Source organism: Anguilla anguilla, chromosome 6 (assembly GCF_013347855.1).
Source record: "Anguilla anguilla isolate fAngAng1 chromosome 6, fAngAng1.pri, whole genome shotgun sequence".
Taxonomy (NCBI): domain Eukaryota; kingdom Metazoa; phylum Chordata; class Actinopteri; order Anguilliformes; family Anguillidae; genus Anguilla; species Anguilla anguilla.
This window is the reverse complement of record NC_049206.1, coordinates 21,047,419-21,186,908: the sequence shown is the minus strand read 5'-3', so window position 1 is coordinate 21,186,908 and position 139,490 is coordinate 21,047,419. Positions and strand designations below refer to the sequence as shown.

The following is a 139,490-nucleotide window of genomic DNA, read 5'->3' as shown; positions in this document are numbered from 1 at the left end:
AGCCCTCAAATCTTATAGTTAAAGTGATGCAAGATGGAAATTGTAGTGTTTACTGAGTAGTGGGGAAAGATGTATGTGTGATTGTAGAATGTGCAGGTGTTCTAAAGGTGTCCACTGTCCTTGCAGTACCAGAGATCAGCGATCAGTCACCATGAAACTGCTCTGGATCCTGGTGCTCAGTCTGCTGTTGGCAGGACAGCTGGCCTTTACTCAGGATTTTGACTTGGACTTGGAAGACGTGGGAAAAGACGTTCCAAAACCAGAAGAGCCTGTGGCACCTGACAGTAAGCCAGACGACAAGCAGGTCTGCAGCATGTGTATGGGAGGGGTGCCAGGCACCCCAGGGCACAGCGGGTCCCCGGGGAGAGATGGCAGAGACGGGCGCGATGGCCGCGACGGGGAAAACGGCAAACCTGGTAAGACGGTTTTGACCTCCCGTTTCATTTAACCAGGGCAGAGGTCTGAAAGCCTCTTCACGCGACTGTGTGTCTGCAGGTGAACCGGGGGCAAAGGGAGAGCAGGGCGCCAAAGGTGACGTCGGCCCGCGGGGGCCTACAGGCTTCCCGGGCATCCCTGGGGCGAAAGGCAGTCGGGGCGACAGCACCCATGCCCTCCGCTCGGCCTTCAGCGTGGGCCTGACCAGCCGCGCGTCCACCGCCAACGTGCCCATCCGCTTCAACAAGCCCTTCTACAACGAGCAGCGTCACTACGACGACACCAGCGGAAAGTTCCGCTGCGTCTACCCCGGCGTCTACTTCTTCACCTACCACCTGACCATCTACCCCAAGGACACCCGGGTCAGCCTGTACAGGAACGGCAAGGCGGTCATGTTCACCTACGACCAGTTCCAGGAGAACAACCTGGACCAGGCCTCCAGCTCCATCATACTGCGCCTGGAGGCCAGGGACGAGGTCTACCTGCAGGTGTACGGAGAGGAGGAGCACGGCGAGATCTACGCCGACAACACCAACGACTCCACGTTCTCCGGCTTCCTCCTGTACTCCGATGACCCGGCGAGCAGCTAGAGGAGCTGAGCATGACGGAGCACAGTGGCGGTGGTCTCAGTCATGGTCGATTTGTGCCATACTGGACTTTCCAACAATTTGCAAACAGTCCTTTTTTAGTCCTTTTAACATAGCATAGGTTTATTGTTTTTCATCCACCACGTACTATTTTGTAAGTGCTATATATTAAGTTGATTAAATTATTTAAAATGGTACAGGAAATTACATATTTTAATCTGATACCGAAGGAGATTGCTTAGGACACTCCAAGGACACACTGTTGGTTGGCTTTGACAAGCTTTATAAATAAAGATTTATAAATGCTTGACGCATCCAACTAAGTTAACTAAACTGAAATCTGTCTTTCAGTGGATGAAGTAGTGCTGTAGCCAGGGTATGCTCAGCTAGCTGCTTTTGCCCTCATGCCAAACCAAGCCCCTATGTTGGAGTGCCCAGACCCAAGCAGGCCTTTCAACCATCTGCTGGCCACTATTCAACTTTCCAGTTGATCCATTGCATATTCCATTTTCTATCAGTGCATTTATTTATATTTTAATGACCAAGGTCATGGAGTACCTACTCCACCATGAGATTCAAATTATGCTAGTTGTCGCCAAATAAATTGGCTCTGCAGATAAAGGAGTTATTGCTTCTGATCATAAAATACAGCCGTGCTCTGTTATTTTAAGCAGCTGTCCTAATAGCTGTATCCACATGTGTCCAAAGACTCATAAATAATGCAGCAATTTGTTATTAGTGAGAGTAGAGTGACACCATTCAATCATCTGTTTGGGAAAAAGTAGGAACGAGTGATGACTGTAGGTTGCGTAGTTGGATCAGTCATCTGTTTAGGGTATATACACAGTGCCATCTGCACATAGGAAAACTAATAATCAACCACTCTTTCTCTTGTCATGTTGATGCTGCATTTACAATTTACAATTTAAGATTGTTCAACAGATGTTTCATGAGCATTTTTTGCAATGGAGTCAAAAAAACGAATTTAAAAAAAAGTTAAACCCTTGGAAAATAGAGTGATAGTAAAGATATATTTAAAAAATGATTTTTAAGATTTGTTTATTAACCTTTATGTATACATGGGTAGGTTGACCGAGCCTGCTTGCTCTTTACAGAAACACCCTGTCAATGCCCCCCCAAGTAGCCAAACCTGCATGTCTTTGGATAGAGACTGAAAAGGAATATAATCTTAAGATGGTACTGAAAAACAAGTAAAAAGACAGGTAAATAAATGAATTTTCAAAGAACGAATCAATGACATTTTAATATGTTATAAATGGACTGATAAATAATTTCAGGCTCTGCCAGGTACTCTGAATATGTCATCCCATGTGCCCCCACACCATTTAGAATTTAGATCTCTCTCGGTGCAAGTAGCAAGGTGCAGGGCTTTGAATGCAATCAGGCTCTCACAATGAGACTTTGTCCACCGACATCCAATGACTCATTGGATGCAAATTGATATCATTGTTCCAGTTGAAGCAAGAGACATGTTTCAATAAAACATTGTTGTTAAATGTGTTTATTGCGTATTTTATCTTTAAAACTTCAAGTGAAATGTTTTCTGTTACATTGTTCTGATTACAACAAGTATATGTATGTATGTATGTATGTATTGTATATATAATATGTGTTGGAAAACTGTGTTTCTAAATATTTTTTAAGATCTCATTTTTTACAGATATACTGTACAGTATGTGTTCTTGTTTTAAAAGGAAATCTTCAAAGAAGGAAATCTTGAAAGAAATCTTAGATTGCAATTGAAGTTGCATGTTATTCCTTTGTTAAACATTAAGGGGCAGCAAAGTTCAGCTTTTTTGAAACAAAACACACTTTCTGGGGAAAAAACTCCTTTCACAGAACACCGGCTTGTTTCCCCCCGTAGGCTCTTTTAAGATTTTCAAGGTTCACTTTCAGGAACATAACATGGACAAACTGCCCATCAGATTAATAACTGGAATGGAAATGACTGAAACATGCAAGCAGATCTATTTAGAGTATCATATATTATGTTAAATGCACTTTTTTTTATTTGTTTAACTCGTGTACAGTCCTCTGCTGTTTCATCTTGTCATCCGAAACTGCTATTGCTCCCCTATGAATTCAGCCAGTATGTTGCCAAGCCAGGCTATTTGACACCAGTTGCTTCGTAGCGTAGCATGCCAGGGTTCTGATGAGCCACAGCAACTGTTGTTTGCCCCATGCAAAATCAAGCCTTAGCATCTGCCAACCTCAAGATTAGGCAGCATGTTCATTCTTGCCCCATAGCCAGACCTATTTGTGAGTTTGCAAGCTTGGTTTCATGCTTTAGGGGAAAAAATGGCAATCAGCCACATTTTAATTCTTTAATTCATCTTTTCCTTTCACCTGCAGAAAAACACAGGATTCAAATGCTTTCATGTAATGTTTCACCCACGCAGTTTCATGCTCACAACCATAAATCATTTTCTGTGTACACAGAGGCAAGTTGATTTTAACAGATGTAAGTTTGATTGAAATAAATATTGATACAACTTGCTATAGTGAAGAAAATTAGAGCTAAATCTTCTTCCAAATGTGATTTCGATATGCTGAGGTACAAATTTTAGCTAGCTGTAAATTTTTGGGATTATTTATCCGCAGGTCAGCGCAGCTCCAGATGCCCCAAAAGTGCAAAGAATGGACAGAATTTACAAGACAGCACCTACAATTACTGCAAATGTTTCCAAAAGCTTTTACACATACATGCTCAGTGAGGAAAGGTAGTCATTAGGACTCCTGGCTCGGGCTTTAAACTTTAAAACTGTCAGCACCTGAACAATTGTGGCAACGCTCAGCACTTCTCCAGACTCGCTCCAAGTGGTCGGGGGCTGCGAAGTGCCGACGGCTAAAGGTATTCGCTAGTCTGCACTTTCTTTCTTCCTGTCTTATAGAAGTACTCAAGCATTCCAGTGCCAGACTGAAACAATTCTTTTGATATGCTCTTTCAAATTTTCAGTTTCTCTTGTCTTACTTCACTGTATTCTGCAACAGTGCTAGCAACCGTTTTAACAAACCTTCTGTTACATCAGAAAAGCTAAGCACCTTTTGACAATGTGAACAGCAATAAATGCATTAGCAGTGCGTTGGTATTGAATTTAGTCTAACGTGCATCTACCAGCCTGCCAAAGGGTGTTTCCTGACTTTTGTTGGTTACGTAGCACCGTATAGCACTCAAATCTCAGCAAATCAGAATCATGGTCTTTGTTTAGTCATTTAGTTTGGTCGTGTTCAGTGTTGATTCGCAGAGCCTGTATTGCATGCTCCTTCCTCTGTGGTTGAGAAACCACCGGGGAATTGCTTTTTGTAGACTGAATGAACACATTTGTCCCTGCTGCGTGTGTGATTATCATACACACACATATAGCAGTTGGCATATTGACCATAAAGAGATGTGAATGTGTACAGTAAGGAGCTGTTGTCTGGCTGCAAGTCCCTTTGACTTTCAGAAGGACCTGTTCTTACAGTGCGGTCCCCTATCACAGCCCTCTTGTTGGCCTAACTCAGAATCTCTGCTGCATTCAAAAGCAGGCCTTTCAATCCAGAGGAAATAAGATTTTACTGCCTTTAGTTTCAACCTAAAATAATTTTTTTTATTTTAATTAGCTGTATTGTGAAATTCTGTGTGTTCCTCAGCCAAAAACCACACATTCAACTAATGCATTATTTATAATGAATTGGGAAGGAGAAATACCACAACAATGTGAAAAAAACAGAAGGCTGAACTAAATATCTTGTGAATGCTGATGACCACAAGCACATATTGTTAAATTTTTTATCAACTGTCTACCATTGGAATAAATAGACATGAATACAGAGTTGGGCCTGTATGACTCATGTACTTTCATGAATGGGCCACCTTAACTGGGTATTTTTATCTACATATGTTATCTACACTGATGTCTAAAATATTGAAGGAAACTTCCTGTTGTTAAATTTGGAAGCAGGACTCCAGCCTCAGGTCCTGGAAAAGAGTAAACCCCAGCCCTGCATTTAGAGTACCTGTGAAGGAAGCCACATGGTTTTCAGACTTAAAAAAAGATCAATTTCATCATAAAAGCTAAAGCATGGTAAAATATCTGCGGTCATGCTAAAAGTCCCTAAATCGTTTGGGACTACCTTTTAAAGATGGGTTACATACAGAAAAATGTTAGAAACTAACTTTTTGGTTTTTGATGCTTTATGCATTTATTGTAGTAGATGCTGTAATGGCACTCATTTTAAAATGTTCTGCAAAAGTATGCTTGTAATGTTAATAGAAACAAACTGATTTTGCAATACATAGCATTCCTTGTATTTTATATTTTGTCTTACAAATGCACAGACACACGTTTTCATGTTTTTAGGTGAAAACTACAGAAGAGTACCCATGAACACTTCATTTTAAAGAAGAAACATAAAATAATAACTTTTTTCAAAGCTTTTTATTCATAACATTTGAAAAGGGAAAAAATGTATATTATTAACAACAACCAAACAAAGGTTTTTGAGGTTTGTAAGTACACATTTTAAGCGAAAGCCTAGAGGACAACATTAAATATTAGTGAGGAAGGGATCCATAACAATAAAAATTAAATGGACGACATACCACTGAGGAAAATGCAATTCCAGGTTAAACTATATTCAAGTATGCTACCCCTAATTAAAAAATCACAAGAATGCAAAGGCTCATAACTACAGACATTGGGTTTTTAAAAAACACGAGGCCAAACAGGTTTCACATGGTCTTCTCTTTGGCCAAAGAACCTATGAGAATGTTCATTGTGTGGCTATTTTCCACACATATCAGGCAGCAATGGAGTGAACTTCATGTACTGTGACCAAGTGAATCAGATTCACTGATGCAGACGCCCCACACCCCATCTCCCCTCGACCTGCTGCTTTTGCAGCACAGGACCGTGGTACAGACGAGACTGGCCAGGTTTTCATTTTGATCCATGTGTGTGTGCGCATGTGTGTGTGTGGGTGTGTGTGATCTGTGTGTTGCGTGCATCTTGCACATATTACAGCATTCCTACTTTTTTCCTTAGTGTGTTCTTATTTTTTCTTGTAACCTCCAGAAAAGGAGTCGTATCTGCCATACTGGTCCGCATATCCTCTAAGGAAGTCTTCAAAGCTAGGGACGGCGTGGTCCTGGGCCACATAGCTAGCATAGGGGTCGCCCTGCCCGCTCTGGTAGGGGTCGAACCCGGGAGCCTCCTGGAGGGGCTCCTCCTGGCGGACGGGCTCATCCTTGGACTCTTCCTCCACCTGGTCTTCCTGGGGCGCCTCCTCTGCCGTGGGGGTGGCGGCGGCCTCGGGTTCGGCGCGCCGCAGGCGGCAGTTGTAGTCGTACTCTGGGTCGCAGTCGGGGTGGGGCTCGATCACGCCGTCCTTGGCCGGTTTGTTGGCCTCGGGTGCGCTTAAGGCCTGGGGGGCAAACCTCCCGCAGGTGGGGTCGTAGGGGTGGCAGTCAGGGTCGTCGGAGGCGGGGGCTTCCGGGGCTTTGCTCTCACCCTTGGAGGTTGGCGGGAAGCAGCCCTCGTCGTAGAACAGGTAGCAGTCATAGCCTTCCTTGGTCTTGCCCTTGAAGCCCAAGCGAGGGCGGGTCTGGTCCTGGGGCAGGGGTGCAGGTGGCTTCAGAAGGGCGGCAGCGGCCCCGATGAGGCAGTAGGGGTCGTAGCGAGGGTCGCAGGCGAGGTTCATGGCAGGCTCTTCCTTGGGGGTGTACTCTAAGACGGGCCTGGTGATACCAGCCAGCTTGGTGGCGGTGAGGGGGTTGCAGTTGTCGTCAAAGAGCGGGTTGCAGACCTGCTCTTTGGGGGCCTCCTCGGACTCCGCGGTTTGAGGGGCCGGGGCCGGCGCGCCCGGCTTGCAGAAGGGGTCAAAGTCCGGGTCGCAGGTCGGGTACAGGTGGTAGAGTCCCGACGGGGCCTTCTGCACCAGGGTGGGTTTGCAGTAGGGGTTCTTGGTTGGGTCGCAGCCCAGGTGCGCGTAGGAGGGGGCGGGGCCAGCAGCCGGCCTGTAGCCATACGCGGCGCGCAGGTGATACTGCAGGCACTCGACGTCAGAAGGGTTGCAGATGCGCAGAAGCTCACCCCGCTGTTCGGCCGACAGGAAGGGTTCGAGAACCGGGGCGTAGTAGTAACCCAGGGGGGCTTTGCCAGGCAGGGGTAACAGGGGAGCTAGAATGGGGGATGGACCTTTGACTGGGGCTGGGGCTGGGGGCTGTGAGGCTGGGGTGGGAAGCTTGGCGGCCACCATTCTGGCAAAAAGGCAATAGGGGTCTGTGAACGGGTCACAGACAGTCTTCAATGGAGCCGGCTTGGGCATAACAACCTTAGCCTTGGGTTTGCTGGTTTGCTCAGCAAGGCATTCTGGGTCATCTGAGTCGGCACACAGCTTGTAGATCTCCCCCAGGTGCTGGAGGTAGTGGTTGAAGGAGGGGCCGCCCTCCTCCACCCGATGTTTGTTCTGCAGGTAATTGAGGTAAATGCGGTCGAGATCCTCCACCTGGTGACAAAAGGAACACAGTCCAGCAAGCATTAGCACCAAAAAAAAGGAATTTTGTTTATTTGTTTTTTGGAACATCAGTGTGGGGCACCCTCTGCAATTCTATACATCAATTAGTATTGGTATTTCATATAGCACCATTTACAAACAGGTAGTTACACAGTGCTTCACATTAAACATTTTACAGACATAATCAAAAATCCTGAAAAAGACACAAGAACCAAAGCTGGAAAACCTAGAAAATTATTCTCCAACACTGTCATGAAGCAAGCTCCTTTATTTGTACACCTTCATCAGGGCAGATCACAGTAGTCTAGCTTATTATTTATTTGTCCACATATAGGAGAACAAACTGAAGCGGCAACAGTAATTAATCCATGGCAGTATGATGAGCTGTGTGTCTAAATACAAGTTACCCAGCACTGGCCCTCTGGGTTAAATGGTGCTTGAGTTTCACCATTTAACCAGTACAACAGAGACTACTGTGAAATAATTGAATTACTCTCGTGGACTCGTGGACTAAACAAGCTGTTTTCCTGGCTCTTGAATACACTGAACCAAATAAATGCCTGAAAATATCATCATATCATATTCCATGCAAGACACATCTTGAGATCCCTGGATTACTGACTCGGACATTAGGAGGTCTGTGGACTGTGGCGGTGGTGTGATGTACTCACCCCCTCCTGGTTCCCAGTGTTCATAAAGAATTTGTACCAGGTCCAGAAGTCTGGGAGCCGCCTATACCAGCTGACGTCCCTCCTGTTCCGGGTCAGTTTCTTCAAGGCAGACGGACTGGCAGCCTTCTCCTCTGGTGCTGCATCTCCCACTGGAACCCACAGCAAGAGGCATGTTTACAGGGACACTCCCTTCATTTCACATGTGGGGCCGGAGATCATCATGGATGGTAGGCACTCCAATGGTCCATTGGTTTTGTATTTCAAATACACATTTTCGTGATGACAACTTAAACACACTAATGTTTTTGAGTACTTGTGGGTTTTAAGTAACAAAACGTGATTGTATTAATACAGCAAGTCCTTCTAACATCTTAACAAATCATTAAAGCTTGGTGCCTGACAATAGCTGATGAAGTATATATGTTTCCGTCAAAATGAAAAGCCTAAGATCTTTCGTCAGTATAACAACTTTTCTCATCTTTGTGTGCAAGTAAGTCACAAAGTAACAAGTATCTTCCAATTTCAGTGACTCTTTTAATACTACAGCCAATGATAACAATCACATTTCAAAACGGTTTTATAAAAAAGACAAACAAAAAAAAACTCTATATTTACCGTCTCCTTTCAGACGTTCCCCCACTGGACCAGCCCCCAGAAAGTCTGTGAGGGACAGTAAAAGCATTCATCAGAACCAGATGTTGGTTGTTTCAAATGAAGAAAAAAACGCTTACCTGCTAATAAGCCCTTTGGAGCATGGTATTTTCCATGCTGGAGCACATGCAGGTAGTGTCATGTGGATTAATCTTCAAACACAACAGTACGCTGCTTTGAACAGGGTCAGTGGGGGTTGTGTGCTACTGAGGCCTACTGGAGGTGCAACTATAAAATTACAAAGTGTAGGCAATGTTCCCAAAGGCAGGCACATCATAAAAATGTGTGTGTGGGTTGGGGGGGTGGGGGTGGAATGGACAATATTTTCCACACTTCTGCTCTACCTGTGGCTCCATAACTGGAGAGATTTATAAGGGTGAAATGTGCAGTCAGCAACATAATTCTATGAGAAACAAAATCTGATCCACTATCTGCATGCTGTTAATTTTCATAAGAGTGTTTCTGTGGCAAGTTTGGAGCAGGACCATTTGGAAAGAAAGCTCTTCCTGCTGACTAGCAAAAATCTTATTGGCAAAATGGATTTGGTTCATATTGTATAGAGTTGTTGACTTCTTCCAGCGGGCATAAAGCATGATCCTTTCTAGAAGCCTTTGAGCATTGCCGTTTCACGGGACACTTTTACTTATAAAAGTGAAACTTCCTGACTTGTTAATTAAGTACAAACCACGTGTGTAGGCGTCTGTGCTTTTATACAAAAACGCGCGCTTACGCAGGTAAGCCATAACAAAGTAGTGGGCCTTTACCACTCGCACTCTGATAACGTCCTGTGATAGGCTACTGGTTCGAACTTTTTCTTACGGAAAATTAATTCGTTTTTTAGAACCGCTGTTCTGCCCGCAGTCTAGTCGAATCTAAGCGGGGAGGGGGAACCACACCGAGTTGCCTCAAACTTGATACGTGAGTGAATGATTGGTCTCACCTGGTAATAACGCGGTTGCAAGCAGGAAGCCAGTGACCATGCAGGAAAACGTTAGCCGTCCTGTTCGTGCCATTGTCAGCTTTCAGCCGTTTCTACTGGAAAATAGAAGTTTGGCTTTTGAAACCAAATACCAGGAATAGGGATATCAGGTAGGACAACTTTATTTCGTATGAAGTCTCCAATAATGTTGCTTTACATTGCTACATCTTATATAACTTCAATGACGTGCTAAAGGTGTATTATTCCACCGTAGCTTGTGTGCCGCTATCCATTCAGCACCAAACAAAGATAATCGTTTAACTTCAACTGAGGACGTCTCAGAACGTTGGGAATGCAACCTCAGCTGAGAACATCTGTTTTGATTTAACAGGCGTCTCGGGTTGGAATATTGTTTTAATGGGATACTCCAGTCGTTAACCGCTATAGGAAGGAAGTTGTGTGGGACGTTTTTCCGTTTCATGGCAAGATAGTCTCAAGACGCATGCCTAATGTAAGAGCCTACTTTGTCTGGAGACATGACAGCGAACAACCGCTTTAAACGTTATCTGCGTGTTTCCAATTGTCGTTAAGTACTCCTAAAATAAGCTACTTGGTCTAAAAGTGTATTAACAATGCTTTAGGCGTCCATCTATCAGGTGTACAACTCTGCGCGCAGGTTTTGTTCCAACCAATTAGCTTCGTTTCAGTTTTCTGACAGCTTTAATAACTACGCTAGTTCACTTCTGTACTTGAGCAGAGTGAAAGCTTCAGGATACACTTGCAGCCTGCAGCTGTAGCTGATGCTTATACAAATGCCAGATCAAGGTATGATTGAGCTAATTAAATAATTGTTAGAAGTTCCGAAATTTTGTGATGCATACTTTAAATATAGGGGTGTCAAACTCCAGTCCTGGACAGCCGCAGTGCCTGCAGGTTTTTGGTGATTCAGCAGGAGTGATTCATACAAAAGGCACTGATTGGCTAAAGAGTCCACACACCTTGCCCTCAAGGCCTTAATTGGCTGCTGATTGAAAGGAAACCACAAATACCTGCAGCCACTACAGCCATCCAGGACTAGAGTTAGATTTAAAAAATATGAATGTGCAGTACTTCAGATTCAAACTTTGAGAAGTTAGTCATGAAACACTGACATCTCTTGTGCATTGGTGTAAAGTCTGTTGGTTGAGTAATGCTGCTGTAATTGGAAAGAATGATACACTTGGGCTACCAATAAACTGTTCAGGATACCAGAGGTGGCCGACCCTGCAACTCTCCAGGACCAGGGTTGGCTACCCCTGCAATACAGGCTATGTACTTGGGCTTGTTCCCCTTTGGAGCCTGTTTCCATAAATATCAAATGCACACAATATATGAAATGTTGTGAAAATGCTCATACAACCTTAGTCTAATACAATGCTAATGCAGTCACATATCAATTGCGTAATATCAATTGGATAACTTATGTACTGAACCTTCACAACCTAACTGTGGCATGGTAATATTCTTAACACCCCAGACCATTACCTGCTTTAGTGCTTTCATCTGAGGTTGCATATGAATGTTGAAACTGAGTTAAGTTAGATGTGTTGGCTCCAATCTGTTAACCTCCAAATGTTTCAATTTTGAGAGACTCTTCAATCAGACGAGTCCCATTTCATAATGCCTCTTCCTTGTAACTTTCCCCCTCTGCTTAATGGTGGTAAATTATAGTTTTGAATGAACACTAGACCATTTTATTTCATGAATTACTTATCCAAAATGAGTAATATTTAATGCACTGACCATTCATACCCAACAATGTTTGTAATCCCATTCAGCCTGTAGTACTGTAGCACTGTAATACAATATTTTGCAGTGCTGCAGCAATGTAAAATTTGGGTTTCAAGCCTGCAGCTTTCTTTTCATGCACATCCAATAAACTTACAATTTCTCTGAACTCCACCACATTGTTACAGTACTGTCTACATGTATTCTTCTTAGCTTTGAAATGAAGCAAACTGTGAACAAACATGCAGTTTACACCATTCGGTCCCGCTGTAAAAATTAGTCTTAGTGGCACCAAATGCAGAACTTACCTGTGTTCGGTTAAAGCTGCGAGACCCTTGGCACTTGAAACCTCTAGGATCGCTTGACGGAGTGAGTTGCCCTTACCTTAGAAGTGAGTTCTGGGGGCTTCTGTCTACTTTAACCTCGCCACCCTACCTTTGAGCTCCCCGCAGAACCCACTGTGTCAAGCCAAGCAGGGCAACATTTTTAAACTGCACCATGATAATTAAAAACAAAAGGCATGTCACACAGCACGGCCATGCTGTTAGACACACTGGGATTGGTTCCTGAGCTGCCTCCTGACCGACCAATGAAAGTCCTGTAATTTCAATACTGAGTAGCTGTAGACTGTTGAGGAGAAAATAGGAGAGGAAGAAACAAATCATAAAAGAAACAGTTGAGAAATGAATAGGGTGTAATTTACACATGCCACGTTTGAGTTTTCCAGAGTCTAAGGTGTCAAAACAAATATTCTGTAATATTTATGTCACACTCACTGCTGTTGCCCGTCTTCCAAAGTATTGTTGTTGCAACGGATTTTTATCTTTGACATTTTTGTTTTAAATCCATCTAATATGGTCAAGGTTGTTCAAGTACATTCTCCAGAGCTACGATACAAAAGGTTGGCACATTTCCAATCTGCACATACACAAGGTAAATTAAGTAAATGAAGGTTTGCTTTTCCTAGCATTACTTCAGATTTTCTAATAAGCAAGTGTTTCTGCATGGCAAACGGAAGAGTGCCAAGAATTGAATTTGGTTTTGAAGGCCAATGTGAAAAAGGCATTCCAGGATTCAATTAATTAATTTCGATTGACATTGGTCCTTGTATTTTAACTTAGAAAAGTGTTTAGATTTCTTCATCCTTCATAAATAGTTTAACAATGTATTATTTTAATTGCGAGTCAAATATGAGGACAGATATTAAGAGACCACTGAAAACCAGATAAAGAAACTTAAACTCAGTAGTGTCGAGAAAGCCAGAGGAGCAAACCATATCTCAGAGCAACAGAAATGAATCTTGAATTTCAGGATAAGTAAAAGTGAATCTTGGGTATTTTCACACTAGCCTCAGGTTGTCACATAAAACTAGACCAAAAGGCAAGGTTTTATGAGGGCTTCCCTCTCTGTCTTTATTGGGCTGGTAGTCTCTGGAACATCTTGTGCTAATAAAAAATATGCCCTCCAGTTGCTGGTTTTGACTGATCATGACCAATCATTAAAAAAAGAAAATCACAGAAAAACAACAGATTGGAAAAGTAAGACTTAATTAAATTTCACATTTCATTCCTCAATGTATTTAACATGATCAGATTTCTTGCATAAAGTCTTTCAGTCTTGTAAATACTGAATTTGTTTCGCCATGTAACAAGTTCCACATAAAAAGATGTGAAACATAAAACTTACATGCAAACTATGTCTTCAGAAATCAGACAAACATTGGTCGCCAAGCCCGGAACCTTTCTCACTCCATTTAGCACCTGTACATGCACTTATAGATGTCATCCTCTTCTATCTGCAGAATTATATTTGAAAAAATTGAGATTCATTAAAAAATAAAAATAAAAACATTTTAAGAGAATGCTTCCACCATCACAAATGTCTAAAAAGATTATGCACAGTAACATTTCCTTGTGGCTGAACAATGGTACTGCTGCGATTATGAGCGTGTTCATGTTCCGAGGAATAAGTGGTTGGGTAACAGTTCTTCTGACATACAAATATGCATAATAAACTAATAAGCTCATTATAAAACTAATAGCAATAGTACCAACATCAACATTGCCCCCATACAGAAATTTTGGAATTAAAAAGATTTTCTTTAACTCTCAAAAGGTGGAATGGCACCATTTAAGGAAGATTATGTACATATTGATTTTGTCCATGAAAATCTTATGTATTTTTTCTTGATGTAAAATAATCATCTTGATATTTTTCATGTATAAATATGAAGGTGTGTATCCATTTCCCCCTTTGTGTACCTCCCTTGTGTGCAACTGTTTCTAGTTCAGTCTGAATTTGTGATATAGTTTCAAGTGAATAATGCAAGTGATATGGTTTCTGAATAATGAGTGTCCATCTGATAATGAGGCTATATTTCGTTTTTTATACCAAATAGGGCTAGTTAGAGCTTTTATTTATGCCATATGTAAATTGTAATCACGTGAACACAGCAACAGCAAGACTTGTGATGAAATTGTCCCTAAACCTTTTGTATTTGTACTAAAATTTTTCCTACATGCAGAAAGATTTAGAAATCAAGTGTATAAAGTTTCACACACAGGTTGTTAAATGACGCCAAAGAACATTTTTATGTTTCTCCACCTGTTTTCTGCTGACCCTTTCTGCTTATTTGATACTCTTCCAATGGCACTTCCCTTGTTTGATTACTAAGGCCAAAGGCTACCAAGAAACTGAAAACTCTGGAAGGCTAACGATTCTAAATTGACATTTTTATTGCCGTTTCTTCCCTTCTAAAGCAGTATGAGATATGGTCTGGGTTTCTCGTCACATTAGAAGAACTTCTATAATCCACCATATCAACTGTGTAAAACAGAATGCAATGTTAACAAAACAGGCATTGCATTTTCCTTGATGCATACCAAGATGACCTGTATTTTGACTCAATATCTATATACTTGCACCTTTTACTGATACCATTTGAAATAATGTAAGCAATTCTGTGTTGAGACTCCATTAATCATTCGCCATCTGCTGTGTGTTTAAGCACGACTAGAACAAGCATACACAAATCTTGTGTATAATTATACTCAAAATTACAACTAACAGGTGTTCAGGACAGCCCATAAACCTGCAATCTAGGTTTGAGGCTGTTTTTGACATGAACAAGTTGTTATAATTTTAACATACCACAGAAAGAGGAATGTTAGAGATTTTTAGAATTTAGCAACATCTGGACTCAGGACTCTACAAACTGTCTGAAACTACAAAACGTAACTCACTCAAATAGAAGTATAATACAACAAAGTTTTTTGTATTATACTTGTGCTCAACGGTTAGTCCCAGTCACGTTGCACCCCAGCACAGAAACGAAAATACTGGATACCTTTTTACATTTTCAATATTTTTGTGTGTTTATTTACAAATTTTTCAAACGTGCACAACTTGGACATCACTGGATATCATCATCATCAAAGAGGTCTTCAAAATCTGCAACAAAAAAGTGTTCATTTCAGTAAACTCACAAAATCATTGAAAAGTACTTAAATAATTACAACAGACATAATTCTGAAATGACATTTAACATGTCCTAAAGTTTAATCAAAATTATGAAAGAGGGGGATAGCTAAGGATGTATAAACATACTTCAAAGCACATTCTTGAATGATTCATGTGCCTGTAGTAGGGATGTGCACTAGGGCTGTCAAAAACTATTCGAAGTTCGAAAATCTTTTTTTTTTTTTTTTTTTTTAAAGTTCAGACCTAAATTTGAACATTTGAATATTAGTTTTCGATCCTGCGTTTTGCAATAAACATGAATATACAGGCTTTAATTTCATGCGGCGAATCATATTCATGCACGCAAAGTTCATTTCCTGTGCTAACATTACTTCCTCTGTCAACAAAAAACGTTCTGCCCTGGATCCAGAGCAAGTGGATCGTCTGGTTTGCCTTGCCAATAACCTGCGGTGATACTTTCAGCTCCATGGACACCTAACGTTATTGGTCAGCTAGCCTCGCGAGCCAGTCTCTTTTTTTCCACTTCGTTCAACAGGTCTGGTCAGCTAACAATGTAGGCTAAATAATGTACCCATGGCAGGCTATGTTTCCTTTCTGTTCTGAAGATTTTGATAAAATTGGATGATGAAAGAAGTTAAACAAACTAAACAGAGTAAGTAATTTATGTTGTTTTAGGCTACAGGTATTAGCCGTTTGAATAGTTTTTGTGTTAAGAAATAAACAGGGATTTCCTATAAACAATCATTTCCTTATTATTGTGATTAATAAATGCCGAGTTGTGGCAAATTACATCCAAGTGAAGAAAGTGCTTTATTCATTTGCGCATTAGGCTATAGAAACTGCAGGGAGCTCATTTATAAAATGAACTTGCGTGCATACTCGAAGTGAAGACCTGACGTAGAGCCACAACCGTTTCCACGGTCAAATTGAGTCATGTTGAAATTTTATAAGTCACTACTTTGACATGATTTTCTCCGTACGCGCCACAAAGTTGATCTAAAATACGTTTTATAAATGACAATAAGCAGCTTATTTTTGTGAATTATAGGCAAATGATATTCGAATATATTCGAACTCTAACTAATTACAAAAGCTAATATTCGAACTCAATTTCATGGCACTTTTGACAGCCTTAATGTGCACATCAAATGATATTTCGTATTAGTCATGAAAAATCCAGTACTTTCTCGATAACATGCCTTGCTGCAAAGAGATCTGCATACAGACACTCATTCTTTTAGCAGGACAGTTAAGGATACCAATGAATTGCTTGCCAGTATATTTGTTCTTAGGCTACTCTTCCTTGACATTATTGAGAGAATAACCATGGACTTCTATTTTTGAAAACAATCAAAAGTTTTATATTTCAACCAGTTATTCTTGCCATGTACACACATTAAAATACAGGGAATACTTTCTCATGTGTAGTCTACTGGATGTTGGCAGGCCCTGAGATGGACAGATAACCGTTGGAACAGATAACTTTTTGTGCATTTGGCTAGGCACTTATCTTCCTCTTCAAATTGACCTGTTCAATTTCGGTCCCCCTGTTTGGGACCCCTCACTAAAAGATGCTCTGCTTCGGCAGGAAATGCATTCAGCCCCGTGGGCCTCTCAAAACCGGATAAACTGGCACAAATCTCAGAACCATGCTGAGCTGGAGTTTAACAAGGTCCTGTAAAATGGTTTATAGTTATTTTTCCCCCTACCACACTTTATGGTTCCTTCCCTAAAAAAAACCAAAGGTAGCTTTGCAAAAGCAAATGCTCAGGGCGTCCAATATTCAACATGGAAAAGCAAAAAACATTTTAAAGAAAATAGCTCATTTCCTAGACTGTGAAATAAGTCTGATTTGTGTGCTCATCAAAATGTTATAACAAAGGTGCAAAAGCCAATTTCCATACACACTCTCTACATAGTGATAGGACCAGAGTTCTGCCTACGGTTTGTAGGTCTCCATCAGAGCAAGGATGGCTAATCTTGGGGCAGCACCCAAGAGGGTGCAAGGCCTCAACACTGGAAGGTAGTGGTTTAAAAAGCCCATCGCCCATTTACTTGAGAGCACTAAACCAGCTTGACTGCAGCAACAGAAGAGGCGCTGAATGAACCGCACAAAAGGCGGAGTTATGTATAGTAACATCCTGAATTGAAGGGAAGGTAGTGTTTAACATAGAAAAGTGTTTTGATTGGCTCATGCCAATGTGTCAGTGGCCAAGTGCACACAGTAGCCCCCCTATTATGAGTTCCACAGAGTCCCACCGTGCAATCGCAAATGGCTTTGAGGTGATGTCCTGGTGATTGAGTACATCAGCTTCTTCACATACATATCATGATAAGCTCAATGCCTACAAGTTTCAGAATCGTAGGCAGTTTGAACTTCAAACCATAAACTATTAAACACCGCCAGCAAGTAACACTACTGACACTACTGAGACGGGGGCGGAAGAGACCCCATCTTTGACTTTTTTTTTTCTCTTCCCCACACAATGAAACTGAAGCCATGCTGCTGCAGTGGGCCACATTAGTGCCACAGATGGGGAATGGTTTCTCCAGTGTTGCCGTTTGATGTTATTCAGCCTCAGGGGCAGGTGTCACACCAAATTATAAAACTGACTTTGGATCAGGAAAAAGGGAGGTAAGGTAGAAAGATCAAAGTGTTTCTGAAGCATGTTAAAGGCTTCCTGCTGCTCCAAAGGTGGTAAAAGTACGCAAATCCCCAGGATTTAAACAAGGCACTTGCAGATTACACAAAAATGTCAAGCATGTTATATCGTTGCATATATTAAAATTTATCTTACCATAGTTAAACCATTAATGCCAAGAAAACTATTGTAATTTCACCACCCACCGACCCCCTTACCGTTGAAGAAGTCCGCATGGACTGCTTTTTCGTTTGCAGCCAAGTCCATTAGAAGCCCGGTGCTTCCCCCTGCCTGTGAGAAACAAAAGCGTACGATGAAGAGAAGTTCTAGGGGCTTCGCTGGAGAATCTTATTCTGTCTGGTTTCTCCCTATTCACTCAGTACCCAGCAAAAGTGATACACAGCTATAGAACAGCATGCCTACTCATCAATCGTCGCTTGCGACGAACAGGAAGTTCAACCACAATAGTTCAACATATCTATCTATCTATCTATATTAACCTATTCAAGCAAAAAACATTTCCCAGTCACAGCAGTTGTGAAAATAGTTGCGGGGTGTTCGGACGTTAACCAGCGTTACGATTCCACAATATTACGACTGAGATAATTTAGTTAACGTTAGTCAAATGGGTAGTTTGAGTGTACTGAATCAAGAGACATTTGACTATAGATAACACGCCGGCAAGTAAACCAATTAAACATAATCCAAAATCGTAAAATGAACAAATTACACTCAATGATACGATGTAAAACATGTTAAATTGAGTAGCTTGTTTTCTGGCGAATGCTAATTTTACCAAGTCAGCTGTACGTGAAGCTAGACTACCAACGTTAAATGATAGCTATGCGGTTAAAGAATAACGAATATTCAAGTAATAAACCTCATCAAGGTCTACATAAGGTCCAGCTCCTTCGGGAAACATTTCGTCTACCGCTGGCTTCATGTTGGTCGAGTTTGATTGATCTTTGAGTGGCATAAATAATCCCAAATCCGTCCGATCTGTTATGAAAAAATACTTCCCGCTTCCGGTTTGGTTACATCAATTACTGTCCGACTAGGGATATGATCCCTAGTGAGAAAGTAACCACCAAGCGAGCGAATCTTTAAAGTATCTTTAATGTAGTTTTCGGAGAATGCACGTTCTTATTTTATTAGTTTATTTTTATATCTGTAATATAGTGGCTAGTATAATTTAGATAAAAAAGGTAAATTTCATTCAAAGTTTTGTCAGGCATGTGCTGGACAGGCGAATGCTAGTCCAAGCTAAGGATCACACTTTGCTACTACCTTCTTGAGTTACACTGGGGAGTGGATTATCGTAAATCATGTATGCGTGCATTGTCAATAGGCTATGTTTATGTAAGGTTGTCCTGGGTATTTTTATATATTTAGTTTAGCGTATGAGAATAAATCAAAAATAAAAACGGTAAACAGATTATTTCCATTTATTGATTCTTCACTTCCTTACAACATGACTCTGCATTTCTAACAGCTTGTAAATATGAAGGCATAAACTGCGATTAATTGTAAATGCTTCTACGGTACAATGGGTTATTATAAAACTATACACTCAAGCTAACTGCTAAAGGTTTATATTAATAAAGATAAAATTATTTTAAGATTATTTATATAACGTAATTATCTGTGATTTACAACACAAGGTTTGCATCGGAGGTGTTCACTGGAGATCGTTGGTTTATTGGCTTCCACCTTGAGTATAAATGGCTTATTTCGAGCCGTTGATTGCATGGAACCTTTAATGTTTTGATCAACTGATCAGCTGCTGGCTGAACAGCATCTCTAAAGCCCACAGGAGTGGGTCTCCAGGATCAGGAGTGGACACCACCGTTTCTCATCATAAATGTTTAATGCTCATGCCCCTCGGCAACTTCATAGCCCAGTGTGTCGCCGAGGTGTTGATGGGCGAAAAAGGCCCTGGCCATTTCGTTGATGTGGTTGTAGGCCCCGATGCTGCGGAAGTATTCCACGTATCTCCAGAAGTCAGTGGTAGAGTAGGGCCAGTAGGGCACATTTGGTGGCTGATCATATGGAACTGGGGTAGCAATAATACAATAATTGAGTCTCAAAATATATCAGTTACTTCCATTTTCTATATATAGTACAACATATTTTACTGGATGTATGAGTATTACATGAATACTTTGTACAACATACATATATAAAACATTGCACAAACTGCATTAACAAATAAAAGGAATTACTTTCCTGAACAACAATAATTTCTTAATCCAAAATCATTATGATACCATACAACAAATCTAAACATTTAACTCAATCTCTTGGGGATCTCCCCTTTAACCTAATGAACCTAAAACCTTGGTCAGCCAAGGTCTGTGGGTGTTCCTATGGCAGCATATACCAAGCAGTGATGACATCACACAAGCTGGTGTCTGGGATTCTGCTCATACATCTTTGGTCCCAGAGGTTCTCAGGGGGATGTAGGCTATGTGACAGTGACAGCAAACGCCTTTCCTCAGTTCCCTCCAGTTTACAGTTAAACACCGTAGCAATCCTGGTTGTCCTGTTGCCCCATGCTGGCACGATATTTTGCCTGGAGGAACTGACAGCTAGGGTGCTTTTTAATGGACGGTGGTAGTGTGATGCTATGGTTAATTAAGTCAGTTCATACCATGTTTCTTAGTTAATTTTGCAGGTTCATGGTACACGTCCTGAATTGTTTTAATGAATATAAAGCTATATGAATAGGTAAGGTGTAAAATACACAAAGCTGTAAGTTGCCCTAGGCAAGACACCTTTCAGTTAATTGTACATTCTCCACGTTGTTTCTAGACTTGTAATTAGTGACATGTACTGACATGTGAAAATATAATAGTTTTATTGCAGTGCTACACTATACAGAATACTTATTGTTTTTTTGTTTTTGAAGTGATGTAAATGAGTCTAACGTCTTTTTGCCTTATGATATGGAAGACTAGAGTACATTTCATGTTAGTTTATGAAAACAACAAAGATATTGAAGCCTGTTACCTCCTTCAGGAATGACTCTGGCATCTGGAAATTGGAAGAGAGAGGAGATTTTAACATTCGGGGACTCCTTTCACAAAGGACCGATTCAGGTCATGTAAATAGGGGTCCTCCCAGGGGATTGTCAAAAATGCATGAAAATACATTCCTTCATATTTGTTATGACTGTGTTTACACCACATATTTTCTATGTAGGATACAATTGTTTAAATCTAGATTTCCAGACAAAATCTTTAAATCTACTAACTTGTATATACTTGGTAAAAAGACATGCAAGATTTCTTCTTTTTTGGTATGCCTGATTTTAAACTTGGAGCTGAGAAATATTAAACTAGGAACTGCAAAAATACTGAGAAATATGAAAATCCTCAAAACATTTCACGAATTCTGTCAAATTATTACTATTGTTGTTGTTATTATTGTTATTATAATTTTACAAAATTCATTTTAAAAAATACAACTTTGGTGTGAGTACAGAAGTATTCGTTTACTTACTGCTGAACTGACTGAGAATGATGCACCCACAGACCATTCCAAAAATTACTAGCCACTTCATCCTTCCTAATTGCAAAAAGAGAAAAACCCAGTTAGTTCACAAAGTTATCCAAGTGCAAGCTATCATATACTTCAGTTAGACTAATTACATTAGGACAGAATGTCTTAAAATGATCTCCAACAAACTTAGATTATACATTTTAAAGCTTTACCTGTTGCGCTGCCTTCAAGACGTAAAGAAAATCAATCTTATTTTGCACGCAGAGCTGAATGGGTCCTTATGCGACCTACGGGAATGTTTAAAGTGGACCCCAAATACCGGAAAGGGAGGTCACATTCATCCCCCACTAATCCCCCCTCCATTTCTACAGGCACATTTACATCTGGTTAGTTCATTTTATTTTATTTCACAGCTGAGCTCAAAGTGACACTTAAAAATAAAAATAAAAGTATTTATCCATTGAATTTTAAATGGGCATAGTCACTTTTTAATGACAATTTTGGTTATTTATTAACAAAATAAAATATCATGGCCATGGCAAGTGTTTCTCTTTAAAATCTCTTTATTCATGTGGATGTCTATTTGCTGGTCTCCCTGCATGCGTTGTAAGGGCCTTCCAGCTCATGCAGAATGCTGCTGCCTGTCTACTGTATAACCGGCCTAGGTGCACTTGCGCAACCCTCCACTGGTTACCAGTTGTGGCTCATATGAAATACAAATCGTCCATCATAGGTGATACTGCAGAAAGAGGAACTGTACCCTCTTTTATAGGATCAAACATCGGACCTTACACTCCTCCCAGACCTCCCAGCTCTGCCTCTTCTGTTGGCTTCCATTCACTTTCCTAAAGGCCCCCGCCTCTCCGTCACTTTTCATCTTTACTCTGGCCCTCCAGTGGTGGAATGAGCTCTCTCCTGCAGTCAGGACAGCCGAGTCACTGTCAATCTTCTACCACAGACCGAAGGCGCAGCTGTTTACACTGCATCCTGGTTCAACTAATCCTGAACGTTTCCTAGCCCTACCTATGCTATATGTAACACTATATTCTACTATATTCCATTATAAATACGTTTACTGCTTACTCATTGTAGGTTTTAGGTACGGAGTATTGCTACTTAGACGTTTTTATTCAGAACAACTTACATCTGGCTATACAGCTAAATGTGATGTAAATGTGAAAGTCTGACAATGGCGTACAGTTTGACATTAATTAGGCTGACAAGCAAAGAAGCATACATCAGAAATTGGATATGATTGGATTCATTGCTGTATTATGACCTGAGCTATTGTTTAAAGAGATTCTTATTTTAATCACAACCAATTTTTAAAGAAATATTCATGCTGTAGACATAGATCATGCCTGTTCTGCTGCATCACCTCAGTGACAGAAGTCGTCTGTGGTGCACATCTGCTGCAGAACAGGAATTGACTGTGTCCTTACAATTGACATCAGATATTCTGAGTACAATACTGCAAATTATGATTGATTACAGGACAGTGGATCACTTTAAGCTATGAATGTACAAAGTCATAATTTTAGATAGTAACACAGTTCAAGTAAGTTAAAATGACACGTCCCATTAGTTTATGACAACCCCATCACTTTTCAAGAGTGGTTCTTTAAGTTTATATCACAGCTTGTAAATATGAAACTCTGCATAATATATTTTTATCCATTGGATTATTGTGAACAAGTACAGCCATTATTACTCACCCCCCCCCCCCCCCCCCCCCCCCCCCCACACACACACACACAAACAATTTATTCATCCTTGAAATTAGATTAGCTAAATATTGAAAATAGGGGCGTGAGTATTTGTGACATTGTATTAATTTAATTTTGTTTTTGAGAATATGCCAAGTTCCACTGAGTCTTAAGTAACTTATTTTCCACAAGTCCGTGCTTGCACTATTGTACTGTATTGTTTGTTCATCTTTCAGGGGTGTGAATGAGTGGAGTTTGGAGTGCACTTCGTCTGTGTCAAAATGAGGTCAAATGTATTGAACACATTTATTAAAATTCAGGCATATTTAAAAAGCGACCATCAGTACTAATATTAATAGTATATCAGATATTCTGGAGAAGAAAAAAAAAAGAATTGAACACAATAACTTCCTAGCTTTTTAGGCACTGTTAGCTATGCAAACTGCATGATCTTTGCTTCATTCATAATATGTAGTTTAATTTGTTAGCAACATTGGGGAATAATTTAGTTTATGTGCGAAGATGGCTATTTAGGGCAGCTAACTATTTGGTTGTGTTCGCACAAGTATAGGATTAGCCATGGTAATTTGCATTGCATTAGGGAATTCAGAATTTTCAGTTGCACATGTATGATTTTATATGCATCTTGTCAAATGCACAAATGTTTACTACATGTGTACACAGTGTCTGTTTGGTGGGTCAGTGAAAACAGTAAGCCACTTCATCAAGTGTTTGTGGAATGGATTATGAAAATGCTGGTGAAGACTAAATATATCCAAATTGTAAATTGTACTTTTTTGTTAACCAGTACGATGTATATATTGATCAATTTATACTAACTATTTCCAGCTTTAGGCAATTTAATGTGTATATGACAGAAGCCAGTGTATTTACAATGCAAAAATTGTTCTTATAAATATAAAATCATAAAATGCGCTCTAATCTAATCTGCCTGGATGATTTCGAGCAACACCGTAAATAAGTAACTACATTTTCAAATGAACAGGAATAGCAACCACATGTGCAAACAAACTCTGCCAGTAACATTTCTGGTACTCTAATAGGTCAACATATTTATATGGCACAGCCCCTGCACTGAATGAATAACTGTACTGTAAATGTATATCATCGGAGTGGTGAATAGTAGTAATAACTATCCGGAGCCTCTCTCTGCATTTCTCTCCGAAACCTAAAATCATGGATCTGATCAACTGGTCTCTCAACGCAATTGATAGTATTTTCTCGACGAGAAGAACGGGTCAGGGAGAGCCCTCTTGCCCTGACGGAACGCTTGCAGCCGGATACACGATGGACTCCTGGAAGGAGTGGAGGGTCGTGTGCCTGTCGATCCTTTCCGTTGAGAATGTTGAAGACGTTTTTGCTTGGAATTATGATAACAGGCTTTCTGCTGTTTGGAGCTGGCAGCATCCTGATTTATCGCAAAGTTCAGAAGGCGTTGGCAGCACTAATTGGGAAGCTGCCCGCCATTGAGGGAACGGGCAGGGCTGTCAACACTCAGACTCAAGCGATTTGCAAGCTCAATCGCAAACTGGATGCGATTGGATCGCAAATTCGCATGACGGATACCAACTTGGAGAAGTTGTCGGTTCGGCTCACTGAAATGGGCCATCAAATTCGGGTGATTGGAACAATGCTGAGAGAACCACAGGACTAAAGGTAGACGCAAAATGTAGAAGTCTGCCTGAACCCAAAACAATCCTTATCTTCATTGGCTCCCCCACATCGGTCTTGGAAGGCTGATATCTCTCCACTCTCCTGGATTGTTATGCAGACAGATGCTCGGCCCTACCCCCACCTCCCTGCTCCTATGAACTTTGTCTCTGGATCAGGACTCTTCGAGGTCGTCTCCACGGCATCAGTATCAGACGGCAGAGACAATGTTGAGACTGTGGTGGAGATGAAGTCCATGGACTTACACACACACGCACACGAAGATACATAACACACACACCACCTCCTACTCAACGCCTTCTTGGCTCCCACCCCCCCTCCCTCCCCCGTTACAGTGCAGTCTGCTGAGGGTTGATGCGCTGCGCCTGAGCGGCTGCGCGCTCCCCCCAGTGTCTGTGCTGCGACACTTCCCCTCCCCGACACCCTACCCCCTACCACATGTGCAAGTCTTCAAGTTTTGTTGTAATGTTTGTAATGTTTTTATGATGTTGCTATGTGCTGAGGTTTTTCTTCGTTTCAATGAAACGAGTGCCCTCTCGTTTCATTGAAAGGACTATTTTTTTCCCTCCTCCTTCCTCCTGTTCTCTCATTTCTCATCTAATAAGATGGCGCCGCGGATGGCTGCCTCGGTGTGTTGACCAAAACAAATTCCTCGTATGTGTAAACCTACTTGGCAATAAAACCTGATTCTGATTCTGATTCTGATTCTGATTCTGATAAAAAATACAGTTTATTAAGGGATGGAAATACTATTCTCCTAAGAATCATTAAGGATATGTGGGAGATTTACATTCGTTTTTTTGTTTGTTTTTCTTTTCTTGCAAAATACAAAATGACCCATTAAATGAAGAAGCGTGAAGACACAAAAGACACATTTGGATATTTTATTAATGTTCATTTTGATTGCTTTGTAAAAGCAAAATCATCCTGGAAAATTGAATAGCAATTCAATGCCAATACTGGGCCAAGGTCTTAACTCTGTTAAATTAGTTATTAGCAAAATAATATTCCTTCTTTATTTTGCAGTGTTTACTATGAAGTCCAAAAGAATTAAACATTGTTATAAAGTCAGAAATGAACAAAAGGTTACGAAACGTTAACATTAATACACTTTTGCATTTTAATGAGCCTCAGAAAATAGGCAATGAACATTGGATGGGAGATGTGTCGTGTTACAGGTTAGCTGGGCATACTACATCTCTATACAACACAACGTTAACACTTTTCTGGGTTTCGCACAGAAATACCTGCATTTAATTCGGACACACAGTCCTTATTAACATTTGTACCCTTTGACCTATAAACACATAGAAACATGAATGTTAAGATTTCATAGAGAAACCGTTTTGTTTCCTTCCTTCAAATATTAAAGCAGTGGAAAGTAATACAATGTCTGAATATTGTAGTATTGTAGATTCTACAGTACTACAATATTCAAACATTGTATTACTTACTTTTCACTGTCTTACAGTGTAGAACATTTAATGTTAATGCTGTTGTTTCAGAAAGTAATCTTGGTACTAACCTCATGACTGCTTTGTGGCTTCAGTTGAACTAACCAGAACATGTTTACGGATAAACAGTGTAGGTGGAGCAGTGCTGTGTGGTATGCGGGGGTGTGCTGTGCCCGTTTCTGCTTTTGTCTGAGATCCACAACACAATGTTGCACGTCTTTTTGTTGAAATTAAACAACCCATTTCATTTCTTCTTGTTTAAAACTAGTTTCTTGAGGTACAATAGGTATTTTTCTAAAATGGTGTTTGAGAATTGGCTACTTACAAAGACTTATATGCAGGTATCATAAAAGGTCAACAGGACACTTTGAACATTGTATGTTCTGTAAAATTTCTAAATCTGTCCTAAGAAGTAAACCTATTCAATACTTTGTAAAGGAAAACAAAGAAAGGTGCGCACTCTTCTGAACTTCAACATTTTGACAAAAACGGTAAGGATATTGAAAATATACCCTTTTGGAATCGTGTGGATTGAAATGTTGCTATTTTCTATAAACCACATTTGCACATGTCACATTTCTCCCCAAATTAAATGATCTATTTTCTTAGATCGCAATGCTGCAAAGAAAGACTGGCTTGCAGTTTTGCTAGTGGTAGTTATAAGGAAGGTCAATACAGTAATTAAAAACTAATACCTGCAGATCAATTCTACAGACCTGAGACAGGAAGAGAGCTTAAGTTATCAGAGATGGCATTTTAGCACACTTCCACCAGAAGTATAAATAAATTTATAATGGTAGTGTGTTTTCTGAACCATAACAATTATGAGTATTAATAATTTTTCCATATGCTGCTATATTGAAGATTTCATTGGCCTTACCCTTGGTGAGTAAAAAACAAAGAACAAGTATACCCACTAATCTAACAAAGATCTGACCATCTTTCAGACCTCTCTCAAGGTAAAGGTTACATATACAGTATATAGTGCAATTTGCGGTCTTGTTTTTGTTACATGTAAACATGCTGCACCTGTGCATACCAGCTGTCTTATCATCAGTATGATATGCTTGTCTCTCCCCAAAACCCACAGGTTTCTAAAATTAATCTGTGCATGAGTGGTCTGCTAATTTTCTGCCTGAGTCTAGCAGGTATAGCAACAGCCAGCTACCGACCAACAACCCTAAACATGGGTATCACTGTATTCCTATGCCCGTGACATTTTCTGCTTTAACTGCTCAGTATAAAGTCACTCCTGTGAATTCTGCACCATTGCATTCTTATACCCATTTGTACCATTAGATTACCATAAGTAATCCAATAACATGTGCGATGATGTTATATTTACAGGGTAAATTTGCCTGAAAATATACCTTTACCTTAAATAACTTTATATACATTTCCTGTGCTTAAGCTTCATATGTAACTCCATTAGATGTCTTTTGCCAGGCAGTGGCTAAGTTGAATCATAATATGCATAACATGCATTGTAATAGTTTGCTTGTAGGTAACAACTGCAATGTTGGCTTCTATTAATGTTGCTTCACATCATGTGAAAGTAAGGCTGTGAATGTTTTCAATTCAATGTAAGTAGAGCAATTAACATTCTGCCCATAAGGTAAGTTCTTTTCATACACTAAATGAATTGAGTGAAATGGTTAAATGAATTATGACTGAGAAAAACAGAATTATACTGAGGAAAAGAGGAGAAAACAACTCCCTCCCCCCTCCACACACATACACCTACGCACACAAACATATGCACAGACAACACCACTGATCATCTGATCATACAATGAAATGGGTTTGTGTGGGTGTTTGTCTCCACAGGCCTTCAATTCTGTTGCACAGGCTTGCAGTCACTACTGAACCCACAACGTTCTTCAGTTATATACTAGTGTCAGGTATGAGTGACCACAGAATGTTCCATCTGACATGAAAGGTCACGATGAAGTCGCTGGCCCAGGATAGTTGCAAGCTAGTCCATCATCATCGCTAAAAATATAACGTTACGAGCGCTATTGTGATGTGAATATTACAATTTAGGCATTTTATAGTTTTATAAACATTTACTAGCTTGCTATATTACACCATTACACTCCATAACAATGATGTTCATAATTGTTGTAACGTTACTCCATAACTAACGCCTGGTCCACACTGCTTACCTCGTCTGTGCGTGACGTCTACCTCGCCGAATTGCTGCGGCTCGCGTGCATGTGTCCACACTGCCAGCGTTACTGCTGTGGCGCTGCTACTGCCATATCTTTCTACATTGAGTTTGCCTTTGATAATGGCCATCAATAATAGAATGTTTGATTTCATTTCATTATAAATTTAATTTATATTTAGTTTAGACAGAAAAAGGTTAAGACGTGTGTGCTCAATTGTAAAAAAAATAATAATAATATTTATATTTTTTTCATGTCTGTGACATCGAATATAGCATAGACTTTGAAACTATAGTGATGTCAGTGGTGTCAGTTATGTAATGTTGCTGGTATGATGTCAATATGACTATCAACCGCTCTTTTCACTGTCTATTCTTGCTGAGAACCGCGCGCTTCACGCGTGAAAAATAGGCTGCACGCCGAAACTCTAGCTGCCGCGCCGCAGCAGTGAGGCTCGAGACGCGCCTCAGACGCGCGTCTTACCAGGCTGTGTGGCTGCTCTAGCCTGATAACATTTTTTTTTTTTACAGTCTTTGGTTAACATCGGCGGCGAAATTAAAATTAAGAGGTTCCGCGACCGTCATGCGAGGTAAGGCCCACCTTAGGTCGGCCCACTGACTATATCTGAGACGTTTGAAATAGAGCACAGAGATTACATTACATTACAGGCATTTGGCAGACGCTCTTATCCAGAGCAACGTACAACAAAGTGTATAACCATAACTAGGAACAAGTATGACGAAACCCCTAGAGAGAAGTACCGGTCCAAGTGCAGGGAACAACCGCATAGTTCAACTTGGACCCTGATGGTTAAACTGATTAACATTAACAACGAGGACGGCAACAACGCAATCTATGGAAAAAATACAAGTAGTCGTTAAGACAGTTAATGCACCTAAGTCACCTACGAAACAGCTGCCTAGTTACAACCCTAAGTTTAGTCATTTACAGGGGGGAAGGGAGGGATGGGGAGAGGTGCAGCCTGAAGAGGTGAGTCTTCAGTCGTCGTTTGAAATGGGTCAGTGTCTCAGCTGTTCTGACCTCCACAGGGAGGTCATTCCACCATCGTGGAGCCAGAACAGACAGGAGACGTGTTCTGGAAGTGCAGGTGCGAAAAGGGGGAGGTGCCAGGCGTCCTGAGGTAGCAGAACGGAGGGATCTGGCTGGCATGTAGGGTTTGAATATCTAGATTAGAAGAAATCCGTCTATGGGCCGATGCTTGTCAGACCTTATGAATAGAATGCGACATTACGATCTCAGGCCGACATCGGCATCTGGGTACATACACAGGCTGTCACCCATGCACATGCACACAGACAATACCTACAGTGCATACACAGACGGCTATCAACCAACAAATTGCACGATGTACAACACTCCTGTTGTCATCATAATGGTGTACATAATATGTGCAGTAAGAGTAAAGCAGCCTCATCAACATAAAGCCATCATAAAGTGTACATGTATAGCATACAGATTATGCGTACAGATATCCCGATGCCGTGTTGAACATGTCGGTAGCAAAAACCGGAAGAGGTGATACACTGCTTCGACGAACACTTCCGGTAACCGATTCCGCTGTGATAAAGGCCTGTACGTCCGCCTGTTCAACGCTGTTTCTGTCGCAGTGTTTTGGCGTGAGAATTGTTTGGGCAGCGTGCAGTGGCGTCGCCTGGCCTGGACATTTGAATATTTTTTCTTTAGCCCCGAATAATTCTCCACTTTGAGCGGTTTGTCACTACGTAACTGAACGTCATATGGTAAATCAAATCCAAATACTTCCTTTCGTCTCCAATATTCACATTTTTTAAAGCAATGCGTAGCCCTCATATGCAAGAAAAAAATGCATGGAAACAGTCTATTTAGAAGTACGTTTTTAAAAGTGTTTCGGAGAAGAATCTGGGCTCAGCCCCTGATGGTTAACAGTCCAGCCAACCCCCCAGGCAGCGTGTGAGCGTGAGACTGAAGGTGAAAATGTGTGTCACACGTCAGAAGCGTGAGAGTTGGCAACCTTGATGTGAGCGGGACAGAAAAGTTATCTTGACACTACGAGTAAGTATATTTTAATTTGTCTCAAATGCAATGAGGTTTTATCTATATTTCACAGCCTTTATTGTAGATACGACACGATGCGTGTCCAACCAGTCCAGGCTAATATTCCTGGAATTTTTGTGAAGCTAACAATTTAAAATGCTTGGAACCTATAGGCTATATACAGTAGGTGTCACACGGACTGACTATGACAAAAGAGGATTAACATACAGTTTATACCTAGCTAATTGTTACTATCTTACCTTATGTTTCTACAGTTACAAAGAATGACCACTCAATGTCAAGCTTTCAGAATGTCAAGAAGGATCTATGCTGAAGCTATGCTTTTTTGTATAATAGGTAATCTGCATTTTAATCCTATGCTTTGAATACAATTCAGTGTATAATAAATTATAGGCTTGTAAGAATAAATGTTTATGCATGACTCAAGTTTAGTCTGAATTGAGGCTTGAGACCGAATTCATTTAAATGACTCACTCAGGGGAAGACTGATTCTGACAGAATTCTTACAAAAATGATAATTATTATTATTATTATTATTATAGAAATGCCTTGAAAGATTTAAAACAAAAAGTTTGGCATAGAGGACTGGTTGTTTTTCTAGTAAGCACTACTTCATTACTGAATTTTAAAAAATTATTATAATTTATAAATTCAGTAATTCTGATTGACACATGATTAAATATATTGCAAAATCACTCTTAGTTGCATAGGCTGAAAGCTTTTCCTTATTTCATTGTTACTTTAGCAACTGTAAGTCTCCCTGAACCTTGCATGAAATGACCTACATGAAATGAGCATGGGGCCGCCTTATTAACTGCATCAGCGTGAAGTTAATTCTTTTCAAAAGCCAGTGAAATGCCTTTGAGAATCCTATGCTTTTTGGTGCTTGCAGTTGTTTTAAGGTCCCAAAGGAATTTCAAATCAGTTAGGAATCTCTCTCTCATAAACTACTGTAATGCAAACAACATCCATCTTCTACAGTGGTAACCCCAAACTTTGTGCATTATAATGTGATAACTCTCCATGATACAATGTAAATAATCCCCCTCTCGATTACAGTGTGAATAATGCCCACCTCTATTGCAATGTGAATAATCCCAATCTCTATTACCGTGTGAATAATCCACTTCTCTTTTGCAATGTGAATAATCCCAATCTCTATTACCGTGTGAATAATCCACATCTCTATTGCAGTGTGAATAATCTTCATCTCTATTACAGTGTGCCGGTATGGGTGCAGTGAGGGGGTGGCAGAGACAGCGACTGGTTCCACCATCAAAGGGAGAGTGAGGGAGAGCATCACGTTTCCTTTCTCAGCTGAGGGCAACCAAAGCTACAGCGTTGACCTACTTTTTAATAATACATTTAAAATCGTTACATGGTATCCTCAACCATTCATTCATGTCCGAGAAAAATATAAGGGAAGGGTCAGCATTGGCAGTGACTCGATATGGCTGAACAAATTGAGCCTATCAGATTCTGGCCTTTATCAAGTTAAAATAGAGTATACATCTGGAAGTTTTAAGCCACCGGAGTACACGTACTTTCACCTGCAGGTTTTTGGTAAGTTGCCAGAAAGCAGATTTAACATTATCTAGAGGTTTTTGTACCTGTAACTAACCATAGTTTTTTTTAAATTTTGTGTGGTGTTTTATTAAATTATTATAAGGAATGCATAATTTTAGTCATGGATGGCAAGAATAGTTTAGGGACTGATTACACTGGCTGGCCTTACACTTGGAATGTCAATGAAAGTTGGTCAAATTTTAAACCTAACCAGACTGTTAATACATCAACAGAATAAGTTTCTGGTATTTGGGCTGCACAATAATTCTTGACATTAACAAATTACAAAAGTTGCAATCACGTGATAATGTCAGATGGCCTGAACCTCTTAGTGAATGTTTAATGCTTGCTTTGTGTTCAATATGAGCATGTAGCCAAGTAAAATTTTTGATTATTTCTCCTGTAGAGCCCGTCTCTAAACCCGACATCACAGCTGAATGCCTGGGGAGTAATGTCAGTCTGAGCTGCTTCAGCAGTCGGGGGACTGAAGTGGCTTACAGCTGGGAAACTCTGCCCCCTTGTGGTAATGACAGCTGTGTGCATCTGGGCCAAGCGATAGACCTCCACCTCCACTCCCTCTCTCCATCCACAACATACACGTGTACAGCCCATAACCCTGTCAGCAGAGCCACCAGCGATTCTGTTGATCTGGAAATGTGCTTCCTGCAAGGATCACAAGGTGAACCCATAATGTGGTATTACAAAGAGACAGGAAATCTTACAAGTAATTAAATATATTAGTCACAAATTGTCATACAGCAGGGACTTTTTGTACTTGCTGTGGCAGTGGCAGCTGTGTGTGCATTTGCCAAATGGTGGACGTGCTCCACCTGCTTCTGCATAGCATCACTGGGGGTTTAGTAGCACGTTTTTCATTGATGAATGAGAAATTGCTTAGGAAGTGCTGGAATATCAGGTGATTGTAATCTACAGCAATGACCAGGTGACATTTTAGCTAAATATCAATGACACTCTCCCAACAGAACAAATAGTTTTTGCAGTAAACAATGAGTAGCAATTCTGAAGAATCTGGAACTGAATAGGCATTCTCTCTAAGTTCTTAAACAGGTATAAGCCAAATATATTCAAAATGTAAAAAATGTAATGAAACATAACCAATAAGCTTCCTGAAAAGATGATAAATGAAACAATGTTTGTGTGAATATGTCACTTTGTAATATGTTTTTCAGTTAGATGGGTTCCAGCCTTGTGTGCCACATCAGCATTCCTTGTCTTCGGAGTACTAATACTGCTGTACAAGAGGAAAAAGCACCAACAGTCCAAAAGTGAAACAATTCAAGGTAATGATCCACACCTTCTGGGATGGCAAGACATGCTATGTGGAATCAGTTTTCCACTGTTATCTGAAATAACTAGGGCAAGAAATGACACTAATTTATTAAATGTTTTTTTTTTTTTTGTAGTGGAAGTTGATGAGCCGGTCATGGAAGAGGAGCCACCATTCACAGTGCCTTCCATTGATCCAGTATATGTAAGCAGGCTTTGTTGAAGTTATCTCAGTAGCAACTGTCAGGACCTCTGCATGGACTAAATATTCAAGCGTTATATAGACAGGAAAAAGGAAAGCCAATGGGGAATGTGAAGCCCTGTTGAAATTAAACTATAACAACAAACCTTAAATCAAGGAATAGAAATCTCAACATTCTAGCAGGTTCTTGCCAATGATACCTTAAAGAGGTGATCCGGCTCTTTGGTGAGAAGTCGGGCATGAGCTTTCCATCTGTGGTGCATCTCTTATTGAAATGACTCCAAGATAAATCATTGCTGGCAACTGAAACGAAGGAAGCTAATGAATTCTATTCTCATTTTCTTTTACCTCCTGCAATAGTTTCATTCATCTTTGCATTTCAACCATGTAAATCACTCTGGATAAGAATTTCTGCTTAATGAAAGAGCGATATTGTAATGTATATCGGTGCTGCATAGGTATGGGGCATGCTGCCCCACCAAGGCATAACTTGCCATCTAATATGTGCCATCCAAATCTGTAAATATACTGTGCCATTTTGTTTATGAAAGCATTTACGCATAAAAGTACTGTTAAATTACTGACAACTGAAATATGTGTAATTTAGCTTAAAAAATTGAAAATATTTGTCAATTTAGTGATGTTCATTTGGTAATTTCATATTTTAAAACAAATATTTTATACAGCATGAAACACAGTTGTGGACAAAATGATAATGGTTAAAGCTGCTTCTGTATCAGCACTGAATACTGGCTGAGCACTGAGTTTTTTAATAAAGAGACTTTTTTAATATATTGTTTACGAAAGCATTTACACTTTGAAGTACTGTTTAAGAACTGACAACTGAAAGATGTGTAATTTAGCTTGAAAATCTATGCATATTTTTTTTTATTTAGTGATGTTTATTTGGTAATTTTTTTATTTCATTAAAGTAATTTTAAAACAATTTTTTTATACGGTATGAATATTTTTAACATATTTTAACAGTATATGTAAATATTAAAAATTGGCACATTAAATATATTTTGTTTATATTTCCATATATGTTTTCTGACATAATGATTGTGAAGACAATCTGTATAGAGGGTATGCACATGACATCACAGCAAGTGGAAGTCAATGCGGTTACACCCACTGAGTGGTAGAAAGACTACTGAGTGGCAGCGTTAGCGTTCAGCTTGAATGCCGTGAAAACTCAAAAAACACATCTAAAATGGGAAAGAGCTGTTGTGCGATTGACTGTACAAATAGATTCAACAAGAAATCGGAGCTTTTTACAGACTGCCGAAAGGTAAAGAAAAGAGAAGCAAATAGTTCGCTGCAATTCGCAGAAACAACTGGATTCCAAGTACCGAAATGTGGATTTGCAGTTGTCATTTTGTGTCAGGTATGTTGGATTTTTGGGTAAAATCATACCTTAAGTTATGTACTGTATTGACTACTCATCAATTAAATATTCAGCATCTTTCATTTTTTGTCAGCATTTATTTAAAAAACATCCATGATGATGAGCCTTGTGTTCTACAAACAAAGGGGGGATGGTTAGATAGTGTTAGCTAGCCAAGCATATAAATTAAGATATGATTTTACCCAAAAATCCAACATACCTGACACAAAATAACAACTGCAAATCCACGTTTCAGTGCCTGGATTCGAGTTGTTTCTGCAAATTGCAGCAATGCATTTGCTTCTCTTTTCTTTAGCTTTCAGCAGTCTGTAAAAAGATGGCTCCGATTTCTTGTTGAATGTCCATGGACCACTGGTTCTTTGGTAAGTTCTAAGAATCACTGTCGAGTCCAACTGCCTTTAATTTAAGCAGATAATTGTTTGTTTTACTCCCGGTTTTGCAGTTTTCTCTACTAAAGGCAGCCATGTGGCAGCATGTTTTGCCACTCAGTCCTGACTGAGGGGGCGTATTCCGGTGGGAAAGTGACGTCAGTGCATACCATTTATGAAATTTCTTTTTAAACCATATTGTATATCAACATAAAAAATATTTAATGTCAAGGTTTGAGATTTTGTCCTAGGAACCCCATATGAGAAAATTTTAATTAGATATGATTATAACTGTACGCAGGTGGGTAGTGAAACCTATGATTAGAATGGATTTTTAATTGTCTGCCATTGTGATAAATTAGTGAAATTTTACTATTCCTCATTTGCAGGGGACCTAACTTCCACAAGGATGTCTGGGGTTTCCTTGACCCACAGAATCAAATAGACAATAGCTATTCAAGCACAAGTACTTGGCCTACCTAGGATGGTGTTTGTTTTCGTGTTGTAAAATCAACCACAGGCACCATTGGGTTAGACAGGAACCTGGTTGACCATTACCCACATTATGAACTGTTGAAAGTGTTATATGTATGTGCATGTAAATGACTGGGAATAGTGTGATAAATGTGGTGGACTGTGAATAATATCATTGGTAATGCAGGGGATATTGTATGTGCAGACGGGCACACTGAGCTGTTATAAGTTGGTATAGGGAGGTTTATCCCAGGTATGCATTGCCTACATACGTGTTCGGATTATAGAAAGACCACCACCTTGGGCCTCCATAGAAAAGGATCTTAGAGACAGATAAAATCGTAGGATCATGTGCCATCGTACACATGATCTTGTGTCTACAGGGGAGGGGGAGTATGCTCCCTCTAGGAAAGTAGTAGGGGGTGGGGGTCTCTTGGTGGTGTGGAGGGTATTCGTGTCCAGACCTTCTTTGGGAAAACCAAGGGAGCTGTGGGGTGTGGAAGGCTTGCTCAGGATTGCATTTAAGGGAAGTCCAAACAAACATTCAGGGAGAATCTGCTTAACAGTACTCCTGGTACCACCGTAGAAGGTGAATCTGCTTGTCAGTTCTCCTGGTACCATAGTCTTCTCATATGAGTATTTAGTAAATTTCAGCATGCATCATTCGTCTCTTTGTGTTCCTTTTATTTGTCTTTGTATGTCTTTTCCTATAGAATAGCTGTTTATTTGTCTTGTTTTGTTAATGCAATATTTACCTCTAACTGCCTATCCTTGGTTAATGTCAACAGTCATAATCATTATAAACTGTTTTTCCTTTTCAGTGCATCTAACATACGTGGTTTGCATATATACGCTGGACAGGGTGTGCATCTCAGCGAGGACCAGTAAATTGGCCTTATATACTGATAGGTTCACTAGCCGGAAGTGCAGCTGCTCCGGGATAGCTTGTTCGAGGCAGTGTCCAGATTGGCCCTAGTGTTATTTCAGATAAATAATAGATGGGTCATAGTCAGGGATATTTAGATAGTTTCACTAACCAGATGGAGTATCCTTAGTTAGGGCTCCCTGGGATAGGTTAGATTCAGTACCCGGACAAACACATTTTACAGGTTAAAGTCGCCATTCATGGTGTGACATTCTTTGCAAGATTCTCAGATGAGTAGCACCTTTACCTGCCAGGATAGAAGGTCTTAGTGTCAGAGAACAATTACATGAATGCCTGGCAGCAGTTGTCTTGCTCTCCGGGGTAAAAGTCTTGCCACCCACTATTTCAGCACACCCCAGTCAATACATGTAAACCCGTATTCGCACAAACTTCCACAATACATATTTATGGAGTCAGATAAACTTGGTGTTCCTCATTGCAAAACACATCTAAATAAACTTCTTAATCACTTGGTCTCTTAGACCCTGTCACTAATTTAAAACCCTTACAGGTGTTTCCATGGAGCTGCATCTTAAATTACTCTCTAGATGCGCGATGCTTATTTCCTTGTTGATTGGACAGCTGCTCAAGTTCACAGCCGGGAGTCCAGAAGGCGTTCAAGCAAGCCAGCCACACTCCAACTAACCCGGCATGAACCAAGGTAAGTGACGGACAGCTATCAATCATTGATTAATTTATTAACGAAGCCAGGGTATTTGTTATAAACTAATTATATAATATTTGTTTTGAATAAATGCTCTGTAAGTTACAGAGTAAGTTTAAGCTAGCTGCTATGTAAACAGCTAGCTAGCTTACGTTAGCTGTCGTTAAATGCACGGCAGAGAGAAGAATGAGCGCGACGCTAAACATGGCATTCGGGTTTTCTATGCAACTAGTTCTAGCTACTATGTGTGTTTTCAAGAAAGACTTATCAACTCTGTTATTCCAGATGAGCTTATTGAGATATTTTAAGAAGGCGAAAGAGAGAGAAGGAGATATGATAACAAAGGGAATAGCTAAGCTGGAGAAACAAGGGCAGGGCTAGGATGGGGGACCAGTAGTTTTTTGGCCTCCAGGAGCCATGACATGCAGATATGAAAGAAAAATTATGATCTGAATATCAGTGAAAGTTTTCAAAAAATTTTCAGAGAGCTGCAACTCTCAAATGGTATCTAAAGGAATTCATTGTTTATTCATTTTTTTACTTATTTATTTCAAACATGTAATTCATTTGCAGCTCTGACCCTTAATTAGGGTGACATGGCCTACCTTACATCCATTAGCATAACATTTATAAAAGCAACTCGATGCTACGTAAATGTATTTGCAGCCAATAGCTCTTCACCAGGCACAGAACATGCAATCTTCTGGACACCACTCCAGGTCCCCAACACTAGCAGCTATATTGCTGTTGAATGTATAAATGTCCCACCCAACATAAATGTTTGTTGTTGGGTCCTGTTCCCTGGCATGTTAAACGTTGGGAACGCAATTAATCACGTTATTTTATTTAGGCTATGGCGGGCCCCAAAATGCAGATCTATTGCCAGATTCCCCATATACAATCCTATCTTTAATAATTGTAGCCTACTGTGATTAATAATTACTTTCAGGCTCTTCCATCTGTGTTTACTTTGTTCTGTGGCTCGACTGAACTTGGCATTTTTTATTTTGCCTGCTGCAGCCTTAAACAAATTGCTATTTTGTTGTTTTCTGCCATCCATGTATTGCGCAGCATTTAATAATTAGAGTACAAAAATGAAGACTTGCGTCTCATCGTCAGTCCTCAACATTTTTACAGTAAACAAGCTGGCTGACTTCACGACACCTTATGAATGAGTGCTCATATTGTATTTACATTGTTTTCACTTTTTATTATCAGCAGATGCAACCTATGGGTACATTTGCATACACACTAATTAATAACCCCCCCGTCTGCGATTGCAATGTCGTGCAGTTTGTCCAGGCATAACTTTGCTAAATTAATTAACAAAAGTTTTCTTAAATATCAAAAGTGTCAAAGCTTTAAAAAAAATTAAAACTAGCATGTTATTCAAAGTTAAGGACAAACCACACTGGGGTTAGGTTGAACCGCTAATTCTTCAAACAAAAATACATTATACTGTTGCAGTATGAGTGATGAGCTAGACAATGCATAAAGTATCCACAAGCTGGTATGATGCATGAAGGAAACTGGGTTTTCATTGATCCTTATACAGTGGCCTCCATAATGCATGCAGCCAAGACAAATGATTGATTTGACACTTCATCATGCTCTGTAAATGAAAGTAGTCATGTTTGGTGTTTTGTTGCATATCCTTCGCATGCAATGACTGATTGAAGTGTGCAATCCATAGATATCACAAGGTGCACTGTATCTTCTCAGGTGATGCGCTGCTCGGCCTGTACTGCAGCCATCTGCTGCTTATTTTGGGGGCTAGGTGCATTAAGTTTTATCTTCGGCACATGAAACACATGTTCAATTGGATACTGATCCGGTGAGTTCCTTGGCCAATCAAGAATATTCCAGTTTTTAGCTTTTAAAAGCTCCTTTGTTACTTTAGCAATATGTTTTGGATCATTTTCTTGCTGTAGGATGAAACACTGTCCTATGAGTTTGGAGGCATTTGGTTGAACTTGTGCAAATAAGATGCTTTTGTACACTTCAAAATTCATTCTGCTGCCACTATCAGCAGTTGCATCATCAATGAAGACAAGAGAGCCTGTATCTGTGGCAGCCATATATGCCCAAATCATAACACCCCCATCACCATGTTTCACACGTGAGGGGGTGCTTTGGATCCTGGGCAGTTCATATTGGCCTCAGGAATTTGCTCATGCCATTACTCTGATACAAGATAACTGTGGTCTCTTCTGTCCACAAGAACGTTTTCCAGATCTTTGCAGGTTTTGGTGGTGGCTCGTCTTCCATGACCGGCTCATCAACTCCCACTATAAAAAATAAACATTTAATAAATTAGTGTTATTTCCTGCCCTAATTATTTCAGATAACAGTGGAAGACTGATTCCACATAGCATGTCTTGCTGTTCCAGAGGGTGTGGATCATTACCTTGAATTGTTTCACTGTTATACTGTTGGTGCTTTCTCCTCTTGTACAGCAGCAGTATTAGTGCTCCAAATATGAGGAATGCTGATGTGGCACACAAGGCTGGAACCCATCTAACTGCAAAGCATATTACAAAGTGACATATTCACACAAACATTGTTTCATTTATCATCTCTTCAGGAAGCTTCTGGGTTATTATTTCATTACATTTTTTACATTTTGAATATATTTGGTTTATACCTGTTTAAGAACTTAGAGAGCATGCCTAATCAGATCCAGATTCTTCAGAACTGCTACTCATTGTTTACTGCAAAAACATTTTGTTCTGTTGGGAGAGTGTGATTGATATTTAGCTAAAATGTCACCTGGTCATTGCTGTAGATTACAATCACCTGATATTCCAGCACTTCTTAAGCAATTTCTCATTCATCAGTGAAAAACATGCTACAAAACCCCCACAGTGATGCTATGCAGAAGAAGGTGGAGCACATCCACCATTTGGCAAATGCATACACAGCTGCCACTGCCATAGCAAGTACAAAATGTCCCTGCTGTCTGACAATTTGTGACTAATATATTTAATTACTTGTAAGATTTCCTGTCTCTTTCTAATACAGCCTTATGGGTTCACCTTGTGATCGTTGCTGGAAGCACATTTCCAGATCAACAGAATCGCTGGTGGCTCTGCTGACAGGGTTATGGGCTGTACACGTGTATGTTGTGGATGGAGAGAGGGAGTGTAACTGGAGGTCTATCGCTTGGCCCAGGTGCACACAGCTGTCATTACCACAAGGGGGCAGAGTTTCCCAGCTGTAAGTCACTGCAGTCCCCTGACTGCTGAAGCAGCTCAGACTGACATTACTCCCCAGGCACTCAGCTGTGATGTTGGGTTTCGAGATGGGCTCTACAGGAGAAATAATCAAAAATTTTAACTTACTGTAACTACGTGTTCATATTGGTCACAAAGCAAACGTTTAAACATACAATAATAGGCTCTGATCATTTGATATTATCATGTGATTGTAAAATGTCAAGAACTATTGTGATTTTCCTGACGGTATTAGCAGTGTAGTTTAGCTTAAATTTGGCCTCATTTTCTATGTTGACTTATTCCAAGTGTACGGCCAGCCAGTGTAATCAGTCCCTAAACTATTCTAGTCATCCATGACTAAAATTATGCATTCCCTATAATAATTTAATAAAACACAGCACAAAATTAAAAACAAACTATGGTTAGTTACAGGTACAAAAACCTCTAGATAATGTTAAATCTGCTTTCTGGAAACTTACCAAAAACCTGCAGGTGAAAGTATATGTACTCCGGTGGCTTAAAACTTCCAGATGTATACTCAATTTTAACTTGATAAAGGCCAGAATCTGATAGGCTCAATTTGTTCAGCCATATCGAGTCATTGCCAAAGCTGACCCTTCCCTTATATTGTTCTCGTACATGAATGAATGGTTGAGGATACCATTTAAAGATTTTAACTGTATTTTTAAAAAGTAGGTCAACGCTGTAGCTTTGGTTGCCCTCAGCTGAGAAAGGAAACTTGATGCTCTCCCCCACTTTCCCTTTGATGGTGGAACCAGTCGCTGTCTCTGCTACCCCCTCACTGCACCCATACTGGCACACTGCAATAGAAATGAAGATTATTCACACTGCAATAGAGATGTGGATTATTCACACAGTAATAGAGATGGGGATTATTCACACTGCAATAGAAATGGGCATTATTCACACTAATCGAGAGGGGGATTATTTACATTGTATCATGGAGAGTTATCGCATTATAATTCACAAAATTGGGGTTACCACTGTAGAAGATGGATGTTGTTTGCATTACAGTAGTTTATGAGAGAGAGATTCCTAACTGATTTTAAATTCCTTTGGGACCTTAAAACAACTGCAAGCACCAAAAAACATTGGATTCACAAAGGCATTTCATTGGCTTTTGAAAATAATTAACTTCACGCTAATGCAGTTAATAAGGCGGCCCCATGCTCATTTCATGTAGGGCATTTCATGCAAGGTTCAGGGAAACTTACAGTTGCTAAAGTAACAATGAAATATAATTATTATTTTTTTTTTTTATTCAGTAATGAAGTAGTACTTGCTAAAAAGACAACCAGTCCTCTATGCCAAACTTTTTGTTTTTAATCTTTCAAGGCATTTCTATAATAATGATGATAATAATCATCATCATCATCAGCACCATCGTCATCATCATCATCATCATTTTTGTAATCTGTCAGAATCATCTTCCCCCGAGTGAGTCATTTAAATGAATTCGGTCTCAAGCCTCAATTCAGACTGAACTTGAGTCACGCATAAATATTTATTCTTACAAGTCTATAATTGATTATACACTTAACTGTATTCAAAGCATAGGATTAAAATGCAGCTTACCTATTATACAAAAAAGCATAGCTTCAGCATAGATCCTTCTTGACATTCTGAAAGCTTGACATTGAGTGGTCATTCTTTGTAACTGTAGAAACGTAAGGTAAGATAGTACCAATTAGCAAACCAGCTAGCTAGGTATAAACTGTACGTCAATCCTCTTATGCCATAGTCAGTCCATGTGACACCTACTGTATATAGCCTATAGGTGCCAAGCATTTTAAATTGTTAGCTTCACATATTTCCAGGAATATTAGCCTGAACTGGTTGGACACGCATCGTGTCGTATCTACAAAAAAGGTAGTGAAATATAGATTTTCTCTTATTACATTTGAGACGAATTAAAATATACTTACGTGTAGTGTCAAGCAGATATCTTTAATGTCCCGCTCATATTCAATATTCCCACTTTAGTTTTTCCCAGCCAATAGGCACTAGTTTCCTACTTCGACCTGCTTGGACTGGTATGCGTCAGGTTTTTTAAAACCCACTTTTGTGGTAGTTTCACGTCTACGTGATGTATTCTTTGTATTGCTCGGACCGTATAAATCACTGTGTGTTTAGCTCACATATGACAACGCAGAAATTGATTTTCGATTAGAAATTCCCGGTCCACCATAAATCCACTGGGTAATCCGATTGTATGCTTTCGCGGTCTTCCTCGCGCTTTAGCTACATTTTTCAAAAATTGAGCGACGGCTCAAATAATAAACTGAACAATGGTGGCGGGAATGTGACGAAGTACACTTATTGTGTCGTTTGTTTGTTTTTTTACGCGTTCACTACACGTGTAGTTTCAAGGCTGTAATATGGAAAGATCAGGTACCATGCTACCCAAGCGTCACACGCTTTTTTCCTTTTCAAAAACTTCTCCGGATTCTGTCAGGTTATATCCAGGTAATCCAGGCACTGGTGTACCTTAGAAATGATTAATGCACCGTTTTGAAATAATTTCGCTCAGAGCTATGGAGCAGCAGATCCTGAAGTATCTCTGACCTGATTTTGGCAAAATATTACTGTAGCATTTTCAAATAACCGCACTCCCAACTACCTAGACTAGACCATACAAGTTTATTGAACAAAATGTGAAATGTGGGGGGGGGGGGGGGGGGGGGCTATTTGCACAAGAGGCACTGAAGAAACACAATGAGTAAAGTATGAAATATGTCCGTTCTATATTTTTGGAGAAATATGCGTTTTAAATTTATCGTCCTGTTTGCAACCGGTTGAGAAAGTTGTCAACTTGGTGCGTCACGAACACAGTAACCACTCCCCTTTCCACGCCCCGTAAACCCGTGGATAATTCGAGACCCATTGTTTGCGCCGCTGGCTTACAGGCAAGACAATGCAAGTATTTGACTAACGTTAGGTTCACTTAAATTAGAGTGCCTTTTAAAGACTATTAGATTATTTTTGTTTATATTCATTTAGCTAGCTAGCTAACGTTAGCTAGCTTGGTAGTTTGCTTTCAAAAGGCATTGTTATCGATAACGTTAGCTAGCTAGTTTGCTTTCATGAGGACGTTATAGTTGTGCTTTTATCTTAACTTGGCTAGCTAGATAGCAGAAATTATAATTGGATATAAGTCAGCGTCCTTACCTTAGCTATCTATCGATACTTGATATACTACTAAGCTAGCTAGCACGGTCTGTCAATCATAGCTAACTGACAGTTCTCATTACGACGCCCAAACGATTCGGGTGAACTTTTATAGTGGCAAATTTAGGCTTAGAAAAATACGTTTTAAAGTACATTGAAATGACTGAATAATAAAAAAAGATTATGCACATTTGTTTTGTTGTTGCCTAAAGACAACTGGGAATGTCACGTTCAACCACCATGTTACTCCTTCAAGGACATCGCAAAAGTAATAGATTTCGCTCTACCTTTGACATAGTTTGGAGGGCATTGTTTGTACATTGTCTGTCTTTTATGATAAAATGTAAAAAATCACTGATGCTTCGTTTAACATCATTTATAACAGTGTGCAACAAAAAACTACGTTTTGTGATGTCATAGTTTAATATGTGTTATTCAAAGTTAAGGACAAACCACACTGGGGTTAGGTTGAACAGCTTATTCTTCAAACAAAAATTAATTATACTGTTGCAGTATGAGTGATGAGCTAGACAATGCATAAAGTATCCACAAGCTGGTATGATGCATGAAGGAAACTGGGTTTTCATTGATTCTTATACAGTGGCCTCCATAATACGTGGAGCCAAGACAAATGATTGATTTGACACTTCAGCATGCTCTGTAAATAAAAGCAGTCATGTTTGGTGTTTTGTCGCATATCCTTTGCATGCAATGACTAATTGAAGTGTGCGATCCATAGACATCACAAGGTGCTGAGTATCTATAAAAAAAAAAAAAGAATTGTACCCAACAACTTCCTAGCTTTTTAGGCACTGTTATCTCTGCAAACTGCATGATCTTTGCTTCATTCATAATATGGAGTTTAATTAATTTGTTAGCAACATTGGGGAATAATTTAGTTTAAATGCTAAGATGGCTATTTAGGGCAGCTGACTAGTTGGTTGTGTTAGCACAAGTATTGTATTAGCCATGGCAATTTGCATTGCATTAGGGAATTCAGTATTTTCAGTTGCATATGTATGCTTTTATATGCATCTTGTCAAATCCACAAATGAGTGCACTTTATTTCATTTTCAGTCTCCATAACTTTATACACATACCATTTGTGTAGCCATTAAAGTTTACTGCTTGTGTACAGTGTCTATTTGGTGGGTCAGTGAAAACAGTAAGCCACTTCATCAAGTGTTTGTGAAATGGATGACGAAAATGCTGATGAAGACCAAATATATCCAAATGGTAAATTGTACTTTTTTGTTAACCAGTACGATGTATGTATTTACAATTTATACTAACTATTTCCAGCTGCAGCCAATTTCATGTGCATATGACAGAAGCCAGTGTACTTACAATGCAAAAATTGTTCTTAGAAATATAAAAATATAAAATGCGCTCTAATCTAATCTGCCTGGATGACTTCGAGCAACACCGTAAACAAGTAACTACATTTTCAAATGAACAGGAATAGCAACCACATGTGCAAACAAACTCTGACAGTAACATTTCTGGTACTCTAATAGGTCAACATATTTATATGGCATAGCCCCTGCACTGAATTAATAACTGTACTGTAAATGTATGTCATCGGAGTGGTGAATAGTAGTAATAAAAAATACAGTTTATTAAGAGAAGGAAATACTATTCTCCTAAGAATCACTAAGGATATGTGGGAGATTTACATTCGTTTTTCTGTTTGTTTTTCTTTTCTTGCAAAATACAAAATGACCCATTAAATGAAGAAGCGTGAAGACACAAAAGACACATTTGGATATTTTGTTAATGTTCATTTTGATTGCTTTGTAAAAACAAAATCATCCTGGAAAATTGAATAGCTATTCAATGCCAATATTGGGCCATGGTCCTAACTCTGTTAAATTAGTTATTAGCAAAATAATATTCCTTCTTTATTTTGCAATGTTTACTATGAAGTCCAAAAGAATTAAGCATTATTATAAAGTCAAAAATGAACAAAAGGTTACGAAACGTTAACATTAATACACTTTTGCATTTTAATGAGCCTCAGAAAATAGGCAATGAACATTGGATGCGAGATGTGCCATGTTACAGGTTAGCTGGGCATACTACATCCCTATACAACACAACGTTAACACTTTTCTGGGTTTCGCACAGAAATACTTGCAATTAATTCGGACACACAGTCCTTATTAACATTTGTACCCTTTGACCTATAAACACATAGAAACATGAATGTTAAGATTTCATAGAGAAACCGTTTTGTTTCCTTCCTTCAAATATTAAAACAATGGAAAGTATTACAATGTTTTAATACTGAAGTACACTACAGTATTCAAACATTGTATTACTTACTTTCCATTTTTTTACAGTGTAGAACATTTAATGTTAATGCTGTTGTTTCAGAAAATAATCTTCGTACTAACCTCATGACTGCTTGGTGGCTTCAGTTGAACTAACCAGAACATGTTTACAGATAAACAGTGTAGGTGGAGCAGCGCTGTGTGGTATGTGGGGGTGTGTTGTGCCCATTTCTGCTTTTGTCTGAGATCCACAACACAATGTTGCACGTCTTTTTTGTTGAAATTAAACAACCCATTTCATTTCTTTTTGTTTAAAACTAGTTTCTTGAGGTACAATAGGTATTTTTCCAGAATGGTGTTTGAGAATTGGCTACTTACAAAGACTTTTACGCAGGTATCATAAAAGGTCAACAGGACACTTTGAACATTGTATGTTCTGTAAAATTTCTAAATCTGTCCTAAGAAGTAAACATATTCAATACTTTGTAAAGGAAAACAAAGAAAGGTGCACACTCTTCTGAACGTCAACATTTTGACAACAATGGTCAGGATATTGAAACTATACCCTTTTGGAATCATTGTGTGGATTGAAATATTGCTATTGTCAATAAACCACATTTGCACATGTCACATTACTCCCCAAATTAAATTATCTATTTTCTTAGATTGCAGTGCTGCAAAGAAAGACTGACTTGCAGTTTTGCTGGTGGTAGTTAGAAGGAAGGTCAATACAGTAATTAAAAACGAATACCTGCAGATCAATTCTACAGACCTGAGACAGGAAGAGATAGCTTAATTTATCAGTGATAGCATTTTAGTATACCTCCACCAGAAGTATAAATACATTTATAATGGTAGAGTGTGTTTTTAAACCATACAAATTATGAGTATGAATAATTTTTCCATATGCTGCTGTATTGAATATTTAATTGGCCTTACTCTTGGTGAGTAAAAAACAAAGAACACTTATACCCATGAGAACAAGTATACGCACTAATCTAACAAAGATCTGACCATCTTTCAGACCTCTCTCAAGGTAAAGGTTACATAAAAGGTTATATACAGTATATGGTGCAATTTGCGGTCTTGTTTTTGTTACATGCAAACATGCTGCACCTGTGCATACCAGCTATCATATCATCAGTATGATATGCTTGCCTCTCCCCCAAAACCACAGGTTTCTGAAATCAATCTGTGCATGAGTGGTCTCCTAATCTTCTGCCTGAGTCTAGCAGGTATAGCAACAGCCAGCGACCGACCAACAACCCTAACCATGGGTATCACTGTATTCCTATACCCTTGATATTTTCTGCTTTAACTGCTCAATGTAAAGTCACTCCTGTGAATTCTGCACCATTACATTCTTATACCCATTTGTACCATTAGATTACCATAAGTAATTCAATAACATGCACGATGATGTTATATTTATAGGGAAAATTTGCCTAAAAATATAACTATACTATACTTAAATAATTATATATACTTTTCCTGTGCTTAAGCTTCATATGTAACTCCATTAGATGTCTTTTTCCAGGTAGTGGCAAAGTTGAAATATAATATGCATTATTGTTCTTGTAATAGGTTGCTTGTAGATAACAACTGCAGTGTTGACTTCTAATAATGTTGTTTCACATCATGTGAAAGTAAGGCTGGACCCGGCAGTGAATGTTTTTAATTCAATGTAAGTGGAGCAATTAACATTCTGCCCATAAGGTAAGTTCTTTTCATACACTAAAGGAATTCAATGAAATGGTTAAATTAATTATGACTGAGAAAAAAATCATTGTAATGAGGAAAAGAGCAGAAAACAGCCCCCCCCCCCCCAAACACACACACACATACACCTACGCACACAAACACATGCACAGACAACACCACTGATCATCTGATCATACAATGAAATGGGTTTTTGTGGGTGTTCGTCTCCACAGGCCTTCAATTCTGTTGCACAGGCTTTCAATCACTACTACTGAATCCACTTTGTGGGTTCTTATATACGAGTGACCACAGACTTTTCCATCTGACATGAAAGGTCACCCACACCCAGACTATTCTTATTTTCATGTGAACCGAGACAAGAAAAACATGCATGGGAACTAACAGTTTTTAAGAACAAAACAAAAACCATGTTGGTAAAAATGTAAAAAAAATTTATTACAAAACTCAGCAGCTTTAACCAATCTCAATTTGTCAACAATTATGTTTCATGCTGTATAAAAAAATTGTGGATGGTGGCTCCTCTTCCATGAGCGGCTAATCAACTTCCACTACAAAAAAATAAGCATTTAATAGATTAGTGTCATTTCCTGCCCTAGTTATTTCAGATAACAGTGGAAAACTGATTCCACATAGCATGTCTTGCCATGCCAGAAGGTGTGGATCATTACCTTGAATTGTTTCACGTTGGTACTGTTGGTGCTGTTTCCTCTTGTACAGCAGTACTAGTGCTCCAAAGACGAGGAATGCTGATGTGGCACACAGGGCTGGAACCCATCTAACTGAAAAACATATTACAAAGTGACATATTCACAAATATTGTTTCATTTATCATCTTTTCAGGAAGCTTATGGGTTATGTTTCATTACATTTTTTACATTTTGAATTACAACATTATGAGTTCACCTTGTGATCGTTGCGGGAAGCACATTTCCAGATCAACAGAATCGCTGGTGGCTCTGCTGACAGGGTTATGGGCTGTACAAGCGTAGGTTGTGGACGGAGAGAAGGCTTGTAACTGGAGGCATGTCGCTTGGCCCAGGTGCACATAGCTGTCATTACCACAAGGGGGCAGATTTTCCCAGCTGTAAGTCACTGCAGTCCCCTGACTGCTGAAGCAGCTCAGACTGACATTACTCCCCAGGCACTCAGCTGTGATGTTGGGTTTAGAGACAGGCTCTACAGGAGAAATAATCCAAAATTTACTTGGCTACATGTTCATATTGAACACAAAGCAAGCATTAAACATTCACTAAGAGGTTCAGGCATTATCACGTGATTGCAACTTTTGTAATTTGTTAATGTAAAGAATTATTGTGTACCCCTAATACCAGAAACTTATTTTGTGGAAGTATTAACAGTCTGGTTAGGTTAACAATTTGACCAACTTTCATTATTGACATTCCAAGTGTAAGGCCGGCCAGTGTAATCAGTCCCTAAACTATTCTTGTCATCCATGACTAAAATTATGCATTCCCTATAATAATTTAATAAAACACTGCACAAAATTAAAAACAAACTGGTTAGTTAAAGTTACAAAAACCTCTAGATAACGTGAAATCTGCTTTCTGGCAACTTACCAAAAACCTGCAGGTGAAAGTATGTGTGCTCCAGTGGCTTAAAATCTCCAGATGTATACTCAATTTTAACTTGATAAAGGCCAGAATCTGATAGTCTTGAATTGTTCAGCCATATCGAGTGATTGCCAATGCTGACCCTTTCCTTATATTGTTCTCGTACATGAATGAATGGTTGAGAATACCAGGTAACGATTGTAAATGTATTAAAAAGTAGGTCAGCGGTGTAGCTTTGGTTGCCCTCAGCTGAAAAAGGAAACATGACGCTCTCCCCCACTTTCACTGTGATGGTGGAGCCAGTCGCTGTATCTGCCACCCCCTCACTGCACCCATACTGGCACACTGTAATAGAGATGGGGATTATTCACACTGTAATAGAGAGGGGAATTATTCACACTGTAATAGAGATGAGGATTATTTACACTGCAATAGAGATGGGGATTATTGATACTGCAATAGAGAGGGAGATTATTCAGACTGTAATAGAGATGAGGATTATTTACACTATAAAGGAGATGGGGATTATTTACACTGCAATAGAGATGGGGATTATTTACATTGTATCATGGAGAGTTACCACATTATAATGTACAAAGTTGGGGTTACCACTGTAGAAGATGGATGTTGTTTGCATTACAGTAGTTTATGAGAGAGGGATTCCTGACTGACTTTAAATTTGGGACTTTAAAACAACTGGACAAAAAAAAAAGATTCACAATGGCATTTAATTGGCTTTTGAAAATAATTAACTTCATGATAATGCAGTTAATAAGGTGGCCCCATGTTTATTTCATGTAGGGCATTTCATGCAAGGTTCAGGGAAACTTAGTTGCTAAAGAAGGAAATGTCTTCTGTCTATGCAACTGAGAGTGATTTTGCAATATATTTAATCATGTGTCAATCAAAATTACAGAATTTATAAATTATAAATACTTGTTTTTTATGATTCTGTACTTCGTGGAGAAGTGCTTGTTAGAAAAACAACCAGTCCTTCATGCTAAACATTTGTTTATCTTTCAAGGCATTTCTAAAAAAAAAAAATTATAATAATATATTTTTTTAAATCTGTCATAATCACTCTTCCCCCGAGTGAGTCATTTAATTGAATTCGGTCTCAAGCCTCAGTTCAGACTGAACTTGAGTCACACATAAACATTTCTTCTTACAAGTCTATAATTTATTATACAGTGAATTGTATTCAACACATAGGAATAAAATGCAGATTACCTATTATATAAAGAAGCATAACTTCAGCATGAATCCTCCTTGATGTTTTGAAAGCTCGACATTGAGTGGTCATTGTTTGTAACTGTAAAAACATAAGGTAAGGTAGTACCACGTTAAACCTCTTTTGTCATAGTCAGTCCATGAGACACCTACTGTATATAGACTATAGGTTGCAAGCATTTTAAATTGTTAGCTACACATATTTCCAGGACTATTAGCCTGGTCTGGTTGGACACGCATTGTGTCGTATCTACAAAAAAGGTTGTGAAATATAGATAGGACATTATTACATTTGAGACGAATTAATTCAGACGAACCCCTTCAGACCTGAATTATGTTCCAGGGATGGGGAAATACAACTATGCATTTTCCCCATCCCAAATACATCCAGAAATGAGATTCAATCAAAAAAATTGTTATTGCAAATCTTTGTTGTTTTGTGTACATTCCAGTGGACGGTGACGCTAGGTCCGAACAGTTGTAAAACGTAACATGTAAGATTAAATGGACTTGTATTGTTTTTTTTATAGATTAATGTCTTGAAGCATTAACTTAACTTGTTTTGCTTAACATAAGTATTTCATCCCTTTGGTAAAAACAATGAACAACTTAATGTGTTACATTTCGAATGAGCAACATTCGAATGTTGATTTAGAATTCGAATGTCAATGTTATGCACTAAGCTTCAACACTTCGAACTATTTTGTACAGCCCTAAAAATATTTCTATGAATAGATTTTTCTTACTCTCTAGAGCAGAGGTTTTCAACCTGCGGGCCGCTGTGTTACTGCAGGGGGGCCATTTTTTTTTTTTTGGCGGTTGGAGAATTGTTTGTTTGACGTGACCAGCATTTTAGCTGTGTGCAAGGTTGCAAGCTAACCCGTCAGTGCTAAAACATTTCTTTTTGAGTTCATTCAAAATGGAATTTATCATGGACAAGTGGTTACAAACAGGGTCTCTCAAAAGGAGAGATTCAGAGGCTAGTACATCTACCAGTAAGGAAACGGCTCCAGTGTCTGACACTGAAAAGAAACATAAAGCAAAACGAAGGAAATACAGCAGTGAGTACTTTCATGACATCGCGAATAAAACAAGGTTGATATCATACGGACTTGTGGCTTCTACAGGAGCATATATACCATCGTTTCACAATCTGATAGCTCGTGGTAAGTCTACCTTGGATGGTTACGACATTATGGCTAATAAACAAAATCCTCAATTTAGAATATGAATGGGATTTTCACATCTGGAACCTCACTGTTGAGCTCTACACTAGACAATCAGGTTCAATAGCATACATTCAGATCTAACGTCCACTGAAATGTACATCAACATACAGAAGAGGATTAGGGCCACGTGTTTAATTTTTTTAGAGTTCTGACTTTAATCTCAGAATTCTGAGATTAAAGTCAGAACTCAAAAAAAAAAATTCACGTGGCCCTAATCCTTTTCAGTATCAACATTTTTAAAAATCCGATGTTAAAAATTTGAATTAAACATATGGTATTGGGCTTTTTATTTCACAATACATCTTTCAATATTATATTAAAACAAAAGAATAATGTGTGAAATATCACTAAATACGGAAAAAAAAGAGTTAAAAAGATCCCTTACTTTTTGGTTTGGTGTGTAGTGCTGCCATGCTTCTCTTCACTGCAGTGTATTTTTTTTGTTTCACAAAAGAGCGGGACTTGGCTGGACTAATCATAGTGCTCCTGATATTATATTTCATTTTTTTTTAGTCTCTGGGCTGAACCAGAGACTGTAAAAAATATGGACAAAGCTACTGTGACGTCACCCATTGACTCTACGTGGGTCTCTAAAACACATTTTGAAGCTCAATGGCGGGCGCGGCCATTTTCTCGATTTGGAGCCAAAACCATAGAGTTAAGCGGTCTTGTGAACGCGCCCCAGGTTTCTAAGCGATGGAAACTATTTCGCGCTTTTCATAGCAGGTTCATAGTTCAATGGCTGACATGCCAACATCTCCGTGGGAACAGCGAGCTTCACGAATCAGAGACCTCGCTGTGGATTGTGGGTAGTGTAGTACTTCTCCATGACATCGCGAATAAAGCATGTTTTTCTTAAAACAAGGTTGATGTCATACTTGTGGCTTTTACAGGAGCATATACCATCGTTTCAAAATCTGATAGCTCGTGGTAAGTCTACCTTGGATTGTTACGACATTATGGCTAATACTATCTGCGCGCGCGTGGTTGCTTGTTTTACTCTCGGTGTTGAAATTTGCGTGCGTGGAAGTGGTTTTGTGCTCGCGCAGTGAATATTTGCTCGCGCTGATTACTGGCATTAAATTGACGCCATTAATAATCAAATCCTCAATTCAGAAAATGAATGGGATTTTCACTTCCGGAACCTCACTGTTGAGCTCTATTTGCACTAGCCCTTGTTGAATAGCGTTGTACATGGTACCTCATTATTAGCTAAACTTACCTTGTCCATTCATTCTGCATACACAGACCTGCTGTAATAGTCTAATCTTTTGTTTACGCGTTAGAGCGGTTGAAAAGTATTAAACCAACGTATAAATTAAAGTATAAACGTATTTCATGTAGCCTACATGCTAAAAGGGTTATAATACCAACAGAAGCTAGTGCAAATTCGCGTTCTCTTATACTATCTATGAAAACAAACTTCTAAAATATTTAGTTATCAAAACTCGAATGTGCAGTATCATACTACAAAACTTATGAACTTTCTATGAAAAGCGCGAAATAGTCTCCATCGGTTAGAAACCTGGGGCGCGTTCAGCCCCGACAAAACGTAGCAAAACGTTTATTTAAACGGAATATATAATAACACTATTATTAACAACAATATAAACACAATATGAATTACACTACAATAATTCAAGAAGAAGCCCGCTAAACTATCGTTAGATTGGGACCCAACCTCTTTCTATGGCTCTGGGTTGGAAGTCGTTGGAAAGGTATCATTCGCAATGGTTTATAGAGAGTAGTTCGTTCACTCTTAAAATAATTGTGTACACAGTCCTGTACCCGAGCGTAAAGTTGCTATGTAAATTACGGAACATGTGCAGAACCCCTAGGCCAATTGTAGTCCGATTGAAGCGTATACATGCCGTAGCAAATCGACCCCGAACCACATTATCTAGGTATGTTAGTTCGACTTTGAAAAAATGTGATTTCGTACGATTTCAGTCGGACTATGATGTTTACATGATTTTTAAAAGTCCAGTTTTAGCCGGACTAATACAATAAATCGACTTTTTCAAACATCATGTAAACCCACTGAGTGACTTCGTCCATATTTTTCTACAGTCTATGATTCTGATACATCCATTCTGTGCAGGCAGCTCTCTCAATGTCTTAACATCGATGAGTCAATAACAGCCTCATACTCGTTCATGCGCGGGTGTGCCTGTGTAAGCAGTTGCGCGTACTGTGACGTAAAACCGTGCGGACCAAATTGGAATTAAATAAACCTTATATCTGTGGCACTCAGATATCACTCATTATTTCAGTGTCAAGAAATGTTAAGTTTAAAATAATTTAATTTGGCCAGGCTAAATGTATAATTTTGAATGGACTTCAATGGGGAAATTTACTTTTTTGGCACCGGAGGCTTACTAAACCGCAATACCTCGAGTAACCAGTGGAGTTTATGAGCTTCACGTAGAATGACAATCTCTGGCCCCCTGGTTCTACTACTCTGCCCAGTTCCTGTGTACCCTGTATGAGGCAAATACCTTTTAACTGCACTGTACACTCCGTTCGAACAATTCTGTGCATCCATTGCTTTGGGTGTTGAAAAGCACTGCATGAATAAAATGTATAATTATTATTATTATTATTAAGTTTCGAAAATTGTGTTCACAAATATGTTTTCTGTAGTATTCTATATGTATGTATGCTAGACAAGTGAAATTTTTATTAGGTACAGAATGCTATTTTCACCTAGACCGCACAGTGGCAGCAGAATTCCATATTGTTAACTGAAAAAAAGGGAGAGATACCAGAAATTGAGAACACATTATGACCTACTTGTTTCAGATACTGAAGTTCATTTACAGTGAATTTACAATACCATGGTATCGATTTGCATGTTAGTATTGTATACTTTGTTTAATAAGACTGGGTATGTACTTGTTTAGAAAAGCTATAAAAGCCACAAGCTAATTCAAACATCAATATACAGGCCTATAGATATTCAGTAATGATTAAAAATACATATTTTCCCTGAAAAAAGCTTTGAAATAGATGATTGAATTATGCATTTCTGGGTCACAAGTTTGTCCGTCAGATGGACCTCAAATAGGTAATAGAATTTTTTTTTGTACTTTCCTTAACCTATCCAGCATTGTAATCTCCATTAGACATTTTTGCGTTTTTGGCCATTCAAAACTCTTTGTCACAGCCTTGCTGTTTAGATGCAACCATCCTAGTGACATCAATTTTCCTTTGTTAAAAATGTCTTTCGCTTTGTTGATGGTGTCTGCCGGAAGGGTGCGTGTGCGGCCCAGGATCCGGGTGAAGTCCACGTGAAAAACCCTCAGGATGTCAGTGCAGGAGTAAACCAGTGCTGATTTGTCATAGTCGGTCGATATAATCCAGTACGGGGAGTAAGGTGCGACTGTGCAAGAGACAAGCACACATGCGCACATGCACAGACACACACACACACACACACACACACACACAGGTTACGTGCATTATATCCAAACTTTAACTCAATTATAGTTTCCACAGTAGCTTGTGACTTCACTAATGTTCTATGTGAATAGAATTTCAACAATAAAATTTTCCAAAATAAAAGTGGTACTTAAATGGTGCATTTGAACACGTGTAGGTCTGACAAAGTGGAAAGGTAACAAATATAAAATCAACCCTTAACAGTCAAAACAAACGTTGTTGCGCGTTGTAGGTACACAATGGCACTCTGATTTGGTAGTATCTGTTACGTTTCCATTACGTGACTGTGGTTCTCTCCATACTTACAGAAAGAGAAGCTGATTCCCAGTTTGGCTGGCTGATTAATGTCCTCAACGTTACCAGTGCCTCCAGAGTCTTCAAATGTCCTTTCCTGCAACAGGAAATGGTGTCTGGTAGAATAGATAATCTGGATCGCTTGGAAAACACCACTTAGCGGAAGTTTGAACACTCACCGTATTTCTGAGCTGGATACTTTAATAGTCCCATCCGCATTCATGGTCAAGTTAGTCTCAATGCATCTCCCTTTTTCATTCTGGGCTGGCAGTTTTGCAACTTCATACCATGTCCCAAGGAACTGGGGTCAGAAAAGGAGGGAAGATTTAAATAGAAAAGGAAACATAAATGTGCAAATCATGTAAATGTGGAAGATGTTATAATACGCTGCATGTCAGGTTTTTGTTGAAATCGTTCAGCAAAACTGACACTTTACATTTGGAAGTGCATTTGTCTAAAAATGCTTTTTATTTACATCTACGGTCATAGAAGTAGCTCATTTTATTGCTCTAATGTCACTAAGCTATATGTGAATGGCATGCTCTATGGGTCGTGACTCCAATTCAACATTATATTGGATGAACCTGCAGAGGGGTGTCAAGACAAAGTTTGGCTGGAGAGGGGGCTCTGGACAGGTACCCCAGTGGGGTACCTGAGCATTGCTGAGGGACAGGAGTAGAGGGAGAAAAAGGGCAAGAGAGGCCTTCATGTTCTCAAGGTCAGCTTTAACCTGGAATTATTAGGAACAATAGCAGCACCGATGAATGAATGCATTCATTATTTGTATTTTATGAAAGTGTATTAGGCAGCTTGGTTCTCAGCCTGTATGAGCTACTAAACATTTCCATATTCACAAATGAATACACTTCATGTGCAACTTTTTTTTTATTAATAAACTTACACAAACACAGATCATCATATAAACAAGTTGACTTTTATATAAACCACTATTCAAACAGAGAAGCAGTGTAGTCCATGACACAGTTTGTTGAATCCACAGAAGAGCTCTGATTCCTAGGAATGATTTCAAAGATTTGCATCCCTATTTCTTTTCCTCCCAATGTGAAATGCCCAATCATACTAGTCGGCCTGTACCATCACTGCAGTGTTGTGATTCAGCCCAGAAGAGTGCAAGTCGGCAGATGTGTCCTTCACAGCACTGGCATCCAGCTGCCTCTTCTTTTTATTCTATGGTCTATTAGATTTTGTGCCAGGGGTCTGCTTCTTATAGATGGTACAGAGTACAGACTAGACTACAGGCACCCAATCAACCAGAGGAGTCACTGAAGTGTTTCAAGGCAGGGAATACCCTGCATTCTGAATCTATCTCTGGTGTGCCTGTCTGCACATACAGTATCCCCTGCATTACAAATGATATTATTCACAGTCCACCACATCATTCTCAGTTATTTACATGCACATACATACAGTATAACGCTTTCAACCATTCATAATGTGGGAAACAGTCAACCAGGTTCCCATCTGACCCAACGGTGCCTGTACATGCTTTTACAATGTGAAAACAGGCAGCATCCTGGTCTAATCCTTGTTCCTGCTGGCCACAAGGGTTGGTGGGGAAAAAGGTTGCGAGACTGTCCCTGGGAAATCTCCAAACAGCGGGGCAATTGTCTTTTCAGCTGTGTTTGCAGCCTTCTGATCTTTACAACCCCAATCATGATTTTTGGTTAGGACAGCCAAAATTTTACCTTACAACAGTACTACAAAGTGAAAAATGCTTTCGAAAGCATTTTCGCAAACAATGTCATTAAATAGAAAGACAACATCACTAAATGGAAAAAATAAGGATATTTAAGCTAAATTGCACATGTCAGTTTTTTAACAGTACTTCAAAGTGAAAATGCTTTCGTAAACAGTGTAAAAAAACAAGTCACTTTATATTTATTAAAAATAAAAATGATCGAATGAACATCACTAAATGGACAAATATGCATAGATTCAAGCTAAATTACACATCTGTCAGTTTAGCAGTACTTCAAAGTGTAAATTCTTTCATAAATAAAATGCCACACTATATTAACACATTGGGATGGCACATACAGGATGGCAAGTTACACCATACCAATACAGCACTGATTTACATTACAATATCGCTGATTCATTAGGCAGATACTCTTATTCAGAGTGATTTACATGGTTGCACTGCAAAGATGAATGAAACAAATCACAAGAGGAAAAATAAAATGGGAATAAAATTAATTAGCTTCCTTTGTTTCAGTTGCATGATAGGTTCCCAGTTTTAATTAGTGTATATATATATATATATATATATATATATGTAGTGTATTGCGTTTCTGTAGTGTCTCAGAATAACACCTCTAGCGTCTGCAGCAAGGATGTCACATTCCTATGCTAAATCAGAATCAGAATCAGAATCAGAATCAGAATCAGAATCGGGTTTATTGCCAAGTAGGTTTACACATACAAGGAATTTGTTTTGGTCAGGTGGTGCGTAACAGTGAACATAAAATAAGATAAATAGAGTAAGATGAACATAGTGCAGTAAAAAAACATAACAGACATAACATAACATAACATAAACATAGTGCAAAACAATAACAATAGTGCCAGGGGATAAAGTGATTTTAAGTACAGGTGCTGTCTGTTGGTGTCCGTGGGGGTCAGGATAACAGTACAGTGTCAGTGGTATCAGTGGGGGTCCCGGGCCTTGTTGATGAGGGCAGCTGCAGTCGGGAAAAAACTGTTCTTATGACGTGAGGTTTTGGTCCTGATGGACCGCAGCCTCCTGCCGGAGGGGAGTGTTTGCAAGAGTTTGTGTCCAGGGTGGGAGGGGTCGGCCACAATCTTTCCTGGCTGCGAGGGTTCCCAGGAAGGGACAGGACCATTTGTCTCCGGCCCGCCACTTAACTCAATTTTTTGATATGTATGACCGCAAACTGTATATCCAGACACCGGCAGATATGCTTGGCGCACTGCGCGAATGTCCTGAGTTTGTCTCTCCCTTGCGCATGGTAAACATCAAATTCTCTGAGGAGACGTCGTCAGTGTGTTCTTCATCGTCCTGCATTTTACTCCACGGAGAAGGGCAAAATAATCCTAACACCAGCAATAATTTATATTAGTCATCAATTCAATCAGATGCACCACAGATGGAAAGCTCATGCCTTGCTTCTCACAAATGAGCCCAATCACCTCTTTAAAGTATCGTTGGTAGGAACATTACATTACATTACAGGCATTTAGCAGACGCTCTTATCCAGAGCGACTTACACAACTTTTTACATAGCATTTTTACATTGTATCCATTTATACAGCTGGATATATACTGAAGCAATTTCGGTTAAGTACCTTGCTCAAGGGTACAACGGCAGTGCCCTACCCGGGAATCGAACCTGCGACCTTTCGGTTACAAGCCCAGTTCCTTACCCACTGTGCTACACTCCGTCACTGTTACTGTTACCGTTTCATTTCAACAGGGCAACACATTGCTCTTTGCAATGTGAACCATTTAGCTTTTTTCTGGTCCATATAATAGACAGATACTGGATCAATAGAAGGCCTTGAAGACGGTGGCTCCTCTTCCATGACTGGCTTGTCAACTTCAACTATAAAAATAAGAATTTTATTAATTAGGGCAGCAAAAGATGCAAATTACTTCAAATAACAGGATAAAACTGATTCCACATAGCATGTCTTGCCGTTCCAGAGGGTGTGGATCATTACCTTGAATTGTTTCACTTTTGTAGTGTTTGCTTTATCCTCTTGTACAGCAGTATTAGTCCTCCGAAGACGAGGAATGCTGATGTGGCACACAAGGCTGGAACCCATCCAACTGCAAAACATATTACAAAGTGACATATTCACACAAACATTGTTTCATTTATCATCTTTTCAGGAAGCTTACGGGTTATGTTTCATTACATTTTTTACATTTTTACATATTTGGCTTATACCTGTTTAAGTTAACTTGTTTAAGAGAATGCATATTCAGTTCCAGATTCTTCAGAATTGCTATTCATTGTTTACTGCAAAAACTATTCATTCTGTTGGGAGAGTGTCATTGATATTTAGCTAAAATGTCACCTGGTCATTGCTGTAGATTACGATCACCTGATATTCCAGCACTTCCTAAGCAATTTCTCATTCATCAATGAAAAACATGCTACAAAACTCCCACAGTGATGCTATGCAGAACATGGTGGAGCACGTCCACCATTTGGCAAATGCATACACAGCTGGCACTGCCACAGCAAGTACAAAATGTCCCTGCTGTATGACAATTTGCGACTAATATATTTAATTAGATAGATTTCTTGTCTCTTTCTAATACAACATTATGAGTTCACCTTGTGATCGTTGCGGGAAGCACATTTCCAGATCAACAGAATCGCTGGTGGCTCTGCTGACAGGGTTATGGGCTGTACACGTGTATGTTGTGGGTGGAGAGAGGGAGTGTAACTGGAGGTATATCGCTTGGCCCAGGTGCACACTGCTATCATTACCACAAGGGGGCAGAGTTTCCCAGCTGTAAGTCACTGCAGTCCCCTGACTGCTGAAGCAGCTCAGACTGACATTACTCCCCAGGCACTCAGCTGTGATGTTGGGTTTAGAGACGGGCTCTACAGGAGAAATAATCCAAAATTTACTTGGCTACATGCTCACATTGAACACAAAGCAAGCATTAAACATTCACTAAGAGGTTCAGGCCATCTGACATTATCACGTGATTGCAACTTTTGTAATTTGTTAATGTAAAGAATTATTGTGTACCCCTAATACCAGAAACTTATTTTGTGGAAGTATTAACAGTCTGGTTAGGTTTACAATTTGACCAACTTTCATTATTGACATTCCAAGTGTAAGGCAGCCAGTGTAATCAGTCCCTAAACTATTCTTGTCATCCAGGACTAAAATTATGCATTCCCTATAATAATTTAATAAAACACTGCACAAAATTAAAAACAAACTGGTTAGTTAAAGTTACAAAAACCTCTAGATAACGTGAAATCTGCTTTCTGGCAACTTACCAAAAACCTGCAGATGAAAGTATTTGTACTCCGGTGGCTTAAAACCTCCAGATCTGTACTTAGTTTTAACTTGATAAAGGCCAGAATCTGATAGTCTTGAATTGTTCAGCCATATCGAGTGATTGCCAATGCTGACCCTTCCCTTATATTGTTCTCGTACATGAATGAATTGTGGAGGAATCCATGTAACGATTGTAAATGTTTTAAAAAGTAGGTCAGCGGTGTAGCTTTGGTTGCCCTCAGCTGAGAAAGGAAACGTGATGCTCTCCCCCACTTTCACTGTGATGTTGGAACCAGTCGCTGTCTCTGCCACCCCCTCACTGCACCCATACTGGCACACTGTAATAGAGATGGAGATTATTCACACTGTAATGAGGATTATTCATACTGTAATAGAGATGGGGATCATTGATACTGCAATAGAGAGGGGAATTATTCAGACTGTAATAGAGATGCGGATTATTTACACTGTAAAGGAGATTATTTACACTGTTTGTTTTTTGTTACACTGTATTTGTTTTTATGATTCTGTAATTCATGGAGAAGTGCTTGTTAGAAAAACAACCAGTCCTTCATGCTAAACATTTGTTTATCTTTCAAGGCATTTCTAAAAAATAATAATAATAATAATATATATTTTTTAATCTGTCATAATCACTCTTCCCCCGAGTGAGTCATTTAATTGAATTCGGTCTCAAGCCTCAGTTCAGACTGAAAGTGAGTCACACATAAACATTTACTTTTACAAGTCTATAATTTATTATACAGTGAATTGTATTCAACACATAGGAATAAAATGCAGATTACCTATTATATAAAGAAGCATAACTTCAGCATGAATCCTCCTTGACGTTTTGAAAGCTCGCCATTGAGTGGTCATTGTAACTGTAAAAACATCAGGTAAGGTAGTAACACGTTAAACCTCTTTTGTCATAGTCAGTCCATGTGACACCTACTGTATATAGACTATAGGTTACAAGCATTTTAAATTGTTAGCTACACATATTTCCAGGACTATTAGTCTGGACTGGTTGGACACGCATTGTGTCGTATCTACAAAAAAGGTTGTGAAATATAGATAGGACATTATTACATTTGAGACAAATTAATTCAGACGAACCCCTTCAGACCTGAATTATGTTCCAGGGATGGGGAAAATACAACTATGCATTTTCCCCATCACAAATACATCCAGAAATGAGATTCAATCAAAAAAATATTTATTGCAAATCTTTGTTATTTTTTGTACATTCCAGTGGACGGTGACGCTAGGTCCGAACAGTAGTAAAACGTAACATGTAAGATTAAATGGACTTGTATTGTTTTTTTTTTATAGATTAATGCCTTGAAGCATTAACTTAACTTGTTTTGCTTAGCATAAGTATTTCATCCCTTTGGTAAAAACAATGAACAACTTAATGTGTTAAATTTCGAATGCGCAACATTCGAATGTTGATTTAGAATTCGAATGTTAATGTTATGCACTAAGCTTCAACACTTCGAACTATTTTGTACAGCCCTAAAAATATGTCTATTCATAGATTTCTATGAATAGATTTTTCTTTCTAGAGCAGAGGTTTTCAGCCTGTGGGCCCCTGCCCCCCAGTGGGCCGCGGTGGTACTGTTTGTTTGACGTGACCAGCATTTTAGCTGTGTGCAAGGCTGCAAGCTAACCCGTCAGTGCTAAAACATTTCTCTTTTTGAGTTCATTCAAACTGGAATTTATCATGGACAAGTGGTTACAAACAGGGTCTCTCAAAAGGAAAGATTCAGAGGCTAGTACATCTACCAGTAAGGAAACAGCTCCAGTGTCTGACACTGAAAAGAAACATAAAGCAAAACGAAGGAAATACAGCAGTGAGTACTTTCATGACATCGCGAATAAAACAAGGTTGATATCATACGGACTTGTGGCTTCTACAGGAGCATATGTCACCGTTTCACAATTTTACGACATTATGGCTAATAATCAAAATCCTCAATTCAGAATATGAATGGGATTTTCACCTCTGGAACCTCACTGTTGAGCTCTATACTAGACAATCAGGTTCAATAGCATACATTCAGATCTAACGTCCACTGAAATGTACATCAACATACAGAAGAGGATTAGGCCCACGTTAAAATTTTTTTGAGTTCTGACTTTAAAGTCAGAACTCAAAAAAAATTCACGTGGCCCTAATCCTCTTCAGTATCAACATTGTTTAAAATCCTATGTTAAAAATTTCAATTAAACATATGGTATTGGGCTTTTTATTTCACAATACATCTTTCAATATTATATTAAAACAAAAGAATCATGTGTGAAATATCACTAAATATGGAAAAAAAAAGAGTTAAAAGGATCCCTTACTTTTCCGTTTTGTGTGTAATGCTGTCATGCCTCTCTTCACTGCAGTTTTCTTTTTTTGTGTCATTATTTCAATAAGGGCGGGACTAAGCTGTTGCCTAATTGGCTGTTGAACATCCAATCAGATGACTAATCACCGCCCACTTTTTGAACTTTTCTTGAATTATTATAGTATCATTAATATAGTGTTTATTTTGTTAATAATAGTATTGCAATATATTCCGTTTAAATAAACGTTTTGCTACGTTTTGTCGGGGCTGAACGCGCCCCAGGTTTCTAACCGATGGAGACTATTTCACGCTTTTCATTGCAAGTTCATAGTTCAATGGCTGGCATTCGAACATCTCCGTGGGAACAGCGAGCTTCACCAATCAGAGACGTCGCTGTTACACTTTAGGATTGTGGGTAGTGTAGTACTTCTCCATGACATCGCGAATAAAACATTTTTTTCTTAAAACAAGGTTGATGTCATACGGACTTCTGGCTTCTACAGGAGCATATACCATCGTTTAACAATCTGATAGCTCGTGGTAAATCTACCTTGGATGGTTACGACATTATGGCTAATACTATCTGCGCGCGCGTGGCTGCTTGTTTTACTCTCGGTGTTGAAATTTGCGTGCGTGAAAGTGGTTTTGTGCTCGCGCAGCGAATATCTGCTCGCGCTGATTATTGGCATTAAATTGACGCCATTAATAATCAAATCCTCAATTCAGAATATGAATGCGATTTTCACTTCCGGAACCTCACTGTTGAGCTCTATTTGCACTAGCCCTTGTTGAATAGCGTTGTAGGCTACATGTTACCTCACTATTAGCTAAACTTACCTTGTCCATTCATTCTGCATGCAGACCTGCTGTAATAGTCTGGTCTTTTATTTACGCGTTAGAGCGGTTGAAAAGTATTAAACCAACGTATAAATTAAAGTATAAACGCATTTCATGTAGCCTACATGCTAAAAACGAACTAATGGCTATGTGACCAGTGTTAAAAGGGTTATAATACCAACAGAAGCTAGTGCAAATTCGCGTTCTCTTATACTATCTATGAAAACAAAGTTCTAAAATACTTTAAAATCAAAACTCGAATGTGCAGTGTCATACTACTAAACTATGAACTTTATATGAAAAGTGCGAAATAGTCTCCATCGGTTAGAAGCCTGGGGCGCGTTCAGCCCCGAAAAAACGTTTATTTAAACGGAATAATATAACAACACTATTATTAACAACAATATAAACACTATATTAATGACACTACAATAATTCAAGAAGAAGAGCGCTAAACTATCGTTAGATTGGAACAGACCCAACCTCTTTCTATGGCTCTGGGTTGGAAGTCGTTGGAAAGGTATCATTCGCAATGGTTTATGGGGAGTAGTTCCTTTACTCTTAAAATAATTATGTACACAGTCTGGTACCCGAGCGTGAAGTTGCTATGTAAATTACGGAACATGTGCAGATGTTAGGCCAATTGTAGTCCTATTGAAGCGTATACATGCCGTAGCAAATCGACCCCGAACCACATTATCTAGGTATAGTCCGACTTTGAAAAAAATTGACTTCGTACGATTTAAGTCGGACTATGATGATTACATGATTTTTAAAAGTCCAGTTTTAGCCAGACTAATACAATAAATCGACTTTTTCAAACATCATGTAAACCCACTGAGTGACCTTGTCATTATTTTTCTACAGTCTATGATTCTGATACACCCATTCTGTGCAGGCAGCTCTCTCAATGTCTTAACATCGATGAGTCAATAACAGCCTCATACTCGTTCATGCGCGGGTGTGCCTGTGTAAGCAGTTGCGAGTAGTGAGACGTAAAACCGTGCGGACAAAATTTGAATTAAATAAACCTTATATCTGTGGCCCTCAGAAGAAGAAAATCGGTGCCTGGAGGGTAATTATTTCAGTGTCAAGAAAGGTTAAGTTTAAAATGATTTCATTTGGCCAGGGTAAATGTATAATTTTGAATGGACTTCAATGGGGAAATTTACTTTTTTGGCACCGGAGGCTTACTAAACCGCAATACCTCGAGTAACCAGTGGAGTTTATGAGCTTCACGTAGAATGACAATCTCTGGCCCCCTGGTTCTACTACTCTGCCCAGTTCCTGTGTACCCTGTATGAACTGAAGGCAAGTACATTTTAACTGCACTGTACACTCCGTTCGAACAATTCTGTGCATCCATTGCTTTGGGTGTTGAAAAGCACTGCATGAATAAAATGTATAATTATTATTATTACTAAGTTTCGAAAATTGTGTTCACAAATATGTTTTCTGTAGTATTCTATATGTATGTATGCTAGACAAGTGAAATTTTTATTAGGCACATAATGCTATTTTCACCTAGACCACACAGTGGCAGCAGAATTCCACATTGTTAACTGAAAAAAGGGAGAGATACCAGAAATTGAGAACACATTATGACCTATTTGTTTCAGATACTGAAGTTCATTTACAGCAAATTTACAATACCATGGTATCAATTTGCATGTTAGTATTGTATACATTGTTTAATAAGACTGGGTATGTACTTATTTAGAAAAGATATAAAAGCCACAAGCTAATTCAAACATCAATATACAGGCCTATAGATATTCAGTAATGATTAAAAATACATATTTTCCCTGAAAAAAAGCTTTGAAATAGATGATTGAATTACGCATTTCTAGGTGACGGACATCAAGTTTTGCGGTTCATCCGTCAGATGAACCGCAAATAGCTAATAGAATTTATTTTTTGTACTTTCCTTAACCGATGCACCATTGTGATCTCCATCAGACATTTTTGCATTTTGGCCATTCAAAACTCTTTGTCACAGCCCTGCTGTTTAGATGCAACCATCCTAGTGACATCAATGTTGCTTTTGGTAAAAATGTCTTTCGCTTTGTTGATGGTGTCTGCCGGAAGGGTGCGTGTGCGGCCCAGGATCCAGGCAAAGTCCACGTGAAAAACCCTCAGGATGTCAGTGCAGGAGTAAACCAGTGCCGATTTGTCATAGTCGGTCGATATAATCCAGTACGGGGAGTACGGTGCGACTGTGCAAGAGACAAGCACACATGCGAGCGTGCACAGACACACACACACACACACACACACACAGGTCATGTGCATTATATCCAAACTTTAACTCAATTATAGTTTCCACAGTAGCTTGTGACTTCACTAATGTTCTATGTGAATAGAATTTCAACAATAAAATGTTCCAAAATAAAAGTGGTACTTAAATGGTGCATTTGAACACGTGTAGGTCTGACAAAGTGGAAAGGTAACAAATATAAAATCAGCCCTTAACAGTCAAAACAAACGTTGTTGCTCGTTGTGGGTACACAATGGCACTCTGATTTGGTAGTATCTATTACGTTTCCACTGTGGTTCTCTCCATACTTACGGAAAGAGAAGCTGATTCCCAGTTTGGCTGGCTGATTAATGTCCTCAACGATACCAGTCCCCTCCAGAGTCTTCAACTGTCCTTTCCTGCAATAGGAAATGGTGTCTGGTAGGATAGCTAATCTGGATCGCTTGGAAAACACCACTTAGCTGAAGTTTGAACACTCACCGTATTTCTGAGCTGGATACTTTAATAGTCCCATCCGCATTCATGGTCAAGTTAGTCTCAATGCACCTCCCTTTTTCATACTGAGCTGGCAGTTTTGCAACTTCATACCATGTCCCAAGGAACTGGGGTCAGAAAAGGGGGGGGCGGGGGGGGATTTAAATAGAAAAGGAAACATAAATGTGCAAGTCATGGAAAAGTGAAAGATGTAATAGTACACTGCAGGTCAGGTCTTTTGTTTAAATCGTTCAGCAAAACTAACACTTTACATTTGGACGTGCATTTGTCTAAAAATGCTCTTTGTTTACAGCTACGGTCATAGAAGTACCTCATTCGATTGCTCTAATGTCACTAAGCTACATGTGGCTGGTGTTCTGTATGGGTCATGACTCCAATTCAACATTTTATTGGATGAGCCTGCAGAGGGGTGTTACCTTTTTCAAGACAAAGTTTGGCTGGAGCGGGGGCTCTGGACAGGTACCCCAGTGGGGTACCTGAGCATTGCTGAGGGACAGGAGTAGAGGGAGAAAAAGGGCAGAAGAGGCCTTCATGTTCTCAAGGCCAGCTTTAATCTGGAATGATTAGGAACAATAGCAGCACCAGTGAATGGATTCATTCATTCATTCATTCATTCATTATTTATATTTTATTGAAGTGCCTTGGGCAGCTTGTTCCTTGGCCTGTATGAGCCATTTCCATATTTTCAAATGAATACAATTCATGTGTAACTTTTTTATTAATAAACTTACACAAACACAGATCATCATATAAACAAGTTGACTTTTATATAAACCACTATTCAAACAGAGAAGACACTACACACACAGCTGTGTTCAGTGCTGTCAGTATTTTTCAGCATTATCTCATTAAAATGATCTCTTATATTTCCAATGCAGAGAACAGAATCGTGTTAGCAGTGTAGTTCCTGACACAGTATGTTGAACCCACAGAAGAGCTCTGATTCCTTGGACTGATTTAAAAGATCTGCACTGAATGTCAGCAAGACTAGAGCTCATTGTGGGCTTCAGGAGCCACCGAGGCACCCACTCCCCCATCAGCCTAGACGGGACGCCGGTGGAAATCGTCAGTTGCTTCCGTTTCCTGGGACTACACATCTCCGACGACCTAGCGTGGACCCACAACACGGATGTCATGCTGAAGAAGGCACACCAGTGCCTCTACCCCCTACAGTGCCTCAGGAAATGCGGCATAAGCACACGATGGCTTGTGATCTTTTACCGCGGCACCATAGAGAGCGTCCTAATGGGTGGTGTCACTGTGTGGTATGGCAATACCACTGCACAGGACAGGAAAGCCATCCAGAGGGTAGTGAGGATGACGGAAAAGATCATCGGGTGTGCACTTCCTTCCATCGAGGAGATCTTTAGGATCAGGTGTCGGAACAAGGCCAACTCCATCATACAGGACCACAACCACCCTGGGCACCAACTGTTCTCCCCCCTGCGGTCTGGTCACCGGTACCGCAGCATCCGAACCAGGACAAGCATGTTCAAGAACAGTTTCTATTCACAGGCAGTGCGCCTACTGAACTGTTAAGCGCTCAATTAGTCTATTGGACTTATGATTGCACTAGGCACCCTATACAGCATGCAGGCACTCTCACTGTACTGCACTGGTCACTTTATAACATTCTTGCGTCATCTGCTAGATTGTTGCATCAGGAGTGCTGCTATTACCATTATTATATTGTTGCATAAATATTACATTTTTGGCCATTACAACCTTATTGTATTTATTATTTATTAAGCTGCTATCATTACTGTACTGCACTTGGTCACTTTACCACTTTTTTTGCACCACCTGCCATAATGTGCCATAGTCTTGAAAAGTCTTACTTAGTTCTGTACTTATTCTGTACTTATTGTGTACGTACTTACTTTTTATCTATTGTTTGAAATTTACGTATATAATTTATACTGCGGGAGTGAATGGGGAGTAAGCATTCCATTGTACTTGTTACACATGGTAATAAAGAATCTTGAATCTTGAAGATTTGCATCCCTTATTTCTTTTCCTCCCAATCTAAAATGCCCAATCATACTAGTAGGCCTATACCATCACTGCAGTGTTGTGATTCAGCCCAGAAGAGTGCAAATAGGCAGATGTGTCCTTCACAGCACTGGCATCCAGCTGCCTCTTCTTTTTATTCTAAGGTCTATTAGATTTTGTGCCAGGGGTCTGCTTCTTGTAGATGGCACAGCTAGACTACAGGCACCCAATTAACCAGAGGAGTCACTGAAGTGTACCAAGGCAGGGAATACCCTGCATTCTGAATCTATGTCTGGTTTGCTTTTGCCGGTTACATGCCGCTCAGTGGGACTTGGATTTAGAATTCAATTCTGTGCCATGAAGCGTGCTAGTGCTTATAGCTTACCGCACTGCTCAGGAGGCTACCATTTTGAGAGTTTTGTATTATAGATCATAGGCATATAGTTATATAAAATCACAGATAGTATAGCTTTGAAATATCAAATCTAGAGTTTTCAATTCTCACATGATGACATTGATTTGTATTGCCTCTATGCTACTTTTAGTAATGTTTAAAAATTGAATTTCATGTTTTCCATCTTGTATAGTGAAACCATATAACAAAGAGCATTCTTATGTTAATACCTAAACTTTGCGCAATCACACACACACACACACATGCAAACATATCAGGGTGTGAAACATGGTTGTCAAAGCAAGCTATAGGATCAATAGGACATAGCAATAATAGTAACATAACACATATTTCAGTCTGGACTTGGCTGCTTTCAAACTTTAAAAACACCAACAATCAACAATTACATATACAGTGTTGACTAAAAATTATGTGTTGGTGTCTGATCATATTGTACTACTGGTACACTGTAAATTTTCACCACTGTTCTGTTATTGTCATAAGAACAACAGTAGTCAATTGCTGAAAGGCAAACAGTAAACGTGTCTCTGTCTGTGGCCATAAAAACATGAGAAATGATGTTTGTTATAGCATATAACCTATTCTTACCTCAGTGCAGTCTTCAGATAGATTTATAACTAAATCCCAGAAAGCCTGTATTTATAACAGTCACTTGTTCTAAGGGATCATGTTACAGGAAAATGGTACTGATGAACAGCAGGCTTGGCAAACCCCATCCCTTATTTCTAGCATGAAGTGGATGGTTAGGTAAATTTCTGTCATGGGGTACATACCAAGATTAATGTTATAAAGCAATCTAGTCATTATCTAAATGCCAGGAGACACTGCATTCTCTGTTACCCTATTCTAAAAAAAACTCTGATAACTCTGTCTAGTTTTAAAGGAATAGTAGGAAGCTTTTCAATTCCATTGTCCCTGTCATGAAACTTAAAACGTCTCGCCTATTTCCTTACAGATTTTTGGCATTAGTGGAAATGTGTTCATTGTTATTTTGATATTTAGGTATATGCAAACACACAGTCAAATAGTTTGAATGTCTGGACTGTGTATGCAATCACAATGTAAACGGCAATGCTATTTCCTTTAATGATTGCATATTGAAATGCATATCTACAATCTATACATGTATAATCTATATTTATACATAAGTTCAAGAAGAATGGTGGACTCTAACTAGAACCTTTCCCTCTGGACAAGAGGCATACAGATTGATATTGGGTTGAGTTGGTGATAAATTTAATTTAAACGTGTATTTAACTAATTAACAGGTTTTCAGTGTTGGAGTTTGGTTCGCATTGCATTGTAACTTACACATCTCACAAAACCAAATACGTTTCAGGTTTTTATTTTTTTTGTAAATTCAACTAATAATCAACAATGAATTAACACCGATTGCCTTTTAATATAATATGGAAACCATGTTGATTTAAAGTAAGTTTGCCAGCTGGGTGCTTGTAACATCATGCTCCAACTGTTGTTGCTAGAGTGCCTCTTTTCTAAACTGTCCAGTATATGGGAGAATTCATAGATGACATAAAACAATGTCTCATTTTCATACATCAGATTGTGCACGTGGGCTGCTATTTTGCCAAGAATGAATTAGAACGATAATGAATTAGGTTTTTGTCTCCGTGTGAAGACCGAAAAAGACTTTTACATGTACAAATGTATTTTAATTAGATAGCAGCTGCTTTGTGATTGAATGTATGTAAAAAAAAAAAAAAAAAAAATTTTTGTTGTCGCTCTTGTTGCTGCTGTTAAAATGTACCTTAAATCTTTACACTTATGTTTCTTTGATTATCGCTCTCAGCGGAAATGACGTTGTGTTGTATATGAAAGCGTTGTAGCAAAGAACAGCAGAAATGACATGTGGTGACAGTCCCAGTGTTACGATAGTTCAGAATCCACGGTCGGAACTCCTTGAAATACCGCTTTTATATGCTCACCGGAACTTCATAACTGGATAAGGAGGACACGTACAGTTCAGTGTTCTCGTAATTCAATTAATCTTGACGTCGTCTCAAAATGGCTGAATGGCAGTAAGAAAAAATAGGACTAAACCTCACAGGTTGGTTGCTTTGCAATTTTAAACAAAATTGCACGGGCGTGTTTGATGTTTGACCGCATGACAACAGTAAAAGTTACAAATGCAACCATTCTTGTCCTCGTGTGACTCTTAAGTGTGCTGACCCTTTTTGCTTTTTTTTTTTTTTTTTTTTACTGTTGTGCGCGACGTGTCCTTTCGCAATAAGAGCCCTTTTGTTATGATATACAGTCTGAATAAGAGACTACTAATATTAAATATGGATCTATGTGTTAATCTATGTATTATCATAGAGGCTATAGTAGGCTGTACTCGGTCATTTTAGATACGAAAGTGACACGAAATTCGTCGCAGTATAACTGTTAAAACTTGAAATATACACGTTCTTGTTTTATTTTCCAGGGAACTTTCCTAATGTATTGCGTTGTGTGAATGATCCCTTACAAAAAAAAGTCCTACTGGAATATTTTCCATTTGTGAAGGAGTCCTGCAGGAATTGTGCAGTCGTGACAAAATCCTGCAGGATTCCTTCGAAATCCCTCAAAATCACCGACATTCCTGTTGGATTAGGATCCTGTCGGAGTTTTTTGTTGGGGATCCTTGCCATTTGGCACATTTGTTCCATAAACGTGACTATATCTTATATAATTTGACAAATAAACAACTGTAAAGTTACAGCATAGCCTACAGGCTACAGATATTGTGAATGTACGTATAGCGCAAAACAGATAGCTCCCCTGCAAAAAAAGAACTGAAAAGTGAAACGATAGCGATGCCCAATGATAACACAGATAAATAGAGTCATTTTACCCACATGGACATGTCGTTATGTGTAAGTTTATCTGGCCTGTGACCATTGTTCTTTATTAGTGACCATACCCACCGGTCTATATATGTGGTTTATAATTAAAAACATTTCTTTCTTCTAGGTGTAACGGATTTACATCCTTAGCTTTTTAGGCAATGCCACCTCTGCCCCACAGCGAACGCCTTCTGGGGAGGCTGAGGACGCAGCGCGAGAAGGGTTTCCTGTGTGACTGCACTGTCGCGATTGGGCAGTCCATGTTCCGAGCTCATTGGAACGTTCTGGCTGCCTTCAGCGGATACTTCAGCTCCCTGTGCGATACTAGTGCAATGGACAAGATCATCACCTCCCTGGATCCCGAGTGTGTGAACGAGGGGGTGTTTGAGAAGTTGATGGACTATGTGTACTCGGGTTACCTTGATGTTGACAGGTAAGCTGTACAGCCAACTGTAATGTAAATGGGATGCGTTTGTTCACTGGATAAAAAGGCACCCCACTTAATGAAGATTTCTTGATTCACACAAAGCCATGCCTCTAATTGCCACCTTGCTATAAGGAAAGAACAGAAGGCTCATTCAAAGATGTTTAGATTGTGTAGGGCTGCATCCCTTTTATGCAAAGCATGCTGTCCACAAATGAAAATAATGATGCCCTTCTATTTTTAGAATGCATTTTGTGACATTCCATGTTGATTTCATTGGCCCTTGTTGTGCTCCTCTGCTTGAAGTGTAGCTGTTTTTTTTCAGCTACAACCCATTTTTTGTGGGGGAAGGCATGGTATCTGATAATGCAACATCAAATTAAGTTACAAAATTCTTATTCATTGAAAAATAACAACATGGGTGCTGCTGGATGGCTCATCTTGTTAAAGCACAAGGACCCCAATGTCTCGTTTCAAATTTGGACCATGCCTATGTGGGCTGGCAGTTCCCCTGGGTGGTGCACAGTTGGCTAGTGGTGTGATAAGGAGGGCAGGCTGACATTTTTTGATTCAGAAGAGAGAATCTGATTGTCTTCACCGTCTTGAATTATACACAGTGGTGGAAATCTGTATGCTGCTCTTGAAAATAATCTGTTTTGAAACCAACTAATATTCGGAGATATTTTGGCATAGACTGTGCCATACAGTAATTGTATTGGATGTATTTTTAAGCATAATATTGTGAATGTTTTGCACTTCCTACGTCTACGCAGTTGCAACGTGACAGAGATTTGCAAAGCTGCCACTTTCCTTGAGATGGAGGAGGTGGTAGTGCAGTGCACACTGACACTGGAGGACATTAAGCCTGTCTGCTCTGAGGCCAGCCCTCACAGCCCTAGCACAGCGCAGCCTGACCAATCAGAGGCAGAGACTGTGTCCTCGCTGGGGGGCTTCCAGGGACCTTTGACCCTGGAGACAGACGACGCTCCAACGCTCTGTGTACGGGTTCCCGGCCAGGAAACAAACCGGGACCAGACATTCTGGCACAAACCTTGCCACCGGGGGGAGACGGAGACGAAGGAGCGGAGGACCGGTGTGCGCCCCCTGCTGGTGGAGGCATTCCACGCTCCTGGCAACCAGGTCACGGACGTACCAGTCCCCGTCTCCGTCTCCGTCGGACGCGCGGGGAACGAGAGAGGAGGCGCACAAGTGCGGTCCCGGTCTCCGTCGCTCGACCGCGGCGGAGGAGACCAGAGCCGCCGCCCCCCGCCGAGGCTGGCCGTGAAGAGGGAGAGGGAGAGGGCGAGGAAGAGCTGCGCCCTGAAAGAGAACCGCGGCTCCGCCTTCCCGGGCGGGGATGAGGCTGGGGAGGGCGTGGCCGGGGCGGAGCTTCTTCTCGACGAGCAGCTGAAGGCCAAGCCGGTGTGCTACACCTGCGGGAAGGTGTTCTCCGAGGCCAGCAGCCTGCGCAGGCACATGCGCATCCACAGGGGCGTCAAGCCGTACGTCTGCCAGCTGTGCGACAAGGCTTTCACGCAGTGCAACCAGCTGAAGACCCATGTCCGCACGCACACCGGTGAGAGGGCGTGGCTTCAGGCATGTCAGACGCTGAGGGCAGCCACATTTTTAAAGTATGTTTTCAGCATGCTCTTAGTAGTGTTTGCTGATTTGGGGGTTCACGTGTGGAAAGGGTCTTCAGTTTTGGCTAACGTCAAAGAAGTCTTGTCCTTTTCTCTCATTCGTTCTTATGGAATTGAATAAGATGCACAGTACGATAATTCTGTGAATTTATGTGGGCATTTACTGAGACATGGAAGGACTGTAAACGCTAGCACAGGGGTCTGAAACCCTGGTCCTTGGGCAGTCACACGACCTGCTGGCTTTCGTTGTTGTTCTGCACTTAATTAATAAATGAAAGTCATTGATTATCCAGTTAACCCACTTAACCTGGTTACTTGGGTCTGAATCGGGTGCTGATTTTAAGGTGCCAGCAGACCCTGTAGCTCTCCGGGACCTGAGTGGCAGCCCCCTGCTTTTGCGGTAGCATGAAGCTTCCTGCGTATGTTTCCTACATGCAAGTTGTCCTCTCTGTCTGCCAAGGGGAGAAGCCGTACCAGTGCGACCTGTGCCAGAAGGGCTTCGCCCAGAAGTGCCAGCTGGTCTTCCACAGCCGGATGCACCACGGGGAGGAGAAGCCCTACAAGTGCGACGTCTGCGGTCTGCAGTTCGCCACATCCAGCAACCTCAAGATTCACTCGAGGTGAAGCCGGGGTCACGGGAGCCGCGCCCGTCACGCGCGTTAAAGCTAATAACTCAATAACGCTAAAAGAACTACGATCTGAAAGATTGCATAAAATGCTTCGGTTGTTCTTTGTTTTTTTTTAACGGGCGGGTAATTTCGGATTTGAAGCTTTCCAAAAAACTGTCGGTGTTTCCTTGTTTATGTGTTAAGTTGAATATCCCTTGCAATGCCCGGTCGATGTAATCTGTGTGTGTGTGTGCGTATGAGAGCTTGTGTGTGCGTGCATGCATGTGTATATGCACTCTTTTGCACTTGTTTATATACAACCCCTTAAAAGCCAATTTTAGCATCACAGTGTAGCTCACAGTTCAAGGAGCAGAGCTTTCAGTGATGAGTTTGCACGTTTGAATCCCAGAAAGGGCACTGCCGATGTACGCTTGAGGGTGGTGCTTAATTGCTCCACTTGCTGTCAAGCTACAGCTGTGTTGCTGTAAAATGGTTCATTTGTTCAGCTTAAGCTATGCAAGTTGTCCTGAGCTACTTGAACAGATAATAATGCGTTTTAGTTCATTGGAATGGAAGCAGCTTCGCTTTTCTGTTGACCATAGATGCAAGTTTCTGCTGTATAAGGGAGGGGAAAAGAACAGTCTGGGCTCAATTGTCTCTGTGCTGCCGCCCTGCTGGCAGGAAGCACAGCGGGGAGAAGCCCTACGTGTGTGACTCGTGTGGCCAGCGCTTCGCCCAGGCCAGCACGCTGACGTACCACGTGCGGCGACACACCGGCGAGAAGCCGTACGTCTGCGACACCTGCGGGAAGGCCTTCGCTGTCTCCAGCTCCCTCATCACCCACTCCAGGAAACACACAGGTGAGGCCTCGAGGGAGCGAGGGAGCGAGGGAGCGAGGGAGGGAGGGAGGGAGGGAGGGATGGGAGGTGAGTGTAGTGTAAGGGGTCGGACCTTACAAACACTACTAAACATGCTGAGTTTGCATTTTTACTTATTACTTTTTAGTTAGGGAGTTTGTAAAGTGCGGTGTTGTATCAAAAGCCCTATTCGGACAGGATAAGTTTCACCCGAGGATGAGTATGAGTTTTTAACTTATTATGTGGGTAATTCCAATGGAGCCTTCTGACAGGATAAAAAAAAATCAGCAGTAACACCCACCCCTATTACTGAGTGTGTTCTGAATGATAGATATGAAAACATATGGTAAATTTTAAGAAAGTGGCTCATTTTACGGCTAATAACTAAGATGTCCATTCACATGGGACTAGTATTACCAGAGGACCTTGGTTACCTACTTATCATCCCCAAAAGAACAGTAGGTAATTCAGTCTGGGAAATTTACTTTGCAGCCAGGTAAAAATTACAGACATGGCAGATTCTGAAGAGATTGAAATCACAGGAGTAATAGGTAATAATTCCAATTACAGAACATTCTTACGTGAAATTAATTCTGTCAGAATCTGTCAGGGCTATAGTGAAATATCTTTGTGTAATGCAGTAGATTCCTAAATTACTTTGTTGCTAGACAAAAACAAGCAAAGGATTACATTTAGGGTTTGTCCTTGAGGTTGCCTTGATCAAATAGATGTTTGGAACGCACAGCTGTCTGTCTTCAGTGTGTTCGTGTGAAGTTAGTCCCCAGATTGACGGTGTGTCTCTGGTCTGCCGCGAGCAGGAGAGAAGCCATACGCGTGCCGGACGTGCGGGAAGTCATTCACGTCCTGCGGAGAACTCAACAAACACCGGCGCTCGCACACCGGTAGGTGCAAATGGGCGGCGTCCCCAGGAATACCTTTTCTGTTCGTAGTGCAATTCAGTTTCCCACGAGTCCCCATAAGGCAGAAGTGCTTTATCTTGACTGTGTAATTACAAGCTTTTCAAAGCGCGTTGTTTGTGGATAGCTGAATTACAGCGACGTCCTGGCTAACCTGGTTTCAGCCTGACCTCTCTGCACCTCTGCAGGTGATAAGCCTTTCATCTGTGAACTGTGTGGGAACCGTTACACGGACGTGAAGAATCTGAAGAAGCACAAAGCCAGAGTACACAAAGGTAAATACTGGCGCAGGTAGTCTTGGACTAGCGCAGCGATAGTCAGATCCCTAACAAACTGGATTTCCTTATTTATGGATCTCTGCTTCTTCTATATTTACTCCTACTCCTACACATATCTATCTCCTGCTTTCATTGGATATAGGGATCTGGGTGTTATCAGCGTCACTGTGCTACCTATGGAAGTTCTATCTGTGACTGTGGCTCTTGATGAGTGTTCATCATTAAACAGCAGAACAGATTTAACAATGGCAGTACTGAATGTTCCGTTATTACAAAGACTGTGATGCTAGCATTGTTTTTCTGTGTCTGACCCCACATATTGTAACAACAGAGCTGGGGAATTGCAGGTTCAAATCCAAACTTCACTAAAACCCCCAAGTTTAGTCATCAATAGTATAAATAAAATGAATTCTGCTACGTCAGTGAATATCTTAGCATGCGCTAAGAAAAATAATGTTTCAATTGTGTATTTCTCCTGTCCATTTTTGTGTTGTGCCACGAATGTTAATAGATTCAAAATACTGCAGTTCAACCTTATTAACGGGAAATCGATACTGCAAACAAACAGATTGATTTGTTGGTTGGTTGCCAGGATGATTGATTAACTGGTTGATTCGATGGATTGTTTTATTGGTTGATCGATTGATTGGTTGGTTTCCTGGGATACGCACCCTCCCTCTGCAGACTCGCCCAGCCCAGATCCTGGCCAGAAGCAGGGCGTGTCCCCCGAGGACCCCGTGTTCTGGAAGGCCGCCGCCTCGAGCCTGGTGGAGCTCAAGGCCTCGGAAGCCCCTCCCCCGCTCAGCATCTCCGTCGACCACCAGACAATGATAGGCCCGCCCCCCACAGCAGACAGCAGCGGTGTATCCATCGATCAGCTGCTGAGGACTGCCATTGGCTACACGGAGCCGCAGTTCATCTTCCTTCAACAGCTCAACTGAAAACCTGCCACCATCCGGGTCATTTCCACAGGCCACTTCCTTTGTCAAGCATCCTCAAGCCGCACGTGTGGCAGAAAGATGGTAAGGTCTTCAGCCAATCAGCTTCCCATCTGTCATATTCTTTCAAGGGTAGCCATGGAGCAAGCTACCATTCAAGCATTCATCAATGCATTCAACCATTTTCATATTTGTCCTTGTAATTAACGCATGTCCAAGCTATTTGTTTAAGTATTTGTATATCTTAATTGCATATCCTCTTTAAGACGGGCCAAGTGCAGTTTGTTCAGCATATTTTGAGCGCGATGTCACATAAACTGTCTACTCTGATTACTGATCACACTCTCAGTCTTGAGTCTTTAACTTGAAAGGGTACGATTTCAATGACTGCCACAGGAAATTACAGTGTAATGCTGTAAATTAAATTTCTGTTAGTTAAATTAAAAGAGTCTGTTCTATGACATGTTCTACATTCTCACAGGTCAGAAACTGTCTTGACATGATTTTGTCCCATGAAAAATGGGGTCAAATTAAACGAAAGTATTTGGTTGCTGACTCCTTTGTTATTGTTGTGAACCAGTAATGGTTACTTCATCTTGATAGCATCAGTGTTGTGCCAACAATGTGAAGCCTCCACAGTTGCCTGTACATGAGTCTCTCTTGTATCGATGTCTAGAAGAATTCCCCTGCAGAATTTGTGAACTACTGGCCCAGGACATCTCAGTGCTGTGTTTGGTATCTCAGGATTATGGTGTAAATCATTAACTGCCATTCCCATTTTCAAGGGCTTGATCTCCTTCAAAATGTTTTTTAAAAAAAAGCATACAAATGTGATTTGAAAATAAACAACGTGTTTCATAAACGTAATGCGGAAGCAGTCAGGTTCCCTTTAATTGTTGTATGTATTGAGCCCAGTCGTGTGGTCAGGTGCCGCATTGTACGGTCATGTTGTGAGTGCATTAATGATTTCTCACTGTGCAGATGAATGTTTATTTTCATTTTTCCCATGATCCAACACCAGTGCCGCGTTGAGTAGCAGTACCACTTTGGCTGTATTTTACACAGGAACCTGGCCTTGAGGTCTTCCATCTGCATTTTGTTTTTGTTTTTTTTTGGGGGGGGGGGTTTTGGAAGTTATTTCCTCAGGCCCACATGCAGCCTTGATCCTGAGGGAGCAGGTTTGAAAGATCACATGGGTCAATAATAAAGACAAAGACCGTGGAAGATCTGAAAGGGGCAGAGGAGCGATACATTTTTTTCCCAGGAGTTTGTTTCCAAGTATGTATTGACTTTTTCCACAAAGTTCAAGTTAGGTTAATTTGCTTTTATAAGAGAAGTCTCTGGCTGTCCCGCCCTGCTAACCTTTGAAAGCCATACATAGATTAACTCTTATCAAGTTAAAAATTAACATCCTTCCCCATATTATTATTATTATTATTATTATTATTATTATTATGTGTGACTGCCCTCACTGCAAGTGCACAGCAGCTCTCTGGGAAATTACATAGATCGTGCTGAGAGGCTGTGTTTCTTAAATCATACTCATAGAAAAAGACCAGGGCTTATTTCGCTGAACATTCCGAGTTAAATCTGAACTGCTTGTTTACAAAGACCAGTATCTTCTGCTTGACTGCTGCCATTGCATCACACATCCTGCTTTCTGGTAACAGGCCTATGCAAAATGAAAGGTTTGTCGTTATGTGTTGCAATTGTATCGTGCCATTACGTTGACTATGGAATTGCCACTGTCTGTGGATATCGTTGAGACATGAATTTCAATTGTAACTGCAGTATATACAATTGCCATTATCAGTGGCACAATGGAATATGGTCCTTTGTGAAGATTTATAAGAAAAAACAATAAATAATGTTAAATACACATCTACTTTATTGTTGTTTTGCTTGTTTGACCGAGGTAGGCTGTCCGCTGTGTATCAGTTCAGAGCACTGCCTTTATTCTTGCAATGGAAGACTGAACCTTACTAATTGTTTTATTTTACATTACATTACATTACAGGCATTTAGCAGACGCTCTTATCCAGAGCGACGTACAACAAGTGCATTAGTTCAAGGTGCAGAGGTGCAGAAAAACACACTAGAGTGAAGTAAAGATCGTAGTGCCAGAAGTGACCACATAGATCAGGACTCCAATCCTGTAGGTTTACCTGTTCAGCAAACAAACAAACAATCCTGCCAAGTACAAACTAGCACTGAAATCACATTTGCCTAATCAGAATCAGACAAAAACAATCCTGCCAAATAAAAACTAACGTGATCGCATTAGCCTAACTAGGTACATTAAGCTAAACTGTAGGCTAGGGAGGGGTGGGGAGAGGTGCAGCCTGAAGAGATGAGTATTTAGTCTGCGTTTGAAGGTAGTCAGATTCTCTGCTGTTCTGACCACCACGGGGAGGTCATTCCACCAGCGAGGGGCCGGGACAGACAGCAGACGCGAGCGGGAAGTACAGACACGAAGAGGGGGAGGTGCCAAGCGTCCAGAGGTGGCAGAACGGAGAGGTCTGGCTGGTGTGTAGGGTCTGATGATCCTCTGGATGTATCCTGGTGCTGACCCCTTAGCTGCCTGGTATGCAAGCACCAAAGTCTTAAATTTGATGCGAGCCATAACAGGCAGCCAGTGGAGGTCAGTGAGCAGGGGGGTGACGTGGGAATGTCTGGGGAGGTTGTAGACCAGACGCGCTGCAGCATTCTGGATGAGCTGCAGGGGTCTGATGGCAGATGCTGGCAGACCAGCCAGCAGCGAGTTGCGGTAGTCCAGGCAGGACAGGACCATCGATTGAACGCTTTATTTGTGCAGGCATGCTTTTTCAGTATGATAGACAATAATAATGTTTTGTTTATTATCATTTTTTTCTTATTTACTGTTGTATGCATCTAAATGTGGAAATAGCATCTTTGAAAAAAATACATTCTGTGAAACTCTTTGATTCTTGAATGAGGAAACTTGTTGCTCTGTGAACATTACTGCTTTAGATACAGATAGTTTCTTGCATAAGGTCATGGTTTAAGTGCTAATGATAACACAGAAACATTAAAAAATTGGTACACCTGTCTATGCCTCTGTCTAGAGTATTGTAGAGCATTGGCATTGCACGTTTATATAGTTTCAGGAAACAGGGTGAGTTAGCATTTCTAAAAACAAACAGTAGATGGAGCACTAATCCTGCAATACATTTAATCACAAATCTGTCATTTTTAGGCACAATGATTATACGACCACTGCATAAGGTGCAGCAGCTGCAGTTATGCAGCCATTGTATCGGATGGTGGTGGTGAAGAAGGAGCTGAGCCATAAGGCAAAGCTCTCGATTTACAATACTAGTCAATATTCATCCCACTCTCACCTATGGTCACAAGCCATGGGTAGCGAAAGAGTGAGATCGCGAATACAAGCGGCCAAAATGGGGTTTGTCCGCAGGGTGACAGGGCTTACTCTCCTTGATAGGGTGAGGAGCTCAGCTATCCAGGAGGACCTCACTGCTCCCCTGCGTTGAGAGTCAGCTGAGGTGGTTCGGTCAGCTGGTGAGTGTTCACTGTGTGAACTAAACTGTGTTCTTGGCTAGAAATAGCTGTACAAAATAAGTATTGTACCTTACTGAACCTGTGTTTAGCAGTTGTCTATGACCATGAAATTCACTTTTTGTACGTCGCTTTGGATAAAAGCGTCTGCCAAATAAATGTAATGTAATGTAATGTAATGTCTCTCCTGGGCGCCTTGCTTTGGAGGTGTTCACATCCAGCTGGGAGCAGAGACCCAGGGGTTAGTTGCATCATGATTTACAGATTCATGAATAATTCTATTTTCAAGCTTCAAATTGTTTAAGTTATCACATTACCCAGCATGCTGATTTTCTTTAACATACCATTTAGACCGTATGTCCAGAAGAACATGCAATCTGAACATTTTTTTATATTGGCACCTAATTTCTGTGTGGTTTGTTTCTGCATTTGTTGTATGTTTTATTAACCTATGTGTGCCTTCCTTGTGAATTGTAACCTGCAAAGGGTTAGCTTGCACAGCATGTAGTGGGCAACAGAATGCAGGTGTTCAGGAAAAGCCGTTTGACCTGCAGTCTAGGTAACAAGGCCACGCCCTCCAAGCTTCTGATTGGAGGGTATATTTGATGCTGTGAGGTCACAAAGGGAGGGAGTAAAACTGGTCTGGAAAACAAAATAGTTGCCCTGAAGAGGTAAGTGTAGCTAAGCAGTTTATGTAGCAATTAGGCATGTCCAGCTTTCATATGTTTTTCAAGCACTGTTGACATGGTTTCCTTAAGACATAGAGAATTCATAGAGCATTTTCAGAGACAAGCATGCTAACTTCCGAGAATTGGAAACATGACTGTATTTGCCATATTGTAGACTCTTGGAGGGCACAGCTTAAATGCAAGTACTGACCAGGATGTCCTCTTGTCACATGGTGGCTTGCTTGCTGTCAAGTTACAAAATACTATTTTTTGTTGTGTCCTGGCTACGTATCTGTGTTCCCTGGCTGTACAGTTGTATGTCCTGTCTGCGTAGCTGTATGCGCTAGTTGTGTTGCTGCATGTTTAGGTGTGCAAGTTTGGTGAGTGATTTATTATCCGTTGTGAGAATCCTCTTCGCACCTTGCACTGTACATGTGGCCTGACAGTGAGAGAGAGAGAGAGAGAGAGAGCCAGACAAACACAGGAAACAGAGAGACTGAACACAAAGAGTGAACCCACAGTTACACCTCTTATTTGCAGGCAAAGCTCAGTAAATAAAAAAAAGTGAGTTTTGCCCAGGGTCTGTCCCCCACTGTAGTGACCCAGCCGTCCATTAGGTGGAGCACAGATGCCTTGCTGTTTCATTGGCCATGTTCAAGTTTACTTACCAGTTTGGAGCAGGATGCCATTTGCAGACATACCCAAACAATTCAGTACATCACTTAAAGGTATAGTATTTATGCATCACATTGAATGTGAACCCGTAGTCTGGCTACACTCCCAGTTCTATCACCATAGTAACGGCCATGTTTCCATTCAGGAACCACAGGACTGGCCCAAAACCCTCATCCACAGGCCTCTGAGCACCTTATCTGTAAGATGGCAGCTTCTGTAAGGCTGTCACCCTCTAGAGGGCATGTTAATTAGCAGATTTGAGTAATTGTTTAGTTTAGTTCAGTTTATACAGAAGTATATAGGCCATAGCCACCGGTAGATTCCACTGTTAGCTATCAGAGTCTGATGCTGATACTGGCTTTGGATTGACTCCGTTGTCATTCCATTGCCACTGGGTATGGCAGTTTCAAGTTTGGCAACAGCTGGAGATGAAAGGTCAAAACTTTCTGTTGCACACTGTGCAGTCCTTCTTGGAAGGGTCAAGCTGTACTGGGTGTAACAAAGTTTAAATAAACTAAACTGTGATCAAATGATTTTAATAAATTGAGAGAATACAACCTTGTGTCACAAGCTTTATGATTGGCATGTTCTTTGTTTTTTTTTTGTTTTTTTTTGTGATCAGAAGGCCATGCGGTGTAGGGGTTTCAGAACTGAGCTGTAATCACAAGACTACAAGGTTGTCTGTTTGAATTTGACAAACATTCAACAATTTTATGAATTTATTGACTCTCTAGTGTAGTGATTACCTGGCCAATTGAAGTGGGTAGGGAATGCATTGCATTACAGTCACAAATACAGTCACAAACCTGGCCTAACAACACTTCTGCCTGCAACAAGCTAGATTTCTCAGGTCTTCTATCCAAGCACTAACCAAGTTAAAAGAGGTTGAATGTCAGAACATCTGAATTTGAAACAGGTATAGCCAGGTATCAGTAACACCAAGTATGGAGCCATACTATGTTCTTCAGGATGTTCATTCTTCTACAACTAAACTACTTGAACTTGAAATAAGGAACAAACACAATTTTTTCTTAGACCAAGATGATGTATAAAACCGTAATGATGTGCGAAACAAATCCCTAAATGTGGATTTTGTTTATTCCTACTTAGAAGTTGATTGGTGATTTAAGTGGAATGTAAGTTCAGCCTTGCAGTGCATTATGGTCTGTGACAACTGAAACTCATCCAGAGGCAAATGAGTTACCTGAGCTAAAATCTAAGTATGGTATCACCTATGTATAATATGATACCTGTATTTAATATAAAATTAAGTATTTAAAATGGAGTAAAACTGCTTCAAAACTGGCTGAAGGGTTAATGTAATCTATAACTTTATGGAGCCTCTGTCATTTTTTAAACATCTTTAGGCCAAACGTTGATTTTGTCTCAGAAATTGTCTTAAATCGAAAAATAAAAAATAAAGTTCATAACTGGGCACTGATACATTTTTAGCATGTTTATGGCTGATATTAATGTTCAGCTTTGATTTGATTTTCAATAGAATCACTTATATGTAATATAAAAACATAAAAATACATGGTGATATTTGGCTTTTATTTTGAAGGTTTTGAAATATATATATATATATATATATATTTGGAAGTCTGGGAATTAGGGAGGCTGTGGCAGCAATTGCAGCTTTTGATCATGGACCTAGGGAAGCCTAAGGCATTTATAGAGCTCTTTTAGAAGTTAAATCAGTGCTTATCCCCTTTGCCTCACTGTGACTCTCTAATGCACGGCCAAAACAAGGCGAGCATAAATCCAGTTTAAAAAGCTTACTCTGTAGATATTCTTAAATTAGCGGTGTACATGTCTTAATGCCTTCTATCCTTCATTGTTAAACACTGCATTTGTGATTTTGTTCACTTTTTAATATAACCGTTCTCCCTTAACCCAGGCCCATAGCTGGCAATGTACATTCTGGGAAATATTTGCTCAGATTAATGAACAAAGCAAATTATGGCATTGTCCTTATATTTTTCTGTTTCTTCTGTGAACAAAAAGTGAACAAACATGTAAAAAAAATCCATAGCAATTAACACCAGTCAAAAAATTCCAAAAAGCAAATACAAAAATTAATTTGAGCATAATTTGAGTCATTTCATTTGTTTATAATTAGCAAAACTAATTTTATACTTTAAATTTAGATTTAAGAGAATACTTGTTATATGCTTGTAAATAAAAGCAGAAAATTATAATGTTAAAAATGTTCAAAATAAGGCTAATATGACCCCTAATATGAGCCTAGTCTTAATCTCATCTTGATTTTTTGGTACCCGGTGTCTGATTGAACAATCGATGATTATTATACCTGGTGCATAGTTGATTTTTAGTAGCGCTTTCGTGATGTAACGTGCAGTGCAGTTCATGAGTGTTTGGACAATGACACGATTGGACAATTGTTGTTTTTGCTCTGTACTTCAACACATTGGATTCGAAATTAAACTATATGAGCTTAAAGAGCAAGCTGTCAGCTTCAATTTGAGGATATTTTTCATCCATAATGGGTGATGTTAAATGAATGCAATACTGCAATGGGTTCTTGTTTTCTTTTCTTAAGTGGTGTTGCAGTTTCTTATACTTATTGTGTTATGTTTACTGCTACAGTTTAAGCTTATTAAGCTTATTAAGTTGTATCTTGGGCTTGGTGTTTTTATTACACTGTATGGCGATAGGCCTCCGTGTTGCTTGCTGCACTTTGGACCTCATCCCTGCCCTATGTCCACAGAGACCATTAAACTGAACAGTTTCATATTCAAATTACTCAGTGCAACAAACTTGTGTGGGATTGTACGCATTTTTGTGCATATACATATACGTGTTTGCATTTCTCTGTGCAATTGATGTGTACGTATGTGTGTATTTGTCTGTGTGATGACTGTGTGTGTGCGTATGTGCATTTATTTTGTGCGTGTGTTTTTGCATTGTCTGTGTTTTTGGCACATGTATTTATGTGTGTATGTGTGTGTGCATGCTTTTGTTTGTGTAATTGGTGTGTGTGCATGTGTGTGTCTGTGTAACAGTGTGTGTGTGTGTGCATGTGCATACTTTTGTTTGTGGAACCGGTGTGTGTGTGTGTATGCTTTTGTTTGTGTGATTGGTATGTGTGTGTGTGTGTGTGTGTGTGTGTTGCGTGTCTGTATATCTGTGTGTGCGCGTGTGTGTGCATGCTTTTGTTTGCATGATTGGCGTGTGGGTGTGTGTGTGTGTATCTGTTTGTGTGTGTACATGCTGTTGTTTGTGTGATTGGTGTGTGTGCGGGTGTGTGTGTGTGTGTGTGTATCTGTTTGTGTGTGTGTGCATGCTGTTGTTTGTGTGATTGGTGTGTTGCTGAGACAGTGGTGTCAAACAGCTTGCTCAGGCCAGCAGGAGGCACTGACTGGAAAAAACAGCCATACTGAATGGGGAGCCCGCTAATTATCAAGAACAGGACAACCCCACCCAACTGCTGTACACCTAACTGCAGACTAATGCTCTTTATCCTCACAGTATTAAAAATACATCATTCTTGGTACTGCGGGGCATACAGTAAGCAGGTTGTAATCACAAACTGTCAGCTTAAGAAGTCTGAGGGGATTATCCTGGCAGCACATTGAGGAGGATTTTTAGTCAAACGGTCAACCGCCGCTCCGAGGCCTGCACCCAAACCTGTGTCTTGGCCCCATTATCCTTCCCGGTCATACCTGCGGATAGATCCGAAACACAAACCTGATAAATACACAAAGGGCTCAACAGAGGTGAATTCCCCTCTGTGCAGTAGGCCCCTTTAGGGTTAAATGGCCTTTTACCTACTGGAAAAAGAAGCAGAGTATTTAGGTGTCTTACTACTGGCCTTAAGTGCTAACAAGGGATTACTGAGGTAAACGCTGAAAGAGGTTTAGCGTCCATGATTAGGCAGTACTCCTGTAATTACATTTCAGCGCCGCGTCAGGCCTGCAGTTGGACGAGAGATCGCCGTGATGTCAGGGAAGGGAGGGCTTATTTGGAGGAGATAAAGGAGGCTAATGGAGATAACGCGAATCTGTATTTAAAGATCTTTTTTAGCTAAGGCACCGGGGCTTGGCGCAGGCCGAGCGGGCGTGGTCTCCGAGCTGCCGAACCGGTACGTCTTTGCGTTTGCCAGAGAGGAAGCGCCTCGGCCGAGCAGGGCGCCCTGGAGGAGCGGGTTTTTTTTTTGTTTTGGAGCGGTTTGCGTTCGGTTTCTCTGCCGCGGGACGCTCGGCTTTTACAGCGGGGACTCGCAGGTGAGTCACTCGAAGGAACTCTCGATTTGAGGCTCTCCCACTTCCTGTGCACCGTCTGATGTGTTGTAACGACCATCACACCCATCCTCTCTGTTTCACACTCTCTCCCCTTATCTCTCTCTTCCCTCGCTCGCTTGTTCTTCTGCATATGGTTGCGGTTCTCTTATCTCCCTTCTTCCCTCACTTTGACAGTTGTTGTTCTCTGTCCTCTATCTCCGACTACGTGTACTGTACGTGTCTGTCTCCTCTCTTTAACACTCACTGCATCTATCTTTTCTCACCATTGCCCTCTCTCTCTCTCTCTTTCTCTCTGTCCTTCTCTCTCTTATGGTATCCCTCTCTTTGTCTAAAGCGGAGATGCTAAGTGGGAATCCTGCACTTTCTGTTGTGCAGGTCACGTAAGCATTGTTGCGTAAGAGAGAGTTTCTTCCAACTGCCCATAGGGCTAAGTATGTTTTAATACACTGAAGGTATTTTGGACTCTTTCTAAATAATAATTCATTAAATATGGCAATAAAGTTGGTGTTTACATGCTAGAAGTCTCCCAGACAGGTCATTTTTGCATTACTCCACAAGGTTTAAATTTCAATGCTGTATCACTTTCCAGTGGAAACAATTGCTTTCTTAACAATGAGCCCTTGCTTTCAGGGTGTCCTCTATGATATATTATTTAATGCTCTATGAAGGTTGTTGGTTTTTGTGTGGGGTAACAGTGATTGAGGTGTTGCTAATATGTTGTCTAATGTGGCCTATTGTAGGGTTGATTTTGATTGTCAGCAGTTTTGCTTTAATTCAGTCGTTTAATTAGATTATCAGGCAGCAAATCCACCAGTCTGAACCCTGGTCTTAGACACTTACTGTCTCAGCAAGCTTGCTTTTCCAGGGAGACTCAAAACTTTGCAAATTTGGTATGTTTACGCTGCCACTCAGGTCAATTGTACCCAAGGGCAAGGTCTAACAACAGGATTTGAACCAGCAACCCCTGCACACTGTATGTCCACCCTCAATTGGTTCTCTTGTCACAAATATAATTTACACCCCTCTCTCTCCTTCAGTTGGTTGATGTGGCCTTAGATGGGAGGGAGTCCAAGTCCTGAGAGGGGGCGTCCATGCGCGCACCTGACTAAAAATGTTTTTTTTAACAGACACATTGGAATGAATGTTGGATTACTAGCATAGCAGTGCCTATCCATGTAAACACCATCCCCTCTCATTCTCCCTATCATACGCTTCCTCTCTTTACTTCAGCCTTGTTATTATCAGTTTGAGATCCTGTTTAATACATGGTGTGCAGATATAAATCTCTCTATAGAAGGTGTGTGTGTGTGTGGGGGGGGGGTGGGGGTGGATCAAAACAAAACGCAGCATCTTTTGCCTCGGGGCCGAGCACGCTGCAGTCATTTCCACCTCGGCATGAGTCACCCCCCATAAATGCGCTCAGCCTCCAGCCAGAGGCCGCTGCAGACGAGGCCGACCTGTTCCTCCGCCGCTCGTGTTTGTACAGGCCCTGCTTTTCCTGCTGGATTAATGGGCGAGCGCGCCGGTGCCAAATCCTGTCTCGCTTACCGGTTCCTCCAGAGTCAGGGGAGCTTAAAGGCGGTTTAAGACGGCGTGTTTCTGACAGGCGGTCGGCTGGGACACTAACGCTAACCCTGCCCGCGTGCCGTTTCGGGGCTGCTCGTAGAGACGGAGGAACGTCGGCGGGTGAGTGCGACTGTACTTTCTGAGTTTCGTTTTCTGGAACCCTGAAACCTCTCTCACGCCGCGTACCACTCTAGAAATGAGCTCTGGTAGACAGGGGAGTGAAGATAAATTCTGCACAGCGCACGGAGAAGTGTGCTTGCATAAACACGCTCGCGCGCACGCACGCGCTCACACACACGCACGCACCCAGACACAGGAGTAAACAGAAAGACCCGTAGACATGGACAGACCAGCAGGCAGACTGTCAGACAGATGTGTGCGCACACAGAGATAATGAGACGCACGTGCGCGCAAACACACGCTGCCAAAGCTCTCTCTCCCTCACTTCCTTTTTGGAGACGAAGGGTCGGTCTCTCGCTTGTTTTTGTAGATGTTCTCCGGCTCAGTCTCAGTGTCAGTCCCTGCATTGGTGCGTCCCACAGGTCTTGGGGATACTTTTAATTGCAACATTGACAGTGGGACATTTTTGAAGCGCTCAAACAACCCAATTGTGACCCAGATTTGTCCCAAGGTCTTTCTGGGACATCTTCGTGTGCTGATAGAGGCTAATAGGATTAGCACTCGTGGGTTATTGTCCAGGATGCTTACAGGCAAGGTTTGCTGAGGGTAAAACTCTAAACGGGCGGATTAACTCCAGCACATCCCGTTAAAGTGCTGCATAGCCAGGATTTAACTAATAGGATCTTGAGGGAAGAAGGGGCCTTGATGGGGGGGGGAAGTGGGGGTGGCGGATAGCAAGGTTGCATTTGGGGGTCAGCAGATGTTCCTGGCAGACTTCTGGACTAACTGGGGATTAGAGGCCTGAGATTAGGTGGGTTTCTCAGTGGACTGTGGGACAGGGAGTAATACTTGAGCCGAGCAGCTCATATTAGGAGCACTTTGGAGCTGGGGGGCACGGGGTGGTAAGGAGTAATACCTTTCATGCATGCTCAGGAAGGCAGTCACATGTGGGCCCTCCCAAATGAATACAAATCAACTAAATCTGCATAAAGAGTTACAGAAGAGAGCACACACACACGCACACACACACACACACACAAAATCATGTTTCCCGTTAAGCAGCTTTCAAAGTACAGCAAGATATGGGGGCATTTTTTGTCAGTCCTGGAGTGTCAAACTCAAATCCTCAGGAGCTCATAGGATACAGGTTGTTATTCCAACATATTACCCTACTTAGAAGGTTCTGTGATTTCACTATTCTTCAATATTTACCCTTAAGCATTATCCAACACACCGCACATTTTATGTTTTTATACTATTTATAAACAAATAAAATCTCTTGAACATATTTCTTGAGAAAAGCAAGAATAAATAAACTGGATATTAACTGAATGATCAAACAATTATCAAATCAATACTGATTAAGTAATTAAGGCAAAGTGTTTAGGTAAAAAAACACTGCGTACACAGAATCCAGGAAAAAAATAGTTTTTTTTCCTTTTGAAATTCCTGAATTACACTGTTGTGAAATTACACTGTTGCCTTCAGTCCCCAAAAGTATTCCTGGGTTAGTGGGGTTGGCTACTAGGTATACTGTTTTAAAGGTATTTGACTATCCCATTACAATACAGAAAACAGTGTAGTACCACCTTTGATGAATTGGCATATATGAAATAGAAAATAGTCTTAGAATGACAACTAATATATATTCTTATGTCTAATGAAAAAAAAAAAAGTCAAAAACACACAACACCTGCACACACACACACACATACGTCTGTACACACGTACCCACACAGACACACACACACACATAAGTGTGCATACTCACTGTACTCACACATACACACACACACACGCACACACAGATACATACCGACATTCACATCTCCCCTGTGATATAACTCGCTGCAGATGAGACCTGGGCTCGTGTTGTGAAACCGCGCGCTCTGACTTGGCCGCTCTGCTCGGCTCTTTAGGCGCACGTGCATCTTTTCCACCGTGCAGAAGCACTTCAGAGCGGGGACTTTCCACGCATGGGTCCTCCTGTTCCTGTGCTGTGACACATCTCCTCTCCTCGTCACCGCCAGTGCAGCGCGAGTGACTCACTGCGCCTGGAGGGGCTCTGTTTAAGGTCTCTCTCTCTCTGTCTCTCTCTCTCTCTTCTTCTTCTCACTTTCTCTCCCTTCCTGTTTTCCTCTCCTTCTCTCAGAAGCCTGACATAGGGAAAGAGGGGAGGAGAAGCGGAATAAGAGTGTGAGTCGTCTCCAGCGTCCTCACAGGTACAGTAAAACTCACGCTCACACTCTCCACCTTCGCACGTCTGGTTTTCACTCAACACCTTAGCACTGTCAAAGTTTCTCTGTGAGTGTTCCATCGGTATCTTTATGATTCACAGGTATCAACATAGCCTTTAGCTGCCACACTATCCTGTTTTTTCTAGGTTCATGAAGCTTGTCTAGTAACCTACTGGACTCACATAGTAAACAGTGACGAGCACAATTATGCTTCTTCCCCGGTACCATGTGGGAAGTAATTCATGCTGCCACATTTGCCTTATCTTTGAGACTAGTGTACAGTGGGGAAGACTAAGTCATCCACATGTGTTTACTAGTTAGCATATGAAGCCAGGAAATTCAAAAACACTGTTGCAAGATCCTCCCTTACAAATCAAATGTATGTCAGTATATGGCAAATTGAAAATATATGGTATACATTTTTCTTGTGTGGTAAATAGCTGCCCTAAATGACAAACTATACAAATTTCACTACTGTATGAAATTGCACACACATTTTATTCACTGTGAATGAAACATGATATATAAAACTGTCATAAAAAGATACAGTACATAATAATTTCATAAAAAATGTTAATCCTATTTTATTATCAATATTTTGAATAAAATATTAATTATACTGTTTTGTATGTGGGCCATGAAATCAGATCCTGATTTCTTTTATCATGCACTTTAATTGCACTTTAATTGAATAATTAATGTCAATTATTCATCAAATTTGTTAATATGGAAATAATATTTATTCATTGATTGATGTGATGATGTCAGTATTTTAGGAACAGAATACTGTTCACTCTGTAAAACAACAGAAAAACAAGTACAAGTTCAACAAAAATTAAACTAAAATTAATTTATTATGTGTGACTATGAGGGTAGCCACCATGATTTAAACCATCTGCTCTCAAGCAACATTCAAGGTAAACTGTTGGATAGGTATGGGCAAAGATCCTAAATAATAATAATAATAATAACAATAATAATAATAATAATAATAATAATTTCAGTATAATTATTGTCATTATTATTATTACTACGTTTTGTATAGCACTTATTAAAACAGAAGTGATCAAGAAAATCTTAAAATCAATCCTGAAGTGCACAGGAAGCCAGTGAAGGAAGGCTAAAATGGGGGTGATGTGCTCTCTGTTTTTGGTCCTGGTGAAGAATCTGGCAGCAGCATCCTGAGCTAATTGTAATCTAGATATATTCTGTTTATTAAGACAAGTGTATAGAAAGTTGCAGGACTCAAGGCATGATGAAATAAAAGCATGAATAACAATCCCCAGATTCTTTTTGGGGAAAAAAAATCCAGGATCTGATCTTGGAGAGTCTTCTAAGTTGTAGACACTACTGCTGTCTTAATATGCTTGTCCAGACTTAAATTACTGTCAAAGTGGCCACCAAGATTTTTGTGACGGGGGACTCAATTTACTCACAATTTGGGCACTCATGCAGTTAGGACCAATGGCAATTATTTCAGACTTTAGCATTTAGCAGTAAATGTTAGCTAGATGACATTCAGTTCTGAATGTCTCTAAGACAGTCCTGGGGTGATCCTAACTGATTCAAATAATAGATACATTATAAGATGGTGGGCTATAAACACAGAAACTTCGTTGCATTGTCAGGTTACTTCAGTCCACTCAACGTGGACGTGAGTGCACTGGACAAAGGGAAGTGAAAGGATCAGGCCAGTAAGTAATGTGAATGCATAGCCACATCAGTGTCGAGTATTGTTGTTGGCTCCTTAGCACAATATGTCTGAATGACTTTGTACAATAACAAATTTTGAAAGCAGTGCGGTAGTGTACTGGGACTCCCTCTAGTGGTAAATTAAATGTCAGGAGCATGTGAACGGTTCTGCAGGCATCAGTTAAAATCTGATAATAATAATAATAATAATAATAATAATAATAATAATAATGTTTTTATCAATTTAATTCTGAATTCAGATTGAATTCTGAATATAAAACAAATAAACTGAAAAAAGTTGTGGCTAATCAAATTAAGCTTCTCACCTATCACAGTCAATACAATTCAGAATTTTCTTACTGTTATCAATTTTACCTGTTTTTGTTACAAAAATGCTTCACTTATGCATTTACAGTGCCAAAAGTCTTTCCTTGAGTTGAATTGAATTTTCATAATTACATTTACTGAACATTCACTTCAAGCCTTTGTGTTATACATGGACAATTGTGACGTAAATTCTAATGGTGCTGATGGCTTTCACACTTGTTTAGCTACCAATTTAAAGCTATGCTTTACATGTGTGTGTGTGTGTGTGTGTGTTTGTTTCTGGCTTGCTCTCTAGACTGCCTGCACAATCAGGGGTTTTAGTTACTTTCGTGCCATGACCCCGCGAGAGCACCTGAGGAAGATGACCGCTCTGGGAGAGCAGGGTCCTATCGACGAGAAGCACTGGTACCGCATGGTCAACGGCATGTCTGCAGGGGGTAAGTTCCACGGTAGACTGCAATCGAAACAGAGAAAAATAATGCAGGGTCAAATGTGAAATTTGCACCTATTTTAATGCATGGGCATTTTAATGTTTGATAATTCATGAAAAAAAAACATTGTGTTTTATGTGTAGTGTATATTTCTAAGTGCAGCATTGTGTTTTATAGTGTTTATTGGCGAGGGTGGCGTTGTGTTTGGTGTGTTTATGAGTGTGCTGTTCTGTGCGTGCTGATGTGGCAGAGCTGAGGCAGAGGCAGGAGATGATGATGAGGAATCAGATGGCCATGGCTCCACAGCTCCTGGCTCAGGGTCAGCAACGGCTGCAGGGCGTCCCAGGCCAGTTTGAGCCCCGCTTTATGGACCGGTGAGCTCCCTCTCCTGTTACCCCACAACCAAGAAGCACATCTCTGTTTCTCTCTCTCTCTCTCTCTCTCTCTCTCTCTCTCTCTGTATCTCTTGCTCTCTCTCTCTCTGTTTCTCTCTGTATGTCTCTCTCTTAGTGCCTCCACACCTCAGTCTATTTTCCAGCACCGTTTCATTTGCCAACACCCAGGGGTGTTTTCTTTCAAAGCAGGGAATCCAGTCATGCCAGAATTTGGGTACAAGTGATGCAAATGACATTTACGTCAGCTGATCTTCAATATCTCTGAATTTTCTTGTGGCTGCCAGTTGCACTATTCCCCTTTCACCTCGTCATGTACCTGAAAGCCGTTCTGGCTGAGGTAGAGGTGGAGAAACACAGATAGTTATACACTGTATGGGATGTGTTTTATATTCTCTTCAGTGATACTGCAGGGATTGTGTGGTTCTCTCTCAGCATTTGTGTGTTGCCTGTGCCTCTGCAAATTGAAATTTAAGTTGAAATGTATCCAGTAGCAGGATTAAGCCCCTTGAGCTGACACATCTTGTATTTGAGGGGGTCGTGCAAATCTGCACATCAGGAACAGGAAGCAAGCTGAACATTTGTTAGCATACATGACAAGCATTTTGCGTCACATCACAATACTGAATGAATGCCAAATTCGTCTAATGAGAAAATGCTTCAAATCGATTCAAGGTGCCCTTTCATATCAAGTTTCCAGATGCTGAAAATTGAAAGTGGATTCTTTTTGGAATTCACACATTGGACCCCTTTCACACAGAACCCTATGCTTTCAAAATGCTGTGAAATATTTCAGAAATACGAGTTTTAGACCTGGCTTGTCTAATTTCCCCCAGCGAGCTGGTGAACCCCACTGAGATGGTGCCCTCAGATGCCCGACAGATCCACATGGGTGCCCACCTTGGTCCTCCCTTGGCCCCCCACGGCAACGTTGTGCCCACCAGAGGATTCCCAGGAGCAGGTGAGCTAGATCCCCACTTCACTTTGTGCGATAAGCGTTCTGGAGCCTGGTGATTTTGACCATCATCTGCTGGTTGCAGCTGAAAGTTTTTAAATGTGAATTATTTGTTTAGTGGACTGTTGTGAGTTAAGTTGTGAGTTTAGTTGTTCTCTATATCTGGAGGTTTGGCTGCTCAATAAAATGACTTATCTGCATTCCACCATTATAAGTTTGTGTCCCTTTGATATGTGAAGACATATCATTCAGTAATCTGATCAGAGTACTGTGGCTTGTTTGGGAAATTGTAGACTTATATAAACTTTGTATTTGCATGTGTACATGTATTTATCCAGGTCACAATGAATCCATGCTGTATTTGTATGCATTATTTCTTTATAACTGCTGGATGTCTTTATAAGAAATGCATATAATACACTTTGGATAGCCTTCGAGTAAAAAGTCTGGAACTACACAGTACGCAGCTGAATCGTAACATTTTTCCTAGGCTATTAGTACACAAGTACAATAAAAAAGTGAAACTTTTATTTTCTGCTGCCATCTTGACCAGGAATCCCTGGCAGAAGAGATTTTGTATCTCAACGGGACCTTTCTGGTTAAATAAAGGATAAATAAATAAATTAAATTAAATAAGCCCATTCATTTCATGAAATCTGATATGAGTAATCTCTCATGTCTGTCTGTCTGACTGTCTACAGGATATGGCTTCCTACCTTCAGAGCCCATGGAGACAGTTGCCCGGCGACAGGAGATGCTTCACAAGCAGAACATTGCCAGGTAACAGTTCCTGTTTATTCTGTGCCCATAACACCAGAAAGGTTTCTCGCTCTCTCTGTCTCCCTCTCTGTCTCCCTCTTCCACACACACACACACACACACACACACCTACACACTCACACACACATACACACGCACACACACACACACACACACACATAGACACACACACACTCAAGAATTAAATCTCTATATCACAGTTCACACAATTTTGTTGACTCTTAACTGTTTCCACTAGATTTTAGGATCTTGTTGACAGGCTTATTGTGTATAGACCAGTAGACTCCGCCCAGTGTGATACAAACACCAGAGATACTTCATTGTCATACATACACACACATCATGAGTGCATCCACAGTCATTTGAAGTGAATATAAGCTCTCTGCAGTAACTATGCATGCCTACATCTTGCTTTTTCCAGAATGGAGATGAATGCCATACTGCACCAAAAGGAGTTAGAGAATGCCCACCAGAAGGGGCTTTTGGGTATTGAGTCCCCTATGATGTTCCAGGGTATCCCTCCAAACAGTATGGTGTACAGGGGGCGCCAGAGAGTTCCCGAGGGGCACCTTCCCAGTGATGTCTATGTCCACCGCACCACCCTAGAGGACCTGCAGGCCAACAGCCTGCTCATGTCTGCCAGCCCTTATCCACCAATCAGCACACTGCAGAGAGAGAGAGGGCGGAGGACCAGCAGGAGGGCAGCCAACCACAAGGCCGCAGACAGCAACTCATCTGGGTCTAAGGGCCAGTTGGAGGACAAGAGTGTTGAGCAGAGCCCGGGGGCCTTGGGGGAGGAGAAGGAGGCAGAAGGGAAGGGTGAGCCAGGGAGCGAGGGGATGAACAAGGCAGATCTGACCAAGATGGACGCCGAGCTGCCATCTGGCAGTGGGAAAAACTACAAGGACTGTGAGTCTGGGCTGCGCAAGAACGGCGTCATCAGCCAGGATGGCTGCGCAGACGCTGCCACCTGTAACCCGGGCCCTGGGGACAAGGGCATGCCCAACCCCTGCTCCGCTTTTCACGAGAAGTTCATGTACCCCTCCTCCTCCGCCCCACTCCCAAACACACCCTACATGTTCCCAGTGCCGGGCAACGGACTCCTGCCTCCCGGTGAGTTGGGTGTCAGACCTACGTCAGACCTACCTAAGAATCACCATGAGCCCCCTTTCCAGCCAGTTGTGTTGTCCATTTATTTCGCCCTTCCCTCCTTTACTCCTTCAACCTTTTATATCTTGTAAGGCACATCAATACTCACCTGCTATCAATGGTCTACCTACATTCTAATCCCTTCTAATGACTTTAATGTGCATTTGATGTGCTTTAATGTGCAAAATCATCAATTAATAGATGGATAGATTGTTTATTTTGTACATTTTTTTTCATCAGGGCCCCACAGTGTTTTTCTGAACGGTGAGGACATGTCATCCGCTGAAGACCTCCGGAAATGGACCGTGGAAGACGTGTACAACTTCGTCAACAGCATCCCCAGCTGCTCAGAGTACGCTCAGGTAAATGAAGGTTCTTCTCATTGCTCCAGTCTCTCTAGCAAACACGTTGTTTCCCCAAAATGATATTTCGGTAAATTAGGAGATTTTTCACTGTCCGATGGTTGTTGCCTGCAGACGTTCAAGGATCACCTGATAGACGGAGAGACCCTGCCCCTCCTCACCGAGGAGCACCTTTTGGACACGCTGGGGCTGAAACTGGGCCCAGCGCTCAAGATCCGATCCCAGGTGCCAGACCGGCCTGTTCACATTCAACATCACAGGCTGCACACATGATACATAAATGAGGAGAGCAACCTGGCTTAACAAAAATGCTGCCTGGTGATTATCGTGGCTCCTAGGGCTCCAAACAGACAGCCAAAGAACACCCAATGATTATGGGCACGCAGTGTAGTTTTTGTTGAAAAACCTGATTCGCCATCATTTTAGCATCACAGGTTGATTTATTGTGAGACACAGCAGTAGTGCACATCCCACTAGACCTCGTGAAACAATCTTTTCAAGTTGAGAGAGGGTTTGACATAAGACTAGGTTAACCCCAATATAGTTCAGGTTTTACGCAGATATACCCTAGCTATGTCCTATTTGGCCTGAAAACTTTCACTTTTAAACTAACAGTAGTCAGGTTTTTCACCACAAAAACGTTCACTGGGCTCCAATCTAAAAAGCATCACACTTCATTTACAAATACCAGCATATGGTATTCTGCAACTTCAAGGGGATTCAAGGGGGGCATTGTTCTGAAAATATGTGTAGTACTTTACATTAACATAGTTCTATAAATAATCAGTTTATAAAACAATTGTTTAGGTGTACCTACTTTTTGCTTGAATTTCATTTGAGGAGTTTTGTTTAGGTCTGATGCTTGACAAACTACACTCAAAGGTGTTTTTTTTCCATTTTTACAGAATGAATGGTCTTCGGAATACTGATTTAAAAACATTCAGTGCATCAGGCGCTTTCTCTCTGAATTGTAGCCCTGAATGCATTTGAACTCGTTGTTTGCCTCTGTTTCCTGCAGGTCTCTCGGAGGCTGGGGAGCATGTTCTACGTGATGAACCTGCCGCTCGCCTCGGCTGCCCTGCAGGCCAACCCAGAGAAGGCAGGGGACCGGTCTTCAGAGGTCAGCTCCCCTCTCAACTGCAACAGCGTGGAGATGTTGGGCAGCCCCTGCGTCAGGGACACGGAGAGCACCAAACCCCCCGAGGAGAACCCTCCTCCGCAGGCCCCGGGTGAAACCGCATGAGGAGCAGGGAGACGCGGCGCGGAGCAGCGTGCGTTGGGCTACGGCCCCGTTGCTGTACAATGCAAACTACCCCCTCAGACTCAGGTTCAGCCCGTCGTTCCCCAACAAATACGTCCCCGCCGGGAATAACTAAGTACCACAACAACATTGCTGACTGGACAGATCCGCACGGGTTTAATCAGCTCTGTTTTCAAAGCACTTGGTACTTTAAACTGACACGATCTCTTCAGAACAGTGTGAACCTGGGAACAAGCTAATGAAAAGCGTGGAGCAGTAATGCAGTTTTTGGCAGCAATGTTCAACATAGAGTAGCATTTACAAATCCCCAGTGGTTGAATAAAATGCAATGAAGTAAAGTAGTCGCATCAGAAAGGACATGCAAAAGGAAGACTAATACCAAGTATGGAAAGCTGTGACTTCTTGTTTCTTGTATGTTAAATTACAGGCTGTCTTGAGTACTGCGTGTTGTGTCAGTTGTACAAAGAAAACACTTTTTTGTAACTTATAGTTTATCATGATTGCTTTGTGATAAATTGTTTTTTATGAGGACTTGTGTGTCTTTATTATGGACCAGTCATTACAGTTGTATTTTATTTTTCATCACCAAAAGCACCAACCTACCTAATTGGTTGGTTTTCTCATCAATTGCTGTTGCCTGAGTCGTTTCAGGGTTGCAGGTGCTAATTACTTGAGTTCGTCTGTTATGCTTTGTTTGACTAATTTGAATTAGTTTGGCTATTTTAATGTGTTGCACTTACTGTTACGTAGCTTGTTGAGTAACTAGCTAGTTGGTTTGCAAGTTTGCCATACCTGGATGGCATAAGGTTTTTATGTTTTCCACACTTATAGGATCAAATATTAGAGTACAAAAATTTTCGTTGGCAGCTAGCTTGCTCTTCTACGGAAGAGGATTAGGGCCACGTGCAATTTTTCTTTTTTGAGTTCTGACTAAAGTCAGAGCTTGCCAAACCTCATTGGAATTATGACGGGAAGGGAGTGCTATTGTCAGATGAGACCAAAATTGAACGTTTTGGTCATACGCACCATCAATACGTTTGGCGGCAAAGGAGGAATGCATACAGGAGAAGCACCTCATACCTACGGTCAAATATGGAGGTGGGTCATTGATATTTTGGAGATGTTTTTCTGGCAGTGATCCCGGGGCACTATTTTAGATCAATGGCAAAATTAATTCAACAAAGTACCAGGAAATTCTGGCAGAAAATGTGGCTTTCTCTGCTAAGAAGCTAGGACTTGATCATAGGTAGATTGTCCAGCAGGACAATGACTCAAAGCATACATCAAAATCTAAACAGAAATGCTTAAGTGAAATCAGCATACATGTTTTCCAATGGCCATCTGTCTCCAGACTTAAATTCCATCAAAGACCTGTGGTCTGAACTGAAGAGGGGGGTTCCATAAGCACAAACCCAAAGATATCAATGATTCTAAAAAGTTCTACATGGAGCAATGGTCAAAAATCCCTCCAAATGTGTTCTCTAAACTTATCACAAATTATAGGAAAAGACTCATGGCCATTAGTGAGCCACTTGCTAGTGTTAGCCAAGTCCAATAGCTTTTATCCTTTTCAGGATGTGGCATACAATACTACATCATATCAAACTGACCAATGAACAAAGGTGTCAACCACAGAAGAAAAAATATTTTGGAAAATAGAAGTTAATTGAAAATTGACCATTGTGCTTTCCTGACATGTAAATAAGAATGGTTGATCAGTGCACATACCCAATTCTCAAACGACAAAAAATAGAATAAGAAAGAATACAGAGCACCAGTATTACGTTATACTGTATATAAAAGTGAAAAAATGTTGTACAAATTCAGAATTTGTCTGATTCAAATTGATGTAAAATTGTTCATTCAACAAAGGCAATGAAATAAATGAACAAAAATGTGTTTGAAGACATTCATGATGAAAAAACTGTTCCAGTGGAAAAAAAGTGCTACATATGATTAAGCCTTATATGATTAACACGTTCCATTTTCTATACAATGAAAACCGAGCTTTTTAAAAGCAATGGTCAGTATATTTATTTAATCTTTAAATTTATGAAGAACTCATCTGAAATCTGCATAGAGGACAAATTTAGTTGATTGTATAAAATCCTACTTGACACTACACTACATGTCAAGACATGACATTCACGACAGAAGACAAAATAGTGGTTTAGACATTTTCAACAAGCACCCAACAGATCTCAAACAAGCACACTGCATCTGCTTTCTATATCTTTATTGCAATGAAAGAATACAGATATACTTTAAGATAGACAATTATATAAATTATATTCCAGTAACTGCAAAGACCATCTTCAAAATGATATCAATCCAAATATGGACAACTAAGTGGTTGAAGTTTTGACTGGACAAAGGTTAAGGGGTCTTCCTTTTTTAAAAAAACAAAAGCTGTACGCATGTATTTCTGTGCATATGTGTGCATATATATATGAATATATATAACACATATACACTATACTGTGTACAGTATATACTGTATATACACAGTGCATATTGTATAGACATCCTGTGCATATGCATGTATACAATATATATTTATACATACATACACAGTGTATAATAAAGCTACAATACAACGTACTGATGCTGAACTACACTCATTTGCGATTTCATATTTCTACAATAAGAAATTATTCGGCCAACATATACAATACGCGACTGGCACACTGGCAGATCATTCTCTCGGAGAGAGCAACAGAAGAGAAACACACAGACACAGAAAATGCATTTAATAAAGAGAAGCAATGATCAGTCTACAAAACAATGCTGCTACCTGTGCCTTCGCAACGACTAACTGCATGGTCCTCAACACGAGCGACACACTCAACCGGGTTTCTGAACAAGGAAAGCGAGACAACGCAGCTTCTACACGCTGGAGTCCTTCACGCCTATTGTGGTACAGTGGCGCACTAGGTAGAAGGGTTAGTAAATTCAAGAATTCTATATTTTATTCCTATATCGGTCCATCTGCAATCACAAGAGCACAAAACCAAAAAATCGACAAAACAGAGGTTGGGGGTCGGGGGTGGTTTAGACAATGGACGATGAATTCATATCTTTTAGTTTTTGCTGGATAATAGTATCCTGCGGGCAGAATCTTGAATTGCTACTTCGCCAAAAATTACTAATCCATGCATTTCAATGGATAAACAGGCATAAGTGAATGCAATTATATCCAACTGTACGGTTAAACACTAGATGGTTTGAAGTTCCAAGTGGTAATGCTCTTCCTACAGTAAGCTTATTGGTCAAGCAAGACTGACACACACCGCCCAATGAGCGCAACAAAAGTTACCGTTTTCTAAATGATGATTATGATCTTTACTACATCCTTGGAAATAATATATGTTGCATTTACAGGTACTTTATTTTAAAAAAACACACAGGTGGTGAAGGAAAACCTAAAATATGCTACCACAATATTCAAACATAGTACGGCTTACACTGGACCCCCCGATCCTCTGGGTTTCAAAAGGTTTCATCACCAGCAAGTTCATAAAGATGCATTACAACCGACAAGAAAGGCCAATCAGGCCACACAACCATAAAAGCCAATCACTCATGGTGGAACTTTGAGAACGACGTCAGTACAACCAGCTGTAGAAATTACTCACAGGATCAATACAAGCCACTGAATGCTTAATGAAATACGGCTTGTTGTGTTGACTGGTAAGGTTTGACACTGGTTCCAGCTTTAAGATACATGAAGATGTAGGTGAGAAAATGACCCCCCCCCCCCTTTTTTTTTTTAACTTAGTAATTTTAAAAGTTTAGTAAAGTCCTAGCTCTCATTTGACAAATGGAACTATTGAAAACTGTTTTATTAACTTGCAGTTTGGCACTTGTCTTTGAATAGCCATATCGCATTCATAATTCATTTTGTAAATGTTGCTTTTTCACCATCATTGTCATCTGCAAAAGTAAACTTCATTTTGACTTCATAACTCTTCTCACTCTCAAATGAGTGGACACCATTATGGACAATGGCCATCATCATTAACGTACTGTGCAGTAGCATCTGTTCGACCTCGCTATACCGCGAACGGGACCGTGGAATGCATTGCTTGGAGTCTAGTGATGTGGGGTTATCGTTACTGCGATACGCTTCTGCAAAGCACACTGGTAAATACCAGGCCGAATCAATGGTGTGTACAAGAACGCAAAGTGATCGCACACCTGTCTCAATTTCTGTCCCAGCCACACCTGTAGTTTTCAGACGGTACAGAAAAAGTATTAGGTGCCACATTACAGCACACAAATATTGAAAGCCCCAAGAACAGTGGCGTACTGTAACATTACACAAACGTAGACCAAATTTGCACAGGGGTGCCGAACAGTTTGATTCCACATAGCTAGAAGGACAGACGGGGACAAAGTTCCTTAATAAGTATCCATGTTCTTACAAAAGCAGATCTTGATAATCATACAGGCTTTGGTCCAAATAAACGAGTACTTTGCGGTCCAGGACGCAGTTGCGACTGCAGTCCTGCTTCTGCCTGTCCTGTTCGATTTGCCTTTTGTAGCCTTTTCGTAACACAACCCCCTCACCTTCTCCCAAAAAAAACCCCATTATTTTTATATTACGGCGGCATGGTCAAATTATGCAGCGTTTCCCAGGGCTACTCAAGCTTGGTCCTGGATGGCCACAGTGTCCACAGCGTCCCTTCTCCACTCAAAAACTCCCAATCCGGCCCATCGCCCCGGCTCGAAACAATTCCCATCTCCCAAATCTGAAGGGTTTCCGTAGTGTGACGGGCCGAAAAATCTGCAGGGCTGTGTCCCTCAAGGACAACAGCAGAGTAGCCGCGCAGTTTCACTTATCCATTTAAACGACTACAGTGGCTCACACACAGAGAACAGACTGGTACTTCCAAGGAAAAAACATGCGTACACATTACTACTTTGTAGCACTTGATGAACATTTTCTTTTTCGACAAATCACCTAAGATTTGAAAACTGGCTTGACATATGGGTTAACAGATTCTTAAAATGGGAACCATTTAATCAACCCAAAAATCTAAGGTTAAGGAAGGAGGGAGGACGACGGGATAGAGGAGAGATTAGCCTCGGGGGATAAATTCTTTACACAAGCACGTTTTTTTTTTTCTTTTTCTTTTTTTAAAACAGACGAGAGGAAATCAGAACCACAGTAAGGCTTTTCTTTGTCATAGCTGTTGTTTTTTTTTTTTTTTGTCCTCAGTTGAAACTACCTGGAGAATGATCAGTATTCTTTGTGGAAGATCTCAACCAACATGAAAATGAGTGGCCCTTTAATCTGAGTGCTTGAAGTAGCAGTCCATGTGGACCGCATAAGTTCATCATTAGATGCGTATGTTTTTTTTATGTTTTAATGGATGCCGGCTTAGTTCCACTGTCTTCTTCCTCTTCCTTGCACTCTCCCTCCCCTTCCTCCCCTTCCTCCCCGCCCCCCTCTTCCTCTTCCTCTTCCCCTTCCGTGTGCTGCTCGAGCTCCTCCCTGGTGATCATCTCGAAGTCGTTGCCGTTGCTGTGCTGAGATCCCTCGTCCTCTTTGCGATCGCTGTCCGTGTCGGAGTGCCTCTCCCCGTCCGGGCCCTCTGCCGCCGCTGCCGCTGCCGCTGCCGCCGCCGTGGCCTCCTCCTCCTCCTCCTCCTCCTCCTCCTCCACCTTCGTCTCCTCCTCCTCTTCCTCCTCCTCCCCGTCGTCGTCCTTCTTCTCGCTGTCGGACCGCTCCTCGCTGTCGGATTTCTGCGCCTTGGCGGTCTCCTCGGCCTTGGCTTTCTCGCCGATGGCCTTCTTGGCGTCGGTGCGCGGGCCCTTGTACTCGTGGGTGTACAGCGGCCGGAAGGAGTCGATGAACCCCACGTCCGCCGTCAGGTTCGGCAGGAACCAGAAGTGGTGACGCCCGCCGGTCACCACCCAGATGATGAGGAACAAAATGCATCGAGCTGCGGAATGACAACAAAGGGTTTTTTTTTTTTTTGTTTAGTTAGTTTACAAAACAATGTCAAAGCAAAATGGGGGTTACAGAGCAACATTAAGAGGCAGTATTCAGTTCTTCCAGCAACACTGGCCACAATTCAATCTGCAGTTTGCCTTTGAATTTAACCATATTAAGCTTCATGATAAGTTTACCCTAGGCAGTCGGAATGCAATAGTTCATGCCAATTTTTTGCTGATATAACAATTACCTCAGCCAAAACAAATGAAAAGGCACGTTCCTTCACATTTTTCCCTTCAGCATAATCTAGAATCTCCCTTTCTCGCTGGTCCAAAACAATGAAAACCCATGCACCAGTCTGAGAACATGCATGCACTGCACCCACAAAGATGGTAAAAAGTAGTGCAATTGCTCAAATATATTTCACGTACATCACCCGATCACTGAACTCGGGCTGTTATGCAATTATTCAGGAAAAAAAACTTAAAGGGACAAAGTACGCTGCAGTCAGGAATTTCTATGGGATCAAAGTCCACGCCAGGCTCGTGCCGTGTGGTGAAACAGTCTCACCGACTGCGAGGAGGAGTATGCTGGCGACGAAGCACCCGGCTGCCACGCTCAGGTAGTACACGCCCACTCGCATCTCGGCGGGCCAGAGGGGGAACAGGGTGGCCGCGATCACCGCAATCACTGCAAACAGACCACACACTCAGCGTCAAAACGACCACCACAACACACTCATCTGCTCTCCTTTAAAATGCAGAGCACACCAGTTACTAAGGTCCCAGTTCTGTGGAAAGGCCGCGAGTGTCTGTGGAAAGGCCGCAGTGTCTGTGGAAAGGCCGCAGTGTCTGTAGAAAGGCAGCAGTGTCTGTGGAAAGGCCGCGAGTGTCTGTGGAAAGACCGCTGTGTCTGTGGAAAGACTGCAGGCAGCAGTGTCCACAGACACCACAAAGATTCCACAGACACTGCAAAAACATTATTGGAGTGCTTAATACTGACCTAATATCAGTCCCATGGCGAAGGTCTTAAAATGTACCGGGTCATAAATCCAAACGTACACCTGGAGAGAAATGACAAAAAAAGGCTGGTCACAAGTGAGCCTTTATAACCCATTATAAAATACTCATGCTTTGATTTTATTCTGGCAGGTTTGCTTCACCACAGCAGTATGGGTATTTTTTTTAAATTTGTTTTTTATATACATAAATACAATATGTAAGTACACATCAATTTTCATACACTTTGATATACAAATTGTTCTTCTCAAGTGCTGTTTACACTGGGGATACTTTTTGTGTAAGGCTTTTCTGATACTGTCCAATGATGTGAATGGCTAACTGCTTACTCATTGTTTACTCATTAAATGTTAGCTAAGTTGTGGCTATCTAAACATACAGGGCTGATATGTTTTAAAAAAGTTCAGTTGTGGATTGACTGCAGCACAGCAAATGTAGTGTAGTTTGAAATTAACGAGTTCACCTACTTAAAAAATAAACATGAAATTCAGCCTATCTAGTTAGTTGCTTTAAATATCTGCAATAGTCTAAGTGTGATTTATTTCTCCTGCACTGGTGCCACCAAATTGTGCTGTGCCACTGTCTATTTTATTACTAGTACTAACAAATAGAGCTAACAAAATAACTAGATGTTTGTCAAGATATGAAAATAATTAACAGGTAAAAAAAACTATATATAACACAGCCTGCACAAGCATAAACCTTAGCTTTGTGCTTGTTTTTTAAATCTCGCAATTCTGTGTAAATATTATGATCAATAAACAACGTGAATGTCAAAATGCCAGACGCCAAAAAATGATTGCCGCAAGGAAAAGGAGCATTTTCTTGTGGTTCAAGTCTGGGTTATCGCCCGTTGTAATATATATATTTTTTTTAAATCTCTATTATCTATGTTTATACAACGCTGTTTATTTCTTAAAAGCAGAATCCTACGTTAAAGCGACCACTGCGCCCGAAAGGTATGTGTACGTTTCCAACCATGAACTGTTCATAAAATTAAGGCAGAGACGGAAGAGAGTTGTGAGGGCCTGTGAAGGGAAAACCTGTGAGGACCTGCGGAGTCTTGCAGGACCCCACCCCACTCGGCACTGACCTCGTTCCCATCCAGGAAGAGCTGATCGTCGTGCGGCTCCAGTTTGAACTTCTTCTTCACGTCCTTTTTCTTCTTGGGTGACCCGGGGCTCTCGTCCTACATGGAGGTGCATCGGGTTAGAGGCGCGTTCAAAGGAAGCACAATTTTAAGTACCCTCTGCCGTGAATATTTCAATGGCTGTACAAACACCAGTTCTTGCTGCTTATAAAAATATACAGACATCTTAACACACCCATTGGATACGACAGGCAAATGTATGAATAATTTAAATTCTACTATTTCAAAATAATAATTTCAAGTTATTAAGAAGTCTCTGGGGGCCCCAGATTAATATTAATTAATTCAATTTAATTTCGTTTTTAATTTTATTAGAAGGAGAGCAAACGGTTGAAAACTCCAATTTACTATGACATAAACCCAAGTATTATGAGGCAGCCTTTGTCACTGTGGAAAACGATGGACTGACTGAGTGACATGTTCATACTGCTCATTGTTCATACTGACAGAGGGGGGGGAAAGGCCAAGTGGTTTTGAAAAAATTGTGATGTGTAAGTATATAAATTCCAAAAAAAGATTACAACAGCCTATGTCAGACTTACATCTTTTTAAAAGCATTTGGTGAAAATTAAGTAGTAAAATTAAGAATCTGCTGGGTTTTTTTAATGGGGGTTATCCACTGCACTGTGTGTGCACTGCACCGCACTCATAAGCACAGCAGCAAATGGGAGATTTTAACAGCAGGCCCGATGTCAAAATCCAAAGTCCTCCGCAATACTGCTGCCCTGGCATGCAGCAATAAGTCAATCATATACCTATGCTTTTCATACACCACATGTCCTACGACTTATGTAATATTTACCAGTTGTTGCGTTCTGAATTCATGACACAACACATAATACGAGATAAACCAGAGTTCACTTCACGCCAGGTTTTTTTTTTTGCCAGCAAATGTGTCCAGAGGGATTTCAGTGTGTCAGACAAATTATCCAATTCCCTATCTATTGTCCATGTGTGCGCAATAGGCAGGGTGGATGAACAATATGAAACAACCTAATCTTGCATTTTTGAACCATTTTAATACAAAGGTCTCTTCCTATCTGTTACAGGGAATTTTTCTTTGCCATTGTTGCCTTAGGCTTGCTCCCGTGGGGGGTTTTGGCCATGGTCGTCTGGGAAGTGTATTGTGACAATTGTTTGTGAAATGTGCCATTTACATAAATTTTGATTTGACAGATGATCATAAAGATGCAATATACAAAAACACTTTAAAGAGAAATGAACTCACTGAATAATAATTTTTAAAAAAGCTCTCGGGGCAATAAATGCAATTTCTGCTAGTCACAACGGCGGATAGGCCTATTTGCACAGTCGACAATGCACATGCCAGCACGTCAGCTAAGGCAAACTGCACCAAACTATATGTACTGCCTACAAATAAAATGCATTCTGCTATTCTTATAAGGGTGAGCTGAGGTACAGAGCAGGCCGTAAGTATTTGGACAGTGACATACGTGTTTATTTACTTATTTACTGTTATTTTGTTGGTCAGTACTCCAGCACATTAGATGTGAACTGAAACAATGAATAAGAAGTTAAAGAGCAGACTGACAGCTAAAACATGGGGGTATTAACATCTACATCAGGTGAACCATGTAGGAATCGCAGCCTTCTTTATGCATAGTGCCCCCATTTTCGGGGGACCAAATGGAAATGTGACAAATGTGGCTACTGCGCTGGTTCTTGGCCAGCTGTGTGTTGTTGCATCATTAGTTAACAAAAAGAAAGTAGAAAGCTAACAAAAGGTCTAGAGTTCATTCTAGGTGAGGAATTTGCAACTGGAGTCTGCTGCTGTTGTCTCTCAACATGAGGACCAAAGAAGCACAGAGCTAAAACAACAACAATTGTGTCACCATCCAAATACTTACAGGCTGCACTGGACCTCAGCTCACCCAAATAAAAATAGCAGAATGCACTTTATCTGTTGGTTTGTACAGACAAACACTACTCCACATTACACTATGAATTGCAACAATTTTATGGCATTGGTGCCAATAAGGCCCATAATAAAGTAAAGACACGGAGGAGCAATATGTTATGAGACAATGGGTCAGATTCTTACAGAGCAATGAGCATTACAAAGCACCAGTAAAAATTACTGATCAAGAAGAAGAGGGATATATCAAAATAAATGCTATGCATTGCACCAAAAAACAACACACAGCAGAGCAGAATAAAAAACAAACAACATACGCTTTTTTCCTTTTTTGTGTCGATGGCTTCTGCATCCTTCTTCTTGTCCTTGTCCTTCTTGCCCTTCTTATCCTCCTCTTTTGCACTGTCACCTTTTGCCTTCTCTTTCTCCTTTTCCTTCTTAGTATCCTTCTCCGGTTTCTTCTTCATCACTTTCAGGGCCCGGTGGAAGAACTGTTTCTTTAGAAGTCTAGAGAAGAAGACGCTTCGGTTACTGACCTGTTGAAGGTCACTCCCAGCTCTGATGACCAGGGGCCTCATTTATAAAACGGACTTCCGATCAATTTTGATCTTAAGTATGACTTACACAGAAAACCACGTATAAGTAGTTATTTATAAAACCTTACTTTGAGTTGGAAATGATCTTATCCCCACGCAAAGTCTAGACTTGATGCATGTGATTTTCCTGCTGGTTATGTAGGGGGTATTGCCGTTTGGGATGCATATGCGTCCAAGCCTTCGGTGAACTTTGCATTAGCTTTATGAACAATTTGATAGGAATTATCAATTAAAGGTGTGAAGAATTAATTGTTTGTCAACCCACTATTTAGTCCATCAAATAATATATGTTGCCTGTCTTCAATCTCCTCTACCATCGCCGTGATCTTGTCTTCCAAAAAGTTTGCTTTTCTCTTTTGGTCCATGGTTATTCCTGACTAAACCCTCATTTGTGCTAGCATTATGTAAGGGGAAATCGCTGATTGTAAGGCAAGTTCATGTGCTGTCAATTTTAAGTTAATTTGAGATTTATAGATCACAGGTGCGTAAGTTACAAATAGGCTTCTTAGAACCTGCGTGAGCCAGGTTTTTTATGCTCAGTATCTTTTATGAATCGAACGTAAGCACACCGTCAGAAATTATCTTAAGACTAAGTTTAAGTATAAATCTAAGAACATTTTTATAAATGAGGCCCCAGATCTCCAGTCTGCCCATATAGACCAATCAATGCACTAAACCAATCTTGTACAACCAGTCCCATATAAAGCCCCTTTAAAGGGCGTGCTACACTTCTTCAGGAGTGTGTGCGCATGCATGCACATGCACACGGACACAAATAAAGCCCTCACCTGTTGCAGTAGTCCACCACAGACTCTCTGGTTGTGAACAAGGCCTCTTCCCCCTTCTTTGCTTTGGCCCACTTGGAGTCCAGGAGACTGTCCACTGCTTTAGAGGCTATAAGTACAGAAAACCGTAAGCTCTCATACAAAAAGAATAAAACACTTCTTTCACAGAGAGAAACCAAGGGAGATGCCTGAATATTTTTAGTAACATTTATCAAAAGGCCTATGTTCACACAGTAAGGTCAAATGTAAACTGGGCCCATTGTCTACGTTCATTTTCCAGCATTGACTGCTTTGTAGTAGTAGCTGCAGTGGAAAAGAACGGAACTACAAAGAGCCAATGCTGAGCAGAGACACTTATGGGAACTGTAGTTCAATGCCAGTTTAGGCCTGCTCCACAATCTTTCTTGGGATATGGCCCATAATTGAGCAACATTGCCAGGAAAAAAAAAAAAAAAAACATTACGCAAAGTTTCCGTAACAAAAATCAGCGGGCCAAACAAACCTTGAAAATAAGAAAAGGTAAATAAACACTGACCCACAAAGTAATCCACTCGATGGCCCATCATGTTGGTGGACTTGGTTGGGCAGTTGAAGCGCAGGTACTTGGCCACTGCCTTCTCCTCCTTGGTGGGTTCCCCGACCTCCTGCAGAAAGGAAACAGACCCCACATGGCTCCTCAAACCAGCAGACGCTTTTCCCAGTACATTAGCTACGGCTGATCATTCACAGTATAATACAGACATCATTAACATCAGTTTATGTAAGAATTTTATTTATTTTTTTATTGTGTATGTGCGCCTGTCATCATATACACGCAAAAACACAATTCACACTACTCCTGTAAAATTACAATTGTTTTAAAAAAAAAAACAACAATTGTGACAGGGAAGCGCTGACCGCACAGAGATCTCTGATAAACATGGAGACATAAACCAAAAAGACAAACTGAAAACTGTTTGACTCATGCAGCAGATACTCGTGCAGTTACCTGAATACCAACAGGAAAGCAAAAACACACACACACACACAAAAAAAGTGTGCTCACAGTCCAGAGACCAGCTGGCACAGGTTATGCAAACGCGCAATGGCTAAACCTACGAGCTCTGTGCTGACGTCAGCTCACCGCTACAGCACGGCCAGCAGATGTTAACACGAAGAGATAAGACAAAACCGCATTCCCTCGGCGTGAACGAAATCAAGCCAACCCCTGAAAGATTTTTTTTCTTCTTCTTCGAATATCTCATGGACCCGAGTTCTCTTGAGAGCTATCTCTCTACATCTGATTGGCAATAAAACCACTTGACTTCCCCGCTCACTTTGATTCCACAGGTTGTCGCTGCGAATGAGAATCAAGTTCTCAGTTGGCCTGCATGGTTCAATGAGAGTATTCTCTGCACTCTGCAATTCCTCTACTCCATCTTATGGTATCCTTTACCCACCTAGCAGTCCTACCGGGAGAGAGCTGCCACATTTGCTCAGGTCTCGTGTGTTCCCTTGGCTCAGGCAAGCGAGCGCCAATCTCCTCTTTATTTTACATTCAATCACAAGTGGCCAGGGAAAGGAGAGAGTAGCCATCAATTCTCTGGACTGATGCGCAATCTCCAATCCCAAAACAAGGGTCTACCCTAAGACATTTAATTACAAACATTGGAAGCACAGCACAAAACCATTTTGGTTAATCCTGAAAAAATGGCATGCTAAATTAAAAAGGAAGAAAATGGCTGGCTCAAACAAATCCTTCTTACCTCCAATCCACCGCCTGCACAGATAAAATACTGTGGCAAAGCTTTTAACCACTCACATTAGGTTCAGGGATTTCCCCAAAAGACATCAGTGGGTTTACCAAGCTCATCAAATATTTGAAACTAATGGACCATCTTTTACTGAAACTGAATAATTCATCAAATGCAAATTACTGGCCTTGCATACGTTAGTACTTAACTACAGAAAACACCATTTTATTATTTGTTTTTCAGAAAATGAAAAGGGGACAGATGTAAACTAATAACTATTTTTAATTTCAACTTCCATGCAAGGCCAAATACATGCATTGTTACATTTACTACTGAGAATACATTGCCAAAACACAGCAGTTGAAACTATTCTTAACAGAGGTGTAACAGAGGCTGGTGAGTGATATTCCTTTACCAGAAAGAAGTATTCTGGTTTCCAAAATCATGCTACAGAGCAAGCTTTTAAGCATCACTGCAGTTAAAATATATACAATTCCAGTAGACCTGCAAGAATTTCAAACCTCATAAACCAATGTCCACATGTATATATACGGTGTATATATACGGTACTAACAAGACCAACAGACATCACTCAGTGTGATATAATCGGAAGAACATAAGCGACAGAGCTATAGCGTGTACAAGCATGCAATAAACTTGGTAACGCCACTGTGAGACACTATATTCAAGAGTTGAATGTCGAACTGAGAGGTTGCCTTTGTTTATATCCCGTCTCGTGGGCGCTATCAAGTGGGCGTTTCAAGATGTATGAATGTTTTTATTTAGTACTAGGAGTTATTCTGTCATTGTAAAAAATACACATAAATATCGCCCCTTTATTTTTTTCGTGGGTTGTTGTGCATTCAAACAGACTACACACTTTAACTCGTTTGGCATTGTAAAATAGGTGGCAGATGCCAGATAACCATAGCTCACCATTCCCACTATCATGGTACTAAGTTAGCTAACTAGACTACATAACTACCTGTCGACAACGTATTTCCTAAATAGCTAGTTTAACATTCTTTGCACCCACAACTTATCAGAAACAAGAGCGTTGTTGGCTAGCTAATGCTAAGTAGCTTAGGTAATGTTAGCTATCATCTAATTCATGCAGCTATCTAGCTGAACGGATAGTTGTTTAACTATCGTTTAGCTAGCTAGTAAACCAGCTAAACAGACTACTGGCCAGCTAGCCAGCCAATCAATCCTCCTGAGAAGAGGGGAATCAGAGGAGCCATTAGCTAGCTAGGTGATTATGTTAAGAAATTCGATGTGTCCGACTGCTTTCTGAAAGAGCCAAAAGTGCCAGCACATCTGGTTTCTCGTCACGACAGCAAGACCACTACAATCACCAGCGACGAAGAAAGCATTTAAATTAACTAGAATACCGTTGCGTTTGTCAAGCACAATTCTGCTATTCAGTCAGCTGAATTAACAAGCTAATGTTAGTTAAAGCTACAAAGCCAGCTGGCAAATGAAAAATCTTCAGGTTGTATCGACAACGTTACTGCAAAATACATCTAAATATATAGCTGGAAATTTCGCATTAGTTAGACAAATTTCACAGTATCACAGTAGATGTGTCTAATAAAATGAAGTAAATCAGTCAATATACAAGTGCAGAATTATAGCTAGACTAGTTACTTCCTGCAAAAAAATCACCTCGATTACCTAGAGGCTTGTATTTAGCTTCAGGACCGTCTCCTTTTTCTCAGATAGCCAGCTATAGCTAGCTACATTCAAAGCTTATTTGCGTGTAAAATATTCACGCGAAGATAATGTTGCAATATGTACGACAGCATGATGTATGCCTTTAAAATAATCCTAATTAATGGCATGATCGGTTTATATTTCGGTATTAAATAGTTTGATGATTACCTGAATTCGTTTCTTATGCCTCCTGCGCTCCGCCATGTTCCTCAGATTCAGTATCTCTGTGTGACGTGGTCACGACAGCGAAGATACTATCGCGAGACAAATAGCGTGATCACCACATTGGAGACCGCCTGCAGACAAAATTTGTTTTCGGAGTGTGGTAAGGTTAAAACTACAGACCATAGAAAAATAAAACGCCGTTCTTCATTACTCATTTGCATAAACACAATTATTAAAATAACTTTTTTAAATAACTGAATAACACTGTATAAAAACTGTTATCCACCATTGGTTTATCAGCAGTAGTAACTAGATGAGAAGCAACTGCAAAAGACTTACAAGTTAAGAACATTATTTTAGAAGTTAAGAACATTACCTGATATTGCACGAGATCACGTTATTTCACACATAGTCTGCTTCTGAGACAATCAATACATTTGTCGTATAAATTAGACTTTGAAAATAAATGGGAGGTAAACATGCTGTGTACTACCATATGGTTTCTCCAGCTAAATTCACTAGTGATTTGACTTAGATCCTGACCTTACCAGTGTCAGATTGTGAAGTGACACAAAGTTGGCTTTAGCATCACCCAGGGACGGGAAAGGGTGCTTTGTGATCATCCAGAGGAACTGGGCCTAATCCAAATTTACCCTCTATCCTCGCTGCCTGTTTTGAGTGAAACTTAAAAACCTTCCTAAAGCCTCAGAAAAGACCAAACATGAACCCTAAAACCACATTTTAGCCAGTTTTCTTAAATACCAGATTTTCCATTAAAATTAATGAAACACAACTATCATGAATTTCATAATGAAATACAAACTAATGTGTTTGAAGTAATTTATTTTGTAAAAAAAAAAAAGTGTTTCACTGAAAAATAATCAAAACGTGTTATATCCCATGAGTAAAAAAATGTGGATCAATCAAAATCAGACTAAACGTTGTCCTACCCCTCAAGCTCATAAACACAACCCTAATCTTGTTTGAACCCTAACACTTACCGTTTTCCTAACCCTAACTGTAACCCTAGCCAAACCCCAAAACCTAAATTCTACCCCATCAAATTCTCTTAAAAATCTGACTTTTCCATGAAAATTGATGAAAACCATGGAAATATCAATTCAATAAAATAAAAAAGTAATGTTATTTCTTGTATTCTACTGAAAAACTAATCCTAATATATAATGCAAAAGTGTTATATCCAACTATTATGTTATATCCCACTATTAATATCTTTTCACTTTTGGGATAATAGTCATTTGTATTTTGGTATTTTATAATATTTTGCTGTTTTTCCACTGAAACACTTTCCCTCTTAAATGTATTAAAACACATGTGTAGCACATTGTTTATTTCACTGTGGTTGTTTTGCAGCCATCTGAATGAAAAAAATGACATTTACAATTAGTACATTTTTTCCCCACTTTTTGGACCTAAAACCACCTTCCACAGACAGGCATTTCAAATTGGAGTCACACAAAAATTGGATCCAAATCTAATTATTAATCATTAAAAAACAAAACACTGACATATGGCATATGGTTGTTTTGTGTGGGGTGCGAAGTAAATTTTAGCAAATTTCATGTAGCTTTTTACTGAATTGTGCAATGCTCATCTCAAAGGCCAAAAGATAAAACCATATTTCCAGCGCTAAATGGATTATATATTACTTTAGATCAGGGTAATATTTGGACAACCTAGACCTTAATAAACATGTTCATCCAGGATGTGACCAAAATGACTTTCAAAGCTCCTGATATAGGCACATACATGCAAAAGCATATGTAAATTCATATAAGCACATGAACTTGCAGAAAAGATTAAAAATGAGCCATTTTATTCTAAGCAGATGTACATGTTCAAATGAGCAAACAAATATCCAAACTAGGTAATAAACTACTAACTACTAATATAATAAACTACTTTAAATATATAACATTTTAACCAATAATTATCTTATGTACAAACATCTGAACAAATCTGTCTAACATCTTCATAACCTATTTGAGGACACGGTTGTCCATCATTTTAGTGGATGTGCGTCATGCCCACATCCTTTTATGTAACAAAACAGCTCTTACTGTGCATACATGAGAAAACCAAGCAGCTACTTAATAGGTGTCTCTACATATTCAGAAGCGATGAATTCTAACACTACTTTCTGTTCCCTGTGTTAAAAGAGGACAAGTGTTTCTAAAAGCACTTTCTCTTCAGCAGTTACAAGTATCTACCAGAAGGATGCAAACCCAGTGGTACTCAGTCTTGCCCTTGGAGAGGCCCAGAAGGTGTAAAAGCTTTTCTTTGCACTCAGCACATCTGATCAAAAAAACTATTGATCACGCAGTTGCAGTTAACTCACCTGGTTTCTTGGATATGAACTGGTAGTTCAATTTCAGGTGGGCAAAAACTGAGCTGTGGCAAGGGCAAGTGTGAATTCCACCAATTTGTCTATTGATGGTCCTTAACTCAAGGGTTTAATACCCTAAGCAATAAAATAAAATAAAAAAATTAAAGAAAAACTTAGTTATACACAAACAACCAAATAAAATAAATGATATGATATTAAATATATTGTATTCAGTTGAGATTTTAAAGTTATTGTATTGTCCTCTACAGCAGGAGTTGGTATTGGTCTTTTGGAGGCCATGTTGTTTACCAACACAAGGAGATTTACATTTAACCAATCAGTAGCACATCTGTTGGATGGGCTGCCAATCATAAGCGAACAGAACTACAGCTCGCATGTTTAAAAATGGCACACTTTACTTTCTAAAATATATATATTTTCCTATATATATTTTCTACAAATTTGGCAAAAGTAAATGTACGCGAGTCTTTGTTGTCTTAAAAAGTCTTTAAAGCAAGCTTGCTTGGTGCATGTCCAGATTCTCGGAATGACTCTATGGTGCGTGGCAGAGATGGATACAGTCACAGGTGGTAAATGAGATGGTGTGGGAAGTGTGACACTTTTAAAACACCGTAACGATTTCCATGCAGTCAAAAGACTGCTCTCGGGTGTGTCATGTGATATTAAATCCCTAGGTCTCAAGATACCACAGCAGGCTAAACCCTTACTTAGAGAAGGAGGGATGAAGTCTGAGTTTCCCTCACATCAAGGCTCAATAACAACTTCTCTGTTTAATCAAGCATCTCTAGTTTGTCTGCACCGACTAAGCATAAATTGCAGTCCTCCAGAATGACGAATCTGTAGCTCAGCTGGTCAACAGCAGAGTGAAAAGCAGCAGCAGCTGGCAGAACATGCTTCAGAGGGCAAATGTGCTCTGTCCTCATTGGCTGTAGCCAAGATGGGCATTTATGATAGGGCAATCCAAATTATAAATAAAAACAGTCACGTGACTCAATTTCTTTGTTTTGCTCTCTTCAACAGAAGAGTGCTGTCGCTTCGTGCCACGGGTAACATGCGACAGCTCCGCCGCCGTCTCCTCGGTAAAGAGACACGCCACTCCAGCAGTTGTCCTGGGAGGGGGCGGGGCGGGGCTCAGCTCTCAGCATCGGACGAGTCGGTTACGTCCATCAGGCGCGTCTGCTTCTTGCGGACGTTCCAGTGGAGACACTCGGCCAGGCTCTCGAACCAGTCATACACCAGGTCGTGGCAACAGATGGAAGGCACCGGATAGCAGGATGTGGTGATTTTAATACTACATTTGAACCGTGTGTGTGTGTGCGTGTGTGTGTGTGAGTGTGCGTGCGTGTTCGTGTGTGCGTGTTGGTGTGTGCGTGTGTGTGAATGAGTGTGATACAGGGGAAGAAAGAGACAGGAGGACACATTCAAATTAAACACTTGTTCTTAACGCTACAGCCCAGATCTAATCCTGGATCCAATCTGGTCCTGACTGTTTCTGCAATTCCCACAGGGCAAAATAAAATCACTTAAGTCCACCAGAGAGAAAAACAATGCAACCGGGCTCATTAATTCTAGGTTAGCTAGGCAGCAATGTGGGTCTATTAATGCTTGGATACCGTTGCCCAGGGACCAGGGTGCCACTGGGTGTGCGTTTACCTGTCACCATGCTGGATCTCCTGTCTCTTTCTCCCATCAAAAGACACCCACGCCGTGTTCCGTGCATCTGGGGACAGTGTTATCTGCAGAAAGAAGGAAATGCGCCCACAAATTTGTCACAAGTCTTCGTCACCATTGCGGTTTGCAGTGAGGGAGGCAATATTAGCAAATACAAGATCCTTGCAAAGACTATTTTCCATCAGTTGAATGTTCCAGTGCTAATGAGATCACACACTAATCCACTGTTCACAAGCCCTCAACAAGATGACAGCCTTATCATCCCCTTTCACAATGTTCCTACAGTTAGTTTTCCAGAAATAAAATCAAGCGCCAACTGATTTTAAAGACCTAAAGCAACCACACCCCCCAAAAAAAATCTCGGGTACTCCCTCACCATGAGCTCCACACCGGCGGGCACCACGATGGGTCGGAAGGATAGAGAGTGCGGGCAGATGGGGGTCACCATGATGGCGGGGACGTTGGGGTGGATCATGGAGGCTCCGGCAGCCGCGGCGTAAGCAGTGCTACCCGTGGGAGTGGACACTATCACACCTGGGCAGGAGAGGGGACGTACTCAGGGGAACAGGACAGGACTGAGAGGCACGGCTGCATTGCAGACAGAAAGGAAGCATCCTTTCGAGGCAGAGCTGAATACCTTCCACCATCTTAAGTATCATCCTGAACGGAAAGTCGGACGAAATTGGTCTTTTTCAGGTGTCTGAATTTAAAAAGATCCGAGTGACATATTCTTGCAGAATAGGCCATATGACAGTGAGCATTTACATCACAAAATCCTAAAATTATCTCATTTTGTTATGATTATCATAATTTTTTAAAACTGTTTTTAATGTTATTAATACCCAATATTGTAATACAATACCTTGAATACTTTGTTTTGTCAATAAAACTGTAATTTTTATCCAAGTTATGTATTTTCTATACATTTACAAAATGTTCAACAAAAATATATTTTTGTAATAATATGAGTGTGTATTTTGACCACTAGTTATTAGTTAAGTTTGATTTTGATGCAGTTTCAGGAACTGAAGTATCTAGCTAGCTAGCTTGCTTACTAGAGCTACTTCTGAATTTATCATCATGACACTGGACTCACATCAGAGTCTGCTGCAAATAAGCATCCTTATAGGCAAACTACTTTAGAAGAATACCATCTAGGGGATCTAGGTACATACAAGATGGGGTGTGTACATTCTGTTTACTGCACAGATACTAAAACAACATCCACCATCACACGCTTGTCCTATGGACATTTTAATCAAAAACAAAGAGTGAGATAGAACTGCTTAAGAAATTGTTGTGAGCACTGACACCCGTAACACCATTTTATTTTCACAAGCCCAACAAACAAAAAAACACGTGCAATCTCACCGTCCCCCTGCACGGAGGTGATCAACCGGCCGTCCAGGTAAAGGTCAACATTGGACAGGTAGGAAGAAGGGCCTCTGTCCACCACCACCTCATTCAGCACCTGGGGGGTCAAAAGGTCAGCTGATTTGAGCTTCAGACTGCTAAAGGCAAACACGAACAGTTAAAAAAACCAACTGCAACAAGTCACACTTACAACATGCAATATTGACCAATGCCAAATGAACACGTTTTTTTACAAGAATGGTTATGGTTGACCAGTGTTTATTTTTGTATTATATTCAGTAGAGTATAGTATAGTATATTTTATTTTAGACAATTTTTTTGTTTATTAATAACAAAAATAAACACTGGTTAATGTTTTCAGCCAAAGGTGAGGACTGCATGTGGTTTGTCTCTTTTCTTTGCTTTTTTTTTTTTGGTAAATTGACCTTGAATCTGTGGCAGAAATATCAGAGTACATTTTGTCCTGTACAGACTCCACAAAATGACGACATCATCTCCATAGCAACAGACTCAACAAATCCGTAATACATGTTTTTGTTCGCGGTTTTTTTGTAATGTCCATTCACGCCTTGGTTTGTTATGACTGTCTCTAAGGAAATAGTAATGGGAGTGGGAATGCCATCTGTCAACTGGAGCATGAAAAAGAGGTTTGATGACATCATTCAAAAGTCTGGGAATCCGAAGCAAACTGAAAACATGAATTTGATGCACATTGCCTATTTCAATATGACGCAGAAATGTGGCCTGTTCCACTCCAAGGGTAGAGGGGTGTCTGGTGTGAAGTTTGCCTTTAATTTAAGTTTAATAATAATTTGACAACTGGGAGACTTGGTACATCCCTGTTCTGAATCAATAAAACAAGTCACTGTGAAAAGTGAACAGAGACTTGTTCAAACATTGATCTGCTCGCGTAAGAAATGAAGGCAGTTGCAGGTTTGAGAGTTCACGCGCGGTGGCCTTTGCCCGCATGCACAGGTTGCATGATTCGCACGCGTGCAGGTCATGTGACTATCACCTGCAGCTGCAGCGTGACCTTGCCCGCCTCGCTGTCCTGGTGGCTCTGACAGACGCCGTTCTCCTCTCCGTAGCGCGGCACCCCCGTCCTCTGGAACATCTCCTTCACCACTTTCACTTTCAAGCGGCTGCGCAGCGTTATGGCCGCGTTCCCTGCAACGCAAGCGCACGCGTAAAACCGTTACACATACATCTCCCCTCGATTTGATCACAGAATGCTTATACAACCTGTTACGTACTCCATTTCACGCAAACACTTTGCTTTCCATTGCCAGTGCTTTTAAAAAAAATATAAACGTCCCTACACACAATACTGAATGCTGTCATATTAATGAAAAGGCTTCCGTTTTCACAAAAGGGCTTTTATGTACCTTTTGTGCAAAGGGATTTTTTAATGTTCAGATGAAACTGTGCCATATGCATGTGTGAAGGAGTGGCCCTTCACTAGCTTAACAGTTGTTTAATTGACTGAATTTGATTTTAATTGTATTTATTGTTTAACTGATTATTTCATTGTTTAATTTGTTAATTTGAGAGAACTGAAAACCAGGTGCAACTGATTGGCTCAACTATTTAAGTGTCTGTCAGCAGGGACAGGAGGAGGGAAGGTGAGCCACTACTATCTTTTGTACTGTTGGTGCTTTTAAAATAAATTATTAGTCTTTTGTGGCCACAATGCGACAAAACCGCTGTGAACCGCTCGTTTCCTGTGGGGCGGGCTGTCCTCGCTCTCTTCCTGTCTTGTGACTGCTGTCGTCGTGTTTTCCTCAGTAACGGTTGGGGAACCGGGCTCGCAGCTCCAGGGTTTTGGGTTCAGTTCCCTGGAGCTGCACTGTCGCTATGCCCTCAAGCTAGGCACTGAACCTTAACAGCTTCAATAACTACCCAGCCGTATTAATTAACTATACGTGAACAGGTTATAAGCTGAATAAGTTGCTCGGGATAACAGGGTCAGGGCACGTCAAATTCCTGGGAATGTAACGAAATGTACATTTACTTTAGCTTTTTTTAATTGTTTGCTTCGAATCTCTGCAGTTTCTCATTCCTCGTAGCGTCCAGCAGGTGGCAGTGCTGGTCGCATCAAACTGAGCGCGACGGAGAAGGGTTAGCGCGGCGCTATGAGACGTGGAAACACTGAGCTCAGGGAGCGCACGCGCTCTCCCCCTCGCGCCGAACCGCACCTTCGAAAACTTTGGCCACCTCCGTCTTGTAGGACTCGAACTTGAACGGCGTCAGGAAGCCCAGGGAGCCGAGGTGGAACGCCATGACGGGAGGGACGCTGGCCTGGGCGGGGAGAAAAACACGTCACTGCCAAAACAAAACTTCTTCAAGGCAGTGAGACCAAATGGATAAAAGCCACTCCATAAACACACAGTCTTTAATAACCTTTAAAATGGGAAAGCTAAACCACTCACATTCCATGAGATATCCAGTTTGACTTAGCATAGGTTAGGTCAGAATAATGTTCACTGTGTGTACTGGACTGTGTTCTTGGCTATGAATAACTGTACAAAATGAGTATTGTACCTTATCGAACCTGCGTTTTGTAGTTGTTCCAATGATCTTGATATGCACTTTTGTACATCGCTTTGGATAAAAGCGTCTGCTAAATAAATGTAAAGATATTCCCACTGGTGGGTTTTTTATTAGTTCTGCAAACTGGTGTCACATGACGTGAGGGACAGAGCAACCGTCTCCGTGTGAGCGAGGATGGAGTGGGCGGCGGCCTTCGCGCCGGTGCGTCTGAGCCAGCGCGGCCGGCGTACCTGGAACAGCGAGGAGGCGTACAGCAGGGTTCCGTCCCCCCCGAGGCAGATTATGAGGTCGACGCAGTCCGAGATGTCATCGTAACCTGGGAAACGAGACAGCGGCAGCCACAAGACGGCGAGAGAGAGAGACAGAGAGAGAGAGAGAGAGAGAGCGTGCAGTCAGTTCTCCCACAGGAAACCACCAGGCAGCAGCCGCAGAAGACTCCGCACCTCTGGGTCATAGCGGATGACGGCTTTGCAGCCGGCGAGCAATCCGGCGAACGGCAGCCATTTGCATGAGCGCGGCAGATCGGAGGCTGCCTGCCGCTCGCTCGCAGCTCTCTGACGGCGCGGGTGAAAGGGCCGATCGGCAAGCCAGCGCTACCTTCTTTGAACGTGCACAGCTGGCTCCGGATGGAACTGAAACCCTCGTCCTTCAAGAGGGCCGCTTCCTCCACCGCCTTCTTCTCCACATAGACCACCAGCTGCTTCTCCTACAAAGGAGAGATAAGAGGGGGGGAGATGGTGAATAAAACAGAAGAAGAAGAAATGTTGAGGCACACTGCTTATACACTTTACCTGGCATAAGGCATAAGAATAATTCCATCCCTATTATATACAATTTTGTATAAGTCAAATCAATGTCGAACATCAGCTAATGTTCCATTATGGGCCATGTGGTCCACCAAGGCTGAATGTAAACACCATTATTTCTCTTGCCATGTCACTGTCTCTACAACACATCCAAGCATGTATTTTTCTTATGCACACTTCATCCTGTGTATTCTAGCCATTTTGTTTGGCCACAATGACACCGAATGCTGAAAACCACTTCCTTTTCTTCCACTTCCTGTTTGTGAAAAGCCACAAAACATTCATGTGAAACATGTGAAAGCATAGGCCAATCTCTAAAAGTCAAAACAGCAAAAACGGCAACATTAATCTTTACTTGGGTTCACAACTGAAAACAAACAAAACGTGAAGTATTAAGCATAATTCGGCCAAACAGCATCTTCCATCGCAGACACGAAGTATTCTATTGACCTGCGGTTTACACAGAGCACACATCTGGGTTAGAGAGAGATTACAAAGACAGAATGGATTAAAAGGGCAATCGAACACCAGGTATGAAATGGATACGGTGAAATGCAGCCTACGCTACCGTAACTGAAATGATTCATTTACAGTAATGCAAGATGTCATTGTAGGACGAAGGGAAATGCAGCAGTCACCTTGAGGTTCATACCACTATTGCATTTCAGGTCTTTGACAGATCTGAAATGCAACAGCCCACTTGGGATTCAGTTCTCCATCGCGAAATGCATTATTCCCGAAGTGACCTCGACTGGACCGACTCGTTTCATCTGATGTCAAAGTGCAATTTCCGAGACCGGTGACTTCCAGCAAAAGACCACACGTCTCCGCGGAAACCACGTTTGGCTTCGCAACTCCTGTTTGGGTTTTCACTGTTCTGACCCAGAAAACCTGTGAAAAGTACGAATGTGCCTTCGCCCCAGCAGCACCAATTTTTCCTCCCCTACAGTCATTCAGATAAAGACACACATGCGCTCACGCATCAGTTAGTCACACACTTAGAGCTCTGTTTTCCGCCCGGCCAAACGGTATTTTCGCCATGTATTTTGACGCCTGAGCGGTCTGGTAATTTTGTGACGCGCCACGCCCCTAGGTGGGGGGGGGGGGGGGGGGGGGCGTAGCCGCTGCTGGGGGTGTGTCAGTCAATATCGCATGCCGCAGTGCAATTCTGGCAGCTCGCTGGAATTTTCGGGACGGCCCAGTCTGTCATTTGCGCCATTCGCCACCCGCCTGCCCGGACCACGTCTATGACCATATGGTGCAGGCCAGCGTTTGGCAGATTGGCAATTTCGGGGTTTCGCCATACAGTGCCTGCATATTTCACAGTCCATTCAAAAGGCAATCAACGGTTTTCATGGATCATATGCTGTCCAATTTGACTTTGATATAAATCCCAAAAGTAGGAAAAATGCATTTATTGTTAATTGTTTAAAAAAAATTGTAATTCCTGTATTTACTTCTACTTTTAATTGTTTACAGCTGTTCTTAGACTACATTGTGGTCCTGTATTTTGTTCTTTTTCTTACACCCGTCTGCAATGAGAAGAATGACAATAAACAAAACCTGAACAATTTTTTCATTTTAATATCGACATAACGTAAAAAAATGTAGAGATAATTAGCATTTGTGTGAAAGGAGTAATAATAATTACAAATTCCTACATGTATTAGTTTATACCAACTAGGTACGCCACAGTGCTTTCCACCCTGTGCAGCTCGCCAGTGGTCCTGGAAATACCAACATTCACAGGCCACGCCCAGTGGGTCACAGACCGCACCACTGACTGCGCCCATGCGCCATGCGCCATTGATTTCGGCAAATAGGGCCCTTTGAGACACAGACACACAGACACACACACACAGACAGACACACACACACACACACACACAGACAGACAGACAGACAGACAGACAGACAGACAGACAGACAGACAGACAGACAGACAGACAGACAGACAGACAGACAGACAGACAGACAGACACACACACGCACACGCACACGCACACGCACACGCACACGCACACGCACACGCACACGCACACGCACACGCACACGCACACGCACACACACACGCACACACACACGCACACACACACACACACACACCCTCCAGTCACGTTACAGCTACAGATGAGTATAAAGTAGAACTTCTGAGACTCGAAGATATCAAGAGTGGAGATCATAGAGATGTCTGAATTGTTCATTCATTTAAAAGTGCCATCAACATTCTTCAATTTTAAGAATTCAAACTGGAATAAATGTTCCTGCATTCAATGCTCAATATTACTTCAGCGATATATTTTTAAATGAGCTAATCTAATGTGTACAAGCGCATCCAGGAGCAACAAACCCACCTACCCCACACGCGCGTGCGCGCACACACACACAAACACGTGTGCACGCCTACACACTCGCACACAGGCGTATCAGTGCTGTAAAGGAGCGGGCACGGAGGGTACCTGGATCAGAAACCTGCAGAGCTCTTTAAAGGGCTCCAGCAGGGTCTCATCACGGATCTTCCTGATCACCAGCACATTGACCGGTGGCTTGTTCCAGGTCAGGCGCTGGCTGGCCGGGTCCTGGATGTGCCTGAGGTAACACCACGTAACCCTTCAGTCCGAGCGAGTTAAGACTGCACCTCGCTAGCAGCAGAAACTCTCCACTAACTTGTTACTATGTTCTATCATTAAACAGCACACATTTTTTTCAATCAAGGCACTTCTAAGGCAAACCAACATTAACAACCTAGCCGCTTGTTACTTCTGTCACTTTGCCCATTTACTCGCACGCAAGTAAACATAAGTAATTAAAACAAATGGGAACTCAGGAGTCAACAGTAAATTTTTGAGCAGCAGACACGAATAAGGTCCAAACTCCAAGTTCTGAGTCATTGTTTTACCAGTTTTTCCATTCCCCCTTGGACGGATAGAGGACAGGCATTCTGAGCGGAGAGAAAGCAACTGTTGCAGTTGGTGCACCGGTCTGGGCCTGTGGAGAGCAGTTCAGTGGCCTATGTCCACACCATAGCCTGTGGTGTGACCAGGGCGACTGCTCTTGACTTACAGACAGCCAATCGGAGCATGGGAGACCTTTCCTTTCCCTTATCTTATCTGCATGATTCGCCTTATGCAATCAGGGTTTAGCACTACTGTGGAAATAAAATGGGCAAAGGGGAATCTTCCTGAAAGACAAATATTTTCCCACATTATCTTACATGACTGAGGTTGGGTTCGGAAGAATGCAGGCTTTGGGTCCAAAATGAGTTTCTGGATATGGTCCATGTAGAAAGTGTCCTCGCCTATAACGACATAAAATCAAAGAGTCATAGATTCTCAAGTTACTGTATTTCCAAAGCTCTCTGAGGATGTTGAGTTTTACAGACACGCCTGATACCTTTGAAAAGGCCTGCCACAAACTGTGCTCCTTATCAGATACAACAGATTAATTAACGATTAGTGGTGCTATTACACTTCTCATTCAGACAACTGAGAGGTTTTGTCTGCCATAGCCCATGTCAGTAAACATTCGGTAATGTCATGTGAGCAAATATTTTATGACTGTCACGGCTACCTGCACCTGTCCCATCTCTTTGGAGAGCTCTCTGCACTTTCCATTGTCGAGGCCGCAGATTCTGAGTGTTCCGGTTGCCCTGGTAACTGCTGCTGAAGCAGGTGTTCTTGATCATTTGGCCGCCTCTTTACGTCCCGACGTTTCCTAGGCGACTTCCCTTGGCGTTCCCTCCTCTTGGGGGGGCGCTCTGCCTCAGTCAGGCAGGCATCTGCCTCTGTGTGTTTCGGGGTAGGCCGCACCTCCATCTCCTCTAAACCTTCCATCCTGCAGGCTGAACTACAAGTGCACATGATATTCAAGCCAAATTTAACCACTTTGCTAGCTAAATTCCCTACATTACTAACTATATGGAACAGAAACATCCATCACATCGCTTAATAACTAAAGATGCAACTTCTGTAAGTAGAAAAAAACACAACACAAACAAATGACATTCAAATAATTCCATTTAAAAGCCTGACAAGCCAGTTCAAAAGGTGTCACACTTACAATGCATTTTCCAAGTCCAGAATACATATAAGCAACATGCATAAAAATGACTTCACGCAAATATAGAGTATTTGTATCACGTGCAACGTGGCTGCCACCTATGTGACCTAACATGTCTGATGCAATGGTTCCCTTGGAGAAAACATTTAGAAAGTTTTTGCAAAGTTTTAGGGTTAAACAAGCATTCATTCAACCACTGTCAAAAAAACAGGTCAAATGCATTATGGGGAATACTAGAGGCTCATTGCAACAACACTGAATGCTCCACTGACTATTCATTTACAATGGACACCCTTGCGGCAATTTAATTATTAACTGAGCCGATTAAGGTACCACAATGAGGTATCTTGAAGCACCGTGAAGCCACTTTCTTCACAAATTGTACTCTACAGATGACAGAGGAGATTTATAAGGGCTGAGTGTGGTGCAGACCTTACTATATAGAAGGGTTGTGATGCAGACATAACTAATGCTTTAGAGAAACTTGTAAGTTCGACAACCCATTCGAAATTTAGATAGCAAAGACACATCTCGAAATAATAACTTCTACCAAGTGTACCTAAGGGGCTCGTTTTATTTCTTATTTTTGGTAATGGCTCAGTGAAAGCGTGGTTTTAAGCCAAATCATGGCATGCCCGTTATGTATGTCAAGTTTCATTTCAGTAGAGCGAAAGGAAGTCAGCAGCGGAAAATTGGGAATCAAGAAAAAAAACAATACTAAGAATAACACTAGGCTTCCGGACTTTCGTAATTACTTTCACAATTCATAATTCCATCATTTTCTTCAGCAGAATTTCTGTTGAAGAAAGTGGTCCTTGTTTTCATTTCCAAAACATTAGCTAATAGTGCACAAGGTGGCGTATGTTTCGCTTGTTTATTTCTGAAAAACCAACATATAGTCTATCAAACCGAAAGACTGATTCCAATGTGGAGAAGCAATACACAACCAAAACAACCATAATGATAGCTGTCGATAGCATGCAGAATGGGGAACGGACAAAAATCTCGAAGGCCAGCTAGCTTGTTGTCGCCGGTCAACAATGCACATCACTCTTCATCCGTAATCTAATACTTTTAATTTAGTCAAACATACGTTTAAACACAATTCGGTAAAACGACAGAATAAAACAGCAAGACAAGATTACTATTGCTAAGTAGTTAGCTACCTTTTTAAAATGACACCCGCGGTCGCTCTTGCAACACCAGCTAGCTCACTCATCTGATCTCCAGCAGGACTAAACGGGTGTAAGGGACACGAAAATGTGATTGGACAGTGGCAGAGGAAAGAAATACAGATGAGATTGTCATTGGTTCGATGTAACAATATACGTCACGACGGTGGTATAAGGACCTACCAGTAGTCAGTAGGAGGGCATTGAATGCAGGAACAGTAGCCGTCTCTTCCACAGAACTGTACGCGGTCTCTACCTTGCTCCCCTCGTGCCCCGTCACGTGACCCGTCAATATCAGTGAGGGCGGGGTGTTCTGCTCAAATGAAATCGGAATTTTGGATAATTGCATGTTAAAAAGATATTTAATAATGACTTAAGCTTGTCAGCTTTTTATGGGCCACGTGTTCAAACAACTCACTATAATATTGCAGTCGTCCAGAGTTTTTGCCATGCTTCGGTTTGTTTTAAGCTTTGGTCGCTGTCTGTCCAGAGCTGGGTACCTGGCTCGCTCACCTTGCGGGTTTGTCAAATCAGGCGAGTGTATCGTCCAGATACTAGAGCATAAATCGAACCATACAGCTGGAGATCTCGCCCTGGGGTAAAAATATAGAATATTTGCAACTTTTCATTTTCTAATGGGGTAGAGTAGGCTAACTATTCAATAAGTTATGCTCGCCCGCCAAAAAAGAAAAGAAAGAAAAGCAAAATGATGAAAATTAATGAACATAAATAATAATTTCTGTTTTTATGTTACAATTAAAATTCCACTGCTCATGAACGCGTGTTTTTGCTGCGTGTCTTTGCCGACAAGAGTTGTTCAGAATTGAGGCTAATGTTATTGACAGTATCAAAAAAACAAAGCGGCCAAAAGTTAGAACTTCTAGTTAGAGTCAAAGTAGAAAACGCAGCCAATAGCCCTGTTTCGAGCTTCATCATCCCTCCCCTTGCCTATAATTCGCGTCTGCGGCACACTGGTGTTTGTAAGTGTTGTCACTATGTCACTATAGGTTCTCTAAAGATGCCTATATGCTGAATTATGGTGCGCATATTCACGGTGTCGAAGAAAGTCCGATGCGGAGCATGGCTGAGCAAAGTCTTTAAGCAAGGTAAATACATGGCGTTAATTTATTATTTATATTTATTATAATAAATATAATTTAAATCTTATTTCGTACATTCGACCATTTGCCTACTTAAGGCAATGGAAACATAGCTACGAAGTGAAGAGCTTGCGCCGTAAGCTGAAAATGGTTTGAATTCAACTCGTGTGCTTGAGAGACACTTGATAATTCATATAGTTACTAGTGTGCATCCCACGACTGTAGATAACTTTTGAAATTATAGCATGGTGTTTTAATTCACGTGGTTCAGGTTTAAAATCATGGAAGCCTACGATCCTGGAAAGACTTGGAGATGTAGCCTATTAAACACACACTTGAACTGAAATTTGGGTGTATAATGATACATTTAACAAGAGATGTATACGGTTTTATATAGACCAAAAAGGAACATTAATTAATACAATACAATTTGTTTTTAAAGTCTTAAGCAACTGTAAGTACCGTACATTATTGCAGAAATGGGAGAATTACCTCAGGATACAAAGCTATGGTGTAGAATAATAATATGAATATAAAATAATATGCTTTGATGTGTGTTGTAATTAGGTTTATCTAAAACTCTCTCTCTCTCTCTCTCTCTCTCTCTCTCACACACACACACACACACTACAAGGAGTACAAGGAGATTATGCTGCCTGTTGTGGTCTTTCTGATATTACAAACACAAATACAAAATGGTTGGTGGACTTTTTCTCACTTTCCACTGAAAGGTTTCTGAAGTGTTTTCATAAAATACACTGAAGCTGTGGAGCTCCATAAAACTCATCTGATTTAGTATCATTTGTCAGCATTGCATTTCTTATGACGAATAGCACTTCAAAAATTAAATGTCCCATTAAAATCCTGCTTGAATGTTTTCTTACAATTATTGAAATCTCTTGGGAGTAACCTTCACATAAGTCACAGCTTTTTATGCGTTTCTTCTTTGATTTTCACTGTGTATTTACAAACTCCTTTGTGCCGCAAATGAGATCGTCCTGTAAGATATTAACTTGGGGTGTGTCCTGCTGCATGTCAGTTGACACCAAGCTTTTAATTGTCTTTGTTTCCCAGAATCTGTCACTCAGAGTTGCTTGGGTGTACCGGGTGGCAGCTGGCGCTATGGACAAGTCCATCCCCTCTCTACTGCTGATTCTGGGCGTTAAATGCTTGCTAAACTGGACTGTGGTGCTGAGCCTGTGGCGCCACATGGGCCGGAGCTTCCTGGGGACGTTCTGCGTCTCGCTGTCGCTGGCCGACACGCTCCTGGGACTCGCCCTTTCCGCCATCTACGGCCTGAAGGACTTCCGTCTCCTGGGCCTGAGGTTCACCCAGCACCACATCTGCCTGCTGATCCAGATAGCTTGCTTCACTTACAGCCTGCTGCACTGGCCCCTCTTCATCCTCGCCGGACTGGACCACTACTGGACCCAGCGGCTCTGCCCTCACCTCCTGCACTGGTCCCGCAGGCTGGCCTACGCCCTGGGGGTATGTGTGGTCTGGACCCTGGCCCTCCTCTATGTCTTTTTGGCTTCTGATTCCCACCCCGACTTGGAGGAGGACTTTCACCTCCTGCTCCACTCGTGCCTAATGTCCGGCAGCCCCCAGACCACGCAGGTGTCTACGGTGCTCCTACTGGCTTTGGGCTGCACCTTCCTCTACTGCTACCCAGAGCTGAGAACCGCAGCCAGCGCAGGGAGAGGCGGGGCCAGGCCGGTCCCAAGCGTGTTCCGGACAGGCAGGCCGCTGAGTAGGCACGTCCTGTGGCTGACCGCAAAGCGGTTCCTCAGCATGTGGGCGCCCTTCATAGTTTTTCAGTCGGCCGTCCTGCTTCTTCGCGTGGAGATCCCCGCGTACCTGGACATGAACGTCCCTTGGCTCTGCTTTCTCAACAGCTTCCTGATCGGCGCGGTCTCCTGGAATCGCTTCCGAAACTTTAATCTCGGGAAGAGCCCCGTGTCCGTGGACGGCTTCTGCGATTGGGATTTCGGTTCCATTTCTGCAGAGGTGAATGGTGAGATGGCCTGAGAATAGAACACCTCAAAGAGGAAAATGACCACACTGTTACTGTGGGAGGTGTGAGGGGCACTCACTCATCTCAAGTGGTACAGATATGAATCTGCATCTTACACTTCTATTCTTGGTGGTTGTGACATTTCACTAAAGGAGTGGTGCATCAAAGTTTTCGATGATGCATCAAAGTCAAATGCAGAAAACGAACTTACACCTCATTAGCCATTGCTTGCAAAGTGGCAGCGCTGAAAGTAGCCACTTATAACAATGAAATTTTGAATGCAACTTACTATATATAGAATTGTTTGGTACAGTTAAACATACATTAAAGCTCAGTAGGCCGATAGGCAAAACAATGTGACAAACATGAAGCATCACATTGTTAAATTGCACCTTACCGAGAAAGCACTTAACAAGCGAGAATATCTGCATTCATGTGGTCACCCTTGTCTGTGACACATTCACGTTTGGGATCAACGGGCCTCATTTATCAAACGTGAGGTGAACAAATTTGATTGTAAATTGTTCGTAAATGCGTTTAATCAAACGATGTAGGATTTATCAAAGTTTTCGTATGTCAATTTGTTCGTAGGATGCGAAAAGATTTCAGGAGTGCTCTAAACTGTTCGTATTGTGTACGTAAATGAAAAAAGACCGTTTTAAAGCTTGCTTTGCATGCTTGTGCTTTTATTATTCCATTCATTTGTGTTTTATTTTGATTTGATTAAAAAAGTAGCTAAATTATTTGAATAAATTAAGTCAATGGAATATTACAATTTTTAAAATTATTATATAAAATCATAATTGGATTCAATATTAATTAGCATAATCCTGAGTAATGTAATCCTTAATTGCAATTGAATATTAATTCCATAAAACACAAACAAAGTTTACTATAAATAGGGCACAGAAGTCATGGCTTAGGCCTTCACTGCTATGACTGAAATCGCTTTATTAGAAAGTAAGTTTTCTTCTTTGCCTCAAGTTTCATGTCCACCCATTTTCGTTTTACCTGTTAGCGTAAACGGAGACACAGGGTTTACAACAACAGCTATATCTACCTAAGCTTTAGTCTTTGTAACAAGCACTGACTCAGAACAGGTAAGAACCCAAAAGCACAACACAGAAACGATCAGGTGAGAATTCAAGATTCACAAGGTTTAATCCAGAAGACAGGCAGGGTCAGAACCAGGAAATCAATCAGCGAAGGCAAACCTAACAGACAGAGCAGTCAGACAATCAGAGTCCAGGTAATCAGACAGGAGGGTACAGAAATCAGGTAGTGAAAGCTTAGCACAATGCAAAAGACAATCTGGCGAGGAACGAGTGGAAATGGATCGGTATATATACTGAGGAACTAATGAGGGAATGAGCTGCAGGTTGGGAAAACCAGGTGAAAGGAATGAGGTGACAGCATGGCATGTGGGAGTGGCAGGATCTGAAACGACAGGAGAGTTAGTGACGTGGCATGAGAAAAACCCAGATGAAGAAACTTGGGGCTCTATTTTAACGATCTAAGAGCACGGTTTAAAGTGTATTTAGGGCGTGTCTAAATCCACTTCTGCTAGTTTAACGGCGGATAATCTGAGCGCAAAGTAAGGCGCATGGTTCAAAGGGGTTGCATTTAGTCCCTTAATTAATCATAGGCATGTTTTGGGCGTAACATGAAATAAACCAATCAGTGTCATCTCCCATTCCCTTTAAAAGCCAGGCGCTTCACCTTGGCGGATTGCTATTATAATGACGGGTTTGCCAAGTAGTAGGAAAGAACGCTTCTCTGCAGAGGAAATGGTCTTTCTCGTGCGCGAAGTGAAAGTGCGCGAGCAGACCATCAGCAACAACAGGATTCCACCAAATATTATATTATGAATATAATGTTAATATATATAATATTATATTAATATTATATTATCATTATCATTTTTAATATCGCGCGTTGTGCACCCACCTATGTAGGCGCATATTAGCCTACTATCTTAATAATGCGGCCTTAAAATAACAGTAAAATACTGCGCCATTGACTTAAGACCAGGTTTTTGTTGGTCAATCGCGCAATCGCTTTCCGCTACCTCAAGATAACAATGCGCCTGACCACATCTCATTTTAAGACCAACACGCGCTCAGAGGTGCGCAATTACATTATGCTATTTAAACAACGTGGGCGCTAGACGGGAAAATGACAAATGCGTCGGTCTAGAACTAGCAACGACACTTGAATGAATGAATGAATAAATACAGGGAGATCAGGAAGGTTCCATGACAGTCTTTACCGGCCCCGACACTCCATTGCTTACATTACTGAATAAAATATGTTTTGGCTTGTAGTGCCCTTAACAGCACGTCAATCTCCACTTCAGAGAAGTTTTTTGTGTTTTCTCGGCCATCAGAGGAACTCAGAACTGGTATTTCAGGGGCGTCAATTTATGACACTAACAGGTTACATCACATTACGTGCATTTGGCAGACGCTTTTATTTTATTTTTACGTTAATAAGTTCTATGAACGTTTTTCATTTACGATTGATCAGTGTTTATCAACAAGCGAAAAAAGCAGTGTGTGCGTGTTTGGTGGGGCGACATAGCGGTTGTCTGGCAGTCGGAGGGTTGCCGGTTCGATCCCCCGCCCTGGGCGTGTCGAAGTGTCCCTGAGCAAGATACCTAACCCCTCCCAACGAGCTCATTGGTACCTTGCGTGGCAGCCTTTCACCGTTGGTGTGTGAATGGGTGAAGGAGAGACATCAATTGTAAAGCGCTTTGGATAAAAGCGCTATATAAATGCAGTCCATGTGGTAAATCCGGTGTAACTTGTTAGCTCGTTTCTTATACATTTACTCGTGGTTTTACGAAAATACTGATAAATGAGGCCAAAGGTGAACTATGCGCAAAAGGTGAATGAATGTCCTTTTAGAAATGACATCCAACGCTACAAAAATACAGCCAGTGGAAAAAAACTGCTTCCTTTTTTGCAACGGATTATAAAGATATTTAAAGTCATTTAAAGACTGTGGTTGGTAGGCTACTGTTCAATAGAGAGTGGTGAGTGTGATTCTGCGACCACACCAGAAGATAGTAGACACATGTTCTTTTGCAGAACTGTATAATCTGACGCTGGTTTTAATTTATCTGATTAATATCTTTTCATTAGCTTCTATTTCCACTGTCACAGCAGTTTTACCTCAGCAGTAAGAACAAGTGCATTTATCACTTGATTTGAGCAGTGACAATTAGATTAAAGCTGTAAAATTCACAGTAGGCTAATGGAAACATGGGTTTTCAGGTTAACTATTGATGAACATGAGGCTTGCTTTGAGGACAAAGGTGCAATTACTGGTACTATAACTACAACCACAGCAATAAAGATATCTTTTTATATGTGCCTATATATTTATTGGAGCAGTTTATGAGAAATGCATGACCAAAAAAGAGCATTGCATCTTAACATGGACTTGGTGATTTAAATGATATGCAAACGTGAACAATGCAAGTCAGCACACCACAAATGCATCCACTGGAGGACCTTGAAAAGCAAATAAAATGTGATGATAAAGGGAAGACATATTTTAGCTTTGCCATGAAGATGATTGCTGTTTGTAGAGGGTAAACTCACCATTCTGTGAATGTTGTACTATGCCAGTGTTTCTCAACCTGCTGCCCAAGCCAAAATTGATCAATAAATTTGAGCATAAGTATTCATAACAGCCAACATAAGATGTGTGTGTGTGTAAAGACCAAGTTTGGGAACCACTGCCCTAACCATTATTCTGTAGACGTGACACGTTTCAAAGGTGACACCTTAGAATTGGTGAAATGAAATAAAAATTAAATATACAGCAGTTCCAGTATATCTGTGGTTGTAACCTGCATTTGTTAAAGATTTTACTACCATAGGCTGTGGGGAATGCAATTTCTGAGTTTTGTGTGGGAATGTGTAGTGAAACAACCTAGTTTCTGATGTGTTCTGGCATTGTGGTTGTAGACGTTGAAGTGTGATCACATTATTAAGGGGTGGGGTCATTCGCAGTCAATGGCCTTTTCAGGAACTATGCTTTGCATAGCCCGTTTGTTTTAGTCATTTCCATTTTGATTTAAATTTTCTCAAATAGAGCCAGCAAATGGGGCAGAAGTACGACAGAGTGTTCATTCAGCTAAGGCTTTGCATTTCATGACTCTCTAGTGACCCCTACTGGTTGATTTGGAGTCTTCATGCCAAAGCTGCACACAAAGCATCTTCCTCCTACTCAGGTCTGTGCAAGCTCGGTCTGTGGGCTGCAGCATGAAAAGCAGCGGGTGGTGATACCACATTTCACCGAACTACGGATGTCTACACCAGCCACATTAACGCGCTGTAAATACCTAACTGGACATTCCAGATTAGGGAGGTAATTGGGCACGTTGAATTAATAAAATAAAAAAAATCAGTCAGATACTACACCGCAGGCTGAGCTCCTGTCAGCAGCGGTTCCCCCCAGCAGTGCACCAGAGGCCCACAGGCCTCCGGTTGTCATGAGCGAGAGATGCTCCGTGCCCCCGACAGGCGGTAGCTCTCCTAAAGGAACCTGCAGTGCGGAAGACAGCCGCCGGCCTGAGGGCAAACACACGCACTTCACCGGCCGCGTGCGCGAGTGGAGGCAACGCAAATGTGGCTGCAGAGGCGCATCTGGCATAACCTGAACACGTATACCAGTGCATACTGAACTAATGGGTACGCTTTTGAGGGGGGGAACAAAAAAAAACAAACAAAATGACTAGCATCCCCTGAACATGTATATCAATGCATACTGAACTAATCAGTACACTGAGGGGGAAAAACCGAATGACAATATAGCCTTCGAATGGAACATTAAGTAAATCCAGTCAGTTCGTGATTAAATGCATTTGTCAGGCTTTGTGGGGAAATACAACACAGTTGAAGAGTATAAATAATGCCCCTGTACCAGTGTGTGATCGGCAAACAAATCAATCAAACAACAGGTGTACCCTACAGAACTTTACTTGAATTTGATCCAAGTTCATTGTCTATACAGGATATATTTACAAGAGCTGAAATTGGAAGGAGAAAAAAAAAACACTACATACAACTGAGATAATACCTAAAAGCATATACAGGTATATATTTCTAGTAAATACCAATTATGAGAAACGGTTAGATGCAGTGTCCTTTGCTTATAAAATTGTTTTTTTTTATCACAACATGAGGTAGGAGGACAGTGTCTTGTCTCATGCAAAGCAAGAACCAATGTTTCATCACACTGCGGTATTGGCAACATAGTAACATTGTATGCAATGATCATTTACAGACACTGCAGTTTGCCTTTTAGAGTAGCGATGAAAAAATATTTTAAATGTTAACAAAGCCATAGATAGTAATATATCTATCCTATTACATGTTAGATGTATTCATTTATTTTTCAATAACGCCAAGCAGCCCGACACAGAGTAAGCAGGCTTTTTCTCCCAAGAGTCACATCGTATCACAAGTCATAAACCCTTGTGTAAATTAGCTTCCGCGTCTGAGAAATGGCTAATTCCATGTGCGACATCCACATTTAAAAAGGAAGATAACCCATAAGAAAAGTACATAATTCAGAAACCCGACGGCCCCATTGCATTGCAAGGACGTCCCCCCGCTGAATTGCTAAAAGGTTGCTTTCAGTCGTTTTCAAGCGTTACATGATACGCTCTTCCTCTCTGACAGAAAGAAAACGGAACGCGTAAATAAATGATGAGATTGTGCTGTGTTCGCTGAGGAGTAAAACCCTGCTTACCACGTAAGGACTACATTGTACTGAATTCATTTAGCAACGTGGACATACTGCGCACCTATAAAATATGTACACATTCACATCTACCTTATGCTCTCATAACCAACGCGGCGCACAAGGCCCTGGATGCTGCTCCTTAGGCAACGGCAGCTCTGAAGCAGGGCGCCTGTCTCCTTTATTCTCTGCCCCCGCGTATCGAATGCTAATTACACAACAGCTCACGGTGGTCGCGCAGTACATGGGAAAACGGCTTCAAAAATAAAAAATTTAAATAACCCCAAACTATAAAAAAAATTGCATTCAGTTGGCGCCTACCGAGGTAATCATGGTAAGGATAAACTTAATACTGATCATCAATAGTATTTGTTGTAAACACATCAGAAACAATGCATTTCGTTAGTCTCGTTACAAAAGGGTTTCTCTATTTTCTGCCTAAAGGATGATTTTATTCCGTTCTGAATTTAAACGAAATGACTTCATAAGACCGCAATGCTATTTGAAGATGTCGCTCCGCTTTCTTTCAACTGTAGTGCTTTGATGGCTTCTCCTCAAATCCCTTCTCTGTGCTGGGAGTGGGGCTCGAAGGAACGACGCCTCGCTCGCTAACCTGCGCGCAGTCTTGAACACTAACCCCAGGTATCACAGCTTGATTCGAGGGTAAATGCTGCTAGGCTCGCGTCTTCAGACCCATTCCATCACAGAGGTGCTCTCAGTAGAGACACCTTGTGGTTAGCTACGGTGCTACTACGTAGCAGGAACTGGAGTACAGGCTTTGTCGGACTGCGCTTCACCCTTTTCAGAGACGGTTAGAGCTCACGGTACATTTAGTACTCCACGCACGGAGCATTGTGTGCCTTGCTTCACACCTTTTCAGTTAAAAAGACAATTCCTTAGCAGCACGGGTCTTGTACGAACATGAATCAAACACTCACATTTGATGTCAATATGAATTAGGTAAATCTGCGTTTTTCACAATCCATCGTATGCAGCAGTTAACCGGTACTTCTAAACCTCATTTGTTGGTTACGTCTGTATGAAATTTAAAAAAATGAAATGTTATTTTTTTCAGCGACATATTTAGGGGAAAAAAAAACAAAAGCTTATATATATATATATATATATATCGCACAATTAGTAAACAGTCTTATCTACTGAGCTGAAATGCACAATATTACTCATGTATAAATCAGTAATGGAAAGTAGCAAAGCACATTTTTTCTGTCACACTTGTTCATCCAGTGTCTGAGAACTCAAACACTCAGCCACTCACATGCATACACAAAACTAACTTTTACACCTATCACAGGTTCAAAACAATTACAAAAGCCTTTCGATTTGCACTGGATTACTTTGTGAGAAGTCAAAACATTTTGTAGCTCCTTGTCTCGTCTTGTCTTGTCCATTTTACATAACCTTTTGAAGATTATCTGTAATAACATAGCTAATATATTAATGACTACTGTAATATATACAAAGTGAATATAAATCTTTATTAGTTAATACATTAAATAATCTTAGTATAATTTTAAGAAACGTTTATATATGGAACAATAGTAGAGCACACAATTGTTTATCGCATTGAAATATTCAGAATATTTTCACTTATGAAATGAACAGCAGGTTGGATCTTTGTCATTATGAAAATGGATTTCTTTAGCATTTGTGAATGAATTAGTATTGTACACTGTGATGGATGGGGGAGGTTCCGCTATTGTCTAACAAGGGCCCTGTTATTGTTTTACGAGGGTCTTTTGAATGTCAATTGAAAGGTTGAGCAAAATGGAATGTTTTTGAATTTGCACTGAATGCAAACACACAAGCTTGCGTGAAGCCACGCTTTGCCCCTCGTTCATAAAGAACTTTGATTTCAAATCAGTTATTTACACATTGCCTTTCAAGTTCTGTGTCTCGGGCTATGAAAATATTTCTGCGTGGTGACTACACAAAGCCAATCTTTCCATCTGTCTGTCATCCAGTCATTGTCTGCTGGAGAATAAACAAACAGCTGATTGGCTCGTAATGAGAACCTGGGTGGGGTGGGGGGGGGGGGGGGGTATTACCCAGTCCAAGCCCTATCCTGGGGGCAGACTATCTGCAGACAACAGCAGCTGCCCCATTCTGTCCTGACAAAGACCTCCTGCCCCCCCCCCCAACTCCCCCTCCCCTCCTCTCCCACCACTTCCCCCAACCCCCAAACCAGTTTTCGGGCCACCCAGTAAGCAAGGGAGCCAAATCCCCCCCGCTCCCCCTCCCACCGCCCCCCCCCCCCCCCCCCCACCTCTGACTGAGGGCTGTTTGTTCAGCGAGCCGGAATAACGTCTACCAGGGGCTGGGACAGGGGCTGGGACGGGGGCGGCCCTCTAATTCATTTCACCTGTGACCTACATTTTCACAACAAGATGAAGGTTTGACAAAGACAAAAAAAACAAAAAACAACCCCCCTTAAAAAACAAAAAACAAAAAAACAAAACAGCTTTCTCTGGAGTGAAAACAGCAGTCTGCTATCTGGGGCGCTGCTGCACGCGCTCGTTTGTGTGGCCTGGGCGCTGCCGGGTCCCGCGCCGGGGGACCCAAACGGGGCCCCCGAAAGCCGCCGCCAACTCTGGGAGCGCCGGACCGTCCCTCCTTCGGCAAGCGGTTAAGGACCGGCACCCGACTCGTGGTCGCCCCCTTCCCCTTCGCCCTCCTCTGCCGGTCTGGCGTCGGGGGAACCCGCTAGCGCCGCCATCGTTTCCGCGCTCCGCAGAGTCGGGGGAGGGACGGGGCCCGGGGCCCGGGGCCGAGGACGTGCGCTCCGATCAGCCGAGCTGGCGAGCGCAGTCCAGGCCCGGCTTCACAGCCGGAAACACACAAACGCCGCGGCGCTTCTCCTGCTGCCTTCCGGCCGATTCGAGTACTTTTTTTCCCTTTTCTTTTTTATTTTTTTGCGCATGTTCATTTTCACGTGATTACAATGACTACTAAATGAGCCGCACGATAATGTTTTCATACTCTTAAACATTAATAACCTCTTTCTTTTTTTTTTTTGTCTTTTAGCATTAACGAGTAAAAAATAAATATGTCCGCGCTCCGCGGTTTCCCGCCGATGCTGGTACGGACCCTTGGCCGCATGTACAGGAGGAACACGCGGACGGCGCCATTTTGTATCCGTGGTGCCTGTCGTGTCAGTCAGGTAGTATAAACGTGATATACTATAAAGTGAACGTTGGCAAAAGTTCCTTTCAGTCACTTGAGAGGCTGAGGGAGAGGAGAGTCCGTCTCGATCCCAGGTACAGCCGAAGCCCCGCCCACAGGGGGGGGGGGGCGGGCGCAGGAATCGTTGAGGGGCGGGGTCTGTATGGAGGGGGGCAGGGCAACAGGGTGGGACCACGGGGCCGGGCAAAGCTCCCAAAAGAACACCCTGCCGCCTGCAAAAGCAGCATTTCTGTAAAACTTTAAATTAAAAAAAAAAACTTTCACATCTCAACAAAAGAAATTAAATACTGTTTAGAGTGAACGAATATGAATGTGAACCCTCATTTTCACAGAAGTTGGAAAAAAAGAAACGGTACTTCCACGTTAAAGAAAATAAAACAACGAGGAGGGGGGGGGGAGCAGAGGAGAGCAGCCGTGAAAGAGGGCTGCTTTGTCTTTCCAGCGCAGGCTGTAGAGTCTGTAGCAGGGTGCCAGGGCCTCCGGAGGCCCCTCTACTCGTGGGCGGGGCTGACCTCGGCCGGGGACGAGGCCGGGGGCGGGGTTCCGGGTGCGGGGCCGGCGGGCGAGGGCTTCCCCGCCGCCACTGCTGCCGCCGCCTCGGACATCTGCTCCTTGAGCCGGGAGATCATGAGCTCCAGCTTCTCCCGCGCCTCCCGCTCCCTGCACAGCTCCTCCTGCAGCTCCTCGCGGTCCGCCTCCGCCCGGTCCAGCCGCCTCCGCAGCTCCGACAGCTAGAGCCCCGCGAGAGGGAGGGAGCGAGGGAGGGGAGGAGAGAGAGAGGGAGAGAGAGAGAGAGGGAGGGAGGAAGCCGGGGAGGGAGGGAGAGAGAGAGGGAGCGAGAGGGAGAGAGACAGGCACAGCAGTGGGAGAG

The 139,490-nt window shown here is 41.1% G+C and overlaps 14 protein-coding genes across 34 annotated transcripts in view; 5 read left to right on the top strand and 9 right to left on the bottom strand.

The window, feature by feature from the left end:
• The window catches only part of LOC118229418 (adiponectin-like), a 3,659-nt gene extending 1,116 nt beyond the window's left edge, over nucleotides 1-2,543 (top strand). Inside the window, exons 2-3 of the mRNA XM_035421358.1 lie at nucleotides 127-416; nucleotides 496-2,543. Coding sequence (XP_035277249.1) covers nucleotides 127-416; nucleotides 496-1,025 — 820 coding nt within the window. The 3' untranslated portion in view covers nucleotides 1,026-2,543. The remainder of the gene's footprint in view (nucleotides 1-126; nucleotides 417-495) is intronic.
• Nucleotides 2,544-5,456: 2,913 nt separating this feature from the next.
• Nucleotides 5,457-14,109, bottom strand: and2 (actinodin2). 2 transcript variants are annotated; one of them, XM_035424071.1, is made up of 5 exons: nucleotides 11,858-14,109; nucleotides 9,804-9,898; nucleotides 8,828-8,872; nucleotides 8,213-8,361; nucleotides 5,457-7,532 (listed from the first exon to the last, which is right to left on the bottom strand). In XM_035424071.1, exons 2-5 carry the CDS (start codon nucleotides 9,874-9,876, stop codon nucleotides 6,078-6,080), a joined length of 1,722 nt encoding a protein of 573 aa, XP_035279962.1. In that variant the 5' UTR covers nucleotides 9,877-9,898; nucleotides 11,858-14,109; the 3' UTR covers nucleotides 5,457-6,077. The 2 variants fall into 2 exon arrangements, with proteins under 2 accessions (XP_035279962.1, XP_035279963.1); XM_035424072.1 differs by having other exon boundaries at nucleotides 9,804-9,895.
• Nucleotides 14,110-14,896: 787 nt separating this feature from the next.
• cops9 (COP9 signalosome subunit 9) lies at nucleotides 14,897-18,712 on the bottom strand. Its single transcript, XM_035424078.1, has 3 exons — nucleotides 18,552-18,712; nucleotides 17,890-17,962; nucleotides 14,897-14,999 (listed from the first exon to the last, which is right to left on the bottom strand). Exons 1-3 carry the CDS (start codon nucleotides 18,645-18,647, stop codon nucleotides 14,962-14,964), a joined length of 207 nt encoding a protein of 68 aa, XP_035279969.1. The 5' UTR covers nucleotides 18,648-18,712; the 3' UTR covers nucleotides 14,897-14,961.
• Nucleotides 18,713-19,102: 390 nt separating this feature from the next.
• Nucleotides 19,103-28,389, bottom strand: otos (otospiralin). Of its 4 annotated transcripts, none has more exons than XM_035424077.1 (4): nucleotides 28,190-28,389; nucleotides 21,173-21,234; nucleotides 20,681-20,704; nucleotides 19,103-19,724 (listed from the first exon to the last, which is right to left on the bottom strand). In XM_035424077.1, exons 2-4 carry the CDS (start codon nucleotides 21,231-21,233, stop codon nucleotides 19,537-19,539), a joined length of 273 nt encoding a protein of 90 aa, XP_035279968.1. In that variant the 5' UTR covers nucleotide 21,234; nucleotides 28,190-28,389; the 3' UTR covers nucleotides 19,103-19,536. The 4 variants fall into 4 exon arrangements, with proteins under 4 accessions (XP_035279968.1, XP_035279964.1, XP_035279965.1 ...); XM_035424073.1 differs by lacking the exon at nucleotides 28,190-28,389 and adding an exon at nucleotides 21,933-21,979 and having other exon boundaries at nucleotides 21,173-21,238; XM_035424074.1 differs by lacking the exon at nucleotides 28,190-28,389 and adding an exon at nucleotides 21,385-21,620 and having other exon boundaries at nucleotides 21,173-21,238.
• A 1,636-nt stretch (nucleotides 28,390-30,025) lies between these two features.
• Nucleotides 30,026-34,088, top strand: LOC118229253 (SLAM family member 9-like). Of its 2 annotated transcripts, none has more exons than XM_035421052.1 (6): nucleotides 30,026-30,244; nucleotides 30,502-30,583; nucleotides 31,469-31,810; nucleotides 32,220-32,336; nucleotides 33,004-33,114; nucleotides 33,238-34,088. In XM_035421052.1, the coding sequence occupies exons 2-6, from the start codon at nucleotides 30,511-30,513 to the stop codon at nucleotides 33,321-33,323; spliced, it is 729 nt and encodes a 242-aa protein (XP_035276943.1). In that variant the 5' UTR covers nucleotides 30,026-30,244; nucleotides 30,502-30,510; the 3' UTR covers nucleotides 33,324-34,088. The 2 variants fall into 2 exon arrangements, with proteins under 2 accessions (XP_035276943.1, XP_035276942.1); XM_035421051.1 differs by having other exon boundaries at nucleotides 30,037-30,244; nucleotides 32,220-32,492.
• Nucleotides 34,089-38,515: 4,427 nt separating this feature from the next.
• LOC118230586 (SLAM family member 9-like) lies at nucleotides 38,516-42,030 on the bottom strand. The gene is made up of 5 exons (XM_035423711.1): nucleotides 41,953-42,030; nucleotides 40,836-41,177; nucleotides 40,177-40,449; nucleotides 39,549-39,662; nucleotides 38,516-39,429 (listed from the first exon to the last, which is right to left on the bottom strand). Exons 1-5 carry the CDS (start codon nucleotides 42,023-42,025, stop codon nucleotides 39,290-39,292), a joined length of 942 nt encoding a protein of 313 aa, XP_035279602.1. The 5' UTR covers nucleotides 42,026-42,030; the 3' UTR covers nucleotides 38,516-39,289.
• Nucleotides 42,031-47,950: 5,920 nt separating this feature from the next.
• Nucleotides 47,951-62,702, bottom strand: LOC118230587 (T-lymphocyte surface antigen Ly-9-like). Of its 4 annotated transcripts, none has more exons than XM_035423712.1 (6): nucleotides 62,665-62,696; nucleotides 61,119-61,196; nucleotides 60,312-60,650; nucleotides 59,631-59,903; nucleotides 48,209-48,319; nucleotides 47,951-48,088 (listed from the first exon to the last, which is right to left on the bottom strand). In XM_035423712.1, the coding sequence occupies exons 1-6, from the start codon at nucleotides 62,690-62,692 to the stop codon at nucleotides 48,075-48,077; spliced, it is 843 nt and encodes a 280-aa protein (XP_035279603.1). In that variant the 5' UTR covers nucleotides 62,693-62,696; the 3' UTR covers nucleotides 47,951-48,074. The 4 variants fall into 4 exon arrangements, 3 of the variants coding, with proteins under 3 accessions (XP_035279603.1, XP_035279606.1, XP_035279604.1); XM_035423715.1 differs by lacking the exons at nucleotides 59,631-59,903; nucleotides 60,312-60,650; nucleotides 61,119-61,196; nucleotides 62,665-62,696 and adding exons at nucleotides 48,444-48,716; nucleotides 49,118-49,456; nucleotides 50,342-50,423; nucleotides 51,956-52,067; XR_004765883.1 differs by lacking the exons at nucleotides 47,951-48,088; nucleotides 48,209-48,319 and adding exons at nucleotides 58,783-58,889; nucleotides 59,008-59,116 and having other exon boundaries at nucleotides 62,665-62,702.
• A 2,693-nt stretch (nucleotides 62,703-65,395) lies between these two features.
• apoda.1 (apolipoprotein Da, duplicate 1) lies at nucleotides 65,396-66,823 on the bottom strand. The gene is made up of 4 exons (XM_035423716.1): nucleotides 66,657-66,823; nucleotides 66,226-66,347; nucleotides 66,058-66,143; nucleotides 65,396-65,704 (listed from the first exon to the last, which is right to left on the bottom strand). Exons 1-4 carry the CDS (start codon nucleotides 66,771-66,773, stop codon nucleotides 65,469-65,471), a joined length of 561 nt encoding a protein of 186 aa, XP_035279607.1. The 5' UTR covers nucleotides 66,774-66,823; the 3' UTR covers nucleotides 65,396-65,468.
• Nucleotides 66,824-70,510: 3,687 nt separating this feature from the next.
• On the top strand, nucleotides 70,511-79,040 carry mynn (myoneurin). 5 transcript variants are annotated; one of them, XM_035424241.1, is made up of 8 exons: nucleotides 70,511-70,715; nucleotides 71,621-71,926; nucleotides 72,691-73,493; nucleotides 74,018-74,177; nucleotides 74,847-75,025; nucleotides 75,782-75,924; nucleotides 76,104-76,214; nucleotides 76,902-77,036. In XM_035424241.1, exons 2-7 carry the CDS (start codon nucleotides 71,655-71,657, stop codon nucleotides 76,176-76,178), a joined length of 1,632 nt encoding a protein of 543 aa, XP_035280132.1. In that variant the 5' UTR covers nucleotides 70,511-70,715; nucleotides 71,621-71,654; the 3' UTR covers nucleotides 76,179-76,214; nucleotides 76,902-77,036. The 5 variants fall into 5 exon arrangements, with proteins under 5 accessions (XP_035280132.1, XP_035280133.1, XP_035280134.1 ...); XM_035424242.1 differs by having other exon boundaries at nucleotides 70,512-70,715; nucleotides 76,128-76,214; XM_035424239.1 differs by having other exon boundaries at nucleotides 70,514-70,715; nucleotides 75,841-75,924; nucleotides 76,128-76,214; nucleotides 76,902-79,040.
• Nucleotides 79,041-86,173: 7,133 nt separating this feature from the next.
• Nucleotides 86,174-98,103, top strand: samd7 (sterile alpha motif domain containing 7). 4 transcript variants are annotated; one of them, XM_035421009.1, is made up of 10 exons: nucleotides 86,174-86,282; nucleotides 90,139-90,208; nucleotides 92,538-92,679; nucleotides 92,915-93,047; nucleotides 93,902-94,026; nucleotides 94,722-94,800; nucleotides 95,222-95,913; nucleotides 96,190-96,311; nucleotides 96,426-96,536; nucleotides 97,330-98,103. In XM_035421009.1, exons 3-10 carry the CDS (start codon nucleotides 92,577-92,579, stop codon nucleotides 97,552-97,554), a joined length of 1,590 nt encoding a protein of 529 aa, XP_035276900.1. In that variant the 5' UTR covers nucleotides 86,174-86,282; nucleotides 90,139-90,208; nucleotides 92,538-92,576; the 3' UTR covers nucleotides 97,555-98,103. The 4 variants fall into 4 exon arrangements, with proteins under 4 accessions (XP_035276900.1, XP_035276899.1, XP_035276901.1 ...); XM_035421008.1 differs by lacking the exon at nucleotides 86,174-86,282 and adding an exon at nucleotides 87,666-87,986; XM_035421010.1 differs by lacking the exon at nucleotides 86,174-86,282 and adding an exon at nucleotides 91,852-91,917 and having other exon boundaries at nucleotides 89,882-90,208.
• A 1,688-nt stretch (nucleotides 98,104-99,791) lies between these two features.
• Nucleotides 99,792-112,650, bottom strand: sec62 (SEC62 homolog, preprotein translocation factor). Its single transcript, XM_035423365.1, has 8 exons — nucleotides 112,554-112,650; nucleotides 109,475-109,583; nucleotides 108,943-109,048; nucleotides 107,876-108,065; nucleotides 105,626-105,721; nucleotides 104,516-104,576; nucleotides 104,084-104,203; nucleotides 99,792-103,520 (listed from the first exon to the last, which is right to left on the bottom strand). Exons 1-8 carry the CDS (start codon nucleotides 112,587-112,589, stop codon nucleotides 102,934-102,936), a joined length of 1,305 nt encoding a protein of 434 aa, XP_035279256.1. The 5' UTR covers nucleotides 112,590-112,650; the 3' UTR covers nucleotides 99,792-102,933.
• A 1,715-nt stretch (nucleotides 112,651-114,365) lies between these two features.
• Nucleotides 114,366-126,808, bottom strand: nadkb (NAD kinase b). Of its 3 annotated transcripts, none has more exons than XM_035423362.1 (13): nucleotides 126,734-126,808; nucleotides 126,545-126,613; nucleotides 124,890-125,165; nucleotides 124,534-124,617; nucleotides 123,779-123,908; nucleotides 121,111-121,219; nucleotides 120,744-120,829; nucleotides 120,159-120,261; nucleotides 118,979-119,130; nucleotides 117,961-118,060; nucleotides 116,966-117,123; nucleotides 116,572-116,654; nucleotides 114,366-116,209 (listed from the first exon to the last, which is right to left on the bottom strand). In XM_035423362.1, exons 2-13 carry the CDS (start codon nucleotides 126,595-126,597, stop codon nucleotides 116,050-116,052), a joined length of 1,494 nt encoding a protein of 497 aa, XP_035279253.1. In that variant the 5' UTR covers nucleotides 126,598-126,613; nucleotides 126,734-126,808; the 3' UTR covers nucleotides 114,366-116,049. The 3 variants fall into 3 exon arrangements, with proteins under 3 accessions (XP_035279253.1, XP_035279254.1, XP_035279255.1); XM_035423363.1 differs by having other exon boundaries at nucleotides 124,896-125,165; XM_035423364.1 differs by lacking the exons at nucleotides 124,534-124,617; nucleotides 124,890-125,165; nucleotides 126,545-126,613; nucleotides 126,734-126,808 and adding an exon at nucleotides 124,219-124,401.
• A 324-nt stretch (nucleotides 126,809-127,132) lies between these two features.
• On the top strand, nucleotides 127,133-130,353 carry gpr160 (G protein-coupled receptor 160). Its single transcript, XM_035423366.1, has 3 exons — nucleotides 127,133-127,148; nucleotides 127,558-127,656; nucleotides 128,725-130,353. The coding sequence occupies exon 3, from the start codon at nucleotides 128,773-128,775 to the stop codon at nucleotides 129,676-129,678; it is 906 nt and encodes a 301-aa protein (XP_035279257.1). The 5' UTR covers nucleotides 127,133-127,148; nucleotides 127,558-127,656; nucleotides 128,725-128,772; the 3' UTR covers nucleotides 129,679-130,353.
• Nucleotides 130,354-138,398: 8,045 nt separating this feature from the next.
• skila (SKI-like proto-oncogene a) overlaps nucleotides 138,399-139,490 on the bottom strand; it is a 28,275-nt gene continuing 27,183 nt past the window's right edge. For all 4 annotated transcript variants that reach the window (XM_035423361.1, XM_035423357.1, XM_035423359.1 and 1 more), the window contains one exon: nucleotides 138,399-139,350. In XM_035423361.1, the coding sequence (XP_035279252.1) occupies nucleotides 139,111-139,350 (240 nt within the window). In that variant the 3' untranslated portion in view covers nucleotides 138,399-139,110. The remainder of the gene's footprint in view (nucleotides 139,351-139,490) is intronic.

Coding starts and splice junctions, on each gene's coding strand:
- and2 (XM_035424071.1), bottom strand. CDS start 9,876: ATGGCACGAACAGGACGGCTAACGTTTTCCTGCATGGTCACTGGCTTC. Junction 8,362..8,827: donor GGAACGTCTGAAAGGAGACG/GTAAATATAGAG, acceptor TGTGGGTTCCAG/TGGGAGATGCAGCACCAGAG. Junction 7,533..8,212: donor ACACTGGGAACCAGGAGGGG/GTGAGTACATCA, acceptor TTTTGTCACCAG/GTGGAGGATCTCGACCGCAT.
- cops9 (XM_035424078.1), bottom strand. CDS start 18,647: ATGCCACTCAAAGATCAATCAAACTCGACCAACATGAAGCCAGCGGTA. Junction 17,963..18,551: donor CTTATGTAGACCTTGATGAG/GTTTATTACTTG, acceptor TGTTTCTCACAG/GCAGGGGGAAGCACCGGGCT. Junction 15,000..17,889: donor CCATGCGGACTTCTTCAACG/GTAAGGGGGTCG, acceptor TTTTTGTTGCAG/ATTTTGAAGACCTCTTTGAT.
- otos (XM_035424073.1), bottom strand. CDS start 21,954: ATGTTTGATCCTATAAAAGAGG. Junction 21,239..21,932: donor GTTTGATCCTATAAAAGAGG/GTACAGTTCCTC, acceptor TTTTGCAATTAG/GAAGGATGAAGTGGCTAGTA. Junction 19,725..20,680: donor CAGAGTCATTCCTGAAGGAG/GTAACAGGCTTC, acceptor TTGCTACCCCAG/TTCCATATGATCAGCCACCA.
- LOC118229253 (XM_035421051.1), top strand. CDS start 30,511: ATGACCACTCAATGTCAAGCTTTCAGAATGTCAAGAAGGATCTATGCT. Junction 30,584..31,468: donor TATGCTTTTTTGTATAATAG/GTAATCTGCATT, acceptor TCTCTATTACAG/TGTGCCGGTATGGGTGCAGT. Junction 31,811..32,219: donor CTTTCACCTGCAGGTTTTTG/GTAAGTTGCCAG, acceptor TTTCTCCTGTAG/AGCCCGTCTCTAAACCCGAC.
- LOC118230586 (XM_035423711.1), bottom strand. CDS start 42,025: ATGACCACTCAATGTCAAGCTTTCAGAATGTCAAGAAGGATCTATGCT. Junction 41,178..41,952: donor TATGCTTTTTTGTATAATAG/GTAAGCTGCATT, acceptor TTTCTATTGCAG/TGTGCCAGTATGGGTGCAGT. Junction 39,430..39,548: donor TAACAGTGAAACAATTCAAG/GTAATGATCCAC, acceptor TATTTTTTATAG/TGGGAGTTGATGAGCCGGTC.
- LOC118230587 (XM_035423712.1), bottom strand. CDS start 62,692: ATGACAGCATTACACACAAAACGGAAAA. Junction 59,904..60,311: donor CTTTCATCTGCAGGTTTTTG/GTAAGTTGCCAG, acceptor TTTCTCCTGTAG/AGCCCGTCTCTAAACCCAAC. Junction 48,320..59,630: donor CTTCCCGCAACGATCACAAG/GTGAACTCATAA, acceptor TATGTTTTTCAG/TTAGATGGGTTCCAGCCCTG.
- apoda.1 (XM_035423716.1), bottom strand. CDS start 66,773: ATGAAGGCCTCTTCTGCCCTTTTTCTCCCTCTACTCCTGTCCCTCAGC. Junction 66,144..66,225: donor GTATCCAGCTCAGAAATACG/GTGAGTGTTCAA, acceptor TTCCTATTGCAG/GAAAGGACAGTTGAAGACTC. Junction 65,705..66,057: donor GGGAATCAGCTTCTCTTTCC/GTAAGTATGGAG, acceptor TCTCTTGCACAG/TCGCACCGTACTCCCCGTAC.
- mynn (XM_035424239.1), top strand. CDS start 71,655: ATGCCACCTCTGCCCCACAGCGAACGCCTTCTGGGGAGGCTGAGGACG. Junction 73,494..74,017: donor CCATGTCCGCACGCACACCG/GTGAGAGGGCGT, acceptor CTGTCTGCCAAG/GGGAGAAGCCGTACCAGTGC. Junction 74,178..74,846: donor AACCTCAAGATTCACTCGAG/GTGAAGCCGGGG, acceptor CCCTGCTGGCAG/GAAGCACAGCGGGGAGAAGC.
- samd7 (XM_035421009.1), top strand. CDS start 92,577: ATGACCCCGCGAGAGCACCTGAGGAAGATGACCGCTCTGGGAGAGCAG. Junction 94,027..94,721: donor CAGAGGATTCCCAGGAGCAG/GTGAGCTAGATC, acceptor GACTGTCTACAG/GATATGGCTTCCTACCTTCA. Junction 96,312..96,425: donor GCTGCTCAGAGTACGCTCAG/GTAAATGAAGGT, acceptor TGTTGCCTGCAG/ACGTTCAAGGATCACCTGAT.
- sec62 (XM_035423365.1), bottom strand. CDS start 112,589: ATGGCGGAGCGCAGGAGGCATAAGAAACGAATTCAG. Junction 104,577..105,625: donor TCTTCCTGGATGGGAACGAG/GTCAGTGCCGAG, acceptor ATTTCTCTCCAG/GTGTACGTTTGGATTTATGA. Junction 104,204..104,515: donor CGCCATGGGACTGATATTAG/GTCAGTATTAAG, acceptor GTCTGTTTGCAG/TGATTGCGGTGATCGCGGCC.
- nadkb (XM_035423362.1), bottom strand. CDS start 126,597: ATGAGTGAGCTAGCTGGTGTTGCAAGAGCGACCGCGGGTGTCATTTTA. Junction 121,220..123,778: donor TCTGCAGGTTTCTGATCCAG/GTACCCTCCGTG, acceptor TCTCCTTTGTAG/GAGAAGCAGCTGGTGGTCTA. Junction 116,655..116,965: donor CCGCCGGTGTGGAGCTCATG/GTGAGGGAGTAC, acceptor TTCTTTCTGCAG/ATAACACTGTCCCCAGATGC.
- gpr160 (XM_035423366.1), top strand. CDS start 128,773: ATGGACAAGTCCATCCCCTCTCTACTGCTGATTCTGGGCGTTAAATGC.